Source organism: Tiliqua scincoides, chromosome 1 (genome assembly GCF_035046505.1).
Source record: "Tiliqua scincoides isolate rTilSci1 chromosome 1, rTilSci1.hap2, whole genome shotgun sequence".
NCBI lineage: Eukaryota > Metazoa > Chordata > Lepidosauria > Squamata > Scincidae > Tiliqua > Tiliqua scincoides.
The window spans coordinates 69,197,611-69,339,740 of record NC_089821.1 but is presented as its reverse complement, the minus strand read 5'-3'; the positions used below and the strand labels follow the sequence as shown (position 1 = coordinate 69,339,740).

At 45.2% G+C, this 142,130-nt stretch overlaps 5 protein-coding genes across 8 annotated transcripts in view; 4 read left to right on the top strand and 1 right to left on the bottom strand.

Annotated features, from left to right (window-relative positions):
- LOC136644850 (aldehyde dehydrogenase family 3 member B1-like) overlaps nt 1–9,743 on the top strand; it is a 14,355-nt gene extending 4,612 nt beyond the window's left edge. The window contains exons 6-10 of the mRNA XM_066621040.1: nt 3,685–3,766; nt 5,769–6,155; nt 6,389–6,555; nt 8,348–8,447; nt 9,550–9,743. Of these exons, the coding sequence (XP_066477137.1) occupies nt 3,685–3,766; nt 5,769–6,155; nt 6,389–6,555; nt 8,348–8,447; nt 9,550–9,743 (930 nt within the window). The remainder of the gene's footprint in view (nt 1–3,684; nt 3,767–5,768; nt 6,156–6,388; nt 6,556–8,347; nt 8,448–9,549) is intronic.
- A 35,161-nt stretch (nt 9,744–44,904) lies between these two features.
- LOC136644845 (aldehyde dehydrogenase family 3 member B1-like) lies at nt 44,905–70,922 on the top strand. The gene is made up of 11 exons (XM_066621025.1): nt 44,905–45,107; nt 51,469–51,483; nt 59,338–59,500; nt 59,661–59,768; nt 61,519–61,639; nt 61,801–61,886; nt 66,735–66,816; nt 67,278–67,664; nt 67,898–68,064; nt 69,507–69,606; nt 70,729–70,922. The coding sequence occupies exons 1-11, from the start codon at nt 44,905–44,907 to the stop codon at nt 70,920–70,922; spliced, it is 1,626 nt and encodes a 541-aa protein (XP_066477122.1).
- An 18,488-nt stretch (nt 70,923–89,410) lies between these two features.
- Nucleotides 89,411–98,108, top strand: NDUFS8 (NADH:ubiquinone oxidoreductase core subunit S8). 2 transcript variants are annotated; one of them, XM_066611498.1, is made up of 7 exons: nt 89,411–89,496; nt 91,138–91,201; nt 92,827–92,889; nt 93,356–93,445; nt 94,322–94,494; nt 95,053–95,181; nt 95,350–98,108. In XM_066611498.1, the coding sequence occupies exons 2-7, from the start codon at nt 91,162–91,164 to the stop codon at nt 95,479–95,481; spliced, it is 627 nt and encodes a 208-aa protein (XP_066467595.1). In that variant the 5' UTR covers nt 89,411–89,496; nt 91,138–91,161; the 3' UTR covers nt 95,482–98,108. The 2 variants fall into 2 exon arrangements, with proteins under 2 accessions (XP_066467595.1, XP_066467596.1); XM_066611499.1 differs by lacking the exon at nt 89,411–89,496 and adding an exon at nt 89,728–89,821.
- Nucleotides 98,109–100,321: 2,213 nt separating this feature from the next.
- On the top strand, nt 100,322–125,154 carry TCIRG1 (T cell immune regulator 1, ATPase H+ transporting V0 subunit a3). Of its 3 annotated transcripts, none has more exons than XM_066611494.1 (21): nt 100,322–100,411; nt 103,571–103,688; nt 104,414–104,534; nt 105,123–105,201; nt 107,067–107,296; nt 109,381–109,475; nt 110,158–110,284; nt 111,054–111,136; nt 111,625–111,718; nt 112,850–113,062; nt 117,250–117,400; nt 117,778–117,917; nt 118,079–118,236; nt 118,342–118,432; nt 118,757–118,875; nt 119,049–119,262; nt 120,716–120,829; nt 121,368–121,484; nt 122,984–123,101; nt 123,337–123,508; nt 123,857–125,154. In XM_066611494.1, the coding sequence occupies exons 3-21, from the start codon at nt 104,418–104,420 to the stop codon at nt 123,936–123,938; spliced, it is 2,514 nt and encodes an 837-aa protein (XP_066467591.1). In that variant the 5' UTR covers nt 100,322–100,411; nt 103,571–103,688; nt 104,414–104,417; the 3' UTR covers nt 123,939–125,154. The 3 variants fall into 3 exon arrangements, with proteins under 3 accessions (XP_066467591.1, XP_066467592.1, XP_066467593.1); XM_066611495.1 differs by lacking the exon at nt 100,322–100,411 and adding an exon at nt 100,528–100,835; XM_066611496.1 differs by lacking the exons at nt 100,322–100,411; nt 103,571–103,688 and having other exon boundaries at nt 104,469–104,534; nt 104,996–105,201; nt 123,857–125,148.
- Nucleotides 125,155–125,617: 463 nt separating this feature from the next.
- Nucleotides 125,618–134,666, bottom strand: TBX10 (T-box transcription factor 10). The gene is made up of 8 exons (XM_066621013.1): nt 134,591–134,666; nt 132,906–133,167; nt 131,945–132,046; nt 130,323–130,494; nt 129,205–129,360; nt 127,296–127,363; nt 126,685–126,773; nt 125,618–125,892 (listed from the first exon to the last, which is right to left on the bottom strand). The coding sequence occupies exons 1-8, from the start codon at nt 134,664–134,666 to the stop codon at nt 125,618–125,620; spliced, it is 1,200 nt and encodes a 399-aa protein (XP_066477110.1).
- Between the last annotated feature and the right edge of the window lie 7,464 nt (nt 134,667–142,130).

The window sequence follows — 142,130 nt, the reverse complement described above, 5'->3', positions numbered from 1 at the left end:
GTTAAGGACAAAACTAGACAATACGTTACACTTTAGGAGACACATATGAAACCCAAGTGGACCGGAAGTGCTCCTTTGACACTGCTAAATGACCATGGAGGGTATAGGCATGTTTTGGTACACAGCACACTATTAGAGAGATGCAATAAGCGGAGAGGGGGGTAGGGGACCCTGAAACCAGTGCTTCATTCCCTTGATCTGCCCTGTGTTAGGGCCAGAATCAGTACACTCCACTGCCACCATGAGGACAAAGTCAGAGACAGATCAGTATCAAAAGTCTCCCTCCCAGTTACATGGAGAGTTTTCCCCAAATCTAACCAATGGTGTGTAGCCAAGGGTTGAGGAGGACCAGGTCAAGGCTCCAAGTTCAACCAAGCACTGGTAAGTAAAGAATTTAAACACAAAATGAGAGTTTATTTAAAATGAAATAGGGTTTGGGGCTGGATAAAACAAGAAGGAAAGAATAAAATGAGCAAGCTTAGAAAATACCTTGGGTGTTGGCAGTGCCCAGGTATGCATCTCAGAAAAAATACAAGCAAGCAATTACAGGCAAACTGAAAAGCAAAAGAATTCCATAATGTTCCATAATGTTAGCTCACTAGTCCCTATCTGTAGTTACTCAGGGCCTTAGCTTTCCAGCATACACCTCTCTGATTCCCATGAAAGTGGATAAGAACTTGACCACACACAGATGCTTTCTCAGAAGAAGCCAAGCTGGAACACCCATCACGTTAAGAAACCTAAGTCCAGTGATGTCCAATTGGGTAGTATATGACTGCCTGGGCATCTCTACCTGATCTCTGAGCTGGTCAGGTGTGCTTTGGTGCCCAGTAATCTGATGCATGCCTGTCACAGCAGGTGGGCTGGCTAGAACTATTGTCCTGGCTGGACCAGATGAAGAAGACACGGAATCCAGAAAACAGCCTGTCTGCTTGACCATGCAGTCTTTCTGCAATCGTGCCTATTTCAAGGAGTGTCCCTCATTAACCCTGCCGTGAGACTTATTCTTTATGGCAGTGGTTCTCAAACTTTTCTGGCTCGCACCTCCCCTGATCCTTGTAGCCATTGGCCACGGCTCCCCATTACAACACCTCACCTCAGTTACCCCCAAAAAGGGGATGAAGGTGTCATAATTATACACAAGAAACAAGGCTGCCAGCACACTGAGGCTGGAATTCTAACCCCACTTTCCTGGGAGTAAGTCCCATTGAACACAATAGGACTTACTTCTGAGTAGACCTAGCTAGGATTGTGCCTTTTGTCTTACAATGGCAGCCAACAGAGTACCTCCCCCCCCCCCCAAAAAAAAAGGAGACAGGAGGAAAAAGAGGAATGGCTAAAAAGGAATGGGGATTTTTATTTTTAATCAATTTTTGGAGACAAAGCCATCAAGAGTGGCTTTTTTCTTTTTTGAAGGGGGGGAAGAGAAAGGTGAAGATCCTGGGTTAAGCTGACACAGACCCCAAGCCTATGTAGGTCTACTCAGAAGTAAACCCCACTTGAGTCAATGGGGCTTACTCCCAGGAAAGTGTGGAAAGGGTTGCAGCCACATACAGCAAGATTACAACTCACCCCAAAGTAGATGGGGGCTGCTCACACACATATGCCCAGCACGCAGATGCCACCCCTGTTCTCCCAGGCAAGACGGAGGGATGCAGGGTGGGGCATTTGCACACACCCCCACTAGGAGCAGAGGAAAGCACTGCATTGCCTGCACTTACTCTTCCCTCCCAGTTTGAAGCCTGCCAGGAGCACCCCTGTGCTGATGAGATGCAGCACCTCCGCACTCTTCTCTCCTCCAGCCTTGACCAATCCCAGGATGCCCAGGGCAAGGGGCACACTGGGAAATGTAGTCCTTGGGGCGAGGTTGCACATGGAGAGAGCTTCATGATGAGATGCAGCACCTCTGCCTGCCCAGCCAGCCTTCTCTCCCACCTCCCCCCACCATGTTTCACACTGCCCCACCCACCTTGTCCTCAGCCTCAGAAAAGCAACAAGTCAGGAGGCAGCACCTGAGCAGAGCAGAGCAGCTGCGGCCACCTCTCTCCCTGAGATGCCTGGCGATGACCCTGGAGCCTAGCCACGCCTCACTAGGGAGGCGGGACACACAGATTGAATACCTCAGCTTTATGGCAATAATAAACGGAGTGACCAGATCTCAGTAATCACAAGGGAACGAAGGGCGCAATCCTGAGAATGACTTGGGGTGGTGCAACTCCCTTGTGCCAGCCCAGGAAGGTTGCAAATGTGTTGTAATGCATGTATGCACCTCCTCGGGAGTAAGTTGCATCGGCGCATGAAGACGCGCTGACACATAGAGGCTGAATCCAGCCTCCTTGGCGGCTTACTCCATGAGCCTTGCGTCTGCTCAGCTGGGCCAATACAAGGCTCTGGGGTGGGTGGGAAGTAGGTTTTCCTTGGCAGGAGGAAGGTAGGAGGCAAGCAGTGGGTGGCCCTGGGGGCGGGCAGATGGGCGGGGAGTGGGAGGTGGAGATCCAGCAGTTATCCGGCAGCTTGAAGCCGCTCCACTCTCCTCGAACTTGGGCCATCTCCAGAGGTGGCGCAAGTCCGAGGAGTCCCATTGGGGCAAGGGTGCCTTACCCGGGGTAAGGGGAAAAGTTTCCCCTTACATCTGGCGGAGCTGCTTTGGGCCCCTATCCTGCGCTGGATACAACGCAAGCCTCTTGGCTTGCCTGTTTCAGCGCAGGGTAGGATTGCGCCCAAAATGTTTTTCTCCTCCACTGTTTGCACAGCAAAAATCCATATCCCAGAAATGGTACTTTGCTCCCAAGTGGCAATTTCTGCAAATTGCCACCAAAGAGGCATATATAGGAAGACAAGTAGGGATTTTTGCTGTGGAAGCAGAAGCACTACACCCCACTCTCATGGCATGTTGTGCTCCTGGGTTGAATTCTGCCCCCCTCTCCAATTGCTGTTTCAAAGCTGGAAAGGACCATTTCTGGTTTTAAACTCATCTATTAAAATGATTCATCCATTAATCTCTTCTATTAAAAATAGATGATTATTTTATAATAATTCATCTATTAATCTCATCTATTAAAAATCTCATCTATCATTAAATGATGATAACATTTAGTAAGCCACTGTATTTGCAAGTATAAGATCACCATTACTACAGATTCACTTAGCAGGAGTAAAATAGTGGTCAAGTGACATTATTGTACAAGGAGAATTCCTATTGTACAAGGAGGGGAAGAATCCACTTTGAGCTGATGAACTTAAATTTCCTTTTGGCAAAGGCCAGGCATTTACTCCTTCCTAAATCTGAAGGCACAGTAAGGGGCTAGCACAATTTCATGATACTAAGTCACAATGCTGGGTTCGGTTTCTGACGTTTCCCTGCTCTAAATCCCCCCTCCCCCGCACACATGCAATCCGTTTTTTCTCTCATGGGAATCTGAAGAGGGGAAAGTGTATATATGTACCCAAGTGTGCTTGCATGCAACTTGCTGCAAACAGGCATGAAAAAGGTTAAGCATATCCCTTTTGCGCATTCTTCTTTTGCAAAGTGGCCTTTAAGAAAGAGTATCAGGGCTCAATTGTGTGCATGTAATGTACGTATATTTAACCCCTTAAATAATCTGGAGAAGTGTGTGTGATGGGAAGGCAGATGAAGGCCTGACTGGAAGTAATGAAATATGAGCCTCCTCTCCTGTTTTGCAGGATACTTTTGCTGTGGTGACAGGTGGCCCTGAACACGTCACCAAATTACTGGAGAACCAATTTGATTACATCTTCTTTACAGGTGATCTCTGCTTTTTAATGATCAGGTTGACAATTATTCTAATTAATATACGTACAAAATACTAATAAAGCACTCTATCCATTGCATGTCTGCCAGCCCAATCCTATCCACACTTTCCTGGGAGTAAGCCCCATTGACTGTAATGGGTCTTACTTCTGAGTAGACAACCATAGGATTGGGCTCTGCATTAGGTAATTCAGTGTTCAAATTTTGTTTTATTGGAAGCAAAATATTATTATTATTATTATTATTATTATTATTAACAGTATTTATATACCGCTTTTCAACTAAAAGTTCACAAAGCGGTTTATAGAGAAAAATCAAATAACTAAATGGCTCCCTGTCCCAAAAGGGCTCACAATCTAAAAAGATGCCAAGGAATACCAGCAGACAGCCACTAGAACAGACACTGCTGGGGTGAGGTGGGCCAGTTACTCTCCCCGTGCTAAAAAAGGGAGCACCCACTTGAAAAAGTGCCTCTTACCCAATTAGCAGGGTATAACATCCAAATAATGCATGTGTACACTCTAAATGCTTGAATGGTGCATACAAACACCAATAACATAAGAACAGCCCTGCTGGATCAAGCCAAAGGCCCATCTAGTCCAGCTTCCTGTATCTCTCAGTGACCCACCAGATGCCTCAGGAAGCGCAGAAGACAAGAGACCTGCATCCTGTTGCCACTCCCATGCATCTGACATTCTGAGGTAGTTCTAAAACCAGGAGATGCCCATCACAGTTTGTAACCTGAGATGAACTTTTCTTCCAGAAATCTGTCCAATAACCCTTTTAAAGACATCTAAGCCTGATGTCATCACCACATCCTGCAGCAGGGAGTTCCACTGATTAATTACAGATTAAGAGTTTAAACCATTTCAATTAAAATCTCAGCTTTTTCATCCTTATCCTGTCTGTAAACTGAGTTTTCTTCCAGAAATCTGTCCAATCCCCTTATAAAGGCATCTAGGGCAGAGGCAAGGAGTTCCACAGACTAGTGACATGCTGCGTAAAGTTATATTTCATGCTTCCTGAACAAAAAGGTCTTATGCTCTGAACACAGAGAGGATGAAAAAACAGGTCAAGATGCAGAAAATAAGCTTGGAGGAAAGAGAAGCAAGTTGTTTCAGAAGCAGAAACTAATATAGAGCTTTGCCTTGCTCAGTGTTTCTCAAACTGTGGGTCGGGACTCACTAGGTGGGTCATGAGCCAATTTATTTCAATAATTTATTTTTAATTTATTAGACTTGCTGCTACCCTAGTATGCGACTGTATCTGAGGAAATGTTGCAGATCTATACTTTGAACAGGCTGAGTACATGCTTTTAACAATGATAGTCGATGGGGCTTACTCCTGAGTAAGTGTGGATAGGACTGCAACCTTTGGGATGTTTGGGGATTTTGACGTTTTGGGGGGTGTTAAAAATTTTCCTGCTTGATGATGTCACTTCTTGCCATGACATTACTTCCAGGTAATGACATGTATTACCATGACATCACTTTCAGTGGGTCCCAACAAACTGTCATCCTGAAAAGTGGGTCCCAGTGCTAAAAGGTTTGAGAACCACTGGCTGAGATGGAAACAGGCTGAACTGGAAAGGCAAGACTGGACCGGACCACTTCCAATAGTGGGAAGGGGGAAAAGAGAAGGGAGAAACCACTCCTTTGAGAGCACCTCATTTGTTTCTGAATACCAGGGTTCCCTATATACAGAAAAGGAGCAGAGGAAAGAGAAGGCTGTGTAAATATAAATAAATATAAATATAAAATAAATATAGGCTAATTTACGCAGGCTACAATGTTGCACATAGGAAGTGCAGCATTTTCTTGGGAGTAAGCGTCACTGAATACTTGCATCTGACCAGACATGCATAGGACTGTGATTCCCATAATTTTAACCCAAATACGAAAAGTTTCTTAGTGCAGAATTTTTTGTGGGGGCATTTTGAAGATGTTAGTTCCAAGTATGTGACTATGACTGCCCACATTTTGCTGTACTTCTGCAGGGAGTACCCATGTGGGAAAGATCATCATGTCTGCAGCGGCCAAAAACCTGACACCATTGACTCTAGAACTCGGGGGCAAATGTCCCTGCTACGTGGATGATTGTTGCGATTTCCAGAATGCAGCTAACCGAATAGCATGGGCGAAATTTGTCAATGCAGGTCAGACTTGCATTGCACCAGACTATGTGCTCTGCACTGTGGAAACACAGGAGAAACTGATCCCTTGCCTGCGCCAAGCTATCCGTGAGTTCTACGGATGCATACCCCAGGACTCGCCTGACTTTGGCCGCATGGTTAACGATAATGAATTTCGTCGTGTCAAAGCATTGCTCAACAGTGGCCGAGTGGCCATTGGCGGAGAGACAGATGAGTGTGACCTTTATATTGGTAAGCAAATGGACTGGTGTGGGGGAGAGACGGAGAGTCCAACAATTACTGATAAGTAGAAGACTTGCTATGAAGTTCTCAGGCTGCGTCAGTGAGGGTGGACAGAAGGGGAGGAATGTTCTGTGCTTAAGCACTTGGGAGGGCAGCTTTGGGGCAAGCTAAGGCTGTGGTTGAATGGCTGGAAGTGGCAGCAAGGTATGAGCATATGTCTTGATGTGAACTTCTGCCCACAGCTCCTACTGTACTGGCTGACGTGCAGGAATGGGAGCCAGTCATGCAAGAGGAGATCTTTGGACCTGTCTTGCCCATTGTCACTGTGGCAGATATGGATGCAGCCATCGCATTCATCGATTGCAGGCCACGCCCGTTGGCAGTCTATGCCTTCTCCTGTAAAAGCAAGGTATGCTAAAGAATTATAGTTCACACTACCAAAGATGGTCAACAGTAACTCATGTCTCTTTATTTAACTGCATGTGATCAAGAAGGATTTACATTGCTTCCGGAATATGCTTAGACTAGGCTGAGCTCTATGCAACATAGGAGAAGTTCTGGAAGTATGGAGTAATTTCTGAAAATACCTCTCTATGTGCCTTTACCATTTAAGTGGCTCACAAATTGCATTGTAAATTGCTGTTGGGCATGTTGTATCTCATGTAGGTGTTGTATCTCCTGTTTTTGCTTTTCATTCAAAAAGTGTGTGCGAGAGAAACATGTACAGCTCACTTCTGTGCTTGCTTGCTCATAGGTAATTCCCACTGTGTTGGTAGGGCTTCCTCTCTAGTAACTATGTTTAGGATTGCAACCTTGGTCCCCAAGTAAGTTTGCATGGGACTGCAGCCTGAGAAAGAAGTACTGTATCCATCTGTACCTTGAAGGCAGGAGAAAACATGCCAGCCAGCCATTAGGGTGCCATTTTGCTTTGGATAGGTGAGATTAGCTTGGAGATCACCCAAAGTGACTAGCATTGCAGTCCTATACATCAGCAGTTCCCAAACTGTGGATCGTGACTCAATTTTTGGAGAGTCGCAAAACTGACAGCTGACAGGGAAGGTATATTGAGCCCTATGGAAAGTGAAACTGAGCTGCATGTGGATGTTTAATCACAAGTAGTCAAATGTGCTTTGGTGCACTTCAAAGGGCAGGCCAAGGGGAATGCAACACCACTAGAATGGTCTGATGAATGTGAGACCAAAAAAATGCTTGAGAAGGAAGCCCATCTCCAAGCTGAGAAGGAAACTGTATTGAGCCCTAAGGAAAGCAAAACTGAGCCACACGTTTGTGTTTACTCATGAGTAGGCAACCAAGCCTCAGCTCTCAGTGAAGGCCAGGCCAAGGGGAATGTAATGCTACCAGAACAGTCCCAATCTGATGAACATGGAGCTCAATGATTGCTCTAGAAGGCTGTCTCCCCCACCATAGGAAAAAGAATAAAAACAGGCTTGTGGCTGGTAAAGTGAGAATTTTTTCTTAAGGCTCATAAAGCAAGATGGTCCTGATAGAGTGTCATTTTAAAAAGTGGGTCCCAGTACTAAAAAGAACTACTGCTATATATACTTTAAGTGGGAGTTAGCCCCACTTAACACAGTGGGACTTCTGAGTATTGCATTACAGGCATTTTAGTCAAAGTTAGCAGAAGTTGCTTCACTTTCCTCACCACACACTGATGGGATGACATTTGTGTAGGAACAACAAGGCTTGGTATTGCTCTGCTAAACAGAAACTGTTGATAGCTATGTCTACATAGTGCCCCATATTATAAAACTAAGATCTGGGCAGGAGGTCTGGTCTAGAGGGTAGAGCCTCCATTTGCCTGAAGATTAACATCCACAAGGTCGCCAGTTCGAGGCCACCGGCACCGTGCAACCTTGAAACAGCCGGCAAGCTGCAGCTGAGCTGTTCCATCTGCTCGGAGCGTGGGAGGAAGGAGGCCAGAATGTTAAACCAGATCAGAGTGTAACATCTTGAATGTGGTGGTTCTTGAAAGAGAGAACCTTCTTTCAATTTGTAAAAATCCCTGCGTGGATTTAATAAGCCTGCCTGTGTAAACCGCCTTGAATAAAGTCTTGAATAAAGACCAAGAAAGGCGGTATATAAATACTGTATATTATATTATATATTATTATGATAAATCCTAAATATAGAACAGCAGGGATGGGGTTTCTGATACTGTTGTGTACTTTCCCTCACTTTAGGTTGTCCACCAAGTATTGGATTGCACCAGCAGTGGTGGCTTTTGTGGAAATGATTGCGCAATGCAGCTTCTGTTAATCACCCTACCATATGGCGGCATTGGTATGACTAGGCCTCTATTCCCCTTGCCTCTGTATTCACTCTTTCTCTTAAGCTTCTTCCAGTGTCATAGGCAGCCTTTAAGACTGTGTCTGTGCAGCAGCTATCCTCTCTCAAGTGTTTCCAAGACAAGCGGGACAGTCTTTTTCTTGTTGGCTTCTATGCTGCTTGTGTTGTATTGCAGTTCACATGCACAAAGTGCAACATAAAAACTAATTGCATGTAAGCATCTCAGCCTGCCCTGCCAAGCAGCAGGCAGGGTAGATTTGTGAGTAGATTTTCTGCCAGGCCAAGCTCCAACCTGCAGTTTGACACAGCAGGCTTGGAACCCTTTCTTAAGCAAATTATAGCGAATAGCATTCGTCTAGTTTACTGCTCTGAGAACAATTCTCTTAACTTTAGATATGACACCAACTAGAGTAGAAGCTTCTGGTGAATATTGGCTTCTGAGGAAGGCTTAAATCCTCATTCTTTAGCAGATCCACCAGTGTGGAAGAGTCAACCAACTTGCTGCTTGAAATGACTTGTTGGAGTGACAACCCAAAAGAAGACTCTACACCTAGATCGCCATTTCAAACACACTTGCTGGAGTCAGGAGTCCTAGCATGAATGATGTTGACTCAAACATAAGAAACATTGTGGGGGAAATGAATGCCACTTTAACAAAGTATTTATTTGCCAGTGACAAGTTCTAGAAGTGCAGCCCTAAAAAGAGGTACTACTCAGGTATACTACTTGGGGTATTTCTGCCCATGCACTTTGGTTCCATAGACATCAACGGATTAATCAGGAATATTCATCTCTGCACTGCAAAATGCATTGGCTTGTCCAGGGATGCATATTCCTGGAAAATCAGTGGATGGGTATGCATCTAAAGTGCCTGGGCAGAAATGCAGTACCAAAGGTTAGAGTGCTGTGGAAGATGCCTGAGTGATGCGATGGGATCCCTTTCCTATTGCTGCCTGCAAAGGCCCATTTACCTAAAAATGATGTTGCCTGAAAAGAGCTGGCTGGTCGCTCCCTGCCTAGGTGTTGAAGATATATGCCCAGGCTGTGCAGCTACCTGTGAGTTGGGTTCGATCTATATGCTTTTTTCTTGTTGCAGGATGCAGTGGATTTGGCAAGTACCATGGCAAGTTCAGCTTTGACACCTTCACTAACCATCGCGGCACCCTGTTGCGCTGCATAGGTCTGGAGAAATTGAACACCATCCGCTACCCACCCTATAATGACACCAAGCTGGCATTGATGAGCTCCACTCTCGAGGTTAGGCGCAAAGGCTTCTGCGCCATACTGTGAACTGTTTCAGTCTCATGTGCCTTGTGCCACCAGGAGCTTCTCAGAAGAACTTAACTGCTGGTGACAAGGAGGATTGTTCCTTCAGCTGCTAGCCCTGAGATCTTGCCTCACCTTTGCAGAAAGCTCTGTCTTCTGAAAAAGCCATACCTCCCTGTCTTGGCTGCTTTCCACGTGCCCTCTCCTCTTTCCATGCTGAATCTTGGTGGGTCCAGTACCTGCATATAGAAAGATGAGGTAGTGATTAGAAACCCTTCTGTGCTGCTCTTCAGCTCCCTTTGCATAGTTGTTTGAAATGATAAGAAAAAGTTAGTAAGCTTGGCCAGATGTGGTTGGACAGCATGTCTTCCCTTTCTGACCCTGAATTTTCTCTAACTGGAACCACTTACTCCCAGATGTGGGATGCATAAGGCTTTTGCACTGGGTTAAGATCCTAGCTGAACTTCCTTTGTAATCACTTTTATAAAGCCATTTCAGATTTCATGTCCTTTTTTTTAAAGAATGGAGAAGCTTGCTTCACTTGTACACTGGAGTAGTTATTGATCAGATTCTTAAGCTGCCCTTCCTCCAGTGAGCTCAGAGCAGTGTACATGGTTCCTTCTCTCCATTATTTCCTCACAACAACACTGTGGACTAGGTCAGATTGAGAGATAGTGAGTGGCCCAAGGTCACCCAGGAAGCTTCATGGCTGAGCCGCTATTTCTACCTGGATTTTCCAGGTCTTAACTCTGGAACCACTACACTATCCTAAGTAACAATAAAAGCAAAGTGTAACTACTGAATAGCCTCTAAAGCAGGGGTGTCACTCGTTTTATACAGAGGGCCAAAGTTAGCATTCAGGGCTCCTGCTGAGGGCCAGAAGTGATGTCATTATGCAGGAAGTGACATCATTAAGCAGCTAATGGCCAGAAGCCAGACCTTGTTCTCATATAGAAACTCATTAACTGCAAATGACAGAAGAGAAAATACGCAAATTTTGATCATATTTCAAGATCATATTTCAAGAAAGCCCAATTTTCATGTGGGCTGCCATTTCAGCAGTAACACCTCAGCAGCTAAGAGCCTGAGGGCCGCATAAAAAGCTTCTGGGGGCCGCATCCGGCCCCAGGGCCTAATGTTTGACTCCCCTGCTCTAAAGCATGATTAAAGTATTTATGAGTGACTGTGTAGATGCTAGGTCCTTTAAACCAGCTTAATTCCAAAAAGATTCAAACTTAAACCAGTGCAATATGTTTTATGGACAAGTCCTCTGCCAATCATATACTTTCCATGCAGCAATTCCATCTTCAATATACCCCTGCTGGTAAGCCAATGTTTTTCCAACATCTGTTTCTGCACAGTAGTCATATATTTAAATCAGATTCTTCCTCCTATCAATACTCTTTAAGCCTGGCGACTTGTACCCTAATCCTAAACATGCTTACTCCAGAATGTTCCCAAGTTCCAAGTTGTTTACTTCATAGTAAGTATGCTTAGGATTGCAGCTTTACTGACATTGCTTGCACATTCCAATATTTGGCAGGTAAATGCTTACTTCTGCAATAAAAATACTGCATCAAACCTTCATAACAGTTAAGTACTTGTTTTGTTTATTATTATCAACACAATACCATTAGTGCACATATTGCTTTACATAGTAGCATTAGCCAAATACCAGGCTTGCCCCAAGAAGTTTAGAATCTGTACAGATATTAAATTGTGGGTTAATTTACCAGGCCGAAGGAGCAAAGTCATCTTCCTCATAAAAAAACCTGAAGGGAGGCTTGAGATGAGGAAAGAAGTAAGGGAGGTGTCAGTGAGAGACAAGGTTCGTGATCATGAGGGTCTTGATTATCCTCATATCATTTGGGTCAATTTGTGCTCTGGTCAAGAAAGAGAGACTGGATTTCTTGGTAAGCTAAATGGCTGTGACTTACAGCAGCTAGTCACTGAACCCATCAGAAGTCAGGTGACTCTGGATTTGATATGGTGTGGCACTCAGGACTGGTTAGGGATGTAAATGTTACTGAGCCATTGGGGAGCTGTGACTGTGCTGTGATCTGTCTTGCCCTGTATGTTGGAGGAAGAGAGCCAAGCAAATCTGAAAGGAAAACCCAAAGGACAGACTTCCCTGAAATGAGGAGACTAGTTAGAAAGAAGCTGGAAGGGGAGGTAAAGAGTCCATTTCCTCCAGGGTATACAGGGGCTGTTTAAAACAACAATAAGAGAGGCTTAGCTGAAGTGAATACCACAAAAGAGGAAGGGCTCAACTAAGCAGAGGCGTAGCTAGGTCATTTGACACCCAGGGCCCATAAATTTGTGTCACCCCACATGACTTAATTAATTAATGATTGATTGATTAATTAATTAATTATTAATTATATTGTTTAATTAATTCACTTTTTATACCGCCCTTTCTCTAAGCAGCTCAGGGTGGTGTACATGGTTCCTCCCCTTATTTTGTCCTCACAACAACCCTGTGAGGTAGGTGAGACAGAGATAGTAATAGTCATGACATGGAATGAATAATAATAATGGCCAGAAAAATAAATGCAGTGAATATTTCTGCACAAGCAATGGATGAAGTTCTGCATGAAATGGTATATAACATGATGGTATTATTCCTAAAAGCCACAATTTCCAGAATTTTGGTCACTAGGATGTCCCCCACCCACCCCCACCCCTGATGTCTCATTGGCCTGTTTTGAGTTAAGGCAGTGGTTCTCAAACTTTGAAAACTGGGACCCACTTTTTAGAATGACAATCTGTCCAGGACCCACCAGTAGTGATGTCATGGCTGGAAGTGACATCATCAAGCAAAAAAAAAAAATTATAAATAATTAAAGAAAAACACATAAATAAGGGGAAGCCAGCCCTGTTTCACCAAGGGCACAATCCAAACCTGTGCTGGAGCAAGCAAGCCAAGGGGCTTGTGCTGCATCCAACGCAGGTTCATTGGCTGCAGCAGCTCAGCCAGAGGCAAGATAAAGCTCTTCCCCTTACCCTGGGTAAGGGCTGCTTGCCCCAATGGGTCTCCTCGGACCTGCACCACGTCTGGAGGTGGCGCAGGTCCGAGGAGAGCGGAGCGGCTTGAAGCCACTCTGTTCTCCCAGGGGATGGGGGTTGGGATCTGGCATAACCGCAGGGTCCCAGCCCCGCCCCCAGCTCCCTGCGCACCCTCCCCCTACCCAGAAACGCCTCCCTCCCACCTCCTCCACACACCACCACACCTACCTTCGCTGCTTGTGTTGGCGTGGGTGCGGTGGCGTGGAAGCCGCCACGGAGGCTTCTGCTAGCCTCCGTCCATCGACGCATCTAGATGCGCTGATGCAGCTTCCTCCCACGGAGGCGCAAACGTGCATTACGGTACATTTGTGACCCTCCCAGGACACCCATGCCAGCCTAAGTGCCGGTTAGGATTGCGCCCCAAGTGAATTTTCTCTGTAGCCTGCCTGCAGTAACACCCCCCCGCCACACACACACATATAAAGCAGTGAGATTTTCAGCCCTCCCTAGTGCCCACCTTACCAGCTCAAGCCTGTTTTATTTTTTGTGGGGGCATTGCTGCCTGCAATAACACCCCCCCAACACACACACACACACACACAAATAAAGTAGTGAGGTTTTCAGCCCTTCCAAGTGCCTACCTTAGCAGCTCAAGCCTCTGGTTTATTCTTTGGGCGGGGGGGGGGGTTTGCTACCTGCAATAACACCCCTTCACAAATAAAGCAGTGAGGTTTTCAGCCCTCCCCAGTGCCCACCTTACCAACTCAAGCCTCTGGTTTATTCTTTGGGGAGAGGAGGTGCTGCCTTCTGGAGCATTTGTTGAGCTCCACTTTCATTAGCGGGGGACCATGCTGCTAGCCTTGCATTCCTCTTTGCCTGACTTGACCAGGAGCCAAGGCACATTTGCTTACTCACGAATAAACGCAACCGTGTGGCTTCCTTTCGCTTTCCGTAGGGCTCAATACATCCATCTGCTTGGGGGAGGGACTTTCTTCTTGGGTGTTTTTTGGGGGCTACTTTCATTGGATAGGAACCATTCTGGTGTCATTGGATTCCTCTCGGCCTACCCTTTCCGATGAACTATGGCAAGTTTGCTTACTCACGAGTAAGCGTGCAATATGACTCAGTTTCGTTTTCTTTAGGGTTCAATGCATTGTTTTGTTTCTGGTTTTCTGGCAATAACTTTTGATGGAAAGGAGATATTTCAGTCCAGTTGTTTGCACTGCATTCCTCCAGAAATTCTGCATCCAACGGTATATAGCATGATGGGGTTACTCCTAACCTTTGCGTTGTTAGCGATGTTGGGGCATTTGTGGTGTTACACACCCCCAAAGGTGGTTCCCAGGGCGGACCACCCCCTGCTAACTACGCCACTGTGACTAAGTGCAGGAGGGTGCCATCCACTGGTGATGCTGATCCCTGGGTCACCTGGGTCCAGGACTACAAAGTGCTGCCCCCTTGTCAAGTACCACCACTGCCATCTGGGGGCCTTTGGAGAGCTGGGAAGTGTCATGAATATGTCCCGTTTAGGCCTAGTAGCATGTAAAGCCTGAACCAAGCTAAACCAGTAACAAAGAAGTGGCTTGCAGTTCCTAGCTGCAAGGATGTGAGTTACAACAGCCAACTGAATTTACAACTCCATGGAAGGTGATAATGTAGCAGACAGAAAGGCGCCCATGGACCTCCAGTGGGGAAGGGAGAGCTGAGAGGGCTAGCATCCAGTCCCACTTTGGGAAGATTCTGTCCCCAAGAGCTTCTGATTGGACAGTTTAAATGAGTACAGAGTCACCTCAGACCTGTTAGCATAAGAAGTATAAGAACAAAGCCCAAGGGGTGTGTCTGGGTCTTGGTCTTTGTTGGTAGAAAAGGGTTGTGGGTGCAACATCCTGCAGAGAGAGCCTGCTCCACCAGGGCCATGTGGCCTCTTAGGTAACCTGGCTGAAAGATCTACAAAGGGAAGCTGACCCAGGTGAGAGTTAGGGAATAATAGAGATAGCCAGTTAGCTTTGTTAATTTAATGCTGAGATATTTCCTAGAAGTTTTATGCCTCTAGCATTTGCTGCCTTTTGTAACTTTATGTAACCTTGTGTACTTAATAAAGTAAAAATCCTTTTACTAACTTGTTTCATTGTCTGTTGGGGACAAAGGTTCAGAATCCTGCCTAGCCATTCAGCAAGCTACCAAATACTCATTGAGGACTAGTAACTTGAGGACTGAGGCTTTAATTAAAGAAAGTGCTCAGTGCCTGCAAGGGATAGAGTTAAGCCTAGAGGGTCTCAGTGTCCCTGGACTGAGACACTGGCACATACAGGGTGGTGGCAATACTACTGAACAGGGGTCCTTGAGGGCTCTAGGGTTCGAGAACCAAGAACTCTGAGCACCACAAAACCCTAGGAGTGTACGAAGTGTACGACAGGGAGGCCACACACCACCTCCCTGGACCTCCGAAGGCCTTCTGAGGCCTCCAGAAGGCTGTAAACCAGTAGTGATTTTTGGCCTTCTGTAGCCCTCGAAAGGCCTTCAGAGGGCCAGGGTGAGAACATGCAGCCTTCCTGTCTCTGCAAAGGCCCCCAGGCAGGCGTTGGTGGCAGTGGGCAAGGAATGTGGCACTGCCCCTAGAGGCATGGCATCCTGGGACATTTATCCCCCCCAGGAACGCCACTAATACCAGCATGTGTAACTAGCAGAGTTAGATAGGCTAAAACGATAAGGAAGTTTCCTTCTGTAAATGAAAGTCTTGCTCTCCTGAGGAAAATAGAAAGAAACACAAACTCTGACAAAAGAAACGTAGTAAGATTATACTGAAGGCCAAGAAGGACTTTGAGGTGTGTATGGCCAGCAGCATTAAAGGGAGTAACAGAAACTTCTTCAAATAAGTTAGAAGCAGGAAACATGCCAGAGAAGCTGCTGGTCTGCTGGGTGATGAGAAAGGGGAAGGGGTGATAAAAGGGGAATTGGAGATTGCAGAGCAATTAAGGGCACAATCCTGACTGGCCCTTGTGCCGGCCCATGAGGGTAGCAAATGTGCCGTGATGAACGTTTGCACCTCCTTGAGAGTCGGCTAGCCAATGCCACTGAACACAGGGGAACATACCTAAGGGGATCTCCTCAAGCGGACAGTGCTGCATTAAAGGGGGTCTTCCGTGTCATCCTGGTTCATGAACCAAGCCCTTTAAGAAATGACTAGACAGAAGACTTCAAGTGTGCTGCTCACAAGGGATGGGAATTATTTACAATGAAGCTGTTGGCATAAAATTCCGAGTTGTCTGTGCCATCAGTTTAGTCCGAATTTAGTCCCGTGCCATCAATTTCGTCCCAAGCCTGTGTCACTTCTCTGTATCAGCTGTCTTACCTGGCACTTGCTTTGTAATTTCCTCTGGTGTGCTTCTCTCAGTTACGTTCCACACCACTTTCCCAGAGCTGTAGAAGGAGGTGGGTAGCCCATCCTTAGTGTAGACAAGCACTACTGGTGCCAATCCAGCAAACGTTCCTTCCCTGCCTTCTTCCCTTCATCCCAGTCAACTCTCCAACAGTCTCCTTTTTCCTGGATGCTATTGTTCACTCCTCCTCTCCTGCTGTCCACCTTTTCTTCATTTCCCAAATGTCTCTCTTTCTCAGGGTCTCCTTGCTCATTTTCCATTTGTTCTCCTTCTCCTCCCCCTTTCCTGGGCAAAGCAGTTAAAAAACGCTGGCAAATGATCACTCTTTCTGTCATTTCTCACTACAGCTGGCCTCTCAGGTATCCACATTTCCAAAGGCAATGTTTGGCTTTTCAAACTAGCAAAGCTCTTTGCCTTCAGCCTCCTTCCAGATGAGCTTATAAAGCAGCAAATGTAACTCAGTTGTTGGATGGGAGTCAAATTTATCTGCTAGGATTTGTTCTGAAATCATTGCATTGTCTATCTCAGGACACAAATATATTGTCCCTTGAAAAATTCTATTCTTTCTTCAGCTTGCAGGAGTATTGTGGTTTGGAATGTACCATGAAATGTGTCTCATAAGCACTTGTTCAACGTTGCCTGTGATACAGCTCACACCTGCACCATGTTGTAACCTGAAAATCAGTACTCAGCCCTGGATGAAAGGGATGTTGAGTGTGCCAAACAGAAATCAACAAGGAGCTTGTCTTCCTTTTAACCCAGGGGTGCCAAATCTGTTTTATACAAAGGGCCAAAGTTAGCTTCTGGGGGCCACATCTGGCCCCCAGGTCTTATGTTTGACACCCCTGTTTTAACCTTTACTTCTTAAAATAACCTTGATGTAAAGATACAAACCCCTCTTTCAACATCAGCTCCCTCATCCCTCATTTCACCTTGTTTCTCAGGAATTTCACAGAGATGTACACCAGAATGTTCCACATTTGGGGAGACTATAGGCAAGATGCCTAGTGGGCTGTAGTGGGCTCCCCATATAAGAAACACCATCATAGACGGTGTTTATGAAGCCAGGACTAAATGATACCATCAGTGTAAGGTGAGTTCATAATTCATACAATATCTCGGATCGAGTTCACAATTCATACAATATCTTGAACAGTTTCTGCAGTGTTTCACCTCAAGTTACAGTGTCCATGATTATTTTGATAGCTTTTTAAAATCCGTGGCATTCATGTGAATCATATGGTATAGATCGGGCATAACTCTTCCATCCTCCTCCTCCATACCAAAAATAATATCTACATAATCCAAATAACACAGAGACTGAAGTGGTAAAATTCTGGGCTGTTTCACTTCAGACTGCAAGATTGCAGCGTACTTTAGAATGCTTCTTCATGCAACTCCGCATGTCATAATTAAGCACATTAATGGAAAGGTTCAGCACAGACCTCTCCTTGATTTGTTTGTTTTTCTCTGAGATAATTTTTTGCTTGGGGGAGGGTTCAGGCACACAATTTTATCCCCAATCATTTAAAACAAATATGCATCTCAGCAACTTGTGACGGGGAGAGGGGCATAGAGGAGCAGTAGGCAGGGGAAGAGTTAACTATCCTACCCACCTTTTCTCCCAGTTGTGTCTTTTCCTACCATTTTTCAGTCACTCCCTAGAGTTAGAAAACGTCTTCTATATCCTGATTTGCAATGTATTTTGTAAGTTTCTCAGGATCAAAATGTTGTGGGGTAGAGATAGACAATGGATCTCTTGCATTTGGAGATCAAAAGGAATCTCCTCCTTTTTAACAGGGCTAGTAGTAGTTGAGAGGAGCCATTTGGATCAGTACTGTGATGCTGGGAGAAGGTGTTGCCAAAAATTCCCCCCCCCCCAAAAAAAACCCTACTGTTTGTCCTATAGGGCAAAAATTGTTAGTCAAACACAGTATGTTTTCTTCAATGGGGCAAACCACAGTTTGGTTAACCCCTCTTCCTGCCAATCTGAATCTGGAGCTCAAAGTCAGCCCTGCTTATCTTCAGTGGTAGAACTGTATCATGTTCCTTTGGGCCATTCTCTGTTTGAGCCAACCAGGCAAATTTGTGTTTTTCCAACCAGGCAACCAGAAAAATGTGTGTGTTGTTTTTCTTGGTGTCCCCCCCCCCCCCCCCCGGCATAAAACACTTTCTGGGATAAAATCTAACCTTAGTTTGGTTAACAGGTAAGTGGCCAAGAATTTTAAAAAAGTTATAATGACTAAAAAAGGAGGACTATAGCTCCTTGGTCTAGAACACTCCAATGTGGCAAGGCAACTCAGTCAAAAGCTTTGTTAGCATGATACTCCATCCATTGTGCCCAGTGTTAATGTTTACAAATTGAGCAGATGAAGACATCAACCCCCTCCCTCGCTGTGCCACTCGAGTTTCTGGGAAGAGACAGAGCTTTAGAGATTACCCCATGATGTTATAATATTCACACTGTGAGTTCAGGATGCCTGGAAGAAGACACAGTGCCACTTGGATTCTCACCGACTGCTCTCACAGAATATCATTAATTTTTTTCTGCTACAACCAGGTCACAAAATGTTATAACTTGGGGAAAAAGCTAATGTGAACAAAGCATATTGATGCTGAAGAGATTACACTGCATTTCTTTATACCAAAGCAGCAGAACTAGCTCAACCAGAGGAGTTGCCCATTGACCAATTCTTACCACATCATCTTCTCTTCTAAGGGCTTGTTTCGTTCTCATCCTTTGGCCTGATTGGAGAAATGTCATTTTTCTCAGTGGTTTTTGCCCTGCCTGTGTTAGCCTGATCCTTTTAATATGCTTTTACTACAGTGCTTTCTTAAATTGCTATTGTTTTAACTTTTTTAAAGTTGCTTTTGTTTTACATGTTTTCTTATTTTAATGGTTGTGAAATAGCCTGTGGCCTCAGCAGGGACAGAAGGACAGTACAACATTTTCTTAAATAAACAAGTACATGAATATTATCATTCATTTATAAAACTCTATTTACTTTGGGAAACATACGAGGAGAAACTCCATTCTTCATGGAAAATGAAACCAGTTTCATTTTTCCTCCAGAAACTTGTCCAATTCCCTTTTAAAGGCATCCAGGCCAGATGCCGTCATCACATCCTGCAGCAAGGAGTTCCACAGACTGGCCACACCCTGAGTAAAGAAATATTTTCTTTTGTCTGTCCTAAGTCTCCCAACACTCAATTTCAGTGGTTGTCCCCTGGTTCTGGTGTTATGTGAGAGTGTAAAGAGCATCTCTCTATCCACTTTATCCTTCCCCTGCATAATTTTCTATGTCTCAATCATGTCCCCCCCTCAGGCGTCTCTTTTCTAGGCTGAAGAGGCCCAAACACCGTAGCCTTTCCTCATAAGGAAGGTGGCCCAGCCCAGAAATCATGTTAGTCACTCTCTTTTGCACCTTTTTCATTTCCATTATATCCTTTTTGAGATGTGGTGACCAGAACTGGACATAATACTCCAGGTGTGGCCTTACCATCGATTTGTACAATGGCAATATAATATTAGCCGTTTTGTTCTCAATACCTTTTCTAATGATCCCAAGCATAGAATTCACCTTCTTTACTGCTGCCGCACATTGGGTCAACACTTTCATCGACCTGTCCACCACCACCCCAAGATCTCTCTCCTGATCTGTCACAGACATCTTAGAACCCATTAGCCTATATGTGAAGTTTTTATTTTTTGCCCCAATGTGCATGACTTTACACTTACTGACATTGAAACGCATCTGCCATTTTGCTGCCCATTCTGCCAGTTTGGAGAGATCCTACTGGAGCTCCTCACAATCACTTCTGGTCTTCACCACTCGGAAAAGTTGGGTGTTGTCTGCAAACTTAGCCACCTCACTGCTCACCCATGTCTCCGGGTCATTTATGAAGAGGTTGAAAAGCACCGGTCCCAGGACAGATCCTTGGGGCACACTGCTTTTCACCTCTCTCCATTGTGAAAATTGCCTATTGACATCCATTCTCTGCTTCCTGGTCTTCAACCAGTTCTCAATTCAGGAGAGGACCTGCACTCTAATTCCCTGACTGTGGAGTTTTTTCAGTAGCCTTTGGTGAGGGACTGTGTCGAACGCCTTTTGAAAGTCCAGATATATAATGTGCACAGGTTCTCCCGCATCCACATGCCTGTTGACCTTGTCAACATTATGGCCTTCAACATTCAACAAGGCTTTTTCAACAGGCCTTGACATTATGAGGGACCACGTCTAAAAACCTAGACTTCGTTTTACATAATCTATTGAAGAACATTTTTCAATGTGAGAGGTAACCTTTGGATGCCAGCCAGCAGCCTTGAAATATTGGTCATATGAAATATTGTACAACTATGATTCTGGAAGTTTGCTCTATATCAAGGGTGCCCAAACTTCAGCACTGGGGCCACTTGCGGCCCTCGAAGCCTCTCAATGCAGCCCTCAGGGAGCCCCCAGTCTCCAATGAGCCTCTGGCCCTCCAGAGATTTGTTGGAGCCCACACTGGCCCGATGCAACTGCTCTCAGCATGAGGGAAACTGTTTGACCTCTTGTGTGCTGTAGGAAGAGGGCTTCCTCCATTGCTTGTTGTTTCACGTCTGTGATGCAGTAGTGGCAGCAAAGGAAAGGCCAGCCTTGCTTTGTGCAAGGGCTTTTATAGGCCTTGAGCCAGTGGTGGGATTCAGCAGGTTCTCACCTATTCTATAGAACCCGTACCTAATCCAGCTGTTGGTTCTAAGAACCGTTTGCTGGCCAGGGAGCTCGTGCCTTGAAATGTCAGGGCTAACCCTCCTGGGGGCAGCAGCCGTGCGGGGCCAACCCCTCCCAGGGGAAAGCGGGTCGCTCCGAGCAGGTGCCGAGGCTGCTGGGGCTGAAGGGGTGAGCCAGATGCAGCCAACTGGAGTCTCCCGCAACGCGCGCCCGCAGATGCAGCCTGCTGACTAGGGTGAGAGAAGCAGCCCAGCTGCCTGCCCCGCACCTCCCCTCCCCGGCCAAGCTGGCTGACTGGCGAGTAGACTGCTCCTGCGCCTGTAGGCTCCTTGGGCTCAGCTCTCGCGGTGGGTCGGGGGCGCGGGCAGGACGAAGAGGAGGGCGCCGGAGCAGCTCCCGCCCAAAGAGCCCCTGCTGCCCCTGAGGGCAAGCACCTCCCTGCACGTCCATGGACACACACTAGAACTTACCTCTGGGTAGGCACTGAGCACAATCCTAACCAGGTCTACTCAGAAGTAACTCCTATTTTGTTCAATGGGACTTATTCTCAGGAAAGTGTGGTTAGGATTGCAGCCACTGTCAATCAGAAGGCGAAGGAAGGAAGCATCTCATCCTCATCACTGAGGCTTCGATCCTATCCACACTTTCCTGGGAGTAAGCCCCTTTGGCTATAATGACTTACTCCTGAGTAGGCATGCATAGGATTGTGCTCAAAGGCTGCAGTCCTAGCCACACTTTCCTTCGAGTAAGCCCCTTTGGCTATAATGACTTACTCCTGAGTAGACATGCATAGAATTGTGCTGAAAGGCTGCAGTCCTAGCCCCACTTTCCTGCGAGTAAGCCCCTTTGGCTATAATGAGACTCTATAATGAGTAGACATGCATAGGCTTGGGCTCTCAAGCTGCAGTAAGCTCTGTTGACTATAATGGGACTTACTTCTGAGTAGACAGGCATAGGGATTGTGCCCTTACTTCCCAAAAGCACAGGACTGCACCATGGGGTTGGTTTTCATCCTTGGGATTTGGGAATGCAGTTTTGTGCCTGGGATCTTTTCATTGCAATACTATGTGTTGTTACACAACGATTGTATAATACACTATCAGACACATAGAGGCGATGCTCCCACAGCTGAAATTCCTCAGGTTAAAAAAAGGCAGGAATGTGGCACAAAACATTACTTCATTAAGGGTACAATCCTATGCAGGTCTTCTCAGAAGTAAGTCCTGTTGTGTTCAATGGGTCTTACTCCCAGGAAAGTGTGGATAGGATTGCAGCCTTTGAGCAGAATCCTATGCATATCTACTCAGAAGTAAATCTCATTATAGCCAATGGGGCTTATTCCCAGGAAAGTGGAAGTAGGATTGCAGCCTTAGGGCACAATCCTATGCATGTCTACTCAGAAGTAAGTCCTATTGTGCTCAGTGAGGCTTTCTTCTAGCACCTGTGCAGTCACAATGCAGCCCTGAGGTAAGGGAACAAATGTTCCCTGCCCCCCACCACAGGATGCAGTGCATGTGCTATTGGTACAGCTGCACTGGCACTGGAAAATTGGATAGGATTAGGTCCCAAGTCCTCTTAACTGTAACTTTTCAGCACCAAGTCCTGGAGGTCTCCTTGTGACAAGGGAATGTTTGTTCCCTTACCTCGGGACTGCAATGTGGCTGCATTGGCTCTGGAAAGTTGGATAGCCCTTAGGCTGCAATCCTACTCACACCTGAGAAGCAAGCCCAATTGACTATATAATGTGATTTTGCTGCACGGCGAATCAGGGTTCAAAAACAATCTCAGAAGACTTAGAATTGTGGGTATCTTCAAGCTTTATTCATTGCCAGCAATGGGCTTCTCTTGGTGGTTCAAAATGGGGAACACAGAGAGCTGTGGTCTCTCAGTGTCCCAGAGAAAAAAGCAATCTTCCCATAGGTGTCCATTGTTTAAATAGTATTCTGGCCTCTTTGTCTCTAAATCTCACACTCTCATTTGCTAGAAATTATGACATCAGTGTTAGCTCGTTTTACAGACATTTGGTTGGCTAGGTTGAACTGACCAATAAGAAAAATAGAAATTTGCATAAAACATGTCCAGAGGCGGCACTGTTCACCCAATTATTACTGTCTTTGCCTGTCTCTGCTTATTCTTCTATTAGCCTGACCTTGACTTCATCTCTTTAACATTCTTAGTACCAGGCTTCATAGGGGCTGTGTGCCAGCATTGTTTAAACTAAGTTTTCTCTTATATGTGTACTTTAGGAGATGTTAGCAAGGTATAGTAGTAAACATATATTTATTCTGTACAGGGAAACTAACTTTTAAATAAAGGTTTCCTTTTTAGAACTCTTTTCCTATTTATTTTAATTAAACTTAACTTTTTCTGTCAGCTTTTAGAAGCTTCATTAATGTTTTGCTGACCAGTGGACTTTCAAGAATGTTGGCCAATTAGACAACTTCATAGACAATTTATTACCTCATTATGCAGGTGTTTATCTTATCTTAGAGACACAATGTTAGTTAGCTGGACTTGATTTACAAGTGTCCTCATTAGTGAGACTAGATTAATGGCTGCTTAGCTCAAACTTTCTTAAAATGATTTGAGTTATGTCTCTTTCGTGGTACTAAGAGATAAGTTATTTAATTATCTCATTTCCTGACCAGGTGCATCTTTGACTTCTCATTATTTTCAAATCTCCTTATGAGTTATGTTTCAGTTCAAACATCAAACAAGACTTTGAATCTTACAAAATTGGAATGTACTCCAACTAACTTTTATTCTTAACCTATTAAGATTCACTTAAACTACCATACTTGTATCTACTATACTTTAAAGAATACTTTAAAGAATAAGGAATTATTAAAACTATTTTCCTGCTTTAATTATGTCCAAATTGCTCCTTTTGTCCAGTTTGACTTTCAAGCTTTTGGGGTGTATTCTCTGTTCAGCCTGTCTCCATTTATCAATTCAATTAACTTCTTGACAACTGGATCATTCTGAACTCATCATTCTGGCAGGCTGCCAAGAGCAACACCCTTCAAGACTGCCTGACCAGCTTCCACTCTCTGTCCTCTGAGCATACCCCTAAATTTGCCTTTGTTTATTTGTGAAATGCTTAAACACTCAGGCTTCTAGCGTTTGATATGTTCTTAAGCATTATTGTATACTTTATTTGTTTATTTGGCTAAAAAGGGAATCTTGTTGAATCACATTCTAACATTTACCTTAGCTTTTCCTATTGCATCCTATTAAAACTGTACAAAATACAACTTTTGCTAATTAGCCACTCATCTTGACATATCAGTTCCTTTGGCAGTTTGCCTGGACATTCCTTAAAACTGGATATTCCTTTAGCTGGGGTCCTCTCTAATTCCTTCAAAAGAACATTTGCTAGCTGTCAAATAGCATTTTAATTGGACTGATATATAGCTGTACCTTTCGCCTACTTCAAACTGTTTCAAACTGAGAGAGGGCAGAAATGAATCTTGCTGTTTGTCTTATGGGATCATATATATAAGCCTAAACGCTCTCTGCAAGTACCTGGAGCCTCTTTAGTGCAACTCGGGCAAACAACTTTCCTACAACGCTAAGGAGAGAGATGACACGGTAGTTGTTGCAGTCACCCCTGTCGCCTTTGTTCTTGTACAGCGTGATGATGTTTGCATCCCTCATGTCTTGAGGTACTCCACCTTCTCTCCAGCAGAGACAAAGGATTTCATGCAGCTCAGTGATGATGATCTCTTTGCAGCACTTTAGGACTTCAGCAGGGATGCTGTCTTTTCCAAGTGCCTTGCCAAAGGCAAGGGAGTCCAGGGCCATGTGAAGTTCTTCTAGGGTTGGTTCACTGTCAAGCTCCTCCAGCACAGGCAGGCACTCAATGTTGTTCAGCGCTTCTTCGGTGACTACATTTTCTCTGGAATATAGCTCAGAGTAGTGCTGCACCCAGCGTCAGTGCGGATTCCGAGCCAACAGGTCCACCACTGATATGGTATTCTCCCTTAGACAACTGCAGGAGAAATGCAGGGAACAACGACAGCCACTCTTTATAGCCTTCATAGATCTCACGAAGGCTTTCGACCTGGTCAGCAGGGATGGCCTCTTCAAGATTCTCCCCAAGATTGGATGTCCACCCAGGCTCCTCAGCATCATCAGATCCTTCCACAAGGACATGAAGGGCACTGTTGTCTTTGATGGCTCCACATCAGACCCCTTTGACATCCGAAGCGGCGTGAAGTAGGGCTGTGTTCTTGCACCAACCTTGTTTGGGATCTTCTTCGCTGTCCTGCTGAAGCAGGCCTTTGGAACTACAACACAAGGCATCTATCTCCGGACCAGATCAGATGGAAAACTCTTCAACCTCTCCAGACTGAGAGCAAAGTCCAAAGTCCAGCTGAAATGTCTGCGTGACTTCCTCTTTGCCAACGATGCAGCTATCACTACCCACTCTGCCAAAGATCTCCAGCAGCTCATGGATCGTTTTAGCAAGGCCTGCCAAGATTTTGGACTGACAATCAGCCTGAAGAAAACACAGGTCATGGTTCAGGATGTGGACTCACCTCCCTGCATTACAATCTCTGCACATGAACTGGAGGTTGTCCATGACTTTGTGTACCTTGGCTCAATGATCTCCGACACTCTTTCTCTCAATACCGAGCTAAACAAACGCATCGGTAAAGCAGCTACCACGTTTTCCAGACTCACAAAGAGAGTCTGGTCCAACAAGAAGCTGACGGAACATACCAAGATCCAGGTCTATAGAGCTTGCGTCCTGAGTACACTTCTGTACTGCAGCGAGTCATGGACTCTTCACTCACAACAGGAGAGGAAACTGAATGCTTTCCACATGCGCTGCCTCCGACGTATTCTCGGCATCACCTGGCAGGACAAAGTTCCAAACAACACAGTCCTGGAAAGTGCTGGAATCCCTAGCATGTATGCACTACTGAAACAGAGACGCCTGCGTTGGCTCGGTCATGTCGTGAGAATGGATGATGGCCGGATCCCAAAGGATCTCCTCTATGGAGAACTCGTGCAAAGAAAGCGCCCTACAGGTAGACCACGATACAAGGACATCTGCAAGAGGGATCTGAAGGCCTTAGGGATGGACCTCAACAAGTGGGAAACCCTGGCCTCTGAGCGGCCCGCTTGGAGGCAGACTGTGCAACATGGCCTTTCTCAGTTTGAAGAGACACTTGGCCAACAGTCTGAGGCTAAGAGGCAAAGAAGGAAGGCCCATAGCCAGGGAGACAGGCCAGGGACAGACTGCACTTGCTCCCAGTGTGGAAGGGATTGTCACTCCCGAATCGGCCTTTTCAGCCACACTAGACGCTGTTCCAGAACCACCTTTCAGAGCGCGATACCATAGTCTTTCGAGACTGAAGGTTGCCAACTACTACTGATATAAGCCTAACTAATTTACTCATAACATTGCATGAACAAGCATTTGCATAAATGATTAGTTTCAGCATAAGTAAACATGAGTAAACATTTAGCATTAAGTTGCTTACAGTGGCCTGTTGCACAAGCAGACCCTCTCAGAAAGAAAGAGAGAGCAAAGTTGCTTTTCTGGGCCTGCTTGAACAGAAGGCTGCTTCTGAGCAAACATACATGTTGGCTTACTTTGGGTATGCTGGACTCTCATTGATATATCTTGGCATCATACATTCATTAGCACATGAACATGTATGCAGTTTGATTACCTCTGCCAGCTTGCCTCAATTTACTCCTGTGTAGGCTTGCATAGGATTGGGCTGCTATTCCCAGGTAAGTGTGCTGAGGATGGTACAGTTAGCATTTGCTCCTTCTCTAGCAGAAAAGTTCCTTGAAGTTATTCTCTCTCCCCCCCCCCCCCCCCCCCGTGAAATGGCAGGCTGACTAGAAATTGAAGATTTTTTGAACAAGTTTGCAAATTGGGTTTAGGTCTTATTCACCTAATGAAAAAGAACTGGAGAAGCACTGGGAAGAACTTGTGATCAGGGTGAACCTCAAAACCTGCAAGGCTTGTTACATGTGCTGTTAATTTTCATTTTTAGGCTGGGTTGTGGGTGCTTGGGCACCTACACAGCTGCAACACTTTCGAAGGACTGTGGTGGGGAGGTTCTGCCTCACCTGCCTCCCCACCCACTGCAGGCCCCTGCTTTGCACTCCTTGGTCAGTAGCAGCCCTCAAACTTGTGGGAGAATCGCCACTAGAGTAGACCAAAGTGATGGGTATCTGCTGTTGCCTGTCGGAAAGCAACCTAGAAGAACAGTCCCCTCATAGTACTTTTTTGCTCATTAGTGAAACTGTCCTTCAAGGCTGCCATTCTCTCTCAAACCCTGGAAGTCAACAACTCCCCTTGAACTTATTGGGTTTCTGAGTAGACGTGCATTGGATTGCAGAGTTGGAAGTTGGAGGGGGAAGCTTTAGAGTTCACTGGAATTCTTTTTGGGGCTGGGTGGTAAAAGGAATAGAGCAGCATTTCTCAACCAGTAGTACTCATACCACCAGTGGTACTTGAGGTAGTGCCCAGTCATACTCATGGCAGGACCCCCCCCCCCTCCAGACCTCCACTGCCTGGCAGTGCAACAATATGTGGTAGGAGCAATATGATGCAATATGATGCAACAAACAGTGGTAGGAGGCTCAGTTCTGCTTTTCTTGTACTCAAAAAAGCCCTCCCATCTACCCTGGGAGCCCAATCCTATGCATGTCTACTCAGAAGTAAGTTCCATTATAGTCAATGGGACTTATTATTATTATTATTATTATTATTATTAATAATAATAATAATAATAATAATAATAATAATAATAATAACTTTATTTTTACCCCGCCTTTCTCCCTGAAGGGACTCAAGGCGGCTTACAACATATTAAAAACAATTTAAAAACAAATAAAAACATATTAACACATCATAAAAACAGTAGTCAGAGTAAAAAAAAAAAAATAGGTAAAAAGAGCATAGAGCAGCAGCAAGTCATAAAAGAATCAGGCCTGTAAAAAATATTAAAAGATGTTAAAAAGATGTTAAAAGGCTGAGAACTCAGAAGGCCTGTTTAAACAGAAGGGTCTTCAGGCCTTTACCAGGAAAAAGTGGATAGGATTGAAGCCTGAGCCTCTTACTGTGGTTTGTTGCATCATGTCTGGCCTCTTAGTATGGAAATAACTGGTGATAAGTCATTCCAGTTACTTCCAGTTGTACTCCCCAGAGGTGGGCCATGCACAATGGCGAGAGGCAGATGCTGAGGAATGTTTTAATAGAACAAAAAAGAAGGGGAGATGTAAAGATGTTACTGTGCTGTTGTTGCTTTTGGTTGATGATGAGGTATCAGACTATGTGCTCAGTGCACTTTTGCTGACCAGATGTTCACCACTAAAAGTGAACCAGATCCTTGAGAGGATTGACTGCTCTGGTAAAAATCACCAAGTTCCCACTGAAAAGGAAGGTGGCCCAGTTCAAAGCCCAGTGCAGCAAGTTGGTTTGTGCAGATGTGAAGGTGCTATGCTGCTGTGGTGTCTCCAGAGGTTGGTAACCTGGAGCCCTGGCAGTTCCCACCTCCTCTTCTTGGTGCCTTCCTGATTTCATTATACAACTGCCTTGAGAATTCAAGAAAAATGTCCATTTGAAGTGTGCATTTCAGCCGCATGTTTATCCTCCTTGGAAACTAGTGGCCAGAGGCCTGTAAGTGTGACTACAGAGGACAGAATTGCAGCCTTGCAATTTGGATTTAGACATTGGGTTAAAGTTACAGTGCAATCCTATGACTGTCTACTCAGAAGTAAGTCCCATTATGTTCAATGGGAATTACTCCCAGGAAAGTGTGTACTGTACAGTATAGGAGTGCAGCCGTAGTCTTTCAACATCCTTTGCAGCAGACAATTGAAGCTGAGTTGCTTATTGTTCATTAGGACATAGAACCTGTTGCTAATTTATTTGAATCCCAAAACTGCCTTGAGCTATTGCAAGACCTTCATTCATTCACATAAGTTCATCTTTAATATATTCATTTATGTAAACTTATGTAAATTTATTCAAATTTTAAATGTAAATTACTTCTTTTTTTCCCCCAGCCCCCGACAAAGAGTATATGATGTTCCTTGAATCTAATCAGCCCCTTGCCATAACCATTTTGGAAAAGAAAATTAACTCAATCGGGCTGTCTTTTGAATGTTTAGGCTCGCTTCCATATCAAGAGGCATATCAGTGCATCAAATGCAGATTTCTTGACACTGAAAGGCAGAATCTTTATAGGATGGCAAACAGAGCATGTTCCCTGTTAAGTCTGGAGATTCCTATATTGTATGGCCAAGTAGCCTCATACTTTACTCGATGCACACTTATCAAAAAAGGAGAGCTTTCTCCCTTGCGAGATTTAATGTGCTCCTTTCTTTTTTGGGAAATTTCATAAGATAGCTCATTCTGAAAGGCGATGCCCTTGTGGGCTGGGTTGTGTTGAGCCCATTATCCATTCCATTCTTTATTGTCCCTTCTACACCGAGATCCATCAAAGATATTTGAATCCTATACTGAGAACAAGAGGAGGACTTACAGACGTGGCAAGTATACACTACCTCCTAACTGATTCGTGGAAATAACAGATACTGTGGCAACTTTCCTATATCAGCTCATTGAGCTTAGCAATTGAGAAGCTGATTTGTTAACTGGCTGACCAAATGCATATAGTTGTAGATTTGTTTGTTTTTATACCAATAAAGGATTCTATCCTTTTCTGAAAGGTGGTTCTAGACGCTGTGCCAGAACCACCTTTCAGAGCGCGATACCATAGTCTTTCGAGACTGAAGGTTGCCAATACAAATCTATATCTATCATGAACAAGAGACTAGGGGACAAAAGATGTTCTACAACAGCTATTTTCATTCTGACACAGCTAAAATACACTTGTATAGCATCAAAAGTTAGAACTGTCCGCACTATATTTCGAATTCTGGTTCTCATGTCAGGGTCAGACGCTATTTCCTGTTTTGGTTTGTGGCCGATGGTTGTAACTGAGGAGCAGCAATCACACATGATTCAAGTGAAGTGTGGTAGGAAAATAAAAACATGCCTTGTGTCTTAGCCTGTGTTGTGCTTGCCAGTTCACCTGTTATGAAACATTGTGCTGGTGATTGAAAAATTAAGAAAAAAATGTTATAAATGTGACGTGATGTAGAAACAGGCATGTTACTAGTCAGGGTGTATTCCTGCTTGAGCCTGTTGTGGTTTAAGAACTGCTAATCTTTGTATTTGCTCTTACATTGCTGTAGATTAACAGTTGTTTATATATATACTAATTAAAAAGCACAAAGTGTGTAGTGTATACAGATCATAGTACATTTTAATTTTAATGTACTTTATAATTGCAAAAAGGCTTAGTGGAAGATATTTCTTGTTCAATGAGTTCCTTGTTGCACCTTCATATATGAATATGTGCAAATACTATATAAAATATTATTTTTTCTGCCCTTGCTGTTAAAATAATAAATGGGGGGGGGGGGCAGAGATAATGTATGGGGCCTCTTGGCCCTGACATAGCTTATGGCCCCAGCATGGCTTAATGTGACCATATGACTATAAAGCAAACATATCACGGAAGCCAAGGACAGAATGAATTATTTTGTCCTTCTAATAAACTGTAATTAAAACTTAATCATTTCAAGCCATTTCCGCAAAGCATTACCCCTTCGGGCTTCAAGAGCCACTTTTTACTTCTTTATTTCTTCTACTAACATGGGAGATGTTGTTATGCATCACCCAATGTACTGAACACATACTGTATACTTATGGACTACCTACCTGGATTGTCTGGCGGTTAAGACCCCAACCCCCAAAGCTGATTTTAATCTATCCAAAATATAAATTTGTTTTCACTGGGATGGTTTTAACTGGTCCAAACTGTGTCTGTAAAGAGTATGGCATCCCCCAACAACTTGGCAACAGCACTGATGAAGACTATACAGCAAGCAACCTCACTAGAGACGGCCAGTGCACAGGGCACATTACAGGACAGCTTTGTTGACACAGAATGCTTATTATCTCCACTTTATAACAACTGGAAAATGACACAGAAGCCCTGATGGGATAGATGGCTTCAGCTTCTGTCTCCAACTAAGCATTCAGGAAACACCTGACCACCTAATTCATCCATGCTAGAGCTTGGGTGGGATGGGAGATTTAAAAAAATTGTAAAATGGAACTTCTTTTCCCACTAGGAGGGCAAACTTTTCAGTCTGAATCTGAAAAAATTCATTTTTGCTACTGTGCAGGGTTGTCCAACGTTTTTGGCAGGAGGACCACATCATCTCTCTGACACTGTGTCTGGGGGCTGGGAGAAAAAAGAATTAATTTACATTTAAAATTTGAATACATTTACATAAGTATACATAAATGAATATATTAAAGATTAACTTATATGAATTAATGAAGGCCTATAAAAGGCCTTGCGCAAAGCAAGACTGGCCTTTCCTTTGTTGCTGCTACTGCATCACAGATGTAAAACAGCAAGCTGTGGAGGAAGCTCTCACCCCATGGCTCATGCAAGAGGTCAAACACTCACCCTCACGCTGAGAGCAGTTGCGTCGGGCCTGGGGGCTACCTGAGGGTTGCAATGAGAAGCCTCAAGGGCCACATGTGGCCCCAGGGCCGGGGTTTGGGCACCCCCTGGTCTAGTGTCCTGAAGTGACTCTGTTTAGGAATTTCTCTTTAAAAGCCAGACAACAGGTAAGAAGGATAAACTAAGGGGTGAACAACAGTCAGTATCAATATCTCCCTCTTTGCTATTCTGGCCTAGATATATATCCTGCTTGGCATGTGCTTTGGTATGAACTCTTTAGGTTGTGTTCCAGGATGACCTCAGATTGTTTAGACAGTGTGACTGAGCAGTTTCCAAATTTGCCTGAGTTGCTATACCTCACCTATCACAAGCAATCCAAGTTTTACGCTTCCCTGCAAATGTCATAAGACAGATTCTTGGTGGCTGCACATGTTGCAAGGTTTCCAGTCCTATCTGTTTCCTTCATCAAAGGATGCTCATTAACAGTGCTCCTCAACAGGATGAAGGCTCTAACTCTCTTATTACATACGTGCTGTTTAGGTAGCTTAATTATTTTCATGTGCGTGAAGGGGCTTGAGCTGGTAACAGGCCTTCTTCCTGTGTCATGCACAGGATTATGCTGGAGTGTGGGGTTTCAAGATCACCACTCATTCCAGCATTCAGCTAGATACTCTAGCACAGCGGTTCCCAAAGCTTATGGACCGCTTATGGACCACTAAGGGAAAAAGTGGAATTATTGTGGAGCACACTACCCCCCCTACAAAAAATACAATTAAATTTGTAATAGAGAATATTTATTAGAGCTTTATTAGATTTATTATTTATAGAGAAGATTTCTGGGTTGCTACTTTTGTTGCCAGCTGTGGCTGCAGGTGGTCTGCTCTCTTTAGTGCTCTGTGGGGAAGCATCTCCCAAGTGAGTGCCCCCCCCCATGGACTACCAGAGATGGCAGAAAATGGACTGCCCACAGCTGCAGCTGAGACTTCATTGACAGCTATAGACAGTCTGTTCTCCACCCTCTCTGGTGGTCTGTGGAGGATCACTTGCTCAGTGAGATGCTTGAGGTGCTCAGAGGTGATCTTTTTTTCTGTGATCTCATGGACCACTTCACAGGGTCTCATGGACCACAAGTTAGGAATCAGCGCTCTTGCCGCCGACCACAATCCGCTCCCTAATGTTCCACCTCCTCTTCTTTTTCCAGACCATGGAGTGGAAGGGCTAGAGGCCACTCCATCACCAAGTAAGGGGGGCAGCACTTGACACACTGCCAATGTTGGCTGGCCATAAGAAATTAAAGAAAATTATGTTCCAAACTTGATGTGTGGGGAGGAAAGGAAATGCTCTCTTATATGCTACTTCCTCTTTTCAAAAATTTTCAGCAAAGAAAAATACTAGTGTATGGAAAAAGACATTCCTCTTTTATTATGGGCCTGTTGACCTCACTGAGTACTCCTGCCTCGTCCACAGTTCCATAAGGACAACTCAGCCTCCACATGCCCCTTAGGGATTATTTCCTCCTTCCCAGTCATATCCTTTGCACAGACTATTTTCTTTTAACCTTGTGGTTTTGGCAGAGGTGAAGAGCCCGCCCCCTTTCTGCAGTGCCAATCAGCTCTTAGATGGCTTTGGCCAGCAACCAATCATCATTACCAAGGGTGAAGTGCAAAGCAAATAAGTCAACACAAATGTGATGAGACCAAGGCTCCTAAAGAAACAAATAAAGTGTTGAGATTTCCATCCACCAATTGCACCCAGAGCCAGTAGGAGGTGAAGAAGCAGACGTACAGGCTGAGGAATACAGCTGGAACTATGGAAAGAGGTACCGGACAAGGAAGTAGAATGGGAAATATCCTTCTCTCCAAGGGATGCTTGTTCTAGCCCCTCGGCATAATTTTGGATGCTTGTATAATAGTGATCCAGACTGGTATAGGTATGGTTGCCAATGTTATTCCAGGATATTATTTTCCGACATTATTGAATATTGGGCCCCTGTTAAAATCTTTCAGGACTGCTTTCTGTAGTCATTTGGAGATAGATATTGATTCCTGGACACTCCAGGCTAAATCTGGAGAGTTGGCAATCTGAGAAATAGTTAATGGTTGTGGTGTGCATGTTGTGTACTGCAGGAGCCAGAGATACTATATTTGTTCCTGGGAGATGCATGGTCCAATCTCAGCTCAGCTATGGGACTTCAGGCTTAATGACACTATATTGTAGCCTCCATTCCCTGTCTGTAAAATTGGGAACAACAAGGAACTTCTCCACAGATCCTTGTAAGAATACATACGTTTAAAATAGATGTTGTTTTTCTGCGAGTCAAGGGAAAGATGGATTGTATTTCTAAAAAAAAGTTAGGAATGTTACCTTAGTTGGTGGTGGCTCAAGTTAATGGATAGCAATGGTGATGTCAAAGTTTTGTATTCCCCTCATGTTTGAGTTTTCTTTGCACAGGACAATGACACAGAAAGATAGTAAGATGCAAAGGATGCTTGCTGGTTTTGGAATTACAGTTCCAGTGGAATTTAAGTTCTAGACTTTACAAAGTTCTCTGGGGCTTGATGATTTTAAATGCTGCATTACAAGTTTCCCAGCACAACACTCAGTGTCCTGAGATTTGCTGGTGAGAACAACTGCATCTTGGGAAGGGCAAGCAGGAACCCAGTTTAGCAGGGTGCACTGTAGTTCATGAGGTGCTGTTGAGGTGCTCTGTGAATTAACTCTGGCCTAAGGGCTTCAGGGAAATCCATAGCTTCAATCAAGGCTCCCATGCCATAGTGGATGTTGAGCCAAGGAGAGTTCAGAAACCTCCCGAAAGTTGCTGAGGGCACTCAGGATGCCCCTCTGCCTCCATCCCAATGTTATTTTGCCTAACATCTAGCTTGAAGAAGGATCCTGGGAACTCAAAAGTCTGTCAATAACCCCACCATGGTTTTGTTGGTCTGAAGATATTGTCCAGATTTGGATTCTCAAATGGATTAACATGGCTACCTTTTATCTTTGTAGGGGATTGTCTGAGTTGTAGTCTATCTTGTCTTGTGCTACTGTACCTCAATTTCTCCATCAGAAGACACTAGATGTCATTCTCTTACCTGGGAGGTGGGGCTGAGGATTCTGAAAGCATTCTGAACTCTTGGAATAAATGTTGCTGGAGACCCATCAAAGATCAACCCTGTTTGTCTCTAGGCATAGGGACTAGTGCCAGACTCAAAGTTAATGAATATCATTAGGAATATCAGGCAAAGCTTCCATTGTGAATTGAGCAGAACAGGCAATTTTTCAGGAAAAACAAGTAGCAGGGCATCAATAATGACTTGGTTTTTTAGATTTTTTTTTCCCTGGTGTTTACACAAAAGGGGAAAAAACTAAATTAATTCTACAGAAAGGTAAATTATAGCAATCTTGTCGTTGGTTTTTGGAAAACTGGTGGACTTATTTTAAATTAAAAAACATAAAAGAGTTAAGCACTCCTCATTAGGCACCTGGAGAATGCTGCCTCTTAACTGCTTTCTAGAACGAGTCCTATCTAGGCTCATTCCCTGACAAAATTCTAAAAAAGTTACACAACAAAACATTGGACTTTTTTGACAACATGGATTTTAATCTTTGAACACAACCGTGGTCTTCCCACCCGGAAATGTTAAATTGTTGGATTATTGCTGGCCGGGAAAACCTATGGACATACATAAAAGCGTCTCAATGGAACCTGTACATATTCCAAGAATAAGCAGTCTGTGGTCCTTGGGGCAAATCTGGTCGCTTGGGTAATTCCATGTGGCCAAACCTAGAGGGGAAGAGAAGCATGAAGAAGCAGCATCTGCAACAATTTTAGCATTTATGTTAATACATGGTTTATTTAGCAATCCAAGTTAATATTAATGAAATATTAACTAAATTTAATTTACTGTAGCTAATATTTCTCGGTTAGAAATGATGCTTCCATTTCTGTTTAAATCAAACTAACTCTGACTTCCAGACAGTTTCCGGCTTGTGCTAGCTGGCTGGACTGCAGCGACAGAAGCTGGATTTAGCAAGTATAATGACTCATGTCAAAAAATTTTGTTTTCAGCGTGGGCAAAGGTGGAAGCCCAATTGACTGATTCATGGGCATTTTTAGAGTTCACGTAGATGATAAAAATCTGAGGGGTGTTAAATGACATGCTGTACTTGATTGCTGATAACTACCAAAAACTCATACAAAGCTGACACTTTGTATCAGATAAGATGGGCACATGCACAGAAGTGTAACTAGGGCGGAACCAGAAGGACATCTGCCCTGGCACTAAGCCAAAAGGATGCATGACTGCCCTCAGGCTCCGCCCTTACAGAGGAGGCCCTGGCGGCTTCACACCTCCTGTTCCTTCTCCTACAGAGGGTTTCCCCTCCCAAAAGTGATGTCACATGATAACATATCTGCCTCAGGCACCTGGGCAAGGTGTTACACTTTTGCACATGCAGAGATAAGTCTTATTTCCCTTTAAAATACGTTGGAGAGATGCATGGGGAAAGGATTGGGTTCCTGTTTTCATCAATTTTAAAGGGGGAAATGGTAGTCTTTATACAATGTGTGCCTCCATCTTGGATGGCATAAGCAGGTCTCTTTCATTTTTGAGTATTAATTTTAAACCTGTTTAATTTGCTCAATTGTACAACAATCAAAGGCCCACTAATTTCAACCAAATGACCTGGTCAGCTGCAGTTTTTGAAAGTCTGGGGTCACGTCAACAACAAGTTAACTTTATACTGTAATCTAAACAGGCTGGCATTCAACATAGGTCTAGCTAGAACACAGGTGACTTCTGTTCACGCATTTACAAAACCTATTCTGAAGCTGTCAGCATAGATAATAATGGATTACTTTGATGGTTTGAATCAGTGCTCCCCAACATTTTTCCTCTGCTGTACAACTTAATATGGTTCTCCTGTTTGAAGTACCATGAGAAGCAGGGACGGCAACTTGAGTCAGTGACTCAGACTCGAGTTGCAAAAGTCAGGGCCTCCTGACTTGGCACTGGTCTCCACATGTGCTGACTCAAGTCTGCCTGTGTCTGGGTGTGCTTGCTTACTATTTTTGAGATGTGAAAAACCTCTTGCGGCAGCACTCCAACCGGGCGAGCAGCACAGAGGTTTCAGCTGGGAAGCAGGAAAGGATTAATGTTGCAATAAATGGTGACAGGTGGGACTGGGCTCTCTTTTCCTTCTCTGCTAGGTAGGAAGGAACGGATGATCATTGGACAAAGGATGGGCATTCTGATATTTTCATTGGCTGAGAGCAGGAGAAGGAGCCAATGGGGAGTTCTTGCCTTACAATTGGCTTGAGAAGCCCAGGGAGGGAGAGGAGGTAGGGATGGTCATAGTGATCATGCTTTGCATTGCATGGAGGGGAGGGGGGGGGAAGGAAGCCACTTTGAATGACCAACTGAAGTGGGACTACTTCTGAGTAAGGCTGCAAAGGATTGGGTTATCCTGGTAAGCCTAGCAGCTGCTGCATGTGATGCTTCTCCCTCTTGCTGCTTCTGTCCCTGCTCTCTCGCACTATTTCCCACTTCAGGGGAGTGTTTAAAGAGAACTCTGACACACACGCACACACACCCCAGCAGCAACCCTGTTCTTTCTGCATCAGGTTTTTTAAAGGGAAGGGGTCTCAACTCAACTCCTTTAGAATCACTAAAGGGTGACTTGGTGACTCAGAAAGTGTCCCATTATGACTCTTTTTCGAGTTGAGTTTTGGGGGGTGGTGACTTGGTGACTCCACTCGAGTCAAGCCCCACTGGATTTGCCCAACCCTGATGAGAAGTAACTGGGGATGACATCATTACAAATAGCCCAGCTACGTCTGGGTTGGGAGGCCAGATGGAATACAACAAACACCAGTAGGAGGCTCAGGGTGGACAGGAGGGCTTTTTCAAGCATGGAAAAGCATACTTCGGAGCATCCTACCACTGTTTGTGGTGTCATGTTTCTGGTCTCACAGCTGGGCAGCAGGGGTCCCGCAAGTACCACCAGATGGACTTCAAGTACCACTGTTGAGACCAGTACCACTGGTTGAGAAACACTGGTTTGAATGAAATGTTAAAGTTTTCAGTAATATATCTTCCTGGAGATAAGTGCAACTACACAATCAGCTGGAATGCTACTGGGACACACCTGTTATCAGGAATGTCCCAGCAGCATGCCAGCTTAGTATGCAGTTGTAATTCCCTCAGGGAAGAACACTATCAAGAACCTGTTGACAGGAGCTATTGGCAGTGCATAAACTGCTATCTCTTTCACAATGAGGCAGGGTGAGTCCTTTGATGGGGAGATATTCTGGTTACCATGTGCTCCAGGAAGGCATCTATTTAATTACATCTGAACCTCTAACCATGCTTCTCCTTTGTGATATTTTTGTACTTGAGGCTGTTTGACTTCAGCTGTGATGTTGATTGCACTGAATCTGGAGTAAATCCCATTGAAGTGGATGGGATTTGTTTTCAGGATGACGTGTTCAAAACACATTTCTAGCAACCTTAAAACCAGCAGCAGAGCATAAATGCTATGAGCCTGAGGGAAAGCTGGAAACATGGGTGGGGCATTCTTGGACCTAATTACTACATCCTTCTAACCAGTTCAATGGTTTACACTTGAAAAATTGGATGTAAAACAACCTGACAACATCAAAACCTGCAGGGACCTGCCTCATAGTGGCAAGACTTCCAGTTAAAGGAAGGAGATCTGAAAAGACCTCTGTCTGTTTGGAAAACTGCTTCCAATTGGAGTAGATAAGACTTGATCAGTAAGAGGGAGGAGATTTTCTATGCATAGGGAAGAGCATGACAGAAAGCATGGAGATCAGAGAAGAGGATAGAAAGGAGGCTGGTAGAAGAGATGGGAGACAGCAATAGATGTGAGAAAACTCAAGAAAGAAAGGAGATATAACTTGGTCAGAGGGCAGCGAGTGCAATTTCACATGGGAGGCTAATTGCTCATTGGCTGTTACATTCAAGTAAGAAAACTGCCATCCCATATCAGATGATAATCCATCAGGCCCACAATTCCGTTTGCTACAACTAATCAGATGCCACTGGAAGTTCAAACAGAAACATGATAGCCATCTCCCGATACTTGTCTTCAGCTTCTGGTACTCAGGGCCAAACCATATGAGCTGCATGGGAAGGCAATGTTGTTTGGGACCTCTCTCTCTCTCTCTAAGCCATTCAAGCTAGGAGCCATTATGCCATTTAGTGTCACACATTTCATAAGTTAATTATGTAAATAAGTACCTCCTTCCTTTATTCTGCAGCTCAAAATTATAACTTACTTATAGGAATCTGTCATCACAGAGGGGTGACTGCAGGCACATGTCTCAAATATCCAGCATAAGAACATAAGAACAGCCCCACTGGATCAGGCCATAGGCTCCAGCTTCCTGTATCTCACAGCAGCCCACCAAATGCCCCAGAGAACACACCAGATAACAAGAGACCTCATCCTGGTGCCCTTCCTTGCATCTGGCACATAGCCCATTTCTAAAATCAAGAGGTTGCACATGCACATCATGGCTTGTAACCCGTAATGGATTTTTCCTCCAGAAACTTGTCCAATCCCCTTTTAAAGGCCTCCAGGCCAGACACCATCACCACATCCTATGGCAAGGAGTTCCACAGACCAACCACACGCTGAGCAAAGAAATATTTGCTATCCACTATATTTGCAAAGAAATCTCTCTATCCACTCTGTCCATCCCCTGCATCCCCTGCATAAATATCCTGCATAATTTTGTATGTCTCAATCATGTCCCCCCTGAGGCGCAGCATCAATGAAAACAACTTTCAAATGAAGACGTTTCATAAGTTTTGCCAAAAATTGTTGAGTGATGAACACGTGTATGTAAAAGTTATCCATTAATACATTCAAAGTGAGGACTAGATGCTGGATATCATCCCCATCCTTGTTAGAAAAAGGTTTAACCCATATCCTCCCAGACCACAGGTGTACACATTTGATCCCAGTTCCATATATGCAGCGTTGGGCACAAGTGGCTTAAGGAGAGAATTGATGGGATCATAGCACAGAAGCCCATCCATGCGGACAACTGAGGCAGTTGCTTCAGGCAGCAGACTGAAGAGGGGGGCACCCACCCACTCACCTCCTTTGCTGCTGTTCCTTATCCCATTTCCTGATTGGAAAAGTAAGAGAATGAAGGAGTGGAAGAGGAAGGAAGACTTCTCCTCTTCCTTTTCCAGTCCACAGAGTAGGAAGAGCAGAAGCTGGCACATCACCAGGTATTGGAGGGGCAGCATTTAGTACCATATTCAAATGGGCAGGAGGTCTTGGGCCAGACCTGGACCATTGAAACCAATGAAAAAGCAATTTAGCAGAAGCATTCAGAATTAACCAGAAATGTAAGATACAGTGGGATGAAGGACCACTAACTGCTCGATTATGCACACTGCTTTCAGGTTATAACTTCTGGGCTAGGGCTTTAGCAGTAGCTGTAGAAGGGAAAGAGCAGATTACAGAGAACATAGATTAACACATGCAGCTGTTTTAGGCTGTAATCCTATGCATGCTTCCTGGGAGTAATTCAATGGTACTTACTTGTGAGTAGACATGCATAGGATTGGGCTGTAAGTGTTGTAAGTTCAAGTGTTGGTCCATCTAGCTACATTGATTTCAGGGTAGGGTCTTTTTCCATCCCTATCTGGAGATCCCAGGGAATGAACATGAACTAATGGGATTCTGTGACTGCATGTGAGAAAACCTACTGAATGAGTCAAAGATGACTGCTACTCAAGCTGAAGACCGTGACCTCCTGGGATGGGAAGGACATTGGTATGGCTCTTCTACATAAATGCAGAGCAACTGAGCCAGCATACCCATTTTGGGGGGTTAAATATCCCCAGAATTGGGGGAGGAATATCCTTCCTTATTTCCTCTATTCCAACTGCTTTCTCTCACTCACATGTCTTTTCCGCAGACCAGTTTAGCCTGCTCAAGAGCAGATACAGAGACAATAATTGAGAATGTAGTCAGGCCAGTGTTTTTGTGATGTACAGTGGGACACATTGTTTAAATGCAAAGCCAAGACACTCATTGCTCAGAGCCAGCCCTGTACGCAAGCAAATTCCTGAGGGCCTATCAGTGACTTTCTTTACCCTTTACTTGGGTATCACAGTTGCTATTACTTGGTTTTCAGGTTCAGGATCTACACATGTAATTGTGTTTATATGTATAAGGGCTGTTGCATGCGTAGTTTGAAGCATTATTCTTTTTACTTCAATAGCACTTATCAGAACTGTGACACATGTGAGGAGAGAGTATTTAACTCTTTCGCCTCTTACTGTCAACCTGATTAAAGACCCAGCCAGCCCCCCAGAGCCCCCACCCCCGCAGATAATTGTTTCAGGAGAGAAGCTGCCATGGTGCCAGTAGTTTCTTTCTGGAGGCACACAGTAGTTTGGGAGGGGGCGATTTTTGTCCAAAATGAAGCATTAGGGAAAAAAGTTAAATAATCCTCACTGTACACTATGATGATGATTCTTATTCTGCCCTTCTCACTTTGGCTGCTTTAAGCTTAATATACACATACCAGACAAAATTATGCATTTAACCTAATGAACAGCCCTAAGTAAAATGATTACTTGTAGAAGATGAGAGTCAGTGGTATAGCTAATGATCGTGTAGCCTGGTGCCAAGCTCAAAATGTTGCCCTGAAAGTGATGTCACAACTGGAAGTGACGTCACATATGGGTTTTTTCAAAAGTGAAAAGGCATCTGTCTACTATCAGTGGTCAAAGAAGATTTTTACCCGCCCCCCCAGACAAAATCAAATTACTTAAGTACATAATAAAAAATGTGCCCCTGATAGGTTTGAGATACTGTATTGGGGTGAAGAGGGATGGTTATTCTTCTCTTACTAAATATAAGAGGGGCACCTCTTGAACAACAGTCAGTCTCATAAATCAATTTTGAGTTAAGAAAATCCACTTTTTGTTCTATAAGGCAATTGTGTTTTCATTTTCTGGTTAATTAGCCATAACTTTTGATAGAATACAGATATTCCAATGGGGGTGTGTTTCATTGCATTCTAGATTAAATTGCCTTTCCAGTGATATATAACATGATGGTATTAATCATATATACCAAGTTTTTCACAATTTTGGTCACTAGTGTCAAGCTCAGCTTGTTTTCCCCCCTAAAGCTTGATGCCTGGTGCAACTGCTACCCCCTGCGCTCCCTTAGCTATGCCACTGGTGAGAGTCTCTGACTTTAGCCAAAGGCTAGGCACACATTCAGGCACCAGAAGCTGAGTCAGGAATCTCCATACTTGGGTAGAGGGTCTAAACTGGTCTGTCTTCCCTTCATGCTGAATATCTGAGCCCCAAGTACTTCACTCTGGGACTCAAATATTCAAAGAACTGCCTGATAGCACAATCCTATGCATGTTTACTTAGAAGTGAGTCCCAGTGTTCTATGAAGCTTATTCCAAGGAAAGTGCGTATAGGACCTGCAATCTTGAACTTTCAGTTCTGTGTGTCAGCTCTGTTAACCAGCAACTAGTGAACATGATGACAGGCACAACATTTCTTTTTTGTAGAGTCAAAGCTCTAAGGTAGGAACTTCTTCTACAAGCCAGGCTGAATTGCCAAATCCTAACTTTTAGAGAGTCGGTCAGTCACACAGAAAGCAGATCTACTCTTGGCGAGAAGGAAGAGAGGCAGAAATTGGCTCTTGTTTTACTTATTCTTTGACTTTCTCTCATGTTCAGTGAATTATATTGGGCAGTTTTGTTGTTATTACTTCCAGAACTGACTCTGACTGGATGTGTTGACCCAAAAGAATGAGATAGTAGAACCAACATTAGACTTCAGCCTACAGGCTTCAACCCCCTCTCACCAACACAAAAAATAAAATAAAGTGAGAAATATTTTGAGCCCATGTTCATAGGACGGGCAACCCAAGGCAGGGAGGAGGTGGAGGTAGGGAGGGTGGAAGCAGGGAGAAGACAGGGAGAAGGCAGGGAAGAGGTGAAAGTGGGCTGAGGGAGGGCAGGCCAGAAAGTGGATTGGGCCCAGAAGGGGGACAGGGATAGTAGCAGAGGCTGCCACTGAATCCTATCCCCCCTCCCGAGCTGTGGAACCCAACATATATCTCCTTGGTTCTGAGCCAGTTAAATAGCTGGTCCAGATCTGAGTAGACCCATTAGGGTCACTAGAATTTTACATGGTGTAAAGGAACAAATATTTCCTAACCCCGAGGAGTCTTCTGACTCTGCTGTTGTTGCAAGGTCAAAGCAAAGTTCAAAAGCAAACTCAGTAAGCAAGAGTGGTGATAATCTGCAAGCTTTATTTTGTTGCCAGCAACGGGCTTCTCAGGGACTCCTGTCCAAAGTGAAGAGAGCAATGAGAGCTATGTGGGAACTATCAGAGCCCTCAGAGAAAAGCCCTTTTCCAGTGTGAGCCTCTCACTTATATTTGATTCTGGCTCCTTTGTTTGAGGAGTCTTACACTTCTCATTGGCTGGTGTGTGACATCAGAAATGGGAGCTTTCTCAGGGTTGGCCACAGATAACTTTACAAACATTTGATTGGTTGGTTTCAAGTTACAAGTTCCAAAAAAGGAGAATACATGCATTGAGACATATAGAAAACATTGTTTCAAACAGCCACTAGATGGCACTGTTTACTCATTTACTGGCTTTTGGTATGTCTTGCGCTTATTTCTGACCCTGACAGAGCCACCAGTGTTATCTTTCTACATTCCTTTCTGTCTGGTCCCATCAATCACTGTGGGCTTTCTGCCAACCTCTGTTTTAAACTAAGCCCTTTGGTCTTCTCTCTATTCCATGTGTGATTCTCTACATGTAACCTGTTACTGTATAGTGGTATAAACATATATTTAATACAAGACAGACTAACTTCTTATTGTAAAAAGGATTTTAAGAACTCTTTCTTATTCAGTTTAACTAAATCCAGCTTTTTCTGTCAGCTTAGAGGCTCTCATTATGTTTTGCTGATCAGGGGACTTTCTCTGGAATGTTATTGCTTATCTGTTCTTGTCTAGCTGTCTCTGCAGGTGTCTGTATCTCTGCTATTTCCATCTGCCAAACAAGATAAACTGTCTGCTTAGATCTCCTCATTAAAATGCTTCTAACCTGTGTATAACCTTTGGTTTTCTCGCTTCTTGGTGCCAAGAGATATAATTTATTATTGCATCCTAGCTACTCCTTAGTTCCAATTAAAAGTATCTAAATCTGTCTCTTTGAGTTGTAATGCTTTAGTTCCAATTAAAGTGTCAGGCTGGACCTTGAGTCTACAGAGGATACAGAGTTAGGAATGCTTTTGCTTAAGATAAGAGTTTTATCTTTAAGGAGTACCACATTTCAGAGTAGTTAGACTCTTTAATTAACTTTTGCCAGGCATCTGCCTTTCAAGGTTGCATTTGAATTACTTTTTCAAACTTGTGGCTTTAAGCCTCTTTTAATAGTTTTTCACCTTTCTGTGTATTTTTATGCTTTGATCAAACTATTCTAACAGCTAAAATTCAATTAAAACTACCATATATTGCTACTAACATTAATTTACACTCTTAAGCAATAACTATTAAATTATTGAAGAATGTATGCAAACTTAGTAATTTATTTGACACTTCTGTGATGCTCTGGTGTAAATAACTCTCTCAGTGCTTACTAGACTGTATTTTTGATTTACCACTTGTTTTCATTTGCCATACTAGCAATTAAGCTTCAGATGTAAATTCCAGCTTCATACTCCCTTTTTTCATGAAGCGTTTTCTTTATCTGATGCTTTGGCAGTTTGCCAAGAGACATTCCTTTGCTAATTTACAGCCTGTCCGCTGTTTGCAGTTTAAGGCTTTCTCCAAGAGAGAGAGCAAAATGGATTTAAGCTTGTTTGTGAGCATAAGTATAAGAACATTTTCCCTATTTCTGTAAACATATAAACCAATAATTTGTTTTAAACTAACTTAGATATAAACACTCATAACATGGCAAAAACATTTGGTTTGTTCTATAACTTTAGTGGCTGCCATGGCCTTGTCTCACTCTGACTCCGCAGGATACAGTGGTGGCCATTTTGGTGCCACTGTACTCTGTAGCATCAGGGTAGCATAGGACTGGACCTTCAAACAGGTCTAGATGTGCCTAAACCAGCACTAAAGTTAAATGCAACAGGTTTTGTTTTTTTTCCAATTTATAGGAGAGAATCATTTATAAGCTAAAAGCAGTAGGAATTTCTACCAACCAGAGCACACCTGATTGATGACTTTTGTATCTTTTTCTAGCTCAAGAAATAGTGCAAAGCCTATTTGCAGGACAGAGCGACATAAGAAGAGAACGCCAAGCTCCAGAGTTCCCCAAACAACCTGAAGAGAAACAGAGCACTGTGTTTGTAGATCAGCAAAGTGTGAGACAAAAGTGCAAATCCCTGGAGGACTCTTTCCACTATAAAGACAAGCAGAGCACTACCTGTGCAGGACAACAGACTGTGAAACTCTATGATGTTCCTCTCCATAGCACAGACAGGCAGAGCACTGCCTGTGCAGGACAGCAGAACCCAAGACAACAGCAGGGCATGACCTCTACAGGACAGCAGAACCCAAGACAACAGCAGGGCATGACCTCTACAGGACAGCAGAACCCAAGACAACAGCAGGGCACTACCTATGCAGGACAGCAGAACCCAAGACAACAGCAGGGCACGACCTGTGCAGGACAGCAAAATACAAGACAACAACACAAACTCGAGGACATTCCTCAGCATAGCGGAGGCAAGCAGTGCTCAAGTAGGTAAGGAAAAGTTCTAATGATTACCAGCTTCTTTGTTCTATTCTTTTCAGGGTATGAGTAAAGATTACTCTACTTATGAGTAATCTGAAAGCATAGAGCAGGGCAGGGCAAACCCTGGCAGGGCAAACCCCAAAGGCAGGGTCTAGTATTCAGCCGAATCCTTCCCTCCCATAACCTGTACTTTTGGTTCCGGAGCACCGCGCGACTGCAAGTCCCCTGCAAGTCCCATTGCATTGTTGTGGAAGTCTGGGCGCAATGCCAGCTGGGGCATTGACCGTAGACGTGACAGGCCAGAGCAGACACAATGGAACTTGCAGTCATGTGGCGCTCTGGAACCAAAAGTGCCGGCCATGCCGACGAACGCATTCCCAGTGTGTAACAGTCTGCACTTTGAGCACTGCCTGCACAAAGTCTAAGTTGCAAAAACACGTGTTTTTGCTGACTCGTGTACACTCAAGTCACCTGCATCAATGACTCCAGCACTGACTCAGCATTGATTTTCGATGCATGCAGACTGGAGTCTGTCTGTGTCAGGGTTTGACTGCTTCCTTTTTTGTGGCAAGAAAGACCCTGTGTGGCCATCATTCAGATTGGGCAAGCACCAGAGAAGTTCCAGCCAGGAGGCAAGGAGGGGTTAATGTTCTGCTTTTGTGTTGAGCAGAAGAGAGGGAGGCAGGAGTGGGCTCTCTTGTTCAACTCTGAAGGAACCGATGATTGTTGGATGAAGGATTCTTTGGATGAGGTCGGGCAGAAGGAGGAGCCCAATGGGGTTCTTTACTTAGAATTGGCTGCAGAAACCCAGAGAACGGGAAAAGGAGGTGGGGAAGCTGGGTGGAGGCCGTTTATAGTGGTCACACTTTCCAGCCTCGTGGCTCCTGTGGGCTCCATTGTTACTTGGGAGGAAGAAAACTTGTTGAATGACTGGCGCAAATGGGACTGCTTCTGAGTAGAGCTGCAAAGGATTGGGTCATACTGGTAAGCCTCCCAGCTGCTGCGCATGACCCTCCTCCCTCTTGCCACTTCTGTCCCTGCTCTCACGCAGTTTGTCCCACTCCCTCCCATCTTGTTTACAGATGCAATGCGGACAGGGAAGAGTCTAGAGAACTCCAGCACACAGACACACACAGACACACAGACACACACACACACAGGCAGCAGCTCCGTTTTTTCCCAAGGCTGACTTTAAAAAAAAAAAATAAACTTGGGCCTCAAGTCTTTTAGAGTTGCCATAATGCTCTGGTCAACTTGGAAAGTCTGCCTGTTAGGACTTGTTTTCGAGTTGAATTAAAGGCGGCAGAGTCTCGTGACTCAACTCAAGTCAAGCTGTGTTGGATTGGCCCATCTCTGGTCATCACCATACCTTCTAGCAATGAGTTCCCCAGACGAATTATACACTGCGCAAAGAAGGGCCTCATTTTTTCTATCCTAAATCTCCTGCCAGTCAGGTTCATCTGGTGACCCCTGATTCCAGTATTGTGACTGGGTGAAAAAAGGAAATGCATTTCAGTCATGTACATTTCAATCTTCTTCCTTCCAGCTATAAAGCACCTTCCCTTACAAGAAAGGCATTTTGATTGCCCTTTTTAGGCACTTCTTCCAGTCTCTGGAGTTACGCAACCAGAACTATACACAGTATTCCAACAGTGATCACTCCATAGATTTGTATTGGGGCATTATAATATTAGCAGTCTTATTCTCTCTTTCCCCCCCCCCCCCAATATATTTTATTCATTCATTACAGATACAGGAAAGGAAATAGGCTTAACTTTGGGTAGGGTACGACACAGGTTACACATAAGGGTTGGCCCCAGATTCCAACATACATCATTCAATTAACTCAAAAAAACACAATAATCATCAATACAAAGGTTCGCATATTTATGAATATAAAAAAATTAATTTTTACGAAACACTCAATTTTATCTAACTAGATTTATCTACCCAATCATAAAAAAACTTCCAATATTTTCTTACTCTATCTAAATCTCTCTCTTTCATTCTTTCTGTTAAAACTTCCATTTCTGCTACTTCATAGATTTTATCTATTAAATCTTCCTTAGTTGGTACATCTATAGATTTCCATTTTTGCGCAAACAATATTCTTGCCGCTGTAACAATATTTACAATAAGGTGTTTCTTAGGTTGGTCTTTAATTTCTGATGTCACATTTAGGAGGAATATTTCTGGTTCGAATGGTAATACACAATGCAATATCTCTTGCAACACTTTATGTATCATCTTCCAATATTTCTTTGCTTTTTCGCATGTCCACCACATAAGAACATAAGAACATAAGAACAGCCCCACTGGATCAGGCCATAGGCCCATCTAGTCCAGCTTCCTGTATCTCACAAAGGCCCACCAAATGCCCCAGGGAGCACACCAGATAACAAGAGACCTCATCCTGGTGCTCTCCCCTACATCTGGCATTCTGACTTAACCCATTCCTAAAATCAGGAGGTTGCGCATACACATCATGGCTTGTACCCCATAATGGATTTTTCCTCCAGAAACTCGTCCAATCCCCTTTTAAAGGCGTCTAGGCTAGACGCCAGCACCACATCCTGTGGCAAGGAGTTCCACAGACCGACCACGCGCTGAGTAAAGAAATATTTTCTTTTGTCTGTCCTAACCCGCCCAACACTCAATTTTAGTGGATGTCCCCTGGTTCTGGTATTATGTGAGAGTGTAAAGAGCATCTCCCTATCCACTCTGTCCATCCCCTGCATAATTTTGTATGTCTCAATCATGTCCCCCCTCAAGCGTCTCTTTTCTAGGCTGAAGAGGCCCAAACGCCGTAGCCTTTCCTCATAAGGAAGGTGCCCCAGCCCCGTAATCATCTTAGTCGCTCTCTTTTGCACCTTTTCCATTTCCACTATGTCTTTTTTGAGATGCGGAGACCAGAACTGGACACAATACTCCAGGTGTGGCCTTACCATCGATTTGTACAACGGCATTATAATACTAACCGTTTTGTTCTCAATACCCTTCCTAATGATCCCAAGCATAGAATTGGCCTTCTTCACTGCCGCCGCACATTGGGTCGACACTTTCATCGACCTGTCCACCACCACCCCAAGATCTCTCTCCTGATCTGTCACAGACAGCTCAGAACCCATCAGCCTATATCTAAAGTTTTGATTTTTTGCCCCAATGTGCATGACTTTACACTTACTGACATTGAAGCGCATCTGCCATTTTGCTGCCCATTCTGCCAGTCTGGAGAGATCCTTCTGGAGCTCCTCACAATCACTTCTGGTCTTTACCACTCGGAAAAGTTTGGTGTCGTCTGCAAACTTAGCCACTTCACTGCTCAACCCTGTCTCCAGGTCATTTATGAAGAGGTTGAAAAGCACCGGTCCCAGGACAGATCCTTGGGGCACACCGCTTTTCACCTCTCTCCATTGTGAAAATTGCCCATTGACACCCACTCTCTGCTTCCTGGCCTCCAACCAGTTCTCAATCCACGAGAGGACCTGGCATCTAATTCCCTGACTGTGGAGTTTTTTCAGTAGCCTTTGGTGAGGGACCGTGTCAAACGCCTTCTGAAAGTCCAGATATATAATGTCCACGGGTTCTCCCGCATCCACATGCCTGTTGACCTTTTCAAAGAATTCTATAAGGTTTGTGAGGCAAGACTTACCCTTACAGAAGCCATGCTGACTCTCCCTCAGCAAGGCCTGTTTGTCTATGTGTTTTGAGATCCTATCTTTGATGAGGCATTCCACCATCTTACCCGGTATGGATGTTAGGCTGACCGGCCTATAGTTTCCCGGGTCCCCCCTCTTTCCCTTTTTAAAAATAGGCGTGACATTTGCTATCCTCCAATCTTCTGGCACTGTGGCCGTTTTGAGGGACAAGTTGCATACCTTAGTCAAGAGATCTGCAACTTCATTCTTCAATTCCTTAATAACCCTTGGGTGTATGCCATCAGGGCCTGGTGACTTATTGATCTTTAATTTATCAATGAGGTCTGAAACATCTTCTCTTTTAACCTCTATCTGACTTAACTCCTCGGTCAGGAGGGGCCGTTCGGGCAGCGGTATCTGCCCGAGGTCTTCTGCCGTGAAGACAGATGCAAAGAACTCATTTAATTTCTCTGCCATCTCTAAGTCTCCTTTTATCTCCCCTTTCCCTCCCTCACCATACAGAGGGCCAACCGCTTCTCTGGCGGGTTTCCTGCTTCTAACATATTTGAAGAAGCTTTTATTATTCCCCTTAATGTTGCTGGCCATGCGTTCCTCATAGTCTCGCTTGGCCTCCCGTATCACCTTCTTACATTTCTTTTGCCACAGTTTATGTTCCTTTTTATTCTCTTCATCAGGGCAAGACTTCCATTTACGGAAGGAAGCTTCCTTGCCCTTCACAGCCTCTCTAACTTGGCTGGTTAGCCATGCGGGCACTCTCCTGGATTTAGTGGAACCCTTCTTTCTTTGCGGTATACACCTCTGCTGGGCCTCTATTACTGTTGTTTTAAGCAGCCTCCATGCATTCTGGAGAGACTGGACTCTTTTTACCCTCCCTTTCAACCTCCTTCTAACCAGCCTCCTCATTTGAGGGAAGTCCGCCCGTCGGAAGTCAAGGGTTTTTGTTAGAGATTTGCCTGGTATTCTTCCCCCAACGTGCACGTCAAAACGGATCGCAGCATGATCACTGTTCCCCAATGGCTCAGTAACGTTTACATCTCTAACCAGGTCCTGCGTACCGCACAAAATTAAATCCAGAGTCACCTGTCCTCTGGTGGGCTCCGTGACTAGCTGATCTAAGCCACAGTCATTCAGCACGTCAAGAAATCCGGTTTCCTTATCGTGACCAGAACACAAATTGACCCAGTCAATATGAGGATAATTGAAGTCCCCCATGATTACAACCCTGTCCTTCCTTGTCACCTCCCTGATCTGTTTCCTCATTTCAAGGTCCCCATCAGATTTCTGGTCTGGAGGACGATAGCACGCCCCCAGTATTACATCGCTGCACAAGCCTGGTAATTTAACCCACAGAGATTCTACGGTGGAGTCGGACCCACCTTCAATCTCTACTTTGCTGGATTCTATCCCTTCCTTAACATAAAGGGCCACCCCACCTCCAACACGCCCCTGCCTGTCCCTCCTGTAGAGTTTATAGCCCGGGATTGCGGTATCCCACTGATTCTCCGCATTCTACCAGGTTTCCGTTATGCCCACTATGTCAATATTTTCCCTTGTCACCAGACATTCCAGTTCTCCCACCTTTGCTCGTAGACTTCGGGCATTCACATAAAAGCATTTATACACGGAATGCCCCAGGATGGGCTGCTTATTCGCTCCTTTGTCCCCGCATCCTCTCATTGTGCCAAACCGTCTATCACATCCCATCTCCCTAACTTTCCCAATTTCTTCTCCTACCCTGCCTTTGTCTTGTTGTTCTCTAACCTCCCCATCCTCGTCCCATAGGGATGAGGAGTCCCGAACCGGATGCCCCTCGGCTCCTGTCGGCCTTCCCCCAGGGATCAGTTTAAAAGCTGCTCTGCCACCTTTTTAATGTTATGCGCCAGCAGTCTGGTTCCATTCTGGTTCAAATGGAGCCCGTCCCTCTTGTACAGGCCCCGCTTGTCCCAAAACGTTCCCCAGTGCCTAACGAATCTAAACCCCTCCTCCCTACACCACCGTCTCATCCACACATTGAGACCCCTGATCTCCGCCTGCCTAGCTGGCCCTGCGCGTGGAACAGGTAGCACTTCAGAGAACGCTACCTTTGAGGTCCTGGCTTTCAGCTTCCTGCCTAAAAGCCTAAATTTGGCCTCCAGGACCTCCCAGCTACACTTGCCCACATCGTTGGTGCCACATATGATAAAAAGTTCCTTCTAGCTCATTACATTTCCAACACTTATTTGATAACCCAGAGTACATTTTTGCTAACTACTCTGGTGTTAAATACCATCTATAAAACATTTTATATAAGTTCTCTTTAAAAGTCACTGCTTTAGTTATCTTAATATTCGTATTCCAAATTTGATTCCAATCATCCATTGATATAGTATATCCAAAATTTTTTGCCCAATGCACCATTGCATCTTTAACGATCTCATTTTCCATTCTCATCTCCAGGAGAAAACTGTACATTTTTCTTATATACTTCCCCTCATCAATCAAAAATATTTTATCAAAACTTATATCTTCTTCATATAGACCTATTTTTTGGTCTTCTCGTAATCTTGTTCTTATTTGCATTTCATTCCACCAGTCCAGCTTTATTCCTTTCTCTTCTAACTCAGACTTACTTAAAATCTCTCCTTTATTATTCAGCAAGTCACTGTATGGTTTATTTTGATCTTTTTTAATCCAGTTCGGATTGGTTGCTATTTCGAGAGGTTTTATCCATCTAGGTAATTTAAAATATATCTTTTATTTTATCTGGTCCCATATCCAAATTAGAGATCTTCTTAAAATATGTTGTTTAAAATATCCATGCTGTTTAACTTTATCATAAAAGAGGAACGCATGCCAGCCTATTTGTAAATCGTGTGCTTCTAATGTTAAGATTTTTTCGTTCAATACAAGTCCCCAATCTTTTATCCAGTTTAAGGCTGCTGCTTGATAATATAGTTCCCAGTCTGGTAATCCAAATCCTGCTCTTTTTTTATCTTCTTGCAATAATTTCAGTCTTATTCTCGGTTTTTTACCTTGCCAGACAAATTTTGTCGTAATTTTGTTCATTTCTTCAAAAAAAGCTCTCTTCAAAATAATCGGAATAGTCTGAAATAAAAACATTAATTTTGGTAATATTTTCATTTTCAACAAAGCTATTCTTCCCATTAGAGATAGTTGCAGTTTATTATATTTCTCCAAATCTTTTTTTATTTCATTAATTTGATATAATTATCTTCCATTAATTTACTTGTCTTTTTTGTAATTGTAATTCCTAGATACTTTACTCTGTTTGTTATCTGTAGTCCAAATGCCTTTAATCGTTCTATATCATTATTTTTTATGTTTTTAAGTATCATTTTGGTCTTCTGGTAATTTATTTTTAAACCCGCTACTTCTCCATATTGTTTTAAGTCTTCTATCAAAAATTCCATGGAGTTGAGTGGGTCTTCCAAAATAAATACCAGATCATCCGCAAACGCTTGTAATTTATATTCTTCACTTTTAATTTTGAGCAGTTTCACCCTATCATCTTCTCTTATTACATTATTCAATATTTCTAATGTCAAGATAAACAACAATGGTGAAAGTGGACAACCTTGTCTTACTCCTTGTTGAATATTAATCTCTCTCGTCAAATCTCCATTTACTCTTATTCTTGCTTTCTGGTCCGAATATATTCCTTGTATCATCTTGATAAATTTTGGACCAAAATCTAATTCTTGCAGACAATTAATCATAAAATCCCAATGTAAATTGTCAAAAGCCTTCTCCGCATCTAGAAACACTAGAGCTAATTTCTTATCTGGATGGGCTTCAAAAAATTCCAATATATTTATTATCATTCTCACGTTGTTTTTTAATTGTCTTTTTGGTAAAAAAAACCAGTTTGATCTTCTTTGATTATCTGATTCAATACTTTCTTTAATCTTGCAGCTAAAATTGAAACAAAAATTTCATAATCTGTATTTAACAACGAGATGGGTCTATACTTTTTAATTTCTTTTTCATCCGTGTCTGGTTTATGTATCAAAGTAATTGTTCCTTCCTTCCATGAATTTGGCATTTCTCCAGTCTCCCATATATCATCAATGACTTTTTTAAATGGTAACAACAATACTTCTTCAAATTTCTTATAATACTCAGCTGGTAATCCATCAGGTCCTGGCATTATTACCCTTACTCTGCAAGTGGTAATATATATGAAACTGTAAATATTGAACATGTCCCACACAAGATAGAATCTAGACTCTGGCCCAGAAGTTAGCTCCCTGGGAATCTTACTTTTTAAAAAAGTTTAGTTTCTAACCCTTGTAGTTGTGGAAAAGCATTTGAAAATATGCAGAGTTTGTGAGATGGCTCAGAACATCAGAAACAGCAAGGGGACAGCAAGTTCTCTCTATGGCTTCAGAATTTCCTTCTCAACTTCTGCACTGAACAAACCAACAACTCTCTTTGTTGTTTATCAAAATGCTTCAGTATTATTTTGGAAGAGAAAAACCACTACTACACCACCACCACCATCACCACAGAACACTGTGGCTGGAATACGATGTGCAAGTGTATACTTTCTTTAGAAGAAAATGTTGAATTTCTGGCACAGTGCACACTTGGCCTTGTATGTAGAGAACTCACAAACCTTTGACAACCGTTTTTGTAACAGTGACTTTTGGGGAGCAACCAAACAGGTTGCTGGATGTAGGTGCGAGAGCAGAAGCAATGAAAAGTCAGACAGAAAATCAAGAGACAGCAGGCATATTGAGGGTTGAGAATGCAGAGAGAGACAGGCAGGCTTGTACAAGCCTTCTCACTGCCGTTTTATTGAACTTTGTAACATTAATTCAAGTTACATCGAGTTCCCAGATTGTGCCACATTAGAATCTGATGCAGGGGTGAGAACAATGGGTGCTTCTTTCGAATGCCGTATCAGCTCACACTGTGGCCTTGGGAACTTGGCTATCCCCTCGGCGTGCCATAGGGGGGGAGGTTTGCCTTGCCTTCCCATTTCACCAAAGCCTCAGTGCTCCTCTGCATAAGCACTAAAACACCACAGTTTTCTCTGCCATGACACTGGTCACATGGGCATGCTTATTTCCAGTGTGTGCCCTTTCTTATGGAATTCTTCCATTCAGGAAAACATAACAGCTGATGCCTTCCTGCTTCAGGGAAATAAGGGGCAGTATCCAGTCAAGGCCCCCACTGCATTTCTATTCAGGTACCTTGCTGTGGTTGCTACAACTAGTCGTTCCTCTTTGGCAGCCATTACATGGTTGTGTGCACAGATTTCTTCCAGTACATTTTGTGTTACTCCACACCCATCAGGTAAAATCCAGTGGGTTTAACTGCAAAGGTTCACAGCATGAAGCCTCTTGTAATAGGAGCAATTCTGTTTCCTCAGCAGTTGTGTTATATCTCCCTGGATCAGGCAGTTTTTAAGATGTCTCAGGGTCCAATCCTATCCAGTTTTCCAGTGCTGGTGCAGTTGTGCCAGTGGTGTATGCGCTGCATCCTGTGGTGGAGGGGCAGTCACTGAGGCCTCCGTTTCTCAAGGGATGGAAACGTGTTCTCTTACCATGGGGCTGCATTGTGGCTATACCGGAGCTGGAAAGTTGGATAGGATTGGGCCCTCAGTCCGCTAATCCACGAATAAAGTGCTTGTTGGCTTTGATGCTGGCTTAATCGCGAACAATCTTTGCAAGCTTAATCTAAGAGTGGACAGTGTCAAGCAGATAAAGCGCATAAAGCGCATACCTTTGAACAAATAACAAAGTGGTTTTCTCTCCCTGTTGAGTAATCCTAATCCAGGATTGGGCCTACAGGGAAAAGAATGGGATTGGTTTAAATTTAAACCTAAACTGTGGGTCTCGACTACAGAAGCTGCTTTTGTCCTGAGGCAGTTGTGTGTATTGGTTAAAAAAAAGGGCAATTCAAGTGCTGGGCTCAACTGCTATTTACTACTAATTAAAATGGAGGGACATTCATGCTGGGTAGGGTGAAACCACCTAACAAACACAGTAACAGGGCAGTAAAACTAGCTTCTAGATGAACATCATTGGGCATTCAGAAGTCTGAAGGATCAGTAATGGGCTTTTAAATTGGGAGAGGCTTAGGGCACAATCCTAACCAGGTTTACTTAAAAGCAAGTCCTATTTTTTTCAGTGGTGCTTACTCTCAGGAAAGTGTGGTTAGGATTGCAGCCTTAGACATTCTTTGCAAGGGGTCTGCTTAAAATGAGCACTGACAGAGCTGGCAGTTGACCCAGAAATCTAGAAAGGGCCTCCTTGTATAAAGCCATGAGCTTTACTCACCAGTATTTAGGAATTCAATTCCACAGGTGTCCCGTGCCCCCCCAGGTGCATCTAATCTATACTAGACCCCACCCAGAAATCCTGGTAGAATTTAGTAGCTTAGCCCCCTCATTTCCTGACCAACACATCTATGAGCAAAGGGCAATCCTCCAAAAGAATCACAGGTGAAGAACATGATAGAATCCTTGACTCCATAATAGCCACAGATACCGCTCTCTTGCCAACCAGAGTTGGCCAATCCGCTATTGGCACTATTAACCAAAATAAGACAGCAGCAATGGAGGACTGCATGACATGTATACCTGAGCATGTTAAGGGAGTATCAGCAGGAGGTATGTTGGTAGGGCTGAGGGTGGAGCGTTTTTGACCACAGGGACAGGGCCTCTGAGACGAATTTTATCAGGGGGTACAAAGTTTCTTTTGGGCCCATTCCCAAAAAGGGAGAGGGTGAAAAAGAGTGGGGGTTGCAATGGGGGTGGGCAGGATGGGAGCAAAACAGGCAAGGGGAAAGTGGCAACAACTGGAATAGTCTTTGGAGACCAGGTCTACCAGTCTTCCCAATGCAGAGCTCAAGTCTACCTGCCTGTCCAGCATTGGCAGCTAGATACAGTAACAGAAGAAAACTGAACACACTCCTAAGTTTCTCTAAAATCATTCAAATATAGAAAATCATTTCAGGGATTAGTATCATTGTATTTAGGCTCACACTAGAATGGAGAGTGTCATATGTACACCAAAACTAACTTCTGCAGCAGCTGCAGTCCCACAGCTGTGCCGCTGAGCTCCTCTACACTCCTTCATGGTAAGTGGATCCACAAGCTACTGTAGCAGGTCAGTTTCCTCCCAGATGTGACACTGTTAAATAATGTATGCATTCCTGGGCCTTGTGGCAATAGTTGCTGCCATGTGCCCACAGTAATGCCCTCAGCATTCTGCATGGGCAGTGAGATTGGAAAATGTAAGATCCCAGGAAATTTCTGGGCCCCCTCCTTTGGCTCCTGGGCCCCCTTTCTGACCCTGGGCCTGGGTACAAATTACCCCCTTTACCCCCCTCTCCTAGACCGTGCACAGGGAAGTGAGGAACTTGGGGGCTTGAGTTTTCTAGAAACTTGAAATTTGGAAACTGAAGGGTGGATAAGGTTAATCGTTGTTCATGCAAGTTTGGTTTTCTTGTTCGGCCTCTATTACTCCCTGAGGTTATGTTATCCCCTCTAGAGGACTGATGGCTGATCCAGAGTCTCATGGCTTAAACTTTTTGTTTTAGAGCTTTTTGCCTTTCAAACCTTCAGCCTTCAAACCTTCAAAAAGACTAGTATGGCACAGCCTCCCCCACTCTCTATGACGCTCTTAATTTTCTCATACTAGAATGACTCTTGTTAAAAATTTCTAGGACTTGGTTACCCATGTGGTCCAGTCGCTGTTTCTTCAAACGTGGAGGAGTAATACGGTAATAAGAAATCTTTCCAAGAGCAGATAGGTTGCAGTGAAGACAAGTGAAAAAAGGGAAGGAGAGAGACAAGGGTAGTAATGCATGATAATGAGCAGATATATGTACTGTACTAGAGCTAGATTACAGTTCTTTTTTCTGCACATTCACACATTTGTAACAGTGAGCAGAACATTCTTCTCTGCTTCAATTTGTTCTTTGTTACAGGTGGTTTGGAATTTTCTTTTCAGACCGTTAAAGCCCATTTAGTAACACACAGTGCAGTGCGCTTCAGGTCAGTCTGCATGCTAGTTTTATGCAGGGATTTGTAGCCTTACAAAGTGTCATTTGATTTCTACTTCTTGGTAACATAACATTTTGGGACATCCACTAAATTAAGTGTCAGACAAAAGATAGGTAAAAGATAATTTAATTTACCTGTGCGTAATTAATCTGTGGAACTCCAGTATGCAAATAATCTGTGGAACTCCTTACCACAGCGTGAGGTGATACCGCCTGGCCTAGATGCCTTTAAAAGGGGTTTGAACAGATTTCTGGAGGAAAAGTCCATCACAGGTTATAAGCCTTGATGGGTATATGCAACCTCCTGGTTTTGGAAGTGGGCTACCTCAGAATACCAGATGCAAGGGAGGGTACCAGGGTACAGGCATCTTGCTGTCTTGCATGCTCCCTGAAGCATCTGGTGGGCCACTGTGAGATAATGGGAAGCTGGACTAGATGGGCTTTTGGCCTGACTCAGTGGGGTTCTTCTTATGTTCATATGGGTTGCTTCCCCCCCCCAAAAAAAAACAAACTCCTGGGACTTGATATTTTAATTGAATGTGGTATGCATATGAGCTTTTTGGACTTGATGAGGAGGCCATATCAGAGTAGCAGAGCACCTGCTTTGCATGCAGAGGGTTCCAAGTTTGTTCCCTAGTATCTCCATGTAGTGCACAGAAAAAAAATTATTTCCAAAACCCTGGAGAGCCGCTGCCAGTCATTATTGACACTAGTGAGCTAGAGGAACCAATGGTAGCTCTGATAGTATAAGTAGCATCTTATGTTCTAAGAGGCTGTTAAGCAGTGGATTAAACCCCCTGGATGGGTGATAGAACTCTCTCTTAGTAGGTTTTCAAGGAAAGGCAAAATAATACTAATACTTGGTATCTGTATAGAGCTTTTAAGTGTTCAAAGTGCTTCACGTGAATTATTGTGTTGTAATTCTTACATCAGCTTTGTAAGGTAAGCTTTATTTCAGCTGGGGAGCTGAGTCTGAGGGGGAGTGGCTTGCTGACATAGTGATTTCATGGTAGATGTGAGATTCAGACTGGAGAATTAGGAGTTTTGAACAGGGGAGTCCTGATTTGTAGTTTAGGTTCCAATCCTAGACACACTTTTCTGAGAGCAAGTCCCATTGAGTTCAGTGTCATTTATGCTGGAGCAGACATTCCTTTACCTATTCCTTTAGACATGCCTAGGAGCAGTGCTTTTTTTGTAAAAAAAAATAGGTGCAGGAACTCACAACTTTTTATTTATTTATTTATTTTTAAACCATTTTTAATATGCGCGCGCGTAGGCACACACACACACACACACACACACACACACACACACACGTCCATCCCGTGTGAGCTCCCTGATAGCAAAAGCACTCCTGCCACAGCTGGAGTGAAACAACCCATTTTTTTTAGGAGGGGAGGTGCTCCATTGGATTATAGGAAACTCTCTCCATTGGGCTATAGGAAAGCCTATACAGTAGTTAAAGTGTTCAGAACAAATATATAAGGTTTAGCCCAGCTGGTGGCCATCAGTGCCTCAAGTGTTAGTTCCAAACACTTTGAGCCTAAGAGCTCTGGTGGCTCAATGGATAAACTGTAGGTCTGTGGAGCCAGAGGCTTGGGGTTCAAATCCCCATGAAGAATAATTTTTTTAGGTGGGAAGGTGCTCCATGGCTGCAAAATATAAAGGTTGGTTGCTAGTTGCCAAAAGGGGGGCCAGTTGAGGCTGCAAAACTCCTCAAAGTTCAGTCCCAGGCAGGCTCTTTTTTGACCTTTATTTTTTTTTAAGTTCCAGTTAGTACTTAACCCACAGTTAAGCTCCTGGAGTGAGCCCCCTGCTGGAGGCTGTGGGTTAAGTCCTACCTGGGACTTTAAAAAAAAAAGTTCAAAAAAGAGCCTGCCTGGGACTGAACTTTGAGGAGTTTTGCAGCCTCAACTGGTCCCCCTTTTGGCAACTAGCAACCAACCTTTATATTTTGCAGCCATGGAGCACCTTCCCACCTTAAAAAAAAAAAAATTCCTCACTGGGATTTGAACCCCTAGCCTCTGGCTCCACAGACCTACAGTTTATCCACTGAGCCACCAGAGCTCTTAGGCTCAAAGTGTTTGGAACTAATACTTGAGGCACTGATAGCCACCAGCTGGGCTGAAGACCTTATATATTAGTTCTGAACACTTTAACAATAGGCTTTCCTATAGCCCAATGGAGAGAGTGCTGTGCTGTGGAGCACAAGGTTGGAGGTTCGAATCCCTCCCTAGCCAGCAGTGTGGAGCGGGGTGGTGCAGGCAGGGGAAAAAAAGTGGGGGCAAGGAGGAGGGAAAAAAGGGGGCAGGGCAGTGCAGGCAAGGGGAGAAAAAGGTGGGGGCAGAGAGGAGGGGGAAAAAAAGGTGCCGGTGCGTTCCATTACAAAAAAAGCTCTGCCTAGGAGTATTTTGTAAGTCTCCTAACCACTATGCTAGCTCTGAAATAAATTTCCATCAAGGAGGATATGGGGTATCCTGCCTTAAGGGATGATGCTGACAACAATACCTGCAAAACCCTTCAATTCTGTGAGCGTCTATCTGCTTTCTCCCCAGCTCGAACCCCTACGCTAACCTGGTCACTAGTCTGAAGGCCACCTGGCTGACAGGAAAGACCCGCCCAATGGAGTATCGGAAGGAGCAGCTGGAGGCACTTGGCCGCTTCCTAGATGAGAAGAAGGCAGATATCCTGCATGCCCAATATCAAGATATGCGTAAGGTGAGTGTGGTGGTCTGAATGAGGTTCTAATTAGACCACAGTTTGGTACTCCATGTTAGAAGAGCCAGAATCACCTGGTGTATGGAGGTGTACTGCTTAAGAGCATACTGTCTGAAGTCTGGTGTGGGCTACAGTAATGTCTTTTTGTCTTCCCCTGCAGCCCCATTTTGAAAGTGAGCTTGAGAATGTCCTCACTAGGAATGAAGTGAATGTTGCACTCAACAACCTGTGCTGCTGGATGAAGGATGAATACGTGGAAAAACCCCTAGTAAGGAGGACAAATTAAGATGGGAGGAAATGTTAACTCCTATAGGGAAAAAGAAGGATGGGTCTCTGCCTGAAGGGAAAAAGGGTCCAGAGGCTGTGCTGTCTAATCAATTTGAAGATGAATCTGGTAACTCTCCCCTTTCAAATGTGTTGGACAGATGCTCACTTTGAGGAGTAGTTCAGGTGCTTTAGGGCTCAATCCTAAACTGAGCCAGCATGGCGCTGAGCTCTAGCACCGGTGCTGGGTGCCATAAAGATGCTGTAAACCATGTTTATGGCAAGCGGTGAGTAGGAAGCACTGGCACCAGACCTGTGCCAGTCAGGAGCCGGCCCCAGTAGAAGAGATAGGATAGCCTCAGCCAGAGTTAAGTGAAGTCACCGGACAGTGGTGCAGCCTCAGAGTGGCGGAGGGAGGACAGAACGAGGGGAGGGGGAGGGTGGTGTGAGGGGAGGAACCAGGATGAGAAGGGGTGGGATCGAGCTCCACCGTATCCTGAGCTCTGTGTCAGGCTGCAAAGCCGGACACACAGTCTCTCAAGTCTGCTCCAGCAAAATAGCTGACCCATTCAGAACTTTGGGCTTTCCCCGGAGGAAGGGAACAAAATCCCCTTCCCATGAGAATACCTCTGGCTGCTTCTCAGCACCCGTTGGATTTAGCGGTAGCCACTTTGGCACTGCTGCTCCAGCGGGAAGTTCAGAATCGTGCTCTTAATAAGATTACATCTGCAGCCTTTGTAAAGCCATTTTACTACTGTATATTGTTTTGGTGCATTTCATACAAGACGCTGAAAGTTCCTTTGCTGTTCACGAGTCTGTTGTATAAATGCAAAACCTACAATGACTGAAATAGCCCTTCAGTTTAATAAGGGATTTATTCCTTGGTATTCTATCCTCCATTAACATTCTCACTTGCACCCAAATAGGGCACAAAAAGTTTGAAAGTGCTTTTAGCATCCTGTATGAAAACCTCCTGAAGCTTAATATGCATATCTTCTAGGACAGTGGTTCTCACATATTTAGCACAGGGACCCACTTTTTAGAATGAGAATCTGTCACAACCCACCAGAAGTGATGTCATGACTGGATGTGACATCATCAAGCAGGAAGATTTTTCACAATCCTAGGCTGCAATCCTACCAACACTTCCCCAGGTGTAAGTTCCATTTACTATCATTGTTAAGAAAATATACAAAGTAGCTGTTTAAAAGTACAGATCTGTAACATTTCCCCAAATGCAGTCAAATACCATGAGAGCATCAAGTCTAATATATTAAAAATAAAATACTGAAATGAATGGGGACCCACCTGACCTTGGCTCGCAATCCACCTAGTGGTCCCGACCCACGGTTTGAGAAACACTGTTCTAGGAATATCAAGCTCTCCAAACCCTAATCCAACAGTGGGAGCTCAACCCTTTTACACCTGATATGCTCTGATGCGCATATTGGCTAATCTTGATGAACTTAAATGAGGCATTGAAAAATTTCTAGGAACAAATGGTTTTAAAAACTCAGTAAGATATTACATCTTTTCATCACCAATATGATTTGGGCCTTGCAGGCCCTTTGAACATAAAGTGAATATAAAACAAATGAATGATTAGGTTAGCTAAGCCAAGTATTAAGTGAAAGGAAAGACCACAACTGGTGAGCCTACACAGTGGTGCAAAACAAGCACCTTTATTTCTGTAACTTGCTTTGCTATTTTCTCACTCTGATCCATGGAATTTTCCTGTCCTCATCTTCTTGTAGGCCATGCAGCTTGACTGTGCCTTTATTCGCAAGGACCCATTTGGTGTGGTACTAGTCATTGGAGCTTATAACTACCCCATCAATCTCATCTTGGCACCTCTGGTGGGGGCTATTGCAGCTGGTAAGTGAGAAGCTTCCACCCAAAATCCTGCTGCAACTGTTACCTGTGAACCCTCTTGTTCTGCTGTTCTTTTGATGGTGGCTCCTGCTGGCCTGATCCAGGCAGGTGGTGGGTTTGTGTATCTCTCACTGCCATGGTAATGTGTTCTTCTTTCTCATCAGGGAATTGTGTAATTATCAAACCTTCAGAGCATAGCCCCTGCACTGCAAGACTCCTTGCCGAATTTCTGCCATGCTATCTTGATTCGGTAAGGTCCTCAACCTATTTTATTTTCTCCTAAAAATGTAATTCCTGTTCACAGTAGTTCATGATATACCCTCTTCCTGCTTTTGAAAATTGTGGCTGTTGCACTTCCTTGGTGTGTATGTGGTCAGCACTGATCCCATCAGGATAAGGATGCTGGTGGCAGAGACAGCATTCAGAATGTGGAGTGTGTTAGTGTGACCCATGTGAGCTGCAATGGGCACATGCAGAAGATTGCCAGTTGCAAATTTGTTTTGCATGCCTGTGAGTGAAGTGAGGCTTGTTAAGGACAAAACTAGACAATACGTTACACTTTAGGAGACACATATGAAACCCAAGTGGACCGGAAGTGCTCCTTTGACACTGCTAAATGACCATGGAGGGTATAGGCATGTTTTGGTACACAGCACACTATCAGAGAGATGCAATAAGCGGAGAGGGGGGTAGGGGACCCTGAAACCAGTGCTTCATTCCCTTGATCTGCCCTGTGTTAGGGCTAAAATCAGACTCCACTGCCACCATGAGGACAAAGTCAGGTAGAGACAGATCAGTGTCAGAAGTGTCCCTCCCAGTTACATGGAGAATTTCCCCCAAATCTAACCAATGGTGTGTAGCCAAGGGTTGAGGAAGACCAGGTCAAGGCTCCAAGTTCAACCAAGCACTGGTAAGTAAAGAATTTAAACACAAAATGAGAGTTTATTTAAAATGAAATAGGGTTTGGGGCTGGATAAAACAAGAAGGAAAGAATAAAATGAGCAAGCTTAGAAAATACCTTGGGTGGTGGCAGTGCCCAGGTATGCATCTCAGAAAAAATACAAGCAAGCAATTACAGGCAAACTGAAAAGCAAAAGAATTCCATAATGTTAGCTCACTAGTCCCTATCTGTAGTTACTCAGGGCCTTAGCTTTCCAGCATACACCTCTCTGATCCCCGTGAAAGTGGATAAGAACTTGACCACACACAGATGCTTTCTCAGAAGAAGCCAAGCTGGAACACCCATCATGTTAAGAAACCTAAATCCAGTGATGTCCAATTGGGTAGTATATGACTGCCTGGGCATCTCTACCTGACCTCTGAGCTGGTCAGGTGTGCTTTGGTGCCCAGTAATTTGGTGCATGCCTGTCACAGCAGGTGGGCTGGCTAGAACAATTGTCCTGGCTGGACCAGATGAAGACACGGAATCCAGAAAACAGCCTGTCTGCATAACCATGCAGTCTTTCTGCAATCGTGCCTATTTCAAGGAGTGTCCCTCATTGATCCTGCTTTGAGACTTATTCTTTATGGCAGTGGTTCTCGAACTTTTCCAGCTCACTTTTCCTTGCAGCCATTGGCCACGGCTCCCCATTACAACACCTCACCTCAGTTACCCCCAAAATGGGGATGAAGGTGTTATAATTATACATGAGAAACAAGGCTGCCAGCACTCTGAGGCTGCAATCCTAACCACACTTAAGAACATAAGAACAGCCCCACTGGATCAGGCCAAAGGCCCATCTAGTCCAGCTTCCTGTATCTCACAGCAGCCCACCAAATGCCCCAGGGAGCACACCAGATAACAAAAGACCTCATCCTGGAGCCCTCCCTTGCATCTGGCCTTCTGACACAGCCCATTTCTAAAATCAGGAGGTTGCGCATACACATCATGGCTTGTACCCCGTAATGGATTTTTCCTCCAGAAACTTGTCCAATCCCCTTTTAAAGGCACCCAGGCCAGATGCCGTCACCACATCCTGTGGCAAGGAGTTCCACAGACCAACGACACGCTGAGTAAAGAAATATTTTCTCTTGTCTGTTCTAACTTTCCCAACACTCAATTTTAGTGGATGTCCCCTGGTTCTGGTGTTATGTGAGAGTGTAAAGAGCATCTCCCTATCCACTCTGTCCATCCCCTGCATCATTTTGTATGTCTCAATCATGTCCCCCTTCAGGCGTCTCTTTTCCAGGCTGAAGAGGCCCAAGCGCCATAGCCTTTCCTCGTAAGGAAGGTGCCCCAGCCCCATGATCATCTTAGTTGCTCTCTTTTGAACCTTTTCCATTTCCACTATGTCTTTTTTGAGATGCGGCGACCAGAACTGGACACAATACTCCAGGTGTGGCCTTACCATAGATTTGTACAACGGCATTACCTGAGAGTAAGCCCCATTGAACAAAATAGGACTTACTTCTGAGTAGACCTGGTTAGGATTGTGCCCTGAGTTTGTTAGCAGCACACCTGGACGGTTTTGGAAAGGGAGGGAGGAAGTTATGAATCTGCTGGGGGAGGGGAAGACTTTGTTTTGTGTGTATCTACTAATTGCAGACTGAGACCCAGAGACTGTTTGGCTGGAATCCTAACCCCACTTTCCTGGGAGTAAGTCCCATTGAACACAATAGGACTTACTTCTGAATAGACCTAGCTAGGATTGTGCCTTTTGTCTTACAATGGCAGCCAACAGAGTCCCGTCCCGTCCCCCCCCAAAAAAAGGAGGCAGGAGGAAAAGGGGGAATGGCTAAAAAGGAATGGGGATTTTTATTTTTAATCAATTTTTGGAGACAAAGCCATCACGAGTGACTTTTTTTCTTTTTTGAAGGGGGGGAAGAGAAAGGTGAAGATCCTGGGTTAAGCTGACACAGACCTCAAGCCTATGTAGGTCTACTCAGAAGTAAGCCCCATTTGAGTCAGTGGGGCTTACTCCCTGGAAAGTGTGGAAAGGGTAGCAGCCACATACAGCAAGATTACAACTCACCCCAAAGTAGATGGGGGCTGCTCACACACATACACCCAGCATGCAGATGCCACCCCTGTTCCCCCCAGGCAAGACGGAGGGATGCAGGGTGGGGCATTTGGACACCCCCCCCACTAGGAGCAGAGGAAAGCACTGCATTGCCTGCACTTACTCTTCCCTCCCAGTTTGAAGCCTGCCAGGGGCACCCCTGTGCTGATGAGATGCAGCACCTCCGCACTCTTCTCTCCTCCAGCCTTGACCAAACCCAGGATGCCCAGGGCAAGGGGCACACTGGGAAATGTAGTCCTTGGGGCGAGGTTGCACATGGAGAGAGCTCCATGATGAGATGTGGCACCTCTGCCTGCCCAGCCAGCCTTCTCTCCCACCTCCCCCCACCATGTTTCACACTGCCCCACCCACCTCGTTCTCAGCCTCAGAAAAGCAACAAGTCAGGAGGCAGCACCTGCAGCTGAGCTGAGCAGAGCAGAGCAGCTGTGGCCACCTCTCTCCCCGAGATGCCTGGCGATGCCCCTGGAGCCTAGCCACACCTCACTAGGGAGGCGGGACGCACAGATTGAATACCTCAGCTTTACGGGAATAATAAACGGAGTGACCAGAGCTCAGTAAACACAAGGGAACGAAGGGCGCAATCCTGAGAATGACTTGGGGTGGTGCAACTCCCTTGTGCCAGCCCAGAAAGGTTGCAAATGTGTTGTAATGCATGTTTGCGCCTCCTCGGGAGTAAGTTGCATCGGCGCATGAAGGCGCGCTGACACATAGAGGCTGAATCCAGCCTCCTTGGCGGCTTACTCCATGAGCTTTGCGTCTGCTCGGCTGGGCCAACACAAGGCTCTGGGGTGGGTGGAAAGTATGCTTTCCTTGGCAGGGGGAAGGTAGGAGGCAAGCAGTGGGTGGCCCTGGGGGCAGGCAGATGGGCGGGGAGTGGGAGGTGGAGATCCAGCAGTTATCCGGCAGCTTGAAGCCGCTCTGCTCTCCTCGAACTTGTGCCATCTCCAGAGGTGGCGCAAGTCCGAAGAGTCCCACTGGGGCAAGGGTGCCTTACCCGGGGTAAGGGGAAAAGTTTCCCCTTACATCTGGCTGAGCTGCTTTGGGCCCCTATCCTGTGCTGGATTCAATGCAAGCCTCTTGGCTTGCCTGTTCCAGCGCAGGGTAGGATTGCACCCAAAATGTTTTTCCCCTCCACTGTTTGCACAGCAAAAATCCATATCCCAGAAATGGTACTTTGCTCCCAAGTGGCAATTTCTGCAAATTGCCACCAAAGAGGCATATATAGGAAGACAAGTAGGGATTTTTGCTGTGGAAGCAGAAGCACTACACCCCACTCTCATGGCATGTTGTGCTCCTGGGTTGAATTCTGCCCCCCTCTCCAATTGCTGTTTCAAAGCTGGAAAGGACCATTTCTGGTTTTAAACTCATCTATTAAAATGATTCATCCATTAATCTCTTCTATTAAAAATAGATGATTATTTTATAATAATTCATCTATTAATCTCATCTATTAAAAATCTCATCTATCATTAAATGATGATAACATTTAGTAAGCCACTGTATTTGCAAGTATAAGATCACCATTACTACAGATTCACTTAGCAGGAGTAAAATAGTGTACAAGTGACATTATTGTACAAGGAGAATTCCTATTGTACAAGGAGGGGAAGAATCCACTTTGAGCTGATGAACTTAAATTTCCTTTTGGCAAAGGCCAGGCATTTACTCCTTCCTAAATCTGAAGGCACAGTAAGGGGCTAGCACAATTTCATGATACTAAGTCACAATGCTGGGTTCGGTTTCTGACGTTTCCCTGCTCTAAATCCCCCCTCCCCCGCACACATGCAATCCGTTTTTTTCTCTCATGGGAATCTGAAGAGGGGAAAGTGTATATATGTACCCAAGTGTGCTTGCATGCAACTTGCTGCAAACAGGCATGAAAAAGGTTAAGCATATCCCTTTTGCACATTCTTCTTTTGCAAAGTGGCCTTTAAGAAAGAGTATCAGGGCTCAATTGTGTGCATGTAATGTACGTATATTTAACCCCTTAAATAATCTGGAGAAGTGTGTGTGATGGGAAGGCAGACGAAGGCCTGACTGGAAGTAATGAAATATGAGCCTCCTCTCCTGTTTTGCAGGATACTTTTGCTGTGGTGACAGGTGGCCCTGAACACGTCACCAAATTACTGGAGAACCAATTTGATTACATCTTCTTTACAGGTGATCTCTGCTTTTTAATGATCAGGTTGACAATTATTCTAATATGTACAAAATACTAATAAAGCACTCTATCCATTGCATGTCTGCCAGCCCAATCCTATCCACACTTTCCTGGGAGTAAGCCCCATTGACTGTAATGGGTCTTACTTCTGAGTAGACAACCATAGGATTGGGCTCTGCATTAGGTAATTCAGTGTTCAAATTTTGTTTTATTGGAAGCAAAATAAATATAGGCTAATTTACACAGGCTACAATGTTGCACGTAGGAAGTGCAGCATTTTCTTGGGAGTAAGTGTCACTGAATACTTGCATCTGGCCAGACATGCATAGGACTGTGATTCCCATAATTTTAACCCAAATACGAAAAGTTTCTTAGTGCAGAATTTGTTTTGGGGGCATTTTGAGCATGTTCGTTCCAAGTATGTGACTATGACTGCCCACATTTTGCTGTACTTCTGCAGGGAGTGCCCGTGTGGGAAAGATCATCATGTCTGCAGCGGCCAAAAACCTGACACCATTGACTCTGGAACTGGGGGGCAAAAGTCCCTGCTACGTGGATGATTGTTGCGATTTCCAGAATGCAGCTAACCGAATAGCATGGGGAAAATTTTTCAATGCTGGCCAGACTTGCATTGCACCAGACTATGTGCTCTGCACTGTGGAAACACAGGAGAGACTGATGCCTTGCCTGCGCCAAGCTATCCGTGAGTTCTACGGATGCATACCCCAGGACTCGCCTGACTTTGGCCGCATGGTTAACGATAAGGAATTTCGTCGTGTCAAAGCGTTGCTCAACAGTGGCCGAGTGGCCATTGGCGGAGAGACAGATGAGTGTGACCTTTATATTGGTAAGCAAATGGACTGGTGTGGGGGAGAGACGGGGAGTCCAACAATTACTGATAAGTAGAAGACTTGCTATGAAGTTCTCAGGCTGCGTCAGTGAGGGTGGACAGAAGGGGAGGAATGTTCTCTGCTTAAGCACTTGAGAGGGCAGCTTCGGGGGAAGCTAAGGCTGTGGTTGAATGGCTGGAAGTGGCAGCAAGGTATGAGCATATGTCTTGATGTGAACTTCTGCCCACAGCTCCTACCGTACTGGCTGACGTGAAGGAATGGGAGCCAGTCATGCAAGAGGAGATATTTGGACCCATCTTGCCCATTGTCACTGTGGCAGATATGGATGCAGCCATCGCATTCATCAATTGCAGGCCTCGCCCGTTGGCAGTCTATGCCTTCTCCTGTAAAAACAAGGTATGCTAAAGAATTATAGTTCACGCTACCAAAGATGATCAACAGTAACTCATGTCCCTTTATTTAACTGCATGTGATCAAGAAGGATTTACATTGCTTCCGGAATATGCTTAGACTAGGCTGAGCTCTATGCAACATAGGAGAAGTTCTGGAAGTATGGAGTAATTTCTGAAAATACCTCTCTATGTGCCTTTACCATTTAAGTGGCTCACAAATTGCATTGTAAATTGCTGTTGGGCATGTTGTATCTCATGTAGGTGTTGTATCTCCTGTTTTTGCTTTCCATTCAAAAAGTGTGTGCGAGAGAAACATGTACAGCTCATTTCTGTGCTTGCTTGCTCATAGGTAATTCCCACTGTGTTGGTAGGGCTTCCTCTCTAGTAACTATGTTTAGGATTGCAACCTTGGTCCCCAAGTAAGTTTGCATGGGACTGCAGCCTGAGAAAGAAGTACTGTATCCATCTGTACCTTGAAGGCAGGAGAAAACATGCCAGCCAGCCATTCAGGTGCCATTTTGCTTTGGATAGGTGAGATTAGCTTGGAGGGATGATGACCCAAAGTGACTAGCATTGCAGTCCTATACATCAGCAGTTCCCAAACTGTGGATCGTGACTCAATTTTTGGAGAGTCGCAAAACTGACAGCTGACAGGGAAGGTATATTGAGCCCTATGGAAAGTGAAACTGAGCTGCATGTGGATGTTTAATCACAAGTAGTCAAATGTGCTTTGGTGCACTTCAAAGGGCAGGCCAAGGGGAATGCAACACCACCAGAATGGTCTGATGAATGTGAGACCAAAAAAATTCTTGAGAAGGAAGCCCATCTCCAAGCTGAGAAGGAAACTGTATTGAGCCCTATGGAAAGCAAAACTGAGCCACACGTTTGTGTTTACTCATGAGTAGGCAACCAAGCCTCAGCTCTCAGTGAAGGCCAGGCCAAGGGGAATGTAATGCTACCAGAACAGTCCCAATCTGATGAACATGGAGCTCAATTACTGCTCCAGAAGGCAGTCTCCCCCACCATAGGAAAAAGAATAAAAACAGGCTTGTGGCTGGTAAAGTGAGAATTTTTTCTTAAGGCTCATAAAGCAAGGTGGTCCTGATAGTGTCATTTTAAAAAGTGGGTCCCAGTACTAAAAAGAATTACTGTTATATATACTTTAATTGGGAGTTAGCCCTACTTAACACAGTGGGACTTCTGAGTATTGCATTACAGGCATTTTAGTCAAAGTTAGCAGAAGTTGCTTCACTTTCCTCACCACACACTGATGGGATGACATTTGTGTAGGAACAACAAGGCTTGGTATTGCTCTGCTAAACAGAAACTGTTGATAGCTATGTCTACATAGTGCCCCATATTATAAAACTAAGATCTGATAAATCCTAAATATAGAACAGCAGGGATGGGGTTTCTGATACTGTTGTGTACTTTTCCTCACTTTAGGTTGTCCACCAAGTATTGGATTGCACCAGCAGTGGTGGCTTTTGTGGAAATGACTGCATCATGCAGTTTACGTTAATCACCCTACCATATGGCGGCATTGGTATGACTAGGCCTCTATTCCCCTTTCATTTGTATTCACTCTTTCTCTTAAGCTTCTTCCAGTGTCATAGGCAGCCTTTAAGACTGTGTCTGTGCAGCCGCTATCCTCTCTCAAGTGTTTCCGAGACAAGTGGGACAGTCTTTTTCTTGTTGGCTTCTATGCTGCTTGTGTTGTATTGCAGTTCACATGCACAAAGTGCAACATAAAAACTAATTGCATGTAAGCATCTCAGCCTGCCCTGCCAAGCAGCAGGCAGGGTAGATTTGTGAGTAGATTTTATGCCAGGCCAAGCTCCAACCTGCAGTTTGACACAGCAGGCTTGGAACCCTTTCTTAAGCAAATTATAGCTAATTGCATTGGTCTAGTTTACTGCTCTGAGGACAATTCTCTTAACTTTACATATGACACCAACTAGAGTAGAAGCTTCTGGTGAATAGTGGCTTCTGAAGAAGGCTTAAATCCTCATTCTTTAGAAGATCTACCAGTGTGGATCAGTGGAAGACTCAACCAACATGCTGCTTGAAATGGCTTGTTGAAGTGACTACCCAAAAGAAGCCTCTACACCCAAATCTACACCTAGATCGCCATTTCAAACACACTTGCTGGAGACAGGATTCCTAGCATGAATGATGTTGGCTCAAACATAAGAAACATTGTGGGGGAAATGAATGCCACTTTAACAAAGTATTTATTTGCCAGTGACAAGTTCTAGAAGTGCAGCCCTAAAAAGAGATACTACTCAGGTATACTACTTGGGGTATTTCTCCCCATGCACTTTGGTTCCATAGACATCAACCGATTATTCAGGAATTTTCATCTCTGCACTGCAAAATGTGTTGGCTTGTCCAGGGATGCATATTCCTGGAAAATCAGTGGATGGGTATGCATCTAAAGTGCCTGGGCAGAAATGCAGTACCAAAGGTTAGAGTGCTGTGGAAGATGCCTGAGTGGTGCGATGGGATCCCTTTCCTATTGCTGCCTGCAAAGGCCCATTTACCTAAAAATGATGTTGCCTGAAAAGAGCTGGCTGGTCGCTCCCTGCCTAGGTGTTGAAGATATATGCCCAGGCTGTGCAGCTACCTGTGAGTTGGGTTCGATCTATATGCTTTTTTGTTGTTGCAGGATATAGTGGATTTGGCAAGTACCATGGCAAGTTCAGCTTTGACACCTTCACTAACCATCGCGGCACCCTCTTGCGCTGCATAGGTCTGGAGAAATTCAACACTATCCGCTACCCACCCTATAATGACACCAAGCTGGCGTTGATGAGCTCCACTCTCGAGGTTAGGCGCAAAGGCTTCTGCGCCATACTGTGAACTGTTTCAGTCTCATGTGCCTTGTGCCACCAGGAGTTTCTCAGAAGAACTTAACTGCTGGTGACAAGGAGGATCGTTCCTTCAGCTGCTAGCCCTGAGATCTTGCCTCACCTCCTGAAAAGGCCTTTGCAGAAAGCTCTACCTTCTGAAAAAGCCATACCTCCCTGTCTTGGCTGCTTTCCACGTGCCCTCTCCTCTTTCCATGCTGAATCTTGGTGGGTCCAGTACCTGCATATAGAAAGATTACCGTATTTTTCGCTCCATAAGACGCACCTGACCATAAGACGCACCTAGTTTTTAGAGGAGAAAAACAAGGAAAAAAATATTCTGAACCAAATAGTGTAATAAAATATTTAATAAACTATAACAGAATAACATTTGAACCATGTAAAGTGAACAGCAGTCAACAGTGGCATTAAGAACCATTATCACTGTCATTAACAAATGGAGAGACTTAAAGGTTTGAGCACTCTAGTTTTCTGGAAACCCCAAGAACTCATCATCTTGAGAGTCAGAATTTATGAAGCTCACAAAAGCAGGTGCACACAAATAGGGGATCACATTATCTTTCTGCTACAATGATGTTCTGCCAAATTCCAATCCACTGGGCCTCGTGCCCGCTTAAGGCTGATCAGTCCCCCTTGTGCAACCCAGTGCAGCAAGCAAAAATGAGTCCAGTTCCAGTCCACAGATGCCAAGTAAATCAGTCCCATCATTCAGAGTTACCAAATCAGAGTCCAGAGCCAATAAGCCAAATTACAGTCCAAGGTCAGGTTCCAGGTAGGTCAGTCAAATCCATCAGGGTATCCCAGTCACAATCCACAGTCAGATTCCAAATTCAATAAACTCAGTCAGTCTCCTCTCCTACCTCCAACCTGCACTCCTTCAAAACCCACAAACCCTTTCTGCCTCTGGTACTCCTTATATCCCTGAGAGCCCTATTGCCTTCCAGTGGCTGCAGCTGTGCAGCACACTCTGCTGGATGCCCAGGCCTTACCCTTAAAGGGGCCACTGCTGACACCACATCTACCTCCTCACCAGATCTTCCTGGATTCCAATACAAGGGGGGGGGGGAGCAGATCTCTATACAGACCAGTGCAAAAACAGGGGAAAGGTGTGGGGGAGGTAAGATCTTTGTATAGGCATCACAGCAAGACCAGTGCAAAACCCCTTGCACACAGAACCAACAGGGGGAGGGTGCAGATCTCCATACATACCAGTGCAAAAGCAGGGGAAAAGTGTGGGGGAGGTAAGATCTCTGTATAAGCATCACAGCAAGGCCATTGCAAAACCCCTTGCACACAGAACCAACAGATGGAAGTGGGGGGGGGGGTGCAGATCTCCATACATACCAGTGCAAAAGCAGGGGAAAGGTAAGTCAGCCCCAGTAGAGCCAGTGGGGCTCACTCCCAGGGATGAGTGGACAGGAGAAAAGCCTGCCAGCGCCTCCTCTCCCAGGGAGGAGCCCGTCTCAGTCCCTGGGCTCACTCCCTAGGCTCGCTCCCTGGGCTCACAAGCCTGCCAGGGGCTCACTCCTAGGGATGCGTGGACAGGAGAGAAGCCCGCGATTGACTCATTTCGCCTGGAGATGGACTGGTAGCTCGAGGATCGACATAATGAGCACCCCTGCTCTAGGGGCTTGCTCAGCAAGACTGCCATCCCACCCACGCTTTCCTGGGAGTGAGCCCCAGTGAGTCTGAGACTTACTTCTGAGTAGACACATGGGCTTTCGCAGCAAGCCTGCCATCCCACCCACCCACCCCCGCTTTCCTGGGAGTGAACCCCAGTGACTCTGAGACTTACTTCTGAGTAGACACGCGGGCTTGCTCAGCAAGACTGCCACCCCACCCACGCTTTCCTGGGAAGTGGAGCCGAGCAGAGCGGGCAGGGGGCGGGGCCTGGGGCGGAGCTTTTTTTTTGCAGTATTCGCTCCATAAGACGCACACACTTTTCCCCCCACTTTTTTGGGGGGGAAAAGTGCGTCTTATAGAGCAAAAAATATGGTAGGTAGTGATTAGAAACACTTCTGTGCTGCTCTTCAGCTCCCTTTGCATAGTTGTTTGAAATGATAAGAAAAAGTTAGTAAGCTTGGCCAGATGTGGTTGGACACCATGTCTTCCTTTGTAATCACTTTGTAATCACTTCCTTTGTAATCACATGTAATTATAAAGCCATTTCTGATTTCATATCTTTTTTTTTAAAGAATGGAGAAGCTTGCTTCACTTGTACACTGGAGTAGTTATTGATCAGATTCTTAAGCTGCCCTTCCTCCAGTGAGCTCAGAGCAGTGTAAATGGTTCCTTCTCTCCATTTTTTCCTCACAACACTGTGAACTAGGTTAGATTGAGAGATAGTGAGTGGCCCAAGGTCACCCAGGAAGCTCCATAGCTGAGATTTCTACCTGGATTTTCCAGGTCTTAACTCTGGAACCACTATCCTAAGTAACAATAAAAGCAAAGTGTAACTACTGAATAGCCTCTAAAGCAGGGGTGTCACTCGTTTTATACAGTGGGCCAAAGTTAGCATGCAGGGCTCCTGCTGAGGGCCAGAAGTGATGTCATTATACAGGAAGTGACATCATTAAGCAGCTAATGGCCAGAAGCCAGACCTTGTTCTCATATAGAAACTCATTAACTGCAAATGACAGAAGAGAAAATACGCAAATTTTGATCATATTTCAAGATCATATTTCAAGAAAGCCCAATTTTCATGTGGGCTGCCATTTCAGCAGTAACACCTCAGCAGCTGAGAGCCCGAGGGCCGCATAAAAAGCTTCTGGGGGCTGCATCCAGCCCCCGGGCCTAATGTTTGACACCCCTGCTCTAAAGCATGATTAAAGTATTTATGAATGATTGTGTAGATCAGGGGTGCTCACACTTTTTTGGCTCGAGAGCTACTTTGAAACCCAGCAAGGCCTGGAGATCTACCAGAGTTTTTTTTACAATGTTTGCGCCATCATAACATATAACATTTATGTGTACAATGTATGTTGGTGTACCTTGAGCCCCACTGAGTATAACAGGACTTACTCCTGAGTAGACATGCCTAGGATTAGGCTGTGAGGCTGCAATCCTAGCCACACTTACCTGGGAGTAAGCCCCATTGAGTTTCCTCCCAGAGGCACCTGAAGGGGGGGTCGGCACTCCGCGATCTACTCATTTTGCCTCGCAATCTACCGGTAGATCGCGATCCACCTATTGAGCACCCCTGGTGTAGATGCTAGGTCCTTTAAACCAGCTTAATTCCAAAAAGATTCAAACTTAAACCAGTGCAATATGTTTTATGGACAAGTCCTCTGCCAATCATATACTGTACTTTCCATGCAGCAATTCCATCTTCAATATACCCCTGCTGGTAAGCCAATGTTTTTCCAACATCTGTTTCTGCACAGTAGTCATATATTTAAATCAGATTCTTCCTCCTATCAATACTCTTTAAGCCTGGTGACTTGCACCCTAATCCTAAACATGCCTTACTCCAGAATGTTCCCAAGTTCCAAGTTGTTTACTTCATAGTAAGTATGCTTAGGATTGCAGCTTTACTGACATTGCTTGCACAGTCCTATATTTGGCAGGTAAATGTTTATTTCTGCAATAAAAATATTGCACCAAACCTTCATAACAGTACTTGTTTTGTTTATTATCAACACAATACCATCAGTGCACATACTGCTTTACATAGTAGCATTAGCCAAATACCAGGCTTGCCCCAAGAAGTTTAGAATCTAAGTTCAGATAGTAAATTGTGGGTTAATTTACCAGGCTGAAGGAGCAAAGTCATCTTCCTCATAAAAAAACCTGAAGGGAGGCTTGAGATGAGGAAAGAAATCAGTGAGAGACAAGGTTCGTGATCATGAGGGTCTTGATTATCCTCATATCATTTGGGTCAATTTGTGCTCTGGTCAGGAAAGAGAGACTGGATTTCTTGGTACGCTAAATGGCTGTGACTTGCAGCAGCTAGTCACTGAACCCATCAGAAGTCAGGTGACTCTGGATTTGATATGGTGTGGCACTCAGGACTGGTTAGGGATGTAAATGTTACTGAGCCATTGGGGAGCTGTGACTGTGCTGTGATCTGATTTGCCCTGCATGTTGGAGGAAGAGAGCTAAGCAAATCTGAAAGGAAAACCCAAAGGGCAGACTTCCCTGAAATGAGGAGACTAGTTAGAAAGATGCTGAAAGGGGAGGTAAAGAGTCCAATTCCTCCAGGGTATACAGGGGCTGTTTAAAACAACAATAAGAGAGGCTTAGCTGAAGTGAATACCACAAAAGAGGAAGGGCTCAAATAAGTACAGGAGGGTGCCATCCACTGGTGATCCTGATCCCTGGACTGCCTGGGTCCAGGACTGCAAGGTGCTGTCCCCCTGCTGAGTACCATCCCCACCATCCGGGGGGTGTCTGGAGAGCCAGGGAGGCTGCCTGCCACCTCCCTGGACCTTTGAAGGCCTTCTGAGGCCTCCAGAAGGCCGAAAACTGAAAGTAGTGATTTTCTGCCTTCCGGAGCCCTCTGAAGGCCAGGGTGGCGGCACGCAGCCTTCCTGTCTCTGCAAAGGCCCCCAGGCAGGTATTGGTGGCAGTGGGCAGGGAAGGTGGCGCTGCCCCTAGAGGCATGGCATCCTGGGACATTTATCCCCCCTAGGAACTGTGACAATCAAGACGACCCTCCCTTATGGGCCGTGTAATCTATTTATTGTCCTTAGGGTAATCAAGTAGCCATAAACTCATATAGCCACCCGACACCCCACAGGTCTTTCCGATTCCAGTTACCAATTGCTCTTTAACTGTAGAGCTTCCAATCCTGGTAGCCAGGCCAAATTTGGGGAACCCTCCCCTGAACCGTGCTCTGACCTGAGCCCCCCTTGGACTCGGCTTGAACCCCCGAGCAGGCTCCTAGTATTGGGTCTCCAGGTTCCACACCAGACACACTGGATTGACTCCCACAATCAGTCCCCTCAGCTTCACCAGTCCCAATAATCCAGTCAGTTGTAATAGATAGGATTAATTGAATATAGGGTTAAAGAATAGTTATACAGACAGCACTGCATCAGTCAAGGTTTTAGAAATTTAGGATAGGGCACACCAATACAACACTCAGCACTTATAAAACAATAAAGAGATAACTCCTAACTCTAACTATCACTCACCAAAGTCTTAGATTCCCAAAGTCCAGTCTAACCCATCTTGCTGCAGTCAAGTTGTGTCACTCTTGCCAGAATGGTCAAAGCTCAGGCCTCCTTAGCCAGAGGCAAAGCTAGCACACACACACACACAAAAAAAACTCTTTTCCCTCACCTTTATAGGTCTCCTGACCCATCCACCAATCAGAACTCGGTTCCAGCCGAACATTCTAGGGGTGGATGTGCCACAAGCCTTCTTACTCATGGTGGAAGTCCCCCTCCCAACCTGAGAAGTTCACAGCTGTACCCTGTTGTTAATCAAGTTGACCTTGGAGCCCACTTGGTAGTTTGGTACAGTATCTGAGGGCCCTGTGAAGCCACCTCCTCCACAGTTCTCTCAGGCCCGGCATGCACTAATTAGAAGCTGGCTGCAGCTGGGGCCTTGTACTCAGGCCTAAGGACATGGCTACAAGCAGGAACTTTCCTTGTTCAGATGTTACCTGGTCATTGATATTCACTTTTCTGTCACAGGAACGCCACTAGTGCCAGCATGGATAACTAGCAGAGTTAGAGAGGCTAAAAGGACAAGGAAGTTTCCTTCTGTAAATGAAAGTCTTGCTCTCATGAGGAAAATAAAAAGAAACACAAACTCTGACAAAAGAAACGTAGTAAGATTACACTGAAGGCCAAGAAAGACTTTGAGGTGCATGTGGCCAGCAACATTAAAAGGAATAATAGAAACTTCTTTAAATATGTTAGAAGCAGGAAACATGCCAGAGAAGCTGCTGGCTGGTGGGGAAGGGGTGATAAAAGGGAACTGGGAGATTGCAGAGCAATTAAATGAATTCTTTGCATCTGTCTTCATGACAGAAGATCTCAGGCAGATACTACTGCCTGAATGGCCCCTCCTGATGAAGGAATTAAGGGTGCAATCCTAACGGCACCCTGGGCCAGTGCAAGTCCCTTGCGTCGGCCCAGGAGGGTCACACCTCCCTGAGAGTCAGCTGGGCCGGCACGCAGTTGTGCATCGGCCCATGGAGGCTGAATGCAGTCTCCACACTGACATGGGGAGGGAGCCTTGTGTCTGCTTTAGAACAGGGGTCTTCAAACTTTTTGGCAGGAGGTTCACATCATAAATCTGACAAAGTGCTGAGGGCTGGGAAAAAATTAATTTACATTTAAAATTTAAATAAATAAATAATAAATAAATTAGACAGAACTTAGATGAGTGAATAAATTTTACTTTGACTTTTTTGTACTCAGTTTGTGATACAGGACACACAAAAACGTTGATAAAGACCATCCCAAAAGTACTTTGAAACTCAGAACCAATGTGTATGGGGTGCAATCTCCTTACAAACATCAGAGCAACCAGTGCAGAAGAACTTTTGAATTCAGAACCAATGAAAGGAAGGGAGGATCTTTTTTCCCCACAGAGGCATTTCTCCCCACCCTCCAAGCAGGAGTATATTGGCAACCTTCAGTCTCGAAAGACTATGGTATCGCGCTCTGAAAGGTGGTTCTGGAACAGCGTCTAGTGTGGCTGAAAAGGCCAATCCGGGAGTGACAATCCTTTCCACACTGGGAGCAAGTGCAGTCTGTCCCTGGTCTGTCTCCCTGGCTATGGGCCTTCCTTCTTTGCCTCTTAGCCTCAGACTGTTGGCAAAGTGTCTCTTCAAACTGGGAAAGGCCATGCTGCACAGCCTGCCTCCAAGCGGGCCGCTCAGAGGCCAGGGTTTCCCACTTGTTGAGGTCCATCCCTAAGGCCTTCAGATCCCTCTTGCAGATGTCCTTGTATCGCAGCTGTGGTCTACCTGTAGGGCGCTTTCCTTGCACGAGTTCTCCATAGAGGAGATCCTTTGGGATCCGGCCATCATCCATTCTCACGACATGACCAAGCCAACGCAGGCGTCTCTGTTTCAGCAGTGAATACATGCTAGGGATTCCAGCACGTTCCAGGACTGTGTTGTTTGGAACTTTGTCCTGCCAGGTGATGCCGAGGATGCGTCGGAGGCAGCGCATGTGGAAAGCGCTCAGTTTCCTCTCCTGTTGTGAGCGAAGAGTCCATGACTCGCTGCAGTACAGAAGTGTACTCAGGACGCAAGCTCTGTAGACCTGGATCTTGGTATGTTCCGTCAGCTTCTTGTTGGACCAGACTCTCTTTGTGAGTCTGGAAAACGTGGTAGCTGCTTTACCGATGCGCTTGTTTAGCTCGGTATCGAGAGAATGAGTGTCGGAGATCGTTGAGGCCAAGGTACACAAAGTCATGGACAACCTCCAGTTCATGCGCAGAGATTGTAATGCAGGGAGGTGAGTCCACATCCTGAACCATGACCTGTGTTTTCTTCAGGCTGATTGTCAGTCCAAAATCTTGGCAGGCCTTGCTAAAACGATCCATGAGCTGCTGGAGATCTTTGGCAGAGTGGGTAGTGACAGCTGCATCGTCGGCAAAGAGGAAGTCACGCAGACATTTCAGCTGGACTTTGGATTTTGCTCTCAGTCTGGAGAGGTTGAAGAGCTTTCTGTCTGATCTGGTCCGGAGATAGATGCCTTCTGTTGCAGTTCCAAAGGCCTGCTTCAGCAGGACAGCGAAGAAAATCCCAAACAAGGTTGGTGCAAGAACACAGCCCTGCTTCACTCCGCTTCGGATGTCAAAAGGGTCTGATGTGGAGCCATCAAAGACAACAGTGCCCTTCATGTCCTTGTGGAAAGATCTGATGATGCTGAGGAGCCTGGGTGGACATCCAATCTTGGGGAGAATCTTGAAGAGGCCGTCTCTGCTGACCAGGTCGAAAGCCTTTGTGAGATCTATGAAGGCTATAAAGAGTGGCTGTCGTTGTTCCCTGCATTTCTCCTGCAGTTGTCTAAGGGAGGATACCATATCAGTGGTGGACCTGCTGGCTCGGAATCCACACTGCGATTCTGGATAGACGCTCTCTGCAAGTACCTGGAGCCTCTTTAGTACAACTCGGGCAAACAGCTTTCCTACAACGCTAAGGAGAGAGATGCCGCGGTAGTTGTTGCAGTCACCCCTATCACCTTTGTTCTTGTACAGCGTGATGATGTTTGCATCCCTCATGTCTTGAGGTACTCCACCTTCTCTCCAGCAGAGACAGAGGATTTCATGCAGCTCAGTGACGATGATCTCTTTGCAGCATTTTAGGACTTCAGCAGGGATGCTGTCTTTTCCAGGTGCCTTGCCAAAGGCAAGGGTGTCCAGGGCCACGTGAAGTTCTTCTAGGGTTGGTTCACTGTCAAGCTCTTCCAGCACAGGCAGGCACTCAATGTTGTTCAGTGCTTCTTCAGTGACTACATTTTCTCTGGAATATAGCTCAGAGTAGTGCTGCACCCAGCGTTCCATCTGCTGCGCCCGATCCTGGATGACCTCGCCTGTGGCAGACTTCAGAGGGGCAATTTTCCTCTGTGTTGGACCTAGGGCCTGCTTGATACCATCATACATCCCCTTGATGTTGCCCGTGTCAGCTGCTATCTGTATCTCGGAACAGAGCTGGAGCCAGTAGTCGTTAGCACATCTCCTGGCAGTCTGTTGGCCTTTGCTGCGAGCAGTTCGGAGGACCTGCAGGTTGCGCTCACTGGGACAGGCCTTGTATGCTGCTTGAGCTCTCCTCTTTTCCTCAATGACTGGTGTCAACTCCTCAGAGTGGGCTTCAAACCAGTCTGCTGCCTTGTTGGTCTTCTTGCCGAATATGGACAAGGCGGTGTTGTAAACGGTATTCTTGAAATGTTCCCATCTGTTGGATGCGTTTGCGTCGGCCGGGCCTGGAAGAGATTCCTCAAGCGCTTGTGCAAATTCCTCCACCTTTCTCTGATCCCGGGTCTTGCTGGTATCAATGCGAGGTCTTCCTTCCTTTTTCGTGTGATAGTCGCTTTGTTTGCAGTTTCACTCTGCTGCACACCAGGGAGTGGTCAGTGTCGCAGGCAGCACCATGATAACTGCGTGTGATCTTGATGCTGGGAAGACTGGAGCGTCTGGTGAGGATCAGGTCGAGCTGGTGCCAGTGCTTTGATCTTGGATGTCTCCAAGAGACTCTATGTTGGGGCTGGAGTGATAAAGTAGGAAACACAAGCCTCTGCGAGGCAAGAAACAACACAGACCACAGTCAACATGTTTTCCCCACAGAAACATTTCTCCCCCTCACCCCCCCCCCAAGTAGCAGTAGTAAAGCAGCAAACACAAGCCTCTGCTAGGCAAGAAACAACATAGACCAGGGTCCAAGATTTTTTCCCCATGGAAGCATTTCTCCCCACCCTCCAAGCAGCAATACCTTTGTATTAAGTATTAGGTAAAAGCAGCCTCTCCACCAGCAGCCACATGTAATCTGCTCCTGCAGCATCTTACTACAGCCTCTCTTCTTACAGCCTGCTCCATCAGCAACCTCTACACTTGGAGCCTGCTCCTTCTCCGGGTCTCTGCATGCCTCTTCCAAGTTTCTCTGATCACACAAGAGCTCTGAAGAGCCCTGCAGGTCCCACAAGAGCTCTTAAAGCCTCAGACTTTGGAAGGTTGAGCTTCAGGGGCTGGAGGATTGCTGCAAGCTGATGGGCCTCCACAGGCTGGATAGGTGGTCTCCACGGGCCAGATGTGGCCCATGACCATAGTTTTGTGTACAGGATCAAAAGAGACCACTGACACCAAGCTAAGTTTAAGGCTTTTTATTAGGAGGAATGGAACCTGAACCAATCAATGAAAAGACCTTGTTTCAAATTCCCCCAAATGAGACAGGACCTGAGGCAGGCAGGCATAAGGCAGCGGAACTTGAGACAGGCCAAGGACTGGAGACTTTACAGAGGTTCCCCTCTGGTTCTCAGCTCCAGCAAGAGGCTCTCTCAGGGCTTCTTCCAGCAGCTCTCTGCTCAGCTCTCCCTCAGACCTCAGGTTTCAGCTCCTCTCTGCAGCTTGGTCTCTCCCAGCTCGCTCCTCACAACTTCTCTTCCCTGGAGGTCTCTGCAGCTTGTTCTTCCAGCTCCTTCTTTGCAGATGCTCCCCAAAACTCCTCACAGTAGCTCTTCCCTGGTGGTCTCAAAGCAGTCTGTGCTGGTTCAGCCCCTTTTATAGCTTCAGTGGCTCTGCATGGCAGCCCTCTAGCTTTCCTCCAATGGTACTGCAAACTTTTTTTGCACACAGCACGCAAGTTCTCCTGCCTCAGCCCCTCCCAACTCTTAAGAGCTTGTTACAAGGTACTCAGCAAGTGAGCCTATTGCCTCAGACAAAACTTCATAACTATTGGCTCAGACAAACTATCTATTGGCTCGTGAAAAGAACAGGCTACGATCCCACCAGGTCAAGTTACAGCAGTCAAGTGAGTCCAAGTTCTGCACATATCAGTTTGGAGACCCATGCTGTAGAAGTTGAATAAAACCACCTGAATCCAATAGCCATGCAGCTGTTGAGTCACCCAGCTCATCAGCACTCACACAGGGTTGCTCATATACTCATTCCCTACTGTACAGGGTTCTTGAAGGCCCACTTTTAACTGCCTCTGCATACAAAATAAATCCGTTTGTTTGGCCCAAGCTAATTTGTTGTTCCAAACCACAGCTACATAGAATTTCATAATTGTACTCCAGCATCTTCAGCAACTTTTTCAGTTTTCAGATGTGAATGCATGGGACAGTGAAATGTCTTTCGTGAACCCCAATTAAAAGCATTAAAAAAAAAAGACTACACAACTAATTTCATAGAAACATATTTCCATTTCTCAAATGGCACAAGAAGAGCACATAGAGTTGGAAAACACAGAAGGAAGCGTCAGCCAAGAGGAAGCTAGGCAGTGAGAAGTGAGCAAGACTTTCCTGGGCAAAGCAGTTCAAAAACAGCAGCAAAAGATCCCTCTTTCTGTGTTTTTTTCCTTCTGTGTGCAAAGTTTATTTATTTATTATAGATACAGGTAAGGAAAATGGGTTAAACTTAGGGCTGGGACTACATAGGTTACACATGAGGATATTGGCCATAGATTACAACATGTCTTAATCCAAAAAAAGAAATCAACAATGACTGGGGGAAAAATCATTGATTCAAAAATTATCCTATTTGTCATTATACTAATTAATGATTTAACTAAACAATCACTATTGTTTAACTAAAATTATTTATCCAATCATAAAAAGGCTTCAAATTTTGCACATAAAATATTCTTGCTGCTATACTGATATGTACAATAAAATGTTTCTTATACAGTGGTGCCTTGCAAGACAAATGCCTCACACAACGAAAAACTCGCAAGATGAAAGCGTTTTGCGATTTTTTGGTGACTCGCAAGACGAATTTTAATGACCGTGCTTCGCAAGACGAATTTTTTTTTTATGCTTCATGCCAGTTTATGCTCACATTCACCCTAAGGAAGGGGGGGATCTTCATGCCAGTTTATGCTCACATTACCCTAAGGAGCGGGGGATCTTCATGCCAGTTTATGCTCACATTCACCCTAAGGAAGGGGGGGACCTTCATGCCAGTTTATGCTCACATTCACCCTAAGGAAGGGGGAGGATCTTCATGCCAGTTTATGCTCACATTCACCCTAAGGAAGGGGGAGGAAGACAGCGAAGAAAGTGATGTCAGTGATTGTGAGCAAATGAGCCTCATAAATTCTGACTCTAGTGATGATGCATTCTTGGGGTTTCCAGAAAACTAGAGTACTCAAACCTTTAAGTCTCTCCATTTGTTAATGACAGTGATAATGGTTCTTAATGCCACTGTTGACTGCTGTTCACTTTACATGGAGCGAAAAATACGGTATGCCTTTAAAGAGCACTTAATAAACACTTTGTAAACCAAATTTGACTTTGTTCTGACTTTTTTTGCCCATAGGAACGCATTAATTAAATTTCAATGTATTCCTATGGGAAACCGCGCTTAGCAAGACGAAATTTTCGCAATACGAAAGGACTCGCGGAACGAATTAATTTCATCTTGCGAGGCACCACTGTATTGGTCTTCAATTTCTGATATCACATTTAAGAGGAATATTTCCGGTTTGAATGGTACTACACAATTCAATATCTCTTGTAACAATATATATCATTTTCCAATATTTCTTTACTTTCCACATAACCACCACATATAATAAAGAATTCCCTCATTCTCTTTGCATATCTAACAATTATTTGATGACCCAGGGTACATTTTTGCTACTTCCTCTGGAATTAAATATCATCTATAAAACAATTTATATAAATTTTCTTTAAAAGATACTGCTTTAATTATCTTAATACCACTTTAATTATCTTAATATTTGTGTTCCAACTTTGTTTTCATTTACATCTACTTGATTTGACATAATTAATGGAATACTCACTTCTGAGAATTCAATCCATTAATACCTACAAAAAAATTTCCACTTGTTATTCAGCCATTTTCACTTCCTATCTTAGTATTTTCTTTGTTCTCTGTCATGTTGATATTTTCCTTCTTGCTCCTCCCACTGCTCCTTCCACTCCTTCTTCCTCTTAACTCCCTTATATTTCTTGATCCCTCTCTTTTCTTCTTCCATTTTCTCCATTTTATTCTTTTTGAATTTAATCCAAAGATTCTTCTTCTTCTTGAAAGGACGCGCTCTCTTTCTCTGAGAGTTCCCTCTCTTTTCTTCCTGAAAATTCTGAGTTCTAATAATAAATGCTGCTTTTTCTATCTCCTGTCTCATTACAAAAATCTCCAATTCTTTTGTTTCATCTGACATTTGGTCCATTCTTTTTTCCATCCCCTCCATACTTTTCTTTGTCTGTCTGTTTGTCAGGGAGTTTATTTGCCTCATTTGTTCAGATGGTTTTCCAACCTCTTGCTTCAGTTCATTTCTGAATTCTCGCAACATGAGGTCTGGCTTTCGCTAACATCCTTTAAATTTTTTGATGTCATTCTTATCAGTATCAAATCAAGCCGATTCCCACAGTTAAAGAGTCATCCAATTCTTATTGTCTTGCATCCCTTCTTGCCAAAGATAGTCTTTAAGTTTTTATATCCAAAAGGGGTGGGTCAGTATTCCAATTCAAGTTAATAACACTGTCAAATTAAGTTAGTATACCTTTAATTGTTCAGGCCTGAGTCAAGCCTTTTGTGGCAAAAATGAAAGTGAAAGTTGTTCCATACTTTAAAGATTAATTGTTAATTTCTTTTCCATGCATATCATTCCAACAGGGTGATCCTTTATCTTCCCTTATTTACTTTTCTTCCAATCATCCTTGTTACAAAAAAGAAAAAAAAACCACTCCAGCAGGGGCTTTTAAAATCCACATTCACTCTTTTTCCCCTCTGGGTGGCTGCAAGCCAACATAAATAATCTTAAAGTTGTCTTTCCCTCCTTCCAACCTCTTGATTGCAATTCTTTTTATAGCCTTTTAATGAACTGGTTACTCACAGTTAAAGGCTTTGTTCGCTTTCATGTTTTATCTAGGCCATGGGGGAGGGGAGTCCTCAGCTGTCCGAATCGTCTCCGAAGATGGCGTCCGGGATACAATGTGATTCAGCACAGAGCAATCAGGGAAAATATCTCTGAAACCGCCATTTCAAGAGACTGCCCCATTCAAGCTCTCAGCCTTCATTCCTTCTTCTTGGCAACAAAGAGTACCTTATTGTTGAGGTCCTTGGAAAACACATCTATTTAGCAGTTCCCCCCCAGCCCTCCAAGGTTCCCTGCTACTTCACTGAGTGTTAACTCCACCCCCCAAGATCCCTCTTTCTGAATAGCATCCTGTTGTTTCTCACTATAGCTAGCCACAGCACACCCACAGGCAATGTTTGGCTTTTCAAACTAGCAAAGCTCTTTGCTTTCAACCTCCTTCCAGATGAGTTTATAAAGCAACACATGAAAAGCTGTAACTCAGCTGTTGTATGGGAGCCAGATTTATCTGCTAGGTTTTGTTCTGAAATCATTGCATTGTCCCAAGACACAAATATATTGTCCCTTGAAAAATTCTATTTTTCGGGGGGCGGGGCCAGAGGTGGCTGAGTAGTCGTGTTTTTCTGAGCTCCTGGAAGCTCTTGGAAAGCATGCTATTTCTTCCCAAAATTGCGAGTCCAATGAGATCCAAGGATCAGTGGACAGGAGAGGCCTTGATCCTACAGATGGTGTATGGTTTTGGAGAAGAAGGGTCCAGCCAGGGACTGTTGTTTTTTTTTCCTCCAAGGGAACCCAGCCATCAGTGATGGTGAGGGTTCAATGTTGAAATTAAGCTGAAGGCTCCAAGCAGGGAAGGAAGTTGAAAGAAGCAAGTGAGTGTTGTTCCATTGTGTGTGTCTGGCATTAATTGACTAATTGACTGTCTGATTAAGCTTTTGCCTGAGAGAAGGAGGGGCAGGCTTTCCCCCTCCTGGGAGAAGAGGAAGGAGGGGGAGGCTTTCTCTGCTTATTTGTTTATTGATGTGAGAAGAAGCTTTGGAGGAGATCTGCAGAGCTTGTTATGGAAATATGAGTGCATAACTCTAACTTTATAAATCTAAAATTTGTTGGATTACAAATTAACTATCTTGGAATACAATTATTGTTGTGGAGTGTTCAGTTTCGTTTTCCTGTGGAGAGCTGGTGGAGTGGACTTCCTTCCGTAAATGGAAGTCTTGCCCTAATGAAGAGAATAAAAAGGAACATAAACTGTGGCAAAAGAAATGTAAGAAGGTGATAGGGGAGGCCAAGCGAGACTATGAGGAACGCAATACCTGGAGTATTGTGTCCAGTTCTGGTCGCCGCATCTCAAAAAAGACATAGTGGAAATGGAGAAGGTGCAAAAGAGAGCGACTAAGCTGATTACGGGGCTGGGGCACCTTCCTTATGAGGAAAGGCTACGGCGTTTGGGCCTCTTCAGCCTAGAAAAGAGACGCTTGAGGGGGGACATGATTGAGACATACAAAATTATGCAGGGGATGGACAGAGTGGATAGGGAGATGCTCTTTACACTCTCACATAATACCAGAACCAGGGGACATCCACTAAAATTGAGTGTTGGGCGGGTTAGGACAGACAAAAGAAAATATTTCTTTACTCAGCGCGTGGTCAGTCTGTGGAACTCCTTGCCACAGGATGTGGTGCTGGCGTCTAGCCTAGACGCCTTTAAAAGTGGATTGGATGAGTTTCTGGAGGAAAAATCCATTATGGGGTACAAGCCATGATGTGTATGCGCAACCTCCTGATTTTAGGAATGGGTTAAGTCAGAATGCCAGATGTAGGGGAGAGCACCAGGATGAGGTCTCTTGTTATCTGGTGTGCTCCCTGGGGCATTTGGTGGGCCGCTGTGAGATACAGGAAGCTGGACTAGATGGGCCTATGGCCTGATCCAGTGGGGCTGTTCTTATGTTCTTATGTTCTTATGAGTGCCTGTGGAGATCGAGGCTGGAGACCTGAATTTTTTTTGTTTTGCAAAAGTGGTTGATTGTTTACATTCCTTTGATTATCTCCTGGAAAGGAATGCAGTTGACATAGAAACACATATAAATAACAGAAATAAGATATAAACAACAGAAATAAGAACATTAGGGACATCTAGTGGACTAAAAAGGATATTACAAGGACAACAACAGGACTTGACAAGTGAAGTAAGAAGAAAGAAGATATAAGAAGGAAGAAAAAGGATGACAGGAAAAGGAGGGAAAGTTAGGAGCTCTCCTGCCCCCAGAGTCCAGCTTGGGAAAACTAACACAAGAGGAACCGAAACGGAAAGAATGGAAGCAGACAATACAATATAGAGAAATTAGTGGCGATGGGACAGCAACAAACAAATCAATATCTGGGAGTTCAAGCTAGTTTGGATGCGTTAACTGCCCAACTAGATGATCTTAGTGTGCAACTTAAAGATGTTATATCCAAATCACATGAGAAAAAACAAAGGATTATGGAAAAAGTACTGGAAATGGGAAAGCAACAAGCAAATCGATATTTACAAATCCAAATTAGCCTGGAAATCTTAATTCAACAGACAAATGAGTCTAATATGCAACAAACAGGAGAGGATCAACAAAAGAGCAAAGAAATGGAAGATAAATCCAAAACACTGGAGACAGGACAAAACATATAATTGGAAGAGACAATGTTAATGGAGATAGCTTGGAAGATAAAGACTCAAAAGTCCAGACCAGAAAGGAGAAGAAATACTTCAACTAATTGATACAGATTGGATTGATCAAGTGAAGGAAGAAGAAATACTTCAACCAACCAACATAGATTGGAATGATCTAGAGAAGGAGATGATTCATCAAGATGTTGATTTATCAAGAAGAGCGAGTACGTTAAACCATGATCTGTTAAGAGGAATTCATGTGAAATTTATTAGGAAAAAAAGATGGAAAGTTAAAGTCTAGAGAAGAGATTTGGCAGACCAGTGGATATCTAGGTTGGAGACAAGGGAATAGATAAAAAGAAAGACAGTAATGTGCTAATTTTGTATGTTAGAAATTAAAGATTATTAGATGTCAATGAGAATTTATATAAGTTTTATAGGTGATATGTAATATGTATAAAATTTTTGTTAGCTTGATATTAATAAATGTTAGAACTTTAGAGGATAATTTTAATGAGTTACAATTAATTTTAGGTGATTATTGTTTTGGATGTTTACATATCTGTTTATGCAGTGCTTTTTTGTAAAAAAAAAGGTGCAGGAACTTACAACTTGTTAATCTTTTATTTATTTATTTATTTATTTTTAAACCATTTTTTATCAGAGAAATAAGTAATAAGATACAACTAGATGTAGTCAATAACTACACATGCGCGCGCGCGCGCGCGTGCCCGTCCCGTGTGAGCTCCCTGATAGCAGGGGGCTCACTCCAGGAGCTTAACTGTGGGTTAAGTCCTACCTGGGATTTAAAAAAAAAAAAAAGCCTGCCTGGGACTGAACTTTGAGGAGTTTTGCAGCCTCAACTGGCCCCCCTTTTGGCAACTGGCAACCAACCTTTATATTTTGCAGCCATGGAGCACCTCCCCTCCTAAAAAAAAAAATTCTTCCTCATAGGGATTTGAACCCCTACCCTCTGGCTCCACAGACCAGCACTTTAGCAACTGAGCCATAAGAGCTCTTAGGCTCAAAGTGTTTGGAACTAACGCTGATGGCCACCAGCTGGGCTCAAGACATATATTATTTCTGAACACTTTAACTATAGGCTTTCCTATAGCCCAATGGAGAGAGTGCTGGGCTGTGGAGCACAAGGTTGAAGGTTCAAATCCCTCCCTAGCCAGCAGTGTGGGGTGGAGGCAGTGCAGGGAGGGAAAAAAAGGTGGGGGTGGAGAGGAGGGGGGGAAAAAAGGTGCTGGAATGGTGCATTCCATTACAAAAAAAAGCCCTGTGTTTATGTATTTAGTAATGAGGATATATTAATTTTGGATGTTCTAGACAGAGATATGTAATTATTAGGATATTAAAAGTTGTTAGAATTTAGTATGTTAGATATTGGATTATGATATTAATTGTTGTGAGGATTTTATATGATAGATACTGGAAAGACATGAAGATCCCAATGAAAGAAGAATTAAAAGAGAAAATAATGACTGTGGCAGAAATGGACAGATTTTTAGAGAGCTTGGATCAACAGTGAAACCAATATAGATTGAGTAATGAAAATTATTTTATGCTTGGTTGAAAATAAAGTTGTAGAAGTATAAGATAGGGTATTTAGATTAATGTATTATTATATGATATATTATATATGATATGGTATGATAGATAAATGATAAATGATATTAAGAGGCTAACGTAGAAGAGGAATTGGATTAGGAAATATGTAATGATTTATTAGTTATAGTGAGGTATGATATCTTGCACCCTCTAATACTGTGTTTATGTATTGTATTTATTGTATTATGTGTTATGTGTGTTTGTTATTTTTGTTTTTGGAAAAATTAAAAAAAAAAAAAGAAATTCTATTTTTTCCTCAGCTTGCAGGAAGATTGTGGTTTGGAATGCACTATGAAATGTGTCTCGTTGAATGTTGCCTGTGACACAGCTCACACCTGTACCATGTGGTAAATGTAAAATCAGTACTCAGCCCTGGAAGAATGGATTGTAGATTGTGCAAGAGGGAAAACAACAAGGAGCTTGTCTTTCCTGTTAACCTTCACTTCTCAAAATAACCTTGATGTAAGGGTCAGTGGTGGGCTGGAGGGGCAAAAGCTGCGTCCACCGCTACTGCCTCCGCCTGCTGTACGTGGTCAGCCACAGCACAGTTGCAAAGTTCTACGAACACCCATCGAATTGTCTCCGCCAATCCGCGAGGACTTTACTTACGTCTCAGCCAATCCGCGATTGCTGTTGTCGGGGTCGGCCGCCTTCACATCCCCGCCCCCCATAGCCCGTTCTTTCGTATCGTTCTAGCCAATCAGAGGGGAGGTCCCGCCTCCCGCCGGGCACCTTCGGCCAATGAACGCCCGGTCAAGTGGCGATTGGCTGCAGTAGTTACTCCCGCTAGCCGGCGGCTGGGAGTGGAGCGTGCCGGCTTCTGTGTTCGCGTTCGGGGGTGGGGTGAGTGTTCGGGCTCTCCGCGACTGCGGGTCGGCCGTGCGGGCGCTGGCCTCTCCAAGCTCCTGGGGAGCCGTCCCACGTGGGTTGAGGGCAAGGAAAGGTTGCCTCATGGACCTTGACGGGAGCTTGCAGAGGGCGCGCGCTGCGCATGCGCCAGGCCGGTTGGGGTGGTGACGGCGCACGCGCCCGACAGGGCTTCGAGGGTTAGTAGGCGTAGACCGACACCCGCGCATGCGCAGTGCCGCTGTCCTATGCCTGGCTTGGAAGAGCTCCGCCCAAGGGCGAGAAGGGTCGGGAGACCCCCGGGAGCTCCGTCTGCACTGAGGTGCGTGGCGGCCGCTGTGGTGCCTTTCTCTGCCCGAGGGAAATGCAGCTGCTTTGCATGCAGCTCCAGTCCCAGATTCTATGTGAATTAGCCTGTGGAACTCCCTGCCACATGGTGTGGGGTGACATCTGGCCTGGGTGCCTTTCAGGGGGACTGGGCAGGTTTCTGGAGGAAAGTCCCTCGCAGGTGTCAAGCCGTGATGGGCATGTGCAGCCTCCTGGTTTCAGAAGCAGGCGGCCTCAGAGTGCGAAGTGCAGGGAGGGCACCAGGTGCAGGTCTCTTGCTGTCTTGTGTGCTCCCTGAGGGCCACCGTGGGATGCAGGAAGCCGGCCTAGATGGGCCTTGGTCTGACCCAGCAGGGCTCTTCTTAGGTTCTCTGCAGCCAGTGGAGGGGGCACCTGGTGCAGGTCTCTTGCTGTCTTGTGTGCTCCCTGAGGCGTCTGGTGGGCCACTGTGGGATGCAGGAAGCTGGACTAGAAGGGCCTCTGGCCTGATCCAGTGGGATCCTCTTATGTTCTAATGCAGATTCAATCCCAGACTCTCAGAGGTAGGACAGGTGCTTTGCATGCAGGTTCAGTCTGCGTGGACTGAATGTGGAGCAGCACACTAGAATGAAAATGGGGGGGGGGGCTCTGACATGTCATCTAATCATTTGTACTCTCAGAAGGAAACCCCAACAGTGGGGTTTTACTCCCAGGGAAGTAGGCACAGAATTGCAGCCAAATGTTGCGTAATGCCTCTTCAGTTCCATTGTAAAACTATTATTTCAAAAAGGTTTTGAAATTGTACCCTGAGAACATTTTCCCTCCTCCTGCTGAACTCTGGAACTTGCTTGCTATTGTAATATTTTAGGTCAGTTTTTCACAATCAGTAGTATTTGTACCACTGGTGGTACTTAAGGTGGTGTCCAGTGGTATATGCAGGACCCCCAGACCCCTGGCAGCGAGACCAGCCATGCAACATGACAAGTCATAGTAGTGGGCTTGGCTTGGTAGACAGAGGTCCAGCGTGCACTTTTTGCATGCTTGAAAAAGCCCTCCCATTCACCCTAAGCCTCCTATTTGTGTTTGTCATGTTATGTCTGGCCTCCAAAACCAGAAGTAACTGGCAATTGACATCATCACCAGTTACTTCAGGTGGTACTTCCAATAGGTGGACCATGTGAAGTGGTATGACAGGACAAATGTTGAGAAATGCTATTTTAGGTGATCATAATATATTACGGCATTGTTACTATTTACTGTTAAGGTATTAGTTTCATTTCTGGATTTTTCTTAATGGACCTTTAATTCCTTCCTCCCCCATCTACTCTGCAGAAGAGTCCTGGACTCCAGTTGAAAATGCCTGTGCTCTGGGTGATTCGACAAGCTTCCCGATCAGGTGGGCTGTATCACAGAGATGCTTTGATTTGATGTTCGCATTTTAGGTTTAGAACCTGGCTTAAGAACTTCCTTCAGTGGCCATTGAAATTCATTGCCTGTCAGTTTCTGTAAGATAAGAAGGCTACTGATTTTTATTGCTGAGATGTGTTAGGATTAAGACTTTTAACCCATTTCTGCCCAACCCACAGGTGTATACATTTGATCCCTGTTGCGTATATGCAGTGTTGGGCAGAAATGAATTAAAGCACATTTCATGCTGGAGATATTGCGTACATGGTAATGGTGATACTTTGGACAAAGTTGTGAGTTTAAGGGCGCAATCCTAACCCACTTTCCAGCACCGACATAAGGGCAATGCAGCTCCGAGGGAAGGGAACAAGCATTCCCTCACTTTGGGGAGGGCTCTGTGAGTGCCACCCAACTGCAGGATGACCCACACGTCCCATTGGCACAGCTATGCTGGAAAGTTGGTTAGGATTGTGCCCTAAATGTGCAAGTTCCTGCTAAGCCACAAAGCTTACTGTGTTGTCTTGGACAAATGATTCATCTCTGTGGTGTGTGAATAATAGGTGTCCAAGCTCTTCTATTGTAAGGATTGGTGTGGAATTCATTTTGTATGTGCATATACTTTTGAAGGCTGCTGTTCTTATGCACAACTGCAGAAGTTGGAATTAGGTACTTGGAAAATATTACAGAGTTCCAATTTGATATTGCCTCCCCCATAAAGTTTTGCTGAGTGCCTTCCCCCATATAATCCTGCATGTCCCCCTATGACCTTCAGATAGGGTTGCTGCCATCTGAAGTCAAGGGGATGGTGGCAAGATGCAGGGTCTCTTCTGTTGTGGCCTCACATCTCTGGAATCAGTTATGAAAAGAGTTATGGTTAGGAATCAGTTATGAAAGGACAGCCTCCTCATTGCACAGTTTCCAGCAGGGTTTAAAAACTTATTTGTTTTGCTTGGCCTTTGAGGAGGAAGGAAGGAGGAAGGGTCCTAGGGACCCCTTTTTAAATTCCTGTTGCTGCTGTTGTGTTATAGATATTTTATATTTTAAATCTGCTGTTATTTTATATTTTCAGTTTTCAGTGGTTTCATTCTAATATTTTATCTTCTGTATGTTTTACTTTTATGTTGTCCATGCTTTGAGTATCAGAAAAATTTTTAAAACAAAAAAGAGTACACGTGAATTTGTGTTTGTTTTGTATCCATAAGGTACTCTACACTGGGGCAGCAGATATAAACTCCACAAACCCTTTTACCCCCTTTGTATCTTTGTAAACGGACTTGTACAGATTCTGCTTCAGTCAGCTGTTGTCTATGTATGAGAGAAAGAACATATGCATCCCTGCATGCTGTTGGTACCACACTCAAGCTCATGCTCCAGTTCTTGTTACCTAGCTCTGTGTTGACTGATCATCCTGCAAAACTTCTAGTGAGCATCTTGATGGTGTGTGGTAGTTTCTCATGCTGATTGGGAGCAATCTTTTTTTACAAAGGATTTGGGTTGGGAAAGAAGCCAAACTAGGAAGCCATGGGTTAACCAAGTGTTGTATCAATGGTGTTACTTTGGGGCTGCTGTGTCTTATTCCATTTGGTATGTTGCCCACCCTTTGTTATTTCTTAGGGATTCCAGTGTGCTTGAGCCTTGCCCGACACCTCAGCAACACAGCCCCAAGAGCCTGCTACAGTAAGTGCATCATTCTGGCCACATGCTCTGTTTTGCTATACACAAGGATCTATCTAGGAATGTAGTAGTTGCTTGCATAAAAGATAGTTTTGCTCATTTGGCCTTCTTTTTTACCTTACACAAATGAGACTTGTTATTTTTAGGAGATACAGAATTAGGTTCTGATCCCCACCCAAAATGCCACCTGTGTCTTCCAGAGTGTGAGTGCATAAACCAAGATTCCTATGGAAATTCATGTATTTCTCTGGGAATGGTACAGTCACAGAGCCCACCGGTGCTCCTGGGCTTGACTATTCAGTTTTGAGTGAAATTTCTTTTCCAATAATAGTGGCATGTAGTGTCCTCATCTGCCCCGCTTCTGCAATAGAGTGTTCATGGTGATTTTTCATAGGAGTGGCTTTACATTCTATGATTAGGTGGTTTAATCTTCTGCATAGCAACAGCCCAATTTTTGGTTTTGTGACAGAATATGTAAATGCAAGGGAAGAACTGACAGATATGAAATCAATCACCGACAAGGCTGCACAGACCCTCCTCTGGACAGAGCTCATCCGAGGTAAGGGACATGTGTGAAATTAGGAGAATGGTTGGGATGGGTTGGTAAAGAGATAAGCTGTCGTGCTGTGGTATTGGGTAGACGGCCTGAGTGGGCATAAGGAAAAAAGTCAGAAATGTGCAGTCACAGAATGGATTATCAAGAGGAAGCTGACAACTGCCACCTGTCCCACCCTCCCCAGGAGCTCTGCCTTAAACCATGATGGTGGGGGTGGGTTGGATGTGGACTGTGCCCTTGACATGGCTCACTGTGATTGCTGAATTATCAGAAACACTACAAGATCTTGGAAACAATTATTCAGGTGGACTGCTGCTACTTTTCCTCTTTCATCAATGTAGTCGTATTCGAGGAGCCTGGCCTAGCCAGGATATTGCTTTGGGGCTATGTGAGGATATTGCCTTGGGACTATGCTGTCTGTGGCAGGAGAACCACAGCACAACCCTTGCTCATGGCTCTCTCTAGCTTCTTCCTAAAAGACCCTGGGACTGACACTTGTCAATTTGCTGTGCTGTGGAAGCTGCATGTGTGCTGTCAAAAGCTGTCTCTTCTGACCTTTTATACTTGAGAGAAACAGAGCAATGAGGGACACTACTATAGTTCTACATAGTGGGTGGGAAGGGGGTAGGTGTAGTAGTCTATTGAGTTAATCACCTGCTAGGAATTGTCACAGGTCACAGATCAGCAGGGAAGTGATAGGTTGCAAGACTCTAGTAAGTGGTTTGGTTGTTAATGCACTTTGGGACTCTGTCCCTTTAATCTGGATGTTGGTTGGATGTCTTAATAGAAAATTTTTTTAACCTGCCCTGGACTTTGTGGTTGGGGGGGCACATGGTGTATCTTCATTAAATACGTATTTTATTTTGCTTTCCTCCTTAGGCTTGGCTATGACTATGAGCTACCTATTTAGGGAACCTGCCACTATCAACTATCCCTTTGAGAAAGGTCCCCTGAGCCCACGCTTCCGTGGAGAGCATGCCTTGCGCCGGTATCCTTCTGGAGAGGAGCGATGCATTGCTTGCAAGCTGTGTGAGGCAGTATGCCCTGCTCAGGTGAGGCCACCATTGTTCCCCCTCCTTTCTTACAGAGTATCTTTTTGTTAGACATTTTTTCATGTAGTGTAGGAGTTCAGTGGAAAAGCATTTCACAATTGCAGCATATTGCATGAGGAGGTTGTATGAATATAAGAGTTTGCAGATCACCCAGGAGGCATTTCCACAGCTATATGACCCTCTATATGTCCACCCTGTCTGTTTTGTTTTTGCTTTATAAACTAGTACACAAAGTAGTCAAATTCTTTGGTTAAAAAAAGTATATAAATAATTTGAAAGTTATGTTTACATTTGAATTAGATGTCCTTCTAATTGATGCTTGTTTGAACAGTTTGTTTCATCAGCTGTTTCTCTCTTCTTGTCAGTTCTGTCACACCCATTCTCTTCTGTAGCATGAGTACAGCTCTTCCCACTTTCTGCAAGCCTGTTAAATCCAGCTGTGTATTTGACTCATGGTCCCAAATGACATGGTTTTCACTTCAGCACATATGGTTGAAGCCTCTGAAGTGGAGGCTCATGGAATACCACATGTTAGTTATGCCTTTTGCTTCCCTACAGGCAATCACCATTGAGGCAGAAGCCCGTGGTGATGGCAGCCGCAGGACTACTCGCTATGACATTGACATGACCAAGTGTATCTATTGTGGATTCTGCCAGGAAGCCTGTCCCGTTGATGCCATTGTAGAGGTGAGTAGGCCGAAATCATTTGCTTATTCTGGATTTGTATCTGGACAGTAGAAGTAGTCTGAAAGAGCGTTGTTTGCTTACTCCTGTGCCTTTGGTTTGGCAAAGGGCTTCTGCATATTTTTGTGTGAAATCTGATGCTACAATCTCCTTCTGTTCAATTTTCTACAGGGCCCCAACTTTGAGTTCTCTACTGAGACGCACGAGGAGCTTCTGTATAACAAGGAGAAACTACTTAACAACGGTGACAAGTGGGAAGCAGAAATTGCTGCTAACATACAGGCTGACTACTTGTACCGGTGATGGAGCACTTAACCTCCTCAAGCCTCACACATCCCAACCAACCAGCTCAAGTCAAGCCAAGCTACAATAAAGGGCATGCACCTATTGTATGTTTCTAGTGTCTTCAAGATGGCAGTCAGGCATACCTCTTGTTCTCCTTTTTAGTTCTCCTTGAACCCACCTGCAAGGCCTAGCAGCCTCTTTTATTTTGATGTGAGAACTTTGATTTTAGTACCTGGGGGTGAGAGGGGTACTCTAAGGATACTGACTTGGAAGAGATGATAGATAGCAGAAAGCAGGAGTATGGGAATCCCATTCTGTTTTTCTGTGTGTCTTGCTCAAAAGCCTTTCGTGCTGGTGAGGATTCTTGGGGTATTATTTTCACCCTTTCATTAGGAATCCAATTTAAAGTCTCTGAAAAACACATGATGCAATTCTCTGGAAGCTAATACCATTCAGAAGGCTTCTTAATGCCACAAACCTAACTGCATGTGGAATACAAACTTTTTTTGGGAGAAAGCTAATCTAGAACAGTTCTCCCTGACACAATAGCATGCTTTTTAATGAAAAGTAACAGGGAGAAAACACAGTGCATTGGCCTATACTACTAGCTTTTTTCTTAAAGCTTAAATTGGCTTTGAATAGAGGAGTCTGCTTCAGTATGAAGTCAAGCAGCTATCCTTGTGTGCAACAAATAGCTTGTCAGGAAGAGTGTTCCATTCATAGGTGATTCAAGTGGATAGAAGACGAACGAGCCTATACAAAAATCTTGCACTGAGAAATGGGCATAGCAGCTGTTTAGTCAATTACGGCTCATCCAAAGAACTATATATTATACACTGTTCTTTTTGTTCAACATTATGGAACGCTTGATACATAGGACTGAGGTTTCCTTCATACTGATGTATGATGCTGCTGAGTTGTACTGCAATTAAAGGTTGCCATCAAACTTCCCAGGAGCCAAGTTGCACTCCTTTAAAAGACAAGGAGATCTGTGCTCCTGCTAAGGATGGATCTGAGTGGCTGTTGTGCTCCTGAAACCAGCATTAGTCCCCCTTACTTGCAGTACTCGGTTCCTTCATGGGCATCAAATATCTTCTCTTTGCATTACAGTGAAAAGCCTATTGCATACTGGGGTGGCTCAGGAAGCTGTCAGGATTAGGTTGGTATTCATTGGCTCTTTGGCACCATAATTCTTATAACTTGTTATTGTGTTGTCAGCAGCTTTAAAAGCATTTGTGCTTAGAAAACAAATAAAACATTTATTAGAGTGGGTATGGGGAAGGTCAGAATAAAATGATAGTAGTAACAAAACAAACCTAAGCATTAAATGCAGATCTTGCTGTACTTGTATTTTAAACTAAGGTAACAGTTCTTTTCATCTGTCTTCAGTGGGGATTTGTTGCTACAGGGTGGGCCAGCTGAAGGATTTGTTGTAGCTAGGAGAGATGATGTTCAGTCAATTCTAACATGTACATGTGACCAGATACTGTCAATTTCACAATAGGCTGACACTCAAATTATTCACCATAGGATCTGCTTTTATTGGAGCAGACACACTTTGGCTTTGTCCTTACCAATATATCCCCTCACCCACAGCTATATTTTGTGTGAGAATGAATCAGTATAACCAAGCCTACCAAAATAGAATCTGAAACATACATGAAAAAGAGAAGTCAAGTCTGCAAGATGCTTTCCTGCTGGAGAAAATGAAACTTGTAGATTGTGTAACTGGGGTTGAGTAGGGCTCCATGACAAGCTAGTGCAGTCAGCCATATCTAGCTATTCAAATTAACAGCAGCATGTGCTGTGATCTCTCATGCACTGTGAGATGTATTCTGGCTTAAGTCAAAATGAGTTGCCTTGCTTTTAACATGCACCTAGCATTCCTAAGAAAGAGGCTCAACAGTGCAATCCTAGGCATATCTACTCAGAAGTAAGCTGCATTGAGTTTAATGGTCCTTGCTCCCAGGTATGTGTGTAAAGGATTGCAACTTAGCTTTGCAATACAGTACTGTACTGTGGTTCCTGTTTTCCCAGGAAAACATTGCCCCAGTTCAATGAACCATATTATGTGAGCACCCTAGTCAGACACTGATCCATTTTTTAAACTATTTATTTGCTATGGTGCCGAAGAGCTTCAATGGATATAGATAGTCCATGAAGATGAGGTGAATGTCCTTTCTGCTTGGAGGAGGTAAAACATTAAATAAGGCTTGATCAGTGTGATTATTAGATCAGCTTCGCACTGCCTGTTGAATGGATGGGTCACCAGTCATTACATTTGTCTTCCCCAAAACATTAGAATATGGGACTATTTAACGCAGTATGCAGAGTTAATAAAAAATGCTAGAAGTGTCCTAAATGTAATACCAGTTATCATTTATATAGTTCTTTAGGGTGGTAGCCTTTAGTATTTTCAAACAATCTTTATTTCCAATCTACACCATAGGACACACTTAAACATTTTTTACAATGTGCCTATTTTTCTCTTAGGATAATCGAAGGCAAAGGAGGGTAGTATCTTTATTTTTTATGGATGTGTAGAGCAGGGAAGTTTTACATCTGCTGCTTGGCAAGCAGGGGCACAAAAAGCAACATCTACCGACATGTCCTCTAAACTAAATAAAATAACACTGTTCTCCTCTGCATCTGGTTATCTTTTCTTGCTTTGGCTTTTATAGTCCCTTTAAAAAGAAGCAAACAACAACCTAATACAGCAACAGGGGCGTGGTGCCACTAGGGTGGCCCACTACAGTAGTTTGAATGCCAGTGTTTTAGGAAACTCTTCAAAGCACTTCACATATGTTATTTCAGACATTCTTTCAGTAGCTGCGTAAGACAGGTCAGTATTTTTCTACATAATTACCTGCCCAAGGGCACCTCAAACATGCATGGTTCCAGCAAGATTTCACCCATGGTCATTAGCTTCAACGTAGTACTGGTTTCCTGTTTATCTGTGCTAACCTGAGCTGTTCAAAATATCAGGCCATTAACTTAAATGGTGCAAAACTAAGGCTGAAACCCTATCTACTTATGCCTGAGTAATTCCCATTGAACTCACTTCTGAATAGTCTATTCATGTCTAAGGCAGTGGTTCTCAAACTTTTAGCACCGGGACCCAGTTTTTAGAATGAGAATCTGTTGGGTCCCACCAGAAGTGATGTCATGATGAAGTGACATCATCAAGCAGGAACATTTTTCACAATCCTAGGCTGCAATCCTACCCACACTTACCTAGGAGTAAGTCCCATTGACTATCATTGTTAAAAGCATATACATAGTAGCCTGTTAAAAGAACAGATGTGTAACATTTCCTCAAATGCAGTCACATACCATGGTAACATCATTTATTTTAAAAATAAAATATTGAAATGGTGACCCAACTGAAATTGGCTCACAACCCACCTAGTGGGTCCCAACCCACAGTTTGAAAAACACTGGCCTAAGGTATGCTGAAGGTGCAGGACTTAAGTGGAATGAAAAATTACCTAAGGGCTGCCATTATCTTTAGTGGGTAAAACTCATGCTTTGGGCATGCAAGCCTCTAGTTCAATTGCTGGCAGTTCCAATTAAGAGACTCTTAAGGTCTTGACACATCTGATTACATGACTCTGATACAAATTTTAAAAATATGAACTTGGTTGGAAAATATAATTAAGAAAAGAAGTTTTTGCTATTTTAAACACTAGAAGCAGATTCAATTGAAAAAATGAGGGGTGAGAGGCAGAAGAAGCAGGTGCTTGATTTCAGATGCTGGAAATCTGGACAAAATGGTTGGAGTCAGGTGCTACATTGTAAAGGTCAGGCTGGGACTTACTCAGACCAGGTTTTATGATGGGGTATTTGCAACCGTTTTGGTTATTGTGTTGCAGGTCAGATCAGTACAACACTGTATATGCAACCTCCTCCTCATCTTGGGGAATTTCACTTCTAGTTCAGGGGTCTCCAAACTTTTTCACTACAAAGGCCACGTTTATGTTACACATTTTTACTTGGATGGATCTCTTTTTTGTTTTGTAACCAGCATAATATAATTCAGAATAATAGAGAAGTGTGACAATTACAAAGAAACAATGCTGTGCTTAACCCATTTTTGCCCGGCCCATAGGTGTCCACATTTGGTCCCTGTTGTGTATATGCAACGTTGGGCAGAAAGTGAGAAAGGATATAGGAGTAAAAAATGTCAACTATTAGCACATCTCTGACCAAAAAAAAAGTTGCTGGGGATCAGATAAAATCTTGTGGTGGTTGGATGTGGCCGCCTGGCTGTTGTTTGGAGCAGGATGGGGTGGTTGGGGAGGCGGGTGAGGCAAAGCCCCCCCACCTGAGTCCTTTGGAAAGCATCACTGCCGCATGAGGCACCCAAGCACCCACAACGGGTGGCCACAACAGGGGTGCTTTTCAAAGGACTCCGGTGGGGAGGCTCTGCCTCACCTGCCTCCCCAGCCACCACACATCCCTGGTTTGGAGACCTCTGTTCTAGTTTATGGTGTGGTAGCACCAGCAGCAGTTCTAGGCGGGCAGGAGAGTAGGCCTCCCTGCTGTAGCCTGGCCTGGCTCCTGTCCACAACCTCCCTGTGCCACCTCTCCCATGAGTGGCACCGATGATGACCTCCCCGGCACAAGACCCTACCCCTGGCAGGGTGGCACAGTGGGTGTGCGAACGTTCTATGGATGGAATCCTCGCTACACATCCAGGATTCTTCTTCAGTAGACACGCCCTGGCTGCGCGCGGCGAAACATTTCTGCTCCCCCCCTCCAGAGGCGAACCCTGCCCCGAACTCCCTGGCTGGGCCAGCAGGAAGTGCCTCCCAGTTGCATGCGGGGAATGCCCTCAGGGAGCCTCCCTGCTGGCTTCGCCGGCCCCTTCCTGCCAGAGAGGAAGCAACCATCCCGCGCTCCGAAGGCGCTCGGGGATACTCGATCGCTGCAGCGGCTGCATGCCAAGGTCGGTAAACACGGAGCTGGCCCGCTCGCCCCGCCCGGGTCCTCCTTCCCCGGGCGCTTCTCGTGAGCCCAGCCCGGATCTTCCCTGGCGCAGTCCCTTGTGGAGCGCACCGCTGGCTCTGCTCTGCTCTGCACGAGCCTCCTGGGGCTCCGGCTTTCTCCTCCTCCTTCCAGGCAGCGCGCCTCCGCCGCTCCGCATGGCTGCAGCGGCACGCCTGAAATGGGTGGGATCGGAGCTCCTCCTGGGCTGCTTTCCCTCGGGCGTCTCCCTGCCCGGAGACGGAGCCCTCCTTCCTCTGCTGCGAGCTGGCTGCACTCGATTGAGAGGACCCTGCAGGAGCCACCAGTCCTTGTCTGCATCCAGTCTCCGACCCGGAGGCAACGTGCAGCAGGCGACCTGCTGCTCGCACTGATTGCGGAGCAGGGTTGGTAGCCAGTTGGTTGTTGATGATGGGGGCGGGGGGGGGGCTGCTCAAGAGCCTGCATGCTGCTGGGGCCAATCTTTCGGCTTCATAGGAACATAAGAACAGCCCCACTGGATCAGGCCATAGGCCCATCTAGTTCAGCTTCCTGTATCTCACAGCGGCCCACCAAATGTCCCAGGGAGCGCACCAGATAACAAGAGACCTGCATCCTGGTGCCGTCCCTTGCATCTGGCATTCTGACATAGCCCATTTCTACACATCATGGCTTGTAACCCGTAATAGATTTTTCCTCCAGAAACTTGTCCAATCCCCTCTTAAAGTCATCCAGGCCAGATGCCGTCATCACATCCTGTGGCAAGGAGTTCCACAGACCAACCACACGCTGAGTAAAGAACTATTTTCTTTTGTCTGTCCCAACTCTCCCAACACGCAATTTTAGTTATACATTTGACTTCATCCCTTCCCACAATATGGAGTTGCCACTTGTTTCTTTCATTTTACTTTCATTTTCATTTTCTTTCATTTTACTAAATACAATCCCATAAGAGAATTCTGAAAGTGAGCATGTTCTTTATTATTTTGTTGCATCAACTGAGTCTCTTTCACCAGAGAGATCTATTTGTTCCATTGCTGTAATAGTTCCAAAACCAATTCTGCAAAATTATAGTTGTGAGTTGATTTGATTTTTAGTTTTGAGCTCAGATTTTTAGATCTGATTTTTAGATTTGAGCTCAGAGCAATACATGTGGTTCTTCATCCATTTTATCCTTGCAATGATTCCTATGGGGTAGTAAGATTAATCCTAACCAGCTTTGCAATACCAAGGTAAGGGCAATGCAGCTCTGAAATAAGGGAACAAACATTCCCTTACCTTGAGGAGGCCTCCATGACTGCCCCCCAAATGCAGGAAGTAGCACATGCCCCATTGGCACAGCTATGTCAGTGCTGGAAAGTTGGTTAGGATTTGGGCCTGAGAGAGAGAGAGAGAGAGAGGACCACCTTAGTTGCTCAATGAGCCTCTTGGCTGAGTAGGTATCTCAGCCTAGAAGACCAGGGGTGCCCAAACGCTGGCCTGGGGGCCACTTGTGGCCCACAGGGGCTCCCAATCAGGCCCTCGGGGAGCCACCAAGTCTAGTGAGCCTCTGGCCTACTGGAGACTTGCTGGAGCCCGTACTGGCCCAGTGCAACTGCTCTCAGCATGAGGACAACTGCTTGACATCTCACCTGAGCTTGGGACAAGGGCTCCCTCCACTACTTGCTGTTTCATGTCTGTGATACAGCATCGGCAGCAAAGGAAAGCCTGGCCTTGCTTTGTGCAAGGCCTTTTATAGGCCTTGAGCTACTGCAAGACCGTCATTCATTCATATAAGTTCCATCTCTAATAAATTCATCTATGTAAATTTATTCAAATTTTAAATGTAAATTAATTCTTTTTTTCCTTGGCCCCCGACACAGAGTCAGAGAGATGATGTGGCCCTCCTGCCAAAATGTTTGGACACCCCTGGCCTAGACTAAGTACAGGACAACACCACTCTGGCTCCCAGTGTTCAACATCTCATTTTAGGCTGAGATAAATCTGAATGTTGGCCTAGCCCGGCTTGACATGACCTAGGTTCATAAATGCATCTCAGATCAGCCTTTCAAAGCCTTTCCCTTGAGCTCAGTGCTTCACATGCACTGGAGTTGCTGGGTAATGATTTGTCCTAGATTATATTAGTCTGTTCTGTTTTTCTCACTTAAGGTTTCAAGGTTTGAGATTTCCATCAAGTTTAATGGGCACACTGCGCAGTCACTCTTTGCTAAGGAGAAGTATATCATAGACAGGGATTGGTTTGGTTTGCGTGACCTAAAGTTACTTTTGTAAAATGTTCAGTATCTTCCCCAGCATTGCATTTCCATTTCTTGGCACTTCTGTGTAACGTCAGATCCCAAAATCTATATAAAGTGAAATGAATGTGACACCTTGGGAGACTCAGTGGAAAATCTCTTGTGAGACCCAGCCCACAATTCAGTGCTCTGTTCCTCTACCAAGATATTCATAATCACCCACGGGGCAGGATTTCTGGTATTTCAGAGCTCTGGGGCAAGGCAGTATTCACCAAAAGGCATTTGCTCTTGTCATTGCGGAATTACAATGAGGAAGGTTGCACCTCTGGCTCTTCAGTCTTGTGCAGAAGTCCTGTTCTGAATGGTATACAGTGGCCTTGCTATACAGGCACTCACTTCAACAGCATCTTATTCTGCCAGGAACAATTTTGGAGTTGAGAGAAGCCTAGAAGTAGCAGCAGTGGCACTAGGTCTGTACATGTTGGCAGTGATGTTTTGATAGGCTGCCCTGTTTTTTGTTAGTACTTCCTACCTTGGAGAACTAGCTGCATAACATCCATTATGGCTGGAGGGGCTATGATTTGGAATAATACGTCTTCCATTTATGGATAATCTTGCAATCATGACTGTCTGATGTAGGTATAAAATAATGCACCTGGTCCCTGTGGCTAGTACTGTCTGTTGGACTTTGTGATTTCTGCAGGGTAGCAGTTTTGTAGGAGGGTCCCACTTCAGTTATCTTTGTGGGGGGGCTAGTTTCCAGAGAGATTTGCTTATCCAAAGCAAGAGACCTGTTACTGATTTGTAGTGCATCTAATGTTGTGGAAAGAGGAGTAACTGGCAATGAAGACTGAGAAAACTCTTGCTGTTTTTGCTAATCTTTGGATCTTGCCTGTCTCTTTCCTCAGGGACAACAGGGTCTGTCTCATCTTTTCCCCATGACCAGCTGACAGCTACAAGCCTCTCTTAGCTGTTTTCTCCAGCCTGCAGTCCTGATCTGCTGCCTCGGAACCTTTGAATCCTACGGTGAGCAATAGAAAGCCCTGAGTCAGGCACCCATTGTGTAAGGGGTGGTCATGGCTTGTGCTGGAAACGTTGTTGCAATCCCAGAGCTAAGAAAGCCCCATGTGAGTCCGCAGAGCCTCAGCAGCAGTTGCAGCAAACCTTTTGAGATGCACAGTTGCAATTCAGGGCCTGCATATTAGGCAGCTCCTGCAGGATAGGTTCCGTTTTCAGCTTTACAGATCGTACAGAGGTAAGTGAACCCCCTTTGCCAGCTTCTTCTAATGGACTGTTGCTGCCATTGAATCTCAAGTGGGTTTAACTTTGATATTAAGCACTGAATATCATTCTTGTTGATGGGATTCTCCGTCCCTCATTATTCACAGGCCTTTCTTGGTGGCGATGATCCTCCACTAGCTCTAGTTAGCTGAAGTGGCCAGTTTGCAGGAATACACAGAACAGCCCTCTACCCTGCACGCTTCTCTTTTTGAGGAGTTTCTTATCTGTTGTCTCTCATTTCCCCTCCAGTGGACCATCTGTCCCGTATTCCCTAGTTTTCACCTTCCTCTCTCTGAATGATGTGTTCCCTACCACACCCCTCAAGGCTTTAATTTGTCATAATTGGACAGTGGTTGTGATCCCCCCCCCCCAGTATTAATGAGTGCTGGTCTGCCAGTGGATTAGGACCTACTAGTTCTCTGTGTGCCTCCCCCACCTACCTGACTTGATTCTCTTTCTGTTTTCTTTAGCAACATGGGCTCCATGTTCCGCAGTGAAGAGATCTGCCTCGCTCAACTCTTCTTGCAGTCAGCTTCAGCCTACGCTTGCGTCAGCGAATTAGGCGAGCAGGGGCTTGTGGAGTTTCGTGATGTAGGTGTTTGGGGATGTATGTGGTGTGTGAGTTTGGGGAATATCTCTGTGAGGAGACCAAAGCAAACATGACAGCTGTTATAACTTTTATAGAGCAAGAACTCTACTTTTATATGGGGTGTTGATTGGAAACTGGTGGCTAGGTACGTATGGGTGTTTGTGCTCTCTGTCCTCAAGTGACACCCATTTTAAATGTTAAGCATATATTTCCCCTCCAACTATGAAGGCTAGTAACTTAAAGAAATGAAATCTAGTGTGTTTTACATAAGGAAGCTGGTATAGGGGAAAATAAATAATAGCTGATATTCTCATAATCTTGAGTACAAGTAATATTTCTGGCTAGATACAATTTCTTCCATCTTTGGGAGGTAGGAAGTGTGGAGGAAAGGATAGAACTGTGGTGGGGCAGAAAAATTGCTCTCTTTTCCTGTGGATAATATTGTTATTGAATTATTCTTCAGGAGAAAAAGAATGGGTGAGCAAGCAATGGCAATTTTGCCTGCTTGGTTCCCAAGGTAAGAGCAGGGCAGTATTATCTTCTCTGACTTTCGAAGGCTCTTCCTGGTGATGTCCTCCTTTTGCTTTCAGCTAAATCCCCATGTCAGTGCCTTCCAGCGACGTTTTGTGGGGGAGGTGCGACGGTGTGAAGACATGGAGAAAACCTTCAGTAAGTGGCGTTCATGCATAGGGGGAGGGCTGTTAACCACGTATGCAGGGTATGAATGTTGAAATACCTATGATGTTGATAGTGAAGACTGCTGGAGGCCATGTGCTTGTTCTATTTCTACAAGGCGCCATGCACATCCAAAAACATATAAGGAGAAAGAAAATTGACTGTTGAAATTTTCATTTCATGCTCTTCATCATAATGATATTATTAAATCATGGGACTTTAATAATAAGTCCCATGGTTTAATAATAAACCAGGCAACATTGTAAGCAAGGCAACATTGTAACTTCTTAATGTAATTTCTTGGTAACTGTAGTGGCATTTCCTCACATAACCTACTTTTGCTACCCTTGTTCAAACTGAGACATTTTCAGGAAAATTGAAAGCATTAGGCAGTAGATGTATTGAGCATCTATGTTGCTGGCTGCTGTGGTTTGCATTTCTGTCTGTCTGTGTTTGCCCGTTGTATTTTCTTATTTTCTCTTTCCTTATTGTTAGATTGTAGAATTTGGAGCGGTAAAAACAATGCTGAATGTTTTCAAGAAAACTTTCTGATGTCCTAAATTAACTGGGATCTGATAGCATATGACTTGTATTTTGTAATTAAAATGTTAAAAAAAAATGTTAAAAGCATGTTAATTTTACAAGTTGTATAAACATCTCCAAAGCTGCTCTAGTGGCCAAAAGTGGATGAAATGAAATATTTGATAGGGGGAGGAAATCAACAAAGACTGTTTAACATAGTTGAAGTGTTATAGTCAAACAAATTAAAAGCTATGCTTAGAAATTATCTTTATAGGATTAACTGTAAATATTTTAAGACATGACAATCTGGTGGCTTACAGTTCCCATAGATTGTTCTCATTTTAGGTTAAAAAAAAAGGCACTGCCAATTTGAGCTGTGATTGTATTCATTCATTATGTTATTGATTAATTTTTTGAAATAATCAAGGCTCATGGAAAAATGTGCTAGTGGAAAAATACATCTTCTCCTGCCACCCATCACTGAGTGTACTTTACTAATTTTCTGACTCATTAACATCAACTGATATGGTCTCTTAGTGGAGCTTGGAGCCTCAGCTGCAGTTAATAGTAATTATTCTTTCTGACTTTTTCTCTTGGAAGGATCAGAAACTTCCACTTTTTTGTAAAGGGAAGCTCTCATAATTTCACAACCATGCAGGTCCTGCGATTGCAGCAGCTGAAATAAATTTTTAAGAAGTTCCTAACTTTCACAAGCCTTGCCCAAAAAAAAAAAAAAAAAAGAGCCTAAAATGAACTGGAATGTGTCTTCAGCAAACTGCACAACTTGTGACCCATCAAGACAGCCATTTTCAACCACTGTACCATGGCACATTGGTGTGCCATGAATGGTCTGCAGGTGTGCCACATGAGTTTGAAGAGGGCCATAAATTAGTAGAGCCATTGGGGGATGTGAGCCCTCCACCAACAGTGTGGTGTGCCTTGTCAAATGTCAAAAAACTGATGGTGTACCTTGACTATTTTATCCCCTTCTCAGTGTGTCATGAGATTAAAAAGGTTGAAAATCACTGTGACCAAGCCAAATGCATCCTGCTACCTAGATGCTGTAGTCTGCCAGGTGCTTGAGAACTGCCCCTGCAGTTTTGCAGTTCCAAGCAAACTGCAAAAACCAGGGTTTAAAACCAGTTTGTAGAAAATACAATGTAAAAATATTGTAAATAAAATGGCAAAGTTACAGAGCCTCTAATGGACTATTATACATGGCTGGTGAGCTGTGTTCACCCTGGTGGATAACAAGTTGTGTGTTGGCTGGGTTTTCAGTGGCCCTGGAGGGAAGAGGCAGTTGCAACTGTGCTCATGCGTCACCTTTCCCTTCTCAGCTTTCTTGGCCCAGCAAGTACGGAAGGCAGGACTGACACTGACGCCTCCTGAGGAGAGTCTGCTGGCCCCACTGCCCCGTGATGCCTTGCAGATCCAGGAGCAGTCAGAGACACTAGCACAGGAGTTGCAGGAGGTGAGCCACAACCATGAGGCACTGGTTGGTCGGCTGCAGGAGCTGCGGGAACATATCCAGGTGCTGCAGGAGGGACAGCGCTTCACTGGCCAACTGGTAAGTGATCCCCCAGCCATGTTTGCTTCACCTCTTTGTCTGCCAGTAGTCATTATAGGGCTTTATTATAGTCATTATAGGAGAAAGGGATGCAGCCATGGACATATGGCTGAAGCAGAAGCATGTTTTGCGAAGGATGATACTGAAAGCTTTTGCTCAGTGCCCTGGGAGACTGGTTGCTAAGAAGGAGAGATTGTTCCATGTGATGTAGTGAAAGGCTGACCCTGGTGGTACTCTATCTGTGGGCTGACTCGGGGTGTGTTCCCTCAGGCAGCATAGTGACAGGATGTGTCCACCCTCCCTTGCCTGGGTCACTCTCACAGGGCAGGTGATCAGTTGACCAACTCTTTCACATATCTGCCTTTCAACTCCTCTTCCTAGGGGGCAGCCGCATATCTAGGGGGGTTTGGAATGCCATACAGGAGCAGAAAGGACGATGGGGGCAACACTCAGGATCATACTAGACAGGGCAGGAGGTCTGGTCTGGGCAGGAGGTTTGGTCTAGAGGGTAGAGCCTCCATTTGCCTGAAGATAACATCCACAAGGTTGCCAGTTCGAGGCCACCGGCACCATGCGACCTTGAAGCAGCTGACAAGCTGAAGCCGAGCTATTCCATCTGCTCTGAGCGTGGGAGGATGGAGGCCAGAATGTGAAACCAGGTCAGAAAGAAACATCTGAATGTTGTGGTTCTTGAAAGATAGAACCTTCTTTCAATTGTAAAAATCCCTGCGGGGATTTAAATAGCCTGCCTATGTAAACCGCCTTGAATAAAGTCTTGAATAAAGACCAAGAAAGGCGGTATATAAATACCTGTATTATTATTATTATCAAAACAAATAGGACGCTAGCCAAGGAAGTGTGGTGTTTCCATCTTCTGCCCAGGGGTTACTTCAGCCTGATCCTGGTGTGGTCTGTTAGCCCTTTCTTGCCCTGGCCTCAGGTGATGGGACCTGCCAAAATGCATGGATGCCCTCCTGATGTAACTTGTTGGAGGGTAAGGTTGACTGGGGTAACAAAGGGCCTGCATGATTTGCTACCTTAGGAGGGTCCCAAGGTCGAGAGCCATGCTATCTTCAGTTCCTTCCAGGGCCACTCTCTGGCTCTTCCTTGATCAATGAGCAAGGGGATTAGCTTCCCATCCCAGGTGTTGCCTTGGATTTTATTGATTTCCCCTTGGCCTGCCTCCTTTCCTCTTCACTGCAGGAGTCTTGCTCCCTTCCCTGCCTCCTGCCTGACAGTCCCTTCCCACGGTGCTCTTCCCTTTTTTCTCCCTCCTCCTCTGACTTCTTTCCTTCTTAACTACCTTCCTCTATCTCTCCCTCCCCTCTCTCTTCCTCTTGAAGCTTTGGTTGCTTTTACAAACTGATACTGACCCCATCCATGTTCTAACAGTTGTCTTCACCTCCATCTGGGAGCTGTCAATGACCAACGATATCACTAGCCCACCTCCCAACTGATCAATGCTGCTATGTCATCCTGTCAACCACTAAACTGCTCCACTGTCATATGAAGCAAGAGGTGTCTTAATTTTTGCTACATAAGGGATATGTAGCTGAGGGGAAATGCATGCTACCCCCTCCCTTGTCTCACCTCTCCATGCCTCATTACTTAAAGCACCTTTCTCCCCAGCCTGGCTTTGATACTAGTAGTGAGCTAAGCTTGGGGGAAATGTGCTTTAGGCCCAAGTCCTAACTAACTTTCCAGCACTGGCATGGCAGTGCCAATGGAACGTGTGCTGCATCCTGCAGTTGGGGGGGGGCATTCACGGAGGCCTCCTCAAAGTAAGGGAATGTTTGTTTTCTTACCTTGGAGCTGCATTAATGAAGGACAGTGACGTAAGGCAGGGCATTGAATTCCTCTCAGCAGCATGTAGCTTTTTTTGCACCCACCCCTTATATATCAATGGGACTGTTGTGGTAGTTCATGCCATATCTAATTGCCCTTAAGAAATCATTTCAGCCTAAATTTAATTATTGCAACTTGAGGTGGTGGTAATCATCATGGAACTTAGAAGGGAATTATCTACTTTTGGTACCCAGTCCTCCCTTCACAGCCTTTTTGTTGTTTTTCTTTCTTGCCCACAGGTGCCATTTGGTTCACCAGCCCGACCCCGTGCCTTTTCTGACAGGGAGCCTCTGCTGGACCCATCCATGGCCCAGCGGCTTGACCTCAAAATAAAGTGAGTTGCGAGGTAGTAGTCATTGAAGCAAATGGCATAAACCTTCTGTGTAGGAGGCAAAACCTTTGGGCTGCACCACGGCCAATGCCTGAGTCGAGATCTGGTGTAGTGCAATGGCTAAGGCTGCCATCCTGTGTACACCTAACTAGGGACTAAATCCCACTGAATCTAGTAGGACATACTTCTGAGCAAAATGCATGGCATTGGGCTCTTAAACCTTTAAGACTGGAAATGCCCCATTCAGATCTCCCTTAGACACAAACTCACTAGGGGCGCAATCCTAATCCCTTACGTCATTGCTTTCCAGCAATGGGACATGTGCTGCACCCTGCAGTTGGGGGCACTCACGGAGGCCTCCTCAAAGTGAGGGAATGTTTGTTCCCTTACCTCGGAGCTGCATTGCCCTTATGTCAGTGCTGGAAAGCACTGGCATAAGGGGTTAGGATTGAGCCCTAGATGACTTTAGGCAAGCTACCATTCTCCCTTTCTCAGTCCCACACCTTTCTGTTTATACGGGGAGCATGTTTACCTACCTTTCAGGAAGGTAATTTGTGTGAAGCATTCTGTACATTTGAAATACACCATTTAAGTTCTAAATGTTAGTTATGGTGCTGTAGTTCTGTTGCAGTCTACCTTGCATATACACGCTCAATGTGTGTCTTCTGTTTCTCCCACCCCCAAGCTTTGTGGCAGGTGTGATTCACCCATGGAAAGTGAGTTCCTTTGAAAGGCTGCTGTGGCGTGCATGCCGTGGCTACCTGGTTGCCAACTTCACAGAGATGCCCGAGCCTGTAGTAGACCCAGCTACGGTAAGACAAAGAAAAATGGTGGTGGGTGAGGGGCAGCCCAATCCTGAGCTGCCCGGAGCTGCGGGACCCGGCGGCTCCATGGAGGGCTCCCGCCGGATCCAGCGCCTCCTGTGCTACCGCGGGAGGCTCCTCAGGAGAAGGGGACGTTCATCCCCTTTCCCGAGTAAGGGAAGCAGACCCACAATGGGGCTACTCACTTTAGCGGCGACTGTTTAGTCGCCGCTAAAGTAAAGGCGCTCGTGTAGGGTGAGCAGCCCTGCCCGAGCGCCTTGGCTCCGCAGATCCGCCTCTCCCCCTCCCCCCCGACATGTCTCCCCCACACGCCCGGCCACGCCTCCCCCCTCCCCGGAACGCCTCTCTTATGCCCCCGACCACGCCCCCATCTCCTGTTCCGAAGCCCGGCGGTCATGGCGATTGCTGAGCCACAGAACCCGGGCGCCTGCCGTGCACTGACTCAGCGGCAGCCGGAGCTGGGCTAGCTCCAGCATGAGCTCAGCAGTAAGCCCCGTAAACATGCCTTACGGCACGTTTGCAACTGTGATCCGCACCGCGGAGGCACGGTGCGGACCACAGGATTGGGCTCTAAGATGGCTGACTCTAAGGGGCTATCAGGCCAAAGGTGGCAGGAGCCTAATGTGAGTGAGGTTTCAAGACTGAGAGTGAGTGGAACAGGATGAGGTGCCTTTCAGGAAGCTACAAGTATTGAAGGCTCCAAAGATGTTTCTGCTCTTTGCTGTGCAGCGGTTGCAACCTATATTTTTATATATAGGGTGAGAGTGTCACCTGGGTCATCTTCCTCATCTCCTACTGGGGTGAACAGATTGGACAAAAAATCCGCAAGATTGCTAACTGGTGAGTGCTTATGAATACTGTGTGTTCCCTCTCATGTCAGTCAATGAAGAATCTTCCCCTCCTCCCTTGCCTTTGTCTAATACTGCCCCTTGTTTATAATTCTGCACCAAGGGCTTTTTCTAGTCTGCTGCAGTTCTGTCCCAAAGACAACTTTTTCTTCCCCACCAATCATGGACTCTGCACTGACTCATGCTTGCCCTTTGTCCATGTGTGACAGATGCTGTGCCTTTTTAGCTCTTTGAAACCTCCCTCCTGCTGTTCTTTTGGGGTGTTCCTTACTCCACTGATAGTTGGCTGGCTGCAGTGCTAGCAAGACAGTGGCCATGACTGTCTTCCATAAGTCTCAGAGCAGCTGCTCCATCTTCTCAAACTGATGAAACAACCAACCACCCTTCAAGAAAATGACTCTTTGAGTCTTCCTTTCACTGTGTGTGCGTGTGTTCATCTGTGCGCATGTATGCTCACTCCATGTCTATGTTCCTCTCCAGCTTTCACTGCCACCTGTATCCGTACCCTGATAAGGAGGCTGAGCGCCTGGAGACTTTGAATGTGCTGCGTGTCCAGATTGAAGATCTGACCACAGTAAGGGGAGGAGAAGCAGCTTGGGGTGGTATGCCTTCTGCACAACGAGCAAAGAAAAGTGGCAGGGGCCTACTGATGGGGTTCATTGTTGGGGAAGGAAAGGAAATGAATGTCCTAGAAAACATCCTGTGAAATGTTATTACTTCAACCTCATCTTTTCATAAGGTGTTTAATTATTACATTCAAATAGGAAATAATGTTTGCTTGTAGCGTATTTCCCTCCCATTCCACATGCTGTATCTCCAATGGTGGGGTTACAAGTGTCTCCTCAACATTTTCCAGTTTGTAGTCATTTCCCCTTTTCCCATACAACTCAGTGGAATACACTGGTGTGCCTGGCGAGGTTGGGCAGGGTAAATGCCATGGGCCGCCACCCAAGGGGGCACAGCAGTGACTCCTTTTCCCCACCACCTGTTTTGGGGTTTTTCCAGGCCTTTCCAAGGTATTTTTAAGGCCAGGGAGCATCTCCGCCTCCAAAAATGCCCTCTGAGGCCTCCAGAAGGCCTAAAAATGTCACTTTCTGTTTTTGGCAAAAAATCGGAAGTGATATTTTTAGGTCTTTTGGAGGCCTCCAGCAGCCTCAGAATGGCTTCTGGGGGCTGGGGAGGCTGTGGGTGGCCTCTCTAGCCCACAGAAGACTTCTAGACCTGCCCAATGGGGGGTTGGGGAGCATGGGGTGGATGGCACTTTTTGGTCCTTGCCTCGGATGACACAGAGGCCAGGATCACGGTTAGTGGGATCATCTGTTCCATTGATGTGTAGAGAACTTTAAGGGGAACAAGTTGATTCCCACAAACCCCAGACTCTGTGCTTTTGACTTTTGTGGACTAAGAGAAGGGTGTGTCAATGAGGAGCAAATGCTTGTTCCCCTGAGAACAGGGGAACAATGGTTCATGTTCTTATTCCCTAGTGGCCTACCATAGTTGCTCTCTTGCAGAACATCAGATTTAAAAGCTGCAGCCACTGTGTGTGAACTGTGACTGCCATGTTGACACAACCAGTTTGAGAGCTGCTGCTCTGGGGAGCTGATGACATTGCTAAACTGCTACCCAAGCAAGAAATATTTTCCCTTCTTTTGCTCGACCTCTGTGGTTTCACGCAGTTCTCTCCCCCAACTCCTCCTTGCAATAGGTTTTAGGCCAGACGGAGCAGTATCTGGCCCAGGTGCTGCAAAAAGTGCTTGCAGTGCTGCCTGCCTGGCGAGTGCGGATACAGAAGATGAAGGCCATCTACTTCATCCTTAACCAGTGCAGCTTCAACATCACGGACAAGTGCCTCATTGGTGAAGTGTGGTGCCCTGTCCGCAGTCTTCCTGCTGTGCAGCAAGCCCTGCGCCAGGGATCGGTAGGTGACATGGAATAATCTCTCAGTCTCCATTCTTTTTTTACACTTGTTCTGTGCTGCTTGTAGTCCAGTGGGGTTCTTGTTCATGACTTCTGCTTCTCTTTTGATGTACCCTCCAGTCCACATTCCTTAGTTCTGTTCTGGACACCGTGCAGAGCCTGTGTTTGCCAGACCTCAGGTCAACAGGTTTTGAATCAAGGTCAAACATTTGCTTTGTCCTTTCTCCTATAGACAGGGCAAATGAAGGATGGTAGACCCTAGGGCAGTAATATACTAAGGGTAGCTTTATGGAAACATATGTATTAAAAGTGTATGGAAATGTACATTTCTGTACACATTTATTACAGAGATTCAACCCAGATTACAAAGCTTGGTGTTCAAGTATTTTTTTAAAGTGTGAGAACTGGTCTGGTGTAAGTTAGGGTGTAAGTTAGGGTGCAATCCTAACCCCTTTTGTCAGTGCTTTCCACCACTGACATAAGGGCAATGAAGCTCCAAGGTAAGGGAACAAACATTCCCTTACTTTGAGGAGGCCTCTGTGAGTGACACCCAAATGCAGGATGCAGCACATGTCCCATTGGTACCGCTTTGCCAGTGCTGGAAAGCACTGACATAAGGGGTTAGGATTGCACCCTTAGAGTGTTTGGACCTACCTGGAAGGTTTGGGTTCAAATCTTCACTCAACCATGAAACACCCCAGATGACCTTGGGCTAGTGCCCAACTCTCAGGCTAACCTGTGTCACAGGTTACAGAATATATGTATAAGCTGTCTGGAGCTCCTGGGAGGAGGGAGTGTGATTAGAGCGTTTAAAAAAAATGTAATTATTTTTGATCAGGGCAGCAATGTTGTTATCCAGCCTACGATCCTAATGTTCCAATAAGGACAGTGTAATAATTCCCCTAAACAAAACAGCCCTTTTGTCATAGAGAAAAGAACAGAACTTGTATATAGGCTTTCTCCTGTATCCGCAGGGAATCTGTTCCAAGGTCCCCTGTGGATATGGAAATCATGGACATGGAAATCGCAGAAGTGGGGGAACCCTACTTCTGCAGCCATCACCCTCACACCCAGTAACATTGTTTAGAGGCTTACTGGGGTGAAGTGTTTCTTGCTTTTACAGGAAGCTATAAGCATTCAAGCCTATAGTGCATGCAGAGACTGCAGGCAGTCCGAATGCTTGAAGAGACTAGATTGAACGTTAACAGGAAGCGGTTAACTGCCTGCTTCCTGTTAACATTTGATCTAGTATCTTCAAGTATTATACCCCAGTAAGCCCCTAAACAATGTTAATAGGCATGGGGGGGGTCGCATAGGATCCATGGATAACTGAGTATGTGGATACAGGGGGTGTGCCTGTACACTGATTGTGTGGGAGGGAAGAAAGCCCACAAAATGTGGTTTTGGCTTAAAATTCAACTTCCTGAGAAGCTGAGGTTAGGTTAGGTGCTGCAGGAGTTTGGGGGAAGTAATTTATTAGTATAGCCATTGGGGGATGTGAGCACCCCATTGGCAGCAAGGTGTGCCTTATCAGTTGTCAAAAAACTGATGGTGTTCCCTGACAATTTTAGCGCCTTGGGGATTGGGAGAGGGGAAGCAAATGCATATGGAAAGCTGAAAAAGAGTTGTGCAGAAACTAGAACACCATTACTGACAACTGACAATCCTTTAGTTTCAGAAACTGCAGCAGGTGCATTCCACACTGTCTGTAATAATGGGGCAAGAAGTATAATCTTTTCTAATTGTGCAGCCAGAGGCCTCTGAAAGACTTAGTTGAACCTGAATGACTCCATGTAATTTTACAGAGCTGTAATCATAGTGTATCCTGGCAGAAGCAGCTCAGTGTAAATATATGGGGCAAAAAATCCCAGTTTCACATTTACAGTGATGGGGTCTGAGCTGAACCAGGAATGAGATCTTGGAGTCATGATGAAAACATCAACCCAGTGTGCAGGGGCTGTCAACGTGGCATATTCCAAGCAAGGGTTCATGAGGAAAGGATATTAAAATACTCCTGTGTAAGTCAATGGTGTGACCCCATTTGGAATGTTGTGTACAATTCTAGTTTCCAAACCTAAAGAACAATATTGTGGAACTGGAAAAGGAAGAGGGCAACCGAACAATCAGACAGCTAGAGCATCTTCCTTAAGAGAAAAACAGATGACATGTGGGGATTTGGGCACAATCCTAACTGCACCTTGAGCTAACGCAAGTTCCTTGTGCCAGCCCGGGAGGGTCGCAAATGTGCCGTAAGGCAAGTTTGTGCCTCCTTACAAGGAAGCCGCGTCGGCGCAAGGAGATGCGCTGACACACGGAGGCTGAATCCAGCCTCTGTGGCAGCTTCCCCGCTGAGTCTTGCGTCGGCCCAGCTGGACCAACACAAGAGTAAAAGGGAGGTGGGGAGGAGGCAGAAGGGAAGTGTTCCTGGGCGGGGGGAGGGCAGGTGGTGGGCAGTCCCAGGGTGGGCGGGCAGGGAGAAGGAGGCGGGGCTGGGATCCGACAGTTAAACCGAATCCCAACCCCCATTCCTGGGGAGAACAGAGCAGCTTTAAGCTCCTCTGCTCTCCTTGGAGACCCATATTGGCCAGCAGCCCTTATCCAGGGGTAAGGGGTAATGCTTCCCCTTGCCTCTGGCTAAGCCCTTCTGGCTACAATCCTGCACTGGATACAGCACAAGCCACCTGGCTTGCCTGTTCCAGTGCAGGATAGGATTGTGCCCTTAGTAGCTTAGAACCATGGTTCTCAAACTGGTGGTTCACAACCCACCAGTTTGTGTGAAGTTTTCCCTGTACCTTTAAGGAGTGAGAAAAGGGGAGAGGCAGTGACACTAAGGGAGGGCAAGAGGGAGTGGTTTCCACTTATTTTCAAGTAGGTAGGGCTGCTGGAGGCTGCAGAAGGTGTGGGGAGCCCTGCGCAGCCTTCCGCAGAGCTCCCCAAGGCTTAGAATGTTCAAATTGAGTGATCGCAAAGCACTTCCTGTTTTCAGGAGGTGCTTTGCGATCTTTCCGTTTGAAGATTCCAAGCCTTGGGGAGCCCTGCAGAGGGCTTACTGAAGGAGTAAAGTTCCCTCAAAGTCTGAGAATCGGTGATTTAGAAGAAAGGCAGTGAAGTGGGGCATAACTGAGATGTAAAATGATGCATGGTGTGAAGAGAGTAGTTGGAGATGCATTTTTCTCCCTTTCTGATAAAACTAGGGGCACAATCCTAGAATTGATTTGGCCAGCAGAAGTCCCTTGTGCTGGCCCAGGAGGGTCGCAAACGTGTTGTAAGGCACGTTTGTGCTTCCTTGAGAGGAAGCTAAGCCAACACTCGGAGAAGCGCTGGCCTGCAGAGGCTGATGCAAGCCTCCATGCCAGCTTCCTGGGTCGACACAAGCCACGGAGGGAGGCGGGACGGAGGTGTTCCTGGGCGAGGGGAGGGCGGATGGTGGGTGGCCGTAGGGGCAGTTGGGCAAGGAGTGAGAGGTGGGGCTGGGATCCAACAGTTATGCCAGATCCCAACCCCTGTTCCTGGGGAGACCGGAGCGACTTCAAGCCGCTCCGCTCTCTCGGACTTGTGCCACCTCCAGAGGTGGCGCAAGTCTGAGAAGACCCATAGGGGTCAGTGCCCCTTACCTAGGGGTAAAGGGAAAAGTTTCCCCTTGCCTCTGGCTAAGCCTCTTCTGGCCACTATCCTGCACTGGATACAGTGCAAGCCTCTTGGCTTGCCTGTTCCAGCACAGGATAGGATTGCACCCTAGGGGTCACCCAGTGAAACAGACTTGTGAGAGAGTTAGGATGAACAAATGATATTTTTCTTCACAAAGTGCTGAATTAGTCTGTCAAATTCATTTCCACAAGATGTAGTGATGGCACCAACTTGGATAGCTTTAAAAACCGATTGGACAAATTCATGGATGGTGGCAGGTCCATCCACGGCTACTTGTCATGATGGTTATGAGCTGCCTCCAGATTCAGCAGCAGTATGTCTCTCAATGGGGAGCAGTGGTGGGTTGGAAGTATGCCTTTCTCTCCTGCTTTGCAGGCCAGAGGCAGCTGATGTGACACTGTGGGAAAGGGTGCTGGACAAGATGGGCATTTGGCCTGATCAAGCAGAGGTTTTCTTCTTATAGAGAAACCCTGCCTTATAGAGGTGCTTGAAGCTCTTAAACTGCCCCGTCTGATCTTTCTCCCTTTCTCCCCTTTGCAGCAACATGCTGGTTCCGGGGTGGAGTCCTTTGTGCATCGAATTCCCTCTTCTGAGAGCCCTCCCACCCTCATTCGCACCAACAAATTCACTGCTGGCTTCCAGAACATTGTGGATGCCTATGGGATGGCTAGCTACCAGGAGGTGAACCCAGGTAAGGAGAACTTTTGACACCTATCTTACCTTTTGGAGGTATCTGCAGTTGTTCACTGGAAACTCTTCTTGAAGATGGAGCAGGGGAGATACTAGGGGACCATCTGCTGGCATGTCCTCCATGTGTTGCAGAATAGAGAGAAAAAGGAAGGTTAGAATGTCTTTGAATAGAATTGTGTTTGTAGCAGGCCAAGCAGAAACAGCAAAAGTGATGATATTGAATCTTGCCTGATCCAATAGTTTGCATGGCAACATGGCAAGGAATTGTGATGAATTAGAACTGGGTTTGGAAAAAAAACAAAACAGCTAGCTCTGTGTGTGTGGTGGGTGGTTATTATTTCCCTGGGCTACTTAGGTGATTCTGTGTCTACTTTGCAGCTCCCTACACCATCATCACCTTTCCTTTCATATTTGCTGTCATGTTTGGGGATGTTGGCCATGGGCTGCTGATGTTCCTTTTTGCCCTTTGGATGGTCCTTGCTGAGAACCGTCCCAGCATGAAGAAGATGCAAAATGAGGTAAGCCTTGGATTGAGGGAGAGGCAACAGGGACATGAATCCTGAGCAGGGAAGAGGAACCTGTACTTTTGTGTTCTGACCTAAGATTTTTTGTGTGTTCTGTCTACTTTTTGTGTTCTGTCCTCCTTCCTCATTCTAGTCTTCCCTCCTTGTCCCTTCAGATATGGCAGATGTTCTTTGAAGGTCGCTATCTCATCCTCTTGATGGGTGCCTTCTCTATCTATACGGGCTTCGTCTACAACGAGTGCTTCAGCAAGGCTACTACCATTTTCCCATCTGCCTGGAGCGTTGCTGCCATGGCCAACCAATCAGATTGGAGGTACTACCCTGCCCATGCCACAGATCTGTGCTGGCTTCCTCTTCCTTCTCCCCTGTTGCTATGCTAGGTAACTTTCATACACTGAAGTTCTCCTTTTCCTTACAGTCCGGATTATATAACTAACCATCCTCTCCTTGCTCTGGACCCCAATGTCACAGGAGTCTTCAAAGGTCCCTATCCCTTTGGGATAGACCCAGTAAGTTAAAAAAAGTATAACTAATCGAACAGTCAAGAAGTTGTGTGTGTGTGTGTGTGTGTGTGTAACAGAGAGAGAGAGATGGGCTGGAATGAATGTGTCTAGGTGTCTGACTACTTTGAGCAAGGTTACAACTCTTATAATTTTTTATGGTACACTGTTGCCTTTTCAGTTGGCTTTGAAACACAGATGGGGGGGGTGGTTGTTCAAGAAACTGGGTTCATATGTGTTTCTGTCCCCTGTCATCCCCCCCCCCATGCTGAAAACAGTTCATACTGTATATCTGTTCTTTGTGTATAACTTTTTTTTCTCATTGTGAATCAGATCTGGAGCCTGGCTACCAATCATCTAAGTTTCTTGAATTCCTTCAAGATGAAGATGTCTGTGATCTTGGGCATTGTGCACATGAGCTTTGGTGTGTTTCTTGGCATCTTCAACCACGTGTGAGTGTTTGGCTGATCCCCCACCTGCTCTTCCTGTGAAGGGAGCCAGGGGCTCCTTTGAGGGCTTTTCAGCCTAGATTTTTGTGGCCCCAGGGTTAGTGGAAGAGCTCATTGACTGTTCGGTAGAACTTTTCCCTGTTGTTCATGCTTGTTCTTCTCTGCCTGCTTTGCAGCCATTTCAAGCGCCCTTACAAGATATTGCTAGTTTTCCTTCCGGAGATCACTTTCCTGCTGGCACTGTTTGGCTACCTTGTGGTCCTGATTTTTTACAAATGGATCAAGTATAGTGCTGCTAATTCCAATCAGGCACCCAGCATCCTCATCCACTTTATTGACATGTTCCTATTTGCAGAGAATTCTGGAAACCATCAACTTTTTGAACATCAGGTAATCGCTTAAGAACCCATCTGTTTTGAGAACCACATTGGGAAGGGTTCCCTTGTACAATGCCCCCAAGAAGTGTCTACCATTTGTTTTCTACCCAGTCCAGTTTAGCAGACCTGAAAATACTTACATTCAAAGAATGTGTAGATCAGGGTCATATGATCTATTCTAGTTTCCTGGAGACAGAATCCTTTGTACTTTAATGTCCCTAACAGGTTACCCATATCATCTATATTTCACTGTGCCCTGACTAGCCTACCTGTAGAAAACCCTAGGAAATATTTACAGGAAAAGAAGTATTTTGCTTAGATGTCTTAGGTCTGATTCTGACATATGATGATATGTTGCAGAAATTTGGGAACTGCTTTTAGAGGAAAAAATTGTTCAAAGTGATGTGAATGTTCCATCTGTGGTGCTTGATGTTGTGATGGACAAGCTTGATGGTGTGCTCTATGTAAATCGGTCCTCAGATTATACAGGGAGGCACAAATTAGCAAGGTCACCAGCCAGGTGAACTTGGGGGAGATTCCTTTCAGGCCCCAGGAACAATAATCAATTTTGAACTTGAGCGTCAAGGCTAAATGTATTTATATTTAAAATGTATATCCCACTGTTTTATCAATACACCTGAAGTTGCAGTCAACCTTCAGATCACAATAATAAAACAGCAAAATGAAAAATATTAATAGAGATGAATAAAACCAATAAGCAGGACAAACATTTCACAATCAAAACCCTGGCAAAAAAGGAATGTTTTCATACAGCAGTGAAAAGCTCCCAGCTGTCAAGAGTGCTTCAAAAATGTCTTTAGTCATTCCGTCAGAAATCTCATGCCTATCTGTCTGCCCCCATAAGATGGTTTTCTGTGATCATTTTAGATGTCCTTTTTAGCATATGCCTCAATCTTGAGTCTGCCCTTTGCAAATTAAGATAATTCAAACTGTGTGAAGCAATCCACATATTGCCAATGCTCGTGTATGTGTCTGGCCTTTACTTGGTAGTTTCTTATTTAAGACATTTAATTATCATCTTGGTGACTATGTGCCCCTGAATGGGGTTGTGGCACAGTGTGATGATGCAACATGTCCACCATTGCCTCCATTGTTTCCAACTGAGTCCATGTGCCATTTTGGTTTGCTCAGTTGTGCATTTTTGTCAGGGTAGCATAGTACTAACCTGGTTAAGATCCCAAAAAGTTTGTCACCAGCAAAGCCCATCCAAGACATGGGATGAAGCAGTGTGTGAGAAGTAGACAGAGACAAGAGAGGCCACTGTACTCATCATCTGTATCCAACTATCTTGTGTCCCAGTTTTAAGATCAGGCCTGTAGTCCTTTCTAAAGAGCATTTCCTCTCTGCCCTTTGAGATGAGTTGGTACCCATCCAGCCCAGCTGCACTTCGCCATGACTCTGATTCAGGATTGGAGAGATTGCAACATTGCTCTCTTTCTTTGCAGATTACAGTGCAGAAAGTGTTGGTGGTAGTGGCTCTGGCCTCTGTGCCTGTCATGTTGCTGGGAACCCCCTTGCACCTCTGGAGCCAGCATCGGCGCAGGTCCTTTGCAGCCATGGTAAGAGTCCTCCCCTGCTGGGCCTGTTGCCCGAATGTATTTTTCTCCTCCAACCATCTTGTCCAGTCAGGGTCAGTGCAGCTCTATAGATTCTCTGGCTTCAGGCTGTTGGGAGATGCTAACTGTAATGTGAGTTCATAACTCTGCAGTAGACTTTGTGCTTTGCATAAACAAGGTCCCTGGGTCAGCTCTGGCATTTTCAGTGAAAAGCATCCGGTAGCAGAGAGTGGGGAAAACTTCTGCCTGCATCCCTGGGGAGCCGCTTCCAGTCAGAGTTGATGATGTTGGCTCAGATTATCTACTTCCTTTGTCCTTATGCCTCTCCTGGTCACTTAGCTGTCAGCAGCTGCAGCCAAAAGGAAAGCATGCGACATTGGATGTCGTGGTACTTGGTGGGGACATAGCTGAGTTTGAGAGTATAGAATTGCTGAAGGCAGGGTTATAATACTGGGGGCAGAGCAGAACCCTGAAGCAGACCTCCATTCTGTGAGCATAGCCTCTTCCTCCCTGATGGTGATGCCTTCTGGGCTTTTTGCAGCACAAGCGCTCCAGCTCAGGTGAGCGCCAGCCTCTGCTGTCCTCTCAGGAGCCCAGCAGTTCTGTGAACATTGCTGAGGATGATGTGGCTCATGTGAAACCCAAACAGGAGACACAGGTAATAATCTCATGGGGAGATCAGAGTTCTGGTATTAACCCTACTCCCCACTCATTTTACCATTGACATAAAGTGTGAACATATTTTTCTGTATGTGCTTCATTTTGAAAAATTTAGAATCATTTGTTAAACAGGTCTGGGAGTAAAAAGAAGGTTGAAATGTATTGAATAAGTGAGGCAATATATGTGTATTGCTTACCTGGGAGCCACTGCTTAACTTCTAAAAAGAGAAGCATAAGGGGTACTGAGAAACTGACCTGAAAGCCCCACTCCTCATTTTCCAGATATGAGAAAAGGTTGGATGAATTGGTAGTGAGTGAAGAAAGTGTATTCTTTACATTCTCAGGGACACTTTTCCTTTTTTATTCTTTCATACCTTCCAGGATTGAGTCTGGAAGAAAAATTGTCTCAGCAACTAATACTGATTCAAATAATGCCTTGCATGCGGCCAGTGGGAAGTCTTCCCAGTTCTTAACATCTCAGAGGCCATGCAGACCTCCTTCTGAACCTGAAGCTATGTTCAAAAGCACTTAGGTTTGTTCTCCGCAAGGGCAATGGCTAGAAATGTTCCAAGGCCTCATCCTGCAGTTCTGCAGGAGCTACTCATGCAAGAAGCCATGAGGTGAAGTTTATTGTCAAGACCTTCTTGTAGAAGTGGCTGCATCATGTTGTTGGAGCCCACTTTTGCCCATGTCCTAGGTCAACCACTGGCAGTACTATTTTAGAGGGCTCTTGGGCAATTGGTCAGGTTCTGTGGATGGTGCTCAAAGAGCTGGCTCTTCCTTTGATTGCTCTCAGGTTGCAGGACGACTAGAATTGGCTGAAAATGCCCTGCTTTTAATCATAATTTATTATTATTAGATGAGCTTCCTGGCAAATTTAAATTGTTTTTAAGTTCATTGTTTGTTGAAATAAAAGGGGAGTGTCTTGGTGCCAGTCAGTCATGCAGCACTCCTCAGAGCCAGGGGTTTGCAGGCTGCTGAATGGGTAGAGAAGGCCTAAGGAAGACTCAGGGCCTCAAAATCTGGCTTGGGTGTCCAGTGTGGTCTTCCCATTTCTCATATTTGTGCTGGGTATTTTTAAGGAATTTCTTTGGTCTGAAAGACCCTGCAAAAGGTTCTTAAGAGTGTTCACTTTCTCCCTTCTTCCTCTGCTGGATGGCCCAGCAGTCCTTGCTATAGCTCGGATTCTGCAGGGGCAGTTTCAGGGGACTAAGGGCCCAATCCTATCCAACTTTTCAGCACTGGTGCAGCCGCAATGCAGGCTTGAGGTAAGGGAACAAATGTTCCCATACCTTGAGGATGTCTCTGTGACTGCCTCCCCACTACAGGATGTAGTGCACACCCCATTGACACAGATGCACTGGCACTGGAAAATTGGATAGGATTTGACTCTTAAGGCGCTTGTGAGGTCTCTGACCTTGTCTCTCAGAACATCAGTGATGCGTATGCAAATCTGAGGCTTCCTAGCAGCCTGATTCATGCCCGTCTCTCCTTCAGTTTGACTTCCCTGACGTGTTCATGCACCAGGCAATCCACACCATCGAATACTGTCTAGGTTGCATCTCAAATACTGCCTCCTACCTGCGACTCTGGGCTCTCAGCTTGGCCCATGCACGTGAGTTTCTGGGGGAGCGAGATGAAGGGGCAGAAAACACAAAGAGCCAAAGTGGGCGGATGTAGTGGCTGTTGGGTATCTCGGAGGTTTTTTGGAAAGGGTGGTGGTAGCAGTTGAGAGGAATTGGCTGTACATCTGTGCTGGAGAGGTTTTGCATCACTGCCCTTTCCTCTTATGGGTGGGGGGAATCTGGCTGCTTCAGGGGTCCCCAACATTTCTTCACTCATCCTCACAGAGCTCTCAGAAGTCCTGTGGACCATGGTCATGAGGAATGGCCTCCGAAAATCAGACTATAAGGGTGTGATACTAATGGTGCCAGTCTTTGCCTTCTTCGCTGTGCTGACTGTAGCAATCTTGCTTGTGATGGAAGGACTGTCAGCTTTCCTACACGCCCTGCGTCTGCACTGGTGAGACTTCCTTCTTTGGCACATGTGTGCACACGTGGGTCCCTTTCTGCTTGTGAAGCATAAGCACGCCCTGGGTGAGACCTCACTTGGTTTACATTGCGGGGTGTTTTCACTATGTGCTCTGAAACTCAGGTGAGGTGTGGGCACTAGAGAGATGCTTGCCACAAGACCAAGGTAGCCAGATTCTGAATATCAGGAAGAAATCTAGAAGAGCACAGGACACTCACCTTGGCTTCCTGTTTGGCATGTTTCAGGGGTTGCATGGGCTTGGGGGCTTGCAAGTCGAAAATTGGCCATGTTGCAAGTTGGGTTTGGGAGACTAGCCTGATCACTCTTGTTATTTTCCAGGGTGGAGTTCCAGAACAAGTTCTATGCAGGCTCTGGCTACCGGTTCAGTCCTTTCATCTTCACTGCGGACACTTGGGACTAGGAGGGAGAGAACTGCCTGAAATGGGATGTGCTCTGCCCTTGTGAGCCAAGTGGGGAAAACAGATCCCCGGGTGCCTTAACTGTGTGCTCTGAAACTCTGATGGCGTGAGGGCGCCAGAGAGATCCTTGCCACAAGGGAAAACAGATAGGCTTATGCTGGTTTCTTACTTGAGCAACTGTCTTCTGCTTCCTCTTCTCCAGTTATGCCTCCTCTACATTCAGAAGGGGTGGCAGTGCTCCTTTATCTTGGCCCCCTCCCTTATCTCTTTCTCACCTCTGTGTTTTAAGATTTACATGAGGCCCTCATCTGCCTCACTGCTGAAATATCACTATTTAGGATGACATTGTGGAATTTAAGGGAAGGTTTGGCAGGGCCTAATTCTGCATCAAGCTGTGCTACTTCCAGTACATAAACCTTATGACAAAACCTGCCTTGCACATATCTCAGTAGCCTTACGGAAGTTACTGTGAAGAAATGATAAGTAACCTTAAGAAACACCAGAATATGATTAGCAATATCTTATGGATAGGGATCAGGCTACCAGCTGGCAGTGTCTGAACAGAGAGCTCACTCCTGTTCTCAAGAGAGGAGCTTTCAGCTTGGGGGAGAAGAGACCCAGCCTGGACACTAATGTCCACAGAAGAAGCCTTCTGCAATCTGGAAGCTATGCTAGATTATAGTTGGTGCTGATTTCCAACTCTCTTAGCTTGTTTTTCTGGTAAGGAACCTTGGCTTGGTGTTGCGGTGGCCAGTGTGGGATGTGGGACTGTAGGGTAGATCCCGTTCCACAGCACAAGCTGACTTGAAGGGTCCATTTGCTTGTGCTAGCAGTCCTTTACCATGCCAGCTGCTAGCACAGCTTGCAAACATTCCAGGAATGAGGAGGGGCTGATATATCTGGAACAGTCCCATGCAGGTGCGGTCCAGACTTGCAGGCCTGTGCTGCCAAAATCCACAAAAGAGCTCCTGCCCTATGCTGCAGAACAAGATCTTAACACTGAGGTGGAAGTCATCTCAGCACTTGGTTTTCTCCTGCATTTAGAAGGACAATGCTGTAAGGCTGCCTGGAATTCTGTGCTAGAAACCCTCCAAACTCTGTTGCCCTGCGCAATAAAACTATTCTCTAACTCTCCTTGAGTTTTCCTATTTGCCAACCTAGCTTACACAGCTCCTGTGGGGTTTTTGCTTGGCAGAATTGGTTGGGGTGGAGTGAGTATTCATTACAGTAGATTTGGTAATAGAATTGAATGCCTTAATAAGGGTGAACTGTGAGGATAAAAGGGTGGCAAGGGTTGGGAACTTTGAGGCTCATGTCTTTAGTAACATACATGTCCTGCTCCCCTACCAAGCCTTAGTGTGGACTCCTTCACACTTCTGAAAGGAGGCCAACTCGCCACCATTCCTTGTACCATGTTTAATGTCTGTATACCAGGAACATAATAAGAGTAAACGTCATTGCTTTTCATAGCAAGGGCAGCATATGCTTGCTTGGCTTGAAACTACCACCCACATAGCACAGTCACAAAGTGCCTTCAGTGGAGGCAAGCTATGGAGCTACCAGCCCCCTGAGCAGGCATTGCAATGGTCTATTTAAAATGAGAGGAAAATGGGCCTGAGGTAAGCCTTTCAGTTGGGCTCAGTCAAGGGGGGGAGGTGCATGAAAGGGCTTGTCCACCCCATCACTGTTCGTAGCCACCAGTAGTGTAGATGTTGAGAGCATGGAAGCTGGCGGCCCGGCTACTGGGGAGTGTGTATGGTGCGGTCCTTGAGCGGGCCCCCACGTAGATGCTGTGATATGAGAGGTGCTTGTAGGGGATGGCCCCTGATGATTCATTCAAGGGCTGGCGAGCAATGCACATGTCTGGGAGGCTGGCAGGTGTCACCAGGGCTGGGTGCTGGACTTGAGAGGCTTCTCTGAGAAGGGAAGGAGGGAGGTGATGATTGCTGGAAAACCCTAGAAAAGAGAAGTATCTGTAGAGATCCAGACCCAAATCAACATGATGTTTTCTGAATACACAAGTATCCTGCCCCCTTCTTTGCTGTTTCTAATTCTTTCCTGGAGCACCATCTTGGGACACATGAAGAAGCCTGGGCCTCCACTCCCACTCGAATAAATTATCCAAGGCTTGCACTATGCTATTCATATGCTACCATGGTGGCTGTGAACAACCCCTTTCAGGTAACATTGTAACAGTCATGCATATGCAGGCATGCCAATCATATAATTTGACCAGATGACATGCTTAGTGCCAAGTCTCCACCAAGGCCTGTATTGTTGTCTGTACACTATCAGGCTAACAGTCGTCGTCATCCCCCGTCCCCCCCCCAAAGTGAGAAATCTTTTTTTACTGAATGCTGAGAATCTGCTACATTTTTCAATCAGTACTGAATAATGTGCTTGACCAAAAATCTAGAATATACATACTGCCCTGATTATGACCAAACTGTACTAGAGATAAATAAGAATCTAGCTGGGGAGGAACAGTCTGGTGACCCTCCCACTGATGCAACATGGAGGGCAAACAATCTAGTCAGGGTGGGTGCCAGAAAAGCCTGCTGTGGGAAAGGACCCCATGTCCTCTCAGCCCATCCTGATTACTTGAGTTTTTCAAAGTCTAGTAGACCCTACAGCCTTTCAGTAGCACAAGGCTGGTGGTACTCCTGTTGTGTACAGGTCTCGTGACTGTGCCTTCTTGTGGAGTTCTCTTTCTGCAAACTTGACATACCCTTTGCTTTCCCATCTTACCTTTCTCTGGAGTCTCTGGTAGCTGGGCTAAGGTAGCTGCACCCCCATTCCTAGATAAGCAGCCTAGTAGTTGCCCTGGGGAGCCTGGCCTGTCCGAAAAACAGAATTAAGACATAAGAGGAGCTTTGTGGAGGAAGAACTGGGAATCTCTGTGTGAGCAGGGCATGCAGACCTGTACACATTGTTGCTTCTGAGTTACCCTCTTCTTAGCTACTATGGCCAGAGATTGCTGACACAACTAGCAGGATAGAAATCTGCCCCTCCACCAGCTTTTAGCAGCTCCATGTGCTACAAAGGGAAGGCCTGGAGTTGCCAGATTGAAAAGCAGGGGCATTTTTCCAGAGCTTGTTTCACTGGGATGAACAGGCAGGAAAAAAATAGAAAATTCTCAAATTTTCAAAGACCAAGATGTGAGATGCTCAGGTTAAATCAAAAGAACGTGGACCCATTCAGATGAGTCTCATTGGTGTTTTGAATAAAGGCTACTTCCTTGCCTCTAAGTTAAAACATGCAAGAATTGCACTGGTTTTGTTTGCAGCCATATCATACCAGAAGCCACATTCTCTCCATCCACATTTGCAATTGGGGCAGCAATATGGAAAGAGACTTACCAGTCATCTGGCTCACACTCCCGGAACCCTTTGGCAAAGGGGTTACTAGCAATTTTCAGCTGTGTGATCTGCCAAGAGAAAAAGAGACTTGTCATGTATACAAGTCTTCCTTGCTAGTTCTTCCCTCACTTCCCTTCCCAGAGATTCACTACTCCCAGGAGAAGTCAATACCATACCACCCTGCAACCTTGCAGTATTGTGAAACTGAAACATTGTAAGCTCTTTGGAAGAACAGGCTACAAATGTAACAAATATTGATTGACATTTGTATCCCATCCTTTTATCCAAAGTCCTTAGTGTAGTATTAGTGGGGGCTAAGGCCCATTTTGTCTTCACAACATACCTATGAGATAAGCTGGGAAATAATGATTTATCCGCAGCCACCCAGTGAACTTCAGTGAACTAAGCGGACATCTGAACCTGAGTGCCTGATCTCTAAGCAGCACACCATGTAAAAAAAAAATACATTGGTTTCTGCCAGGGTTCCCCTGACTTACCTGAGAGTAGAGCTGCCCAGGAGCCAGTCCCTAGGCTAGGTAGCCGCAGCAGCGGGAGGAGAGAGCCTGCCTCAGCCCCTGTGGCTTGCAGGGAAAATGGAGTTATGGGGCTGCCAAAGGCAGACACGCCCACCAGGAGGGCAGTAGCAAGGCCAGAGGGGATTAGCCTGCAGGCTCCTGGGAACAAGCTACAGTGAGCCACAACTGGGCTCTCAGTGGTGAACCTCACCTGTTCCTGAGCCCGGCGCTAGGACCCTGGGAGACCAAGCCAGTTCTTGACCAACTGGGCAGACCTCCAGCAGATGGCTCAAAGCACCACAGCTCACTGTTGCCCCCTTGCTTGCCAGTCTGCAGGGGCAACACTGCCCACAAACCCAGTCTGCTCCAGGGGCAAGGGGGTGGGAAACAGTCCCTGCAGCCTGGCTGGCAGACAGAACAGGAGAGTGGGGCATCGGTGAGATGGCTCAGGTGGCCATCATTATAACCCTCTCAAGGAGGAAGGGGCGGAGCCTAAGGGGGCTGGTCTCCAGCTTGAAGCCCAGCCCGGCCAGGGATGAGAGCAGAACAGGCTGGGGCACTGGTTGGAGCAGATACTGGCTAGGCCAGGGCTGTCAAACTTTTCATACTGAGGGCCAAATGGCATTCATGATGCCTGCTAAGGGCTGGAAGTGATGTCATTAAACAGGTCATAACCAAAAATAAGCACTTTTTCTCACTTAGGAATTTATTAACTACAAATGACAGAAGAGAAAACACAAAAATCTTTATCATATTTTAAGATATGTGAGAGCCCAATTTTTGTGGGGAATGCCCTTTTAGCAGTAACACCCCAGCATTGCTCAGCAGCTGAGGACCTGATAAAAAGCTTCTGCAAGCGGCATCCAGCCCCCAGGCCTTATGTTTGACACCCCTGGGCTAGACCATGAGTCAAAGCAACCTGGGACTGGGAGCGTCCCAGATCGTGGGGAGAAGGACCCGGGTGATGTAACCCCCTTCCCTCACAACCCTACTGGGGCTGGGCTGACATTGCTGAGGCCAGACCCTGAGGTGCCCTGCAGCTGCCTCCTGCAACACCGGGGGTCCCCTGTGTCCCAGGTCTGACAGTTTCCTTTTTAAGTAGCACCATGATAAATACATTAGGGCTGCAATCCTACGCACACTTTCCTGACAGTAAACAATGTTTAGCACAATGGGATTTTCTTCTGAGAAGACATACATAGGATTATGCTCTAGGAATGCTGCACATCTCAGATGGCATAGGAGAGGGTATGAAGCCCTCCTCATCTGGCTGTCTCCAGTCCCATATGGTCCTGCACCAACCCCAACCCTCACCTATACTTCAGCCCTAACTCACCTAACTAACTCACTGACCTAACTCACTGACCAATTCCTTTTGAGGGTTATACTCTCACCCGGTGGTTCTGATAGGCTGTTACTGCCATGAACTGAGTCTCCGCAAAGATGAAAGACTTGAAATTCTCCTGTGCATAGCGCTCACTGTCTGGACGTGGATCTACCACCACCACATGGAAGCGGGGTTGGTATCTGTGCATGGAGTTCAAGATGATCTGTTGGGTGAAGAGGAGAGACATCTCAGATGGGCAGAAGAACCCAGGTACCCATTTAACAATTGCCATTTATTCACCCAGCAGCATTATTAAACTGTCCACTACCACTACATCTAACATGTGCCCCACATGTTGATGTTCCCTGCTTGAGATGAACCAACTCTGAAGCCCAAAGCCCAAAGATCAGTGGGAGTCCCCATAAACATATTCACCAGTACAAGTTGCATGTGCTTTAAGTACTATGTAACTATATATGAAAAAAACAGGTAAATATCACCACTAGACTACATTTATTACATTCAAATAAGATGCATATTTTTCATAGTTTACTGATGAGCTTCGTGGCATAGAATCTCCACATGCAATTTATAGCAGTTTATGGGCATTATAGGTTGGCACCTGATCTTAGTCTTGTTGTCATTCCAGCCTTGCCAATAAATTAATAAAAGTGGCTATTATATAATGGTGGAGGTTTCCCAGAAAGAGCAACCTGTTCTGGATGTGTCAGTTCATCCAGTAGGTAGGGAGATAAGTTAGCTGGGGGCAGGAAGGCTTGACTGAGGTTTGCTGTTTGAATTCTGTGGGGTTAGCCCAAAATCTCCCAGTGCCTGAGGCAGCAAGTCAAATGTTGCCTTCTCTTACCTGACAATGTGCCAGCCTCCATTCCTCTTGCTCCCTGGATTAGAAAGGAAGTGAGGGATGGAGCTGATGAGAAAGTGTGGCAGAGAGGAAGTCTCAACACTCCAGCCCACCAGTCTCCTTTTCACCACACTCTCCCTTCTGCACCATCCTTTTCCAACCTAAGGAGTGGGAGGGGGAGGAGCAGTGAATTAGAGTGGGTGCCCCCTTGCCGCTCTGCTCCCTGTGGTAACCACCTCAGTCAGCCTCCTGGGTGGGCTGGCCTTGCATTTCCATAAGCTCCCCAAACAATAAACCACATTGGCAGTTCCATAATTACTTACATGGCCATTGTCATCCATCAGGTTGTTGGTGAGCTTGAGTTTGTCAAAGGAAACAATCTGCCTCATCCACTGGCCTCCTTTTGCAGGGGAATCAGGGTGGAAATGCACCCTGCCAGGTGTCGCAGGATCTGCCTTGCCAGCCACCAGCCAAGCAGAGCTATGGAAAGCATATCTGTAGGAGAGAAGTCTGTTGGAACAAGGCCTCTTCCCAGCTTGACAGAGGCCTGGAAGAGGATGGATTTAAGAACATAGGAGCCCTGCAGGATCAGGCCAAAGGCTCATCTAGTCCAGCTTCCTGTATCTCACAGTGGTCCAACAAATGCCCGAGGGGGCACAGGATTTGTGACAAAACCACTGCATGTGCCTGGCTGTGCAGTCCTAGCTTCATGGTTGTAGATCCAAAGCATTGTTTCTAAACATTAATTTGGTTTCCTTTGTGATATCAAACTCAAACATATTTTCTAGCACTCTGCATCTTTTTACTTGGTACCCCATATCTCTGACTCTGACTCTGACTCACCACACACACCCCTCCTTTCCCTCTCTTTATCTTATACATACTGTCTTTTTTTCTGCTTCCCCCCCCCTTTCCTCTCTAGACTGAACTAGGATGGGACGGGATGTGTAATCTATACCCTTTATAAAAAGAAGGCTAGGGTTCTGTATAAGTATACACTCAACTGTGTGAATATCAAGGTTGCCAACTCTGTGTCAAGGTTGCTGGCTCTGATTGAAGCAATTTCTGAAGATTCCACCCCCCCCCCCCCCAATCACACAAGGAGCCTCTACTAAAATCTCAGGATTACTTCTGGTAGTTTTCTGGAGACTGATACTGTACTGATTCTTGGAGACTACAATCCTGGAGGGTCCAGGCTAGGGACTTTAGTCCAAACCCTGGACTAGACTGGAAGCATGGGCTGCCAATGGCTGACCCCAAACAACGATTTAACTATTGTATTGCATAATATTTTGATACAGGTATGTTCCTTGTGTGCTTTCTGGTTCATTTTCTGCTCTGCAGTTGTATCCTATAATGTGAGGGTGGGGAAGATATGCCCTGTATTCCATGGAGTTACTCTTCATCCCTTTGAAAAAGACTCAAATATGGCTTGCTTCCTTTTGAGGGTAGTGATTAATATGTAAAATGAGACTAGAGTTCAACTCTGCCAATGAGTCACTCCCCCTAGTCTGGAAGCCTTGACCCCGATCCCAGAGGTTAAGCTGTGGTTACTCAGTAGTGAGGGATGTGGGTTCTCTGCATTTCCAAAGAGAGGCAGACAGGCTATTCCCCTATCATCATCATCATCATCATCATCATCATCCAGGGCTGGACTCTAGAACTGCAAAGTTTCTGGCACAAAAGTCTGACTCAAAGTAAGTCTTGTTCAGTGACCCTTGTTCAAGTGAACACAGATTTTCAAGAACCCCCCCCCCCCACTTCAAGGCTCCCCTGCCATGATCAGAGAGTGTCATTAGAATGTATATAAGGCCTTCAGCTAACATTCGGCAACAGACTGAGCTCTTACCCCACCGTTTATACCTCACCTGCCTCGTTAAGGCCTAACCAACTATGGGCAGCAGAAACAGCTTCAAACTCATTGCCCCAGAGCCATGCTCCCTACCGGTATCTCTTGTCATCCAAAGGCACGAAGTCCATGAGCAGTACATAGTCAGCCAAGGGGTCCATGCCTGAGATCTTCACTTGGAAGGTGGGGAACATCCTCCTGCCACAAGGAGTGGGGAAAGGAGTTTGTCAGGTGATTCTGCTTTCCAATAGCTCATCAGCCTCCACTGGACACTTGAAAGCACTCCTTTTTCAACAGGCTGCAGTAGCTTGAGGTGGAGGTGGTAGGAACACATTTAAGAACTAAGAAGTATAGCTAATGACCATAACTGGCAGGCAGGTAGGCAGCTGCCCCTGGGCAATGCATGTTGGAGGATTGCCCACTCAGCTTACCCACCACATACTACCCTCTCCAGCCATTTCCAATGCTCAAGAGACTAGCTCAATCAGTGGCTTAAGGACTGCAGAACTGAACATGTGGCATTGAGGTCTTCCTTGTGTCAGGCAAGTCTCTTTCTCACTGTGTGTGTTCTCACTCTTTCTCACAGAGGACACCCCCAGCAGGTCTTGTTGTCTTACAGCCCACAAACACCCTTGAGTGATGTTTTTTTATGGTACACATGGAATTGCATAGTCCAGGTCTTGGGTGTAGGAGATACAAGGCATAGTTTATTCTCTTTAGATAGTCTTGTTCCCCCTGCAATGCAGTGGATTCATCAAAGGCACCAGGAAGGCACACACACCCCACCGGAGCTGTGGCAAGCTATACTGCCCCCTGCTGGTACTTCCTATTCTCTTCATTCTTGCAATTACAGGCACTTAATTATGAGGGACAGTTATTATCTGCATTAAGTAAAGACATAGTAATTTGGTGTTGAGTCTTAATGTTCATAAACGTTCATTAGATTAGAAGACACTACACATTGCTGTAGTACCTGTTCAGTCACTCTCTGGACTGAAATTGCATTCTCCAGTCTTTGCGCTGGCTCTATTTAGAGACCCAAGAACATAATACCTACCGCCCTGCCTTGGTGACAATCATCTCAGTGCCTAGGCTGTTGAACTCTTCCCAAAGGCTCCTCATTTCCAGTTGCACAGTGACACCAGACACACATTGGTTTTTTCTGGCCAACTGGGAGCTACCTCCTTGCTTCAGGACTCCATCAGCTTCATACTGCTCAAAGTCCGATGTTGGCCCCAGCAGGCATGATGCCCCCACCGGACTAGAAGAGAAGGGGCAGCTGTCCGATGTCAACACACTCAGGCTTGCTGCAATGAATGCTGAGAAAGGAGAGAAGAACTGGTATCAACTCAGCCATCCCAATAATCAATATTCCTTGGGGGAAGCAGATCTGGGGATATGGGGTTAGGTGAAATGCCTTGTCATAAGGAGAGAGACAAAATGTCACAAGTGGAACATGTCTCCATTTTGTGTTCTGTGCCGGTGAATGGTTTGGCTTCTTTTGAACCAGCTACTACTGATTATAGTGCCCTCTGCTGGTTCACATACAACCTCAAAAATAAAAGAGAAGGAAGAAAGAGGGATTACTGCTTTCTGCTGATGCTCAGGTACTCAAAACTATACATGAATCATATTATTATTATTATTATTATTATTATTATTATTATTGTTGTTGTTGTTGTTGTTGTTGACAGTATTTATATACTGCTTTTTAACAAAAAGTTCACAAAGTGGTTTACAGAAAAAAAAGTCAAATAACTAATGGCTCCCTGTCCCAATAGAGCTCACAATCTAAAAACATTATACAGATCAAGCTTCTGGCTCTTGCCGGCAGAATGGATGCATTGGCTGATATTCTACAGTACAAAACTCTCTCCACTCATCTTGTGCTTTGATATATCAAAGCATAAGATATATATGAGGAAGCACAATTAAATATATTAGCCCAAGTTATCAGATCGCGGCTTCAAAAAATGGTTGAGAAAGCTTGATCTGACTGTGAAAGAAAACAGCTTTACTACACTGTGGAATAGTTTGCTAGTGGACAGGAAAAACAAATGGATTCAAGAGGATTGAATCCTATGCCCTTGATTTTGTGGGTGTGGAGGGGATTATAGAGTTTGTGCCTGTGGGGGAGGATTATTGAGTTTGTGGTTGTGGGGGAGGATTATACCTGCCTCTGAGAAGCAGCAAAAATTCCTCAGTCTTCCGTCCTTGAGATACTCATCTAATGGAACTTGGAAGGGTAGCCCTTTCAATGAAAAATCTGTCTTGGTTGTGTCGATATTTGTCAAGCATAGCACTATGCAAGCTTCTGAAGTCCAGACTAAAGGCCCATAACCCTATTTAATGTGGTAGTTGCTAGTTTCCAACACTGTTGTTTTCTGAAACCGAAAGCCACAGCTCAGGATCATGTGGAAACCATGCTGTGTTATCTGGAAGCCCTGCCCTGTATGGAAAACCTATGGTTCCTCAGGGGAGAAGAAAAATATCTGTACATGCTCAGAGGCACCCTTTCCTGCAAGCAATGTAGCATGTCCCCAGGACTTAACCATGAATTTGAAAACCGTTTCCAGGGCTAATCCTTGCTAACATAACCAATGTGATGTGCTTTTCATTGCCTCTTTCAAGGAGTGAGCAATATTGCCAACATGCTAAAACTGAATAAGATGAGGTGGGCTGAGAGCCAGTCAAAAGCAGATCTGGATATATTTCCTGCATATACCAAACATTCCTGCTTACTGTAAGGCAGTGGTTCTCGAACTTTTCCAGCCTGCGGCTCCCCTGATCCTTGTGGCCACTGGCCACGGCTCCCCATTACATCACCTCACCTCAGTTACCCCCCAAATTGAGATCAAGGTGTTATAATTATACAATAATAACAAAATAAGAATATAACAGTAGTTTAATTGGTTTAAAAACCATAGTTTTATTTCCAACAATTATTTCTGAACAACCTTAAACAACACACATTTGATTACACACAAGAAGTCCTAATGAGATGGATGTGCCTGTTTTTCTTTGCACAACTCATCAAATCGTGGTGTTATTTTTGAAATTGCCACACGCATTTCCCTTTCAATGTTCACTTTTGATCTATATTTTGATTTAATGGCACAACAGCAGAAAAACCAGCTTCACAGAGATAAGTAGTGGCAAATGGGATTAAAATACGGAGGGCTCTCGTACTTATCTCTGGGTACTCCTCTTTAATTTTGCACCAAAACTCAGGCAGTGACTGAACCTGGAACCTCATTTTCAGTGTCTTGTCTGTTGATATGTCAATGAGTTGTTCCACTTCCTGGTTTGTGAAACGTGGAGGTATCTCAGCACTGAAAGGGTCTCTCACCCATTGCATTGGCTCAACTTCATTATCAGGAAAATACTTTTGGAGGTAAATACGCAGTTGGGTCAAATACTGCACAATAACAGTCCTTAGATCCTCATTTCCAAATGAGATGGAAAATAATACCATCTCATTTTCTTTCAGAAATTGATCCAAAGAAGGGAAACATATACAGTTGCCGTCACTTATGCTAGTTTTCCAGTGAATCAGTTTCTTCTTCAATCCATCAACTTTATCTGAAAGCTGCAAAATATTGGTATTGCAGCCTTGCAAGGACTTGTTCAATATATTTAGTTTTTCAAAAATATCACAAAGAACAGCCAGTTGTGCTATAAAATCTGGATCAATAAACTTGTCAGCCAAACAGTGTTCCTCCTCATGCAGATATGAATAGATTTCGTTCCTCAGCTCATACACTCTATGCAGGGAGTTGCATAGAGCGCAACTCTATGTGTCCCACATCGCCCCAAAAGACTCAGGAATAAAAGTGATGAACCTCTCTAGGGGTGAGGTGAGCTTGGCTTGAGCTTTCATGCACAAGCCTTTTTGCATTGCTTTGTGCATCCTGTGACATCTCAGGTGATATAGCATGACAATATTCAAGCAAAAAACCAATTTTTTAAAATCAGAGCACAGCCCAAACACAAGCTATAGCTACACTGAGTTTTACAACCTCATTCACAAGCTGCAGTACTGCACGCCTTTCATTTATGTTTCATGGAGGGAGGCTTTGATGAAATACTGGGGCAAGGCAGAGGAAGGGTGACCCTGTATTACCCAGGGAGCAAAGTGATTCTTTTCTCCCTTCACTGTCTTATGATGCAATCCTATCCTCACTTTCCTGGGAGTAAGCCTCTTAGTCTACTAGTTGGCATGCATTTGATTGGACATTTAGTCTTGCAAAACAACACTGGAAGGGAAGACAGGCAAGTATCCCTGCAATGAGGGACTCCCTGTCTTTCTGTGCTGTGACTAGTGGTATGTGGCTGTGAACTTTGCAAACAGCCACAACAGAAGTGAATTTTAAGGCACCTAGAAACAAAAAAACAAGAGAAGTGAAATCTGCAGACTGCACTCTGAGGATACAATCATAACCAGGTCTGCTCATAAGTAAGTCCTATTTTGTTCAATGGGGCTTACTCTCAGGAAAGTATGGTTAGGATTGCAGCCTGAGTCTGTTAGCAGCACACCTGGAGGGTTTTGGAAAGGGACATTTTTTCTTTCTTGTAAGGGGGGGGGGGGAGAAGTGATGAATTTGCTGGGGGAGGGGAAGACTTTGTTTTGTGTGTATCTGGTAATTGCAAACTGATGCAAATCAAGACCCAGAGATTGTTTGACTACAATCCTAACCTCACTTTCCTGTGAGTAAGTCTCATTGAACACAATAGGACTTACTTCTGAGTAGACCTAGCTAGGATTGTGCCTTTTGTCTTATAATAGCAACAAACATGGGAAGTAACCCCTCCCCTCAAAAGGAGGCAGGAGGAGAACTGGGGGGGGTGGCTGAAAGGGAATGGGTGATTTTATTTTTTAATCAATTTTTGGAGACAAAGCCATCAAGAGTGGCTTTTTTTCTCTTTTTTGAAGGGGGAGGAAAAAGAGAAAGGTGAAGATCCTTGCTTAAACTGACACAGACCCCAAGCTTATGCCTGCCTACTCAGAAGTAAGTCCCATTTGAGTCAATGGGGCTTACTCCCAGGAAAGTGTGGACAGGATTGCAGCCACACAGAGCAAGATTACAACTCACCCCCAAGTAGATGGGGGCTGCTCACACACATACACCCCAACATGAAGATGCCACCCCTGTTCCCCCCAGGCAAGATGAAGGAATGCAGGCTGGGGCATTTGGACACTAAGTGCAGGCTGGGCTCCCTCCTTCCCTGCCTTTACTGGTGGGGTTTTTCTCCCAGTTTGGCGCCTGCCAGGAGGATGACCACAAACAGCAAGTGCCTCCCTTCTGACTGGGAGGGAAATCAAAGTGCAGCGCCTGATCAGATGCAGCACCTTCTCAACAGCCCAGACAGCCTTCTCTCAATTTGGCTTTCTCCTGCTCCAGAGAGGATGCAGCCAGCAAGCATGCTCAGTGTGGGCGGCAAGAGCTGAGCATGCTTGCTGGCAGGTCTTCCCTGGAGCACATGAGATTCAGAGGCGTTGCACTGTGCATTTCCACCCAAGCCTTCTCTAGTGTCAGAGGATGCTGGAGAGGCTTGGCTGGTAAGCACACACAGCGCCGCCCAGCCAGCTTTCTCTAGAGTTGGGCTTCTCTCCTGGTATGGAGAAAGCTCGTGCTCGCCAGTCCAGCCTTCTCTGGACTGAGAGGGCGATCCCTGGGTTTCCCTCCCAGTCAGGAGAAGGCTTGGCTGGTGAGCACAAGCCTGCTCCTTACCATGAGAGAAGCCAGAGAGCCGAGAGAGGACCCGCCTGGCAAGCGTGCTGAGCGAGGGACCTTGCTTACTGGCCGAGTCTTCTCCACAGCAGGAGGGGAGCCCAACCCGGTCCTCTCTGACTTCAGGTTTCCCTCCCTGTACTTGCCAGCCAAGCTTTCTCCGGACCAGAAATGCAGCAAGTAGGGAAGACGTGCAGCTGAGCTGAGCTGAGCAGCCACCTCTCTCCCCAGAATGACTCAGGAAGCCCCTGGAAGCCAGCAACGCCTCCCTAGAGAGCCAGGACGCACAGATTGAATACCTCAGCTGTAAGGTGTGAATGGGTCCAATGGGGCCACGCTGGTATAGGAAGCCACATGCGGAAGCTGCTGAAATTGATACTGTATGAAAGTGCTGTTTGGTGCTTTCCCCCCCCCCCCCAAGCCTATGCAGCAAAACTCTGAGCTTGGAAATAAGAAACTGCATGCAGCTTGGTTTGAAGAATGTAAAAAAGGAATTGTAAGTGTCCCCTTATCTTTGCCCCCATCCCACAGTGCCCTTGACCTCCATCAGCTTCATACTGCTTGTTGAAGGTACAAAAGGATACAGTAATAGCTGATTAAACTGCAGTGCTGGATCTGAATTTTTTTTTTTTAACTCAGCCAGGAAAATTCCAAAGGATACACATTTCTTTGTAAGGTTGGATGTCGCATTTGAGAAGCCTCTGCTTTCTGTAATCCACTGCAGTTATCAGTGACCTGGCTGCAAATCATCCCTGTGGCTGGTTTTTTCAGCCATGACAAAACTGATCCGGTCATTGTTGTCCCCCGCAATGGCACAAATCAGCAACTCTTCTTTCATCCCATAGTCCAGGATGGCCAGCTATGGCTGCCCATCAGTCCCTTGGCCAATCTCTCCATGTAAGTAGATACCTGCCATCAGGGATGGGCACTCAATTCAGGCTGACTCGCCTCAAGTCTCACTAAGCAGGACCTCTGAGAGGAATTTTATCTGGGTACAAAGATTTTTGGGGCTCCTTTTGGGTGTACAAAGATTCTTTGGGGCCCTTTCCCTTCTCCATTGGATAATAATTTCATATGATAATTGGATCATAATTCTACAAATCACAATGTATAAAACTATGTGGACTTACCCAAAATGCTAATGCTAGTCTTCAGACATTATATGGAAATACTTTCTGAGATCCCAGGAAATTTCCAGCTCCCCTCCATTGGTTCCCAGGCCCCTTTTTTACCCTAGACACAGGTATAATGTACCTCCTGCACCCCCCTCTCTCATGGGCCCTGGTGAGATTGGAAAATGTAAGATCCCAGGAAATTTTTTGACCCTCCCCTTTAGTTCCTTAGGCCCGTTTTTTACTCTGAGCAAATAACAATAACCCCCTGAACTCCCCTCTCCTGGGTCCTGCTCTCCAACTAATGCAAATGCAACTTGTAACTTATTGTAAAATGAAAGTTGTAAAATGCAACTAATACAAATGCAGCCCCTCCCCCTAATCTAATTTGCTCTAAGACCCATTTTGTACATTGCACATCAACAAAAGCAGGGTTACCATAGAGTGTACATTCACTAGGAATGGAGACGTTTTGGGGCAGGGGAGGGGAGGCAGCAGGCAGGCCCATGGACAGGTGAGGGGTTGAGTGGGGGGTGGGGCCAACAACAACAACAACAACAGTATTTATATACCGCTTTTCAACTAAAAGTTCACAAAGCGGTTTACAGAGAAAAATCAAATAACTAAATGGCTCCCTGTCCCAAAAGGGCTCACAATCTAAAACACTTGTGACACTTGTGCTGGATCCTAACTCTGGTCCCAGGCAGCCTGGAGTAGCTCTGGGTTGCTCAAATTTGTGCCACCTCCTGGGGTGTCTCTGATCCAAGTAGTCCATTGGGGCTGCTGCAGCTTTACCCGGGGTAATGGGAAGCGCTTCCCCTTGCTCCAGACTGAGCCATTCTAGGCCCCAGCTGTGTTCTGGATGCAGGCAGGCCTGTAGGCCTGCCTGCTCCAGGGCAGATTAAGATTGGGCTGCCCCTCAGTGTTAACAGGAAACACTTCCTGTTAATGTTCAGTTAGGCACCATCAAGCATGCAGCTGGTTCAGTTGCTCTTCATTTCAGCAACAATTTACTATCTTTAAGGAAGAAATATTAGTGCTTCCAGCTTCCAGCATTAGTACACAAAAGCTACGGTAAGGGAATTCGTGCAGGGGGCTCAGTTGTCCATGGATAACTAAATCTGTGGATACCTTATCCACGAGTACTGTGGACTGCCTATATTTTGTGTGTGTGTGTGTGTGTGTGTGTGTGTGTGTGATCCATTCAGTCATGTTCAACTCTTGGTGACTCTTCACCTCTTGGCAAGAGCTATCCATACTACCCTGTCAAGCGTGTCTTCTTTCAATGGTTGGATATTCAACTTTGTATCTGTTTTGATGGTATCAAGCCAGCACATTCTTTGACTGCCTCTTCTTCTTGTTCCACTAACAATTCCTAAGATAACTGACTTCTCTAGTGAATTCACACATGTTTTATGTATGTTGTGGTATTGATCTTAAAATTAAAAAAATATTGCATTTTTGCACTTTTGCCTGCTTGAAGAGGCTCACAGCCCAATCCTATCCACACTTTCCTGGGAGTAAGCCCCATTGACTCTAATGGGACTTACTTATGAGTAGACATGCATAGGATTGGGCTGTCAGACTGTTGTATCATATTTATGATACAACAGTCTAAGCCTCTTCAATTTGCCTATATAAAATAGTACTCTGCGATTTTTGACTTGATAATATGGACACTGCTACACTGAATAGGTCCCACAGTCCATTCAGTTCAATACACCATCTCCCATAGCAGCAGCACCAACAGTATCACCACCAGATACTCTGCAGCAGTGCTTTAAAAAGTATTTGCTGTGGCAGACCAGCAATTTTGTTTTCCCAATGTGCCAGGACTCCACCCTCCCCCCCACATAGGAGCTATACTGTGGACTGGCAGCTGATGGCTTGTGGACCACCACCATTCTGTGGACCACTGAGAAGCACTGCTCTAGAGGAACATGGAAGAGGAGCATACCATCAATCATTTCCTTATGAAGCCCTATGGGGACTTCCGAAGATTTTTCAGCACCTCCCAGTCATTACAGCCATTGTTTCCCTTAAATCTGGTCATCCTATTATAGCTTTAGAGATTACATAGCATGTCAATGTATCATTCAAACAAATCTGCAATCCTTTTTGGAAACTATACCTGCAACTCACAAGTCACCCCCGCACTGAACTCTACAGCAGTGTTCTCGTGTCATGCCTAAGTAAGTAAGTAAATAAATAAATAAATAAATAAATAAATAAATAATGAGAATGGGAACCCAATGTCAATCCACCTCTTCCAGGACCCTATTTACCCACCTCTGCTCCTGTTGCTGCCCACTCCCTGCCCCCCGTAATGCCCCCTCCCGCTCTGTTCACTGTAACCAATTATACTTAGTAGAGAGAGCGGAAAAAGTTACCATGAAGCCTGACACTAGTGAATACTATTCTAGCATAATTGCTAAGAACCTGAGGACAACTGGGACACAATCCCCTGGTACCTGAAGGGGTACACCAGATGCCTCCCTCTTTACCTGGTGGTGCTCTAGCCCAGTGGTCTTTAACCATTTTCATAAGTTGCTGCGACCCCACAACTGAGGCTTTGCAACCCTGTTGGGGCCCTGACCCCAAGATGGAAGAACAGTGCTCTACAGCATTTATTTCCATAATTCTGCTCAGGTTGCCATGCAGCCTCCATCTTCAAAATCCATATAATTTGTTGGTGAGTAGAACACGGCACATTTATCTGGGTCCAAGGAAAGGTGCAGCTCACAGAAAGTCAATCATGCTACTCTGAATGGCAATACAAAAGCAGGGTGGCATGAATACAATGCTCATAGCCCACAGTGGGGAATGGGGTGACCTGTAGAGTAGAGATTAAATGCCCCAGGAGGAAACTGCAAGAGTCTGGAGCACTGATGGGTGCACCCCAGCCCCTGCAGTGCTCAGTAGCATTTACCTGACATTGTTATGCAGCTGGAGTGCTGTGGTGATTCTGGCTCCTTCGGTCGGCCTCCCTTCTCAGTCTTGCTCAGTCCCTCTGTAAGGTTCTGAGCTGGATCTCTGGGGGTGATATGAGTGATTTTATTCTCCTTCAGAGCAGTGTTGGGGACTGGAGGTGGACACGTATCAGGAGAGACTTCCACCAATGAGAAGCAAGACAGAGAGCTGGGTGAATCAGGGAGAGGCTTGGTTGGGTGGTATGGTGAGATCAACAGCGCATGCTGGAGGCATTTTTGTGTACACATACATACATACATGCAGCAAATATACAATAAGCAATTAATGAGTAGACTTAGCAGGTGGCTGGGGGCAGCAGCCCTGGGACCACAGCCGGGGCTGAGCTAATATTTCAAGAGCCAGAGGGCTAAAAGTTCCCTTCAAGGGAGAAGGGGCTCAACAGCTTATTGTCAGTCTTTCTCAGTGACCCCCAAACAGATGGAAGTGGAAGCCTTGATAGAAAAGTCA

Coding starts and splice junctions, on each gene's coding strand:
- LOC136644845 (XM_066621025.1), top strand. CDS start 44,905: ATGACCTCTACAGGACAGCAGAACCCAAGACAACAGCAGGGCATGACC. Junction 59,501..59,660: donor AATATCAAGATATGCGTAAG/GTGAGTGTGGTG, acceptor CTTCCCCTGCAG/CCCCATTTTGAAAGTGAGCT. Junction 59,769..61,518: donor AATACGTGGAAAAACCCCTA/GTAAGGAGGACA, acceptor ATCTTCTTGTAG/GCCATGCAGCTTGACTGTGC.
- NDUFS8 (XM_066611498.1), top strand. CDS start 91,162: ATGCCTGTGCTCTGGGTGATTCGACAAGCTTCCCGATCAG. Junction 91,202..92,826: donor TCGACAAGCTTCCCGATCAG/GTGGGCTGTATC, acceptor GTTATTTCTTAG/GGATTCCAGTGTGCTTGAGC. Junction 92,890..93,355: donor AGCCCCAAGAGCCTGCTACA/GTAAGTGCATCA, acceptor GTTTTGTGACAG/AATATGTAAATGCAAGGGAA.
- TCIRG1 (XM_066611494.1), top strand. CDS start 104,418: ATGGGCTCCATGTTCCGCAGTGAAGAGATCTGCCTCGCTCAACTCTTC. Junction 105,202..107,066: donor AGACATGGAGAAAACCTTCA/GTAAGTGGCGTT, acceptor TTCCCTTCTCAG/CTTTCTTGGCCCAGCAAGTA. Junction 113,063..117,249: donor AAGCCCTGCGCCAGGGATCG/GTAGGTGACATG, acceptor TCCCCTTTGCAG/CAACATGCTGGTTCCGGGGT.
- TBX10 (XM_066621013.1), bottom strand. CDS start 134,666: ATGGGGAGCCGTGGCCAGTGGCCACAAGGATCAGGGGAGCCGCAGGCT. Junction 132,047..132,905: donor ATTGTCACCAAGGCAGGGCG/GTAGGTATTATG, acceptor TCCTTGTGGCAG/GAGGATGTTCCCCACCTTCC. Junction 129,361..130,322: donor TGATGGATGACAATGGCCAT/GTAAGTAATTAT, acceptor TTCACCCAACAG/ATCATCTTGAACTCCATGCA.